Here is a 144,179-nt window from a genome sequence, read left to right on the forward strand (position 1 = left end):
GTGAACATTTGAGTGCACATTTTGAGGTGTATACCCAAGGCAGCGGCAGCAGCAGCAGTGCCTATTTTCTACATGCTCTTATAACCAGGATGCACTTAGAAAACTGCTTAGTGATTCATGTTTGCATGCCTTAGTTATATTTTAATCTGTTTTATATCAGAGATGAGACCAAAAAGACCATACCCTGGTAGCCATTTACTTTGGTTTACATTGGTTGGTAGTGGTGGGATTCAGACCACACCAGTCTGATACTGTCTTCTCCCTTTACATTGCTTGGCCATGGTCCGATGGAAATACCATACTTAAGACCATCAAACCACCCACTTACAAAAAAAAAAATATATATATATATATATATATATATATATATATATATATATATATATATATATAATATATATACATATATAGATATATACATATATACATACATATATATCTATATATATATATAATATATATACATATATAGATATATACATATATACATGCATATAAATATATATATATATATATATATATATATATATATATATATATATATATATATATCCTATATATATATATATATATATATATATATATCCCTATATATATATATATATATCCCTATAGATATATATATATATATATATATATATATAGATATATATATATATATATATATAGATATATAGATATATAGATATATATAGATATATATATATCTATATATAATGAATGTGTGTGCATTTGTAAGTAGGTTTGCAAATCATAATGTCAAATTATAAGAATATCAACCTTTTTGGCAGATAAGGAAGTGCTGAATATTGGGAATGTCAACTGCACATTACATATAATGCGATTTAGATGACTTGCTTAATTCTGTGTTTAGTTAGTGTTGTCTTTGGGGGGGTATTTGTGTTGATTTATGGATTCTTCCAGTTCTATTTCTTGATGCTTGTCAGGGTATGTACTGTTGTAGTGCCTGACTGTGCACCAGTGGTACTTTTGTTCTTTCTGGACATTCCTCCTTTCTCCATGTATGTGTGACAATTGATTTGATATATACAAGTCTGTGAAGAGTTGGGGAGTTATTCTCCACAAGGGTGTTGTGGGGGTCTTGGCTGCAGAAACATTTGCTTTTTTTAATTTGTTTTGCTGAGCAATATTGTTATAGTCAGTATTTCATTGCATCGAGATGGTGTGCAAGCAATTTTTTTTGTTTTATTATTCTAGGATTTGCCATTTATTTTGGTTGATCTTACCTTACATAATCATATATCTATATTTATGTATCTATAGCTATGTCTATCTACTTATCTATTTATATATATATATATATATATATATATATATATATATATATTTATAGGTCTACCTGAAAACACTGAAAGTCCACAGTGCTGACAACGAGAACACCGACACCGGAAGATCAACAACGGAGATGATTGAAAGTTGAGACCCCCGACGCTGAAAACACCGACATGTTAAAGTAAGTGTGCAATAGGGATGGGCATTACGGTCAAGGGTGTGGGTAAGGTAAGTGTGTGATAGTGATGGACGTTAGGGTAGGATGCAGGTTAAGTAAGTGTGCGATAGTGACGGACTTTAGGTTTAGGGGTGGGTTAAGTGAGTTAGGGTTAGGGTGCGGGTAAGGTAAGTGTATGATAGTGACGGACTTGAGGGTTAGGGGCGGATTAAGTGAGTTAGGGTTAGGTGCAGATAAGGTAAGTGTGCGATAGTGATGGACTTTAGGTTTAGGGGCAGGTTAAGTGAGTTAGGGTTAGGGTGCGGGTAAGGTAAGTGTGCAATAGTGACGGACCTTAGGGATAGGGTTTGGGTTAAGTTTAGTGCATAGATAGTTGTGTATGTAAGGTTTAGTGTAGATTTGTAAGGTATTTAGTGTGCTTGTGTTGTGTGTGTGTTTTTCGGGAAAGGAACTTGTTTTGTTGATTGTCGGGATTGTGGTTTGTCGGGCATGTGAAGTTACGTGTTTTTAAACTTTCAGTTTCTTTCGGTTTTGTCGTGTCGGTTATTTCTTTGTCAGTGTTTTGGCATGTCGGTGTTATCAGGTAGACCTATATATATATATATATATATATATATATATATATATATATATATATATATATATATATAGAGAGAGAGAGAGAGAGAGAGAGATGTAAATATATATAGATATAAATGAGTGTGTGTTGTTGATATGTATTTATATACCACGTGTAGCATGAATTTGCACCTTTTCAGTTATTTTGTCATCAGGTCATACAGCAGGAGAATCTATATACTAAGTATCTAGTTATTATACTTATAGGATGACCATAAAGCAAGCCAAAAAAAATTAAGCATAGACAGTTCATGGCACACTGTCTGAATGCGCACTTAGAAAATGATAAATGATTCATGTTTGCGTGTCTTGCCATGCATTTTCTCTTTCTGCTGAGTTTAGTAAATCAGTACACTTAGTTCATGCATCCCAATCGACATGTCTCTCAGCTGTCCAGAATTTCATAGAATGCCCATATTTATTGGCTCATATTTTTGGTCTAGGTCTCATAAAATTTGTTTGTGTTCTGGCAAACCGTTGGGGATTGCAGTCTCTAAATCATGGCAGATACCTAAGTTTCAGACTTAATACCTTTCAGAAAATGAATGTAAGCATAAAACCTGTTACTCTCGCAATGTTATGACTTAATAAGAGCAATATTTAAAAACTGTCCCTGATTTTGGGACTCCGTCCCCCATTCTTTTTAGCTTTGCCTTGACCACTTTTGTAAAACAGCTGGCTGCTTTGTAATTCCTATAACTCAGATGCTAACTAACATTCCCATTATATTGCAAATATTCCACTCTGAACCATTTGATACTACTCCTCTTTATGACTAGCATCAAGTAATATTCATTCCACTCATCCTCTAATGCCACAGGAAACACAAATGTGCAGTACATGTCCATCACAAGATAAATGCATTTATTTGTGCATCTACAACTCTACAGGTGACATTCATGGGGAATGCAGTTTGTCACACAGTGGAGAATACAATAATTCCAGAATTAAGGTAGCCTGTGTGCTGATGGTCGAAACACTAAGATGCCAAAGTTTCCATAACTAGTGCCATCATCATTATGCACAAAACTCAGTTATCTCTACTTAAACACCAAACTAGTATGATCAGCTAGTTAGTAAATTAGTTAGATACTTAAAAATCTAAGTAGACCTGCATGGCTGGAACCAGATAACCCAAAACAACTGCGGACCAATTCTCAGGTAACCATTTATAGGCTTTTTTCCCACAAACAAAATAACAGTTTTCTACTTTTGTACTGATGGGTTAACCCTGAATGAAACATTTTCTTATCTATAACAGAGAATTGTCTATATATTTCAGGAGATTTTTGCACATTTCTCAATGTTGTTTTCATCAAGCTTAAATATGAATCATAATTCGTACTGCAACTAGTACCTTGGTCTATAGGTTTTATATAACATTTGTAAGACACAGTTATGTTACAGTTACTCCAACCAACCTGGAGTGTATCATTTTAACAAAACAAACAATTCCTTTCTGAGTAACAGGCAAATGTAATGCCACTTTGTCTTGTGATCTCACAGTGCCTGTGTCAAATAACAGGTTTTCCCAAGTTGCATTTATTCCCAAGGGGACAGCAGACATCAAAAGTCCTCCATATGCTGTGGGTATTGCAGTACAGACCCAGCAATTTGAGACGCTCATAGTCTCTACATAAACTCGCTTCATAGCCAGGTATGTGTTAAAGTTTGGGTGCCAGTCTATAGCCAGTCCTTCATCACGCTTTATTAATTTCACTTCTGTAGTTATATGCAGGAAAACCATAACAACAAAAGGGTTACTACAAACATAGTTATTAAGTGTATGATCAGTAGGCCAGTGAACCAGTGTCTCTTGGGTTGTTTCACATTTTATTCATTCTGCCTCTGGCCATCCTGTTCCTGTGGTATGTCCAGACTAAATTTCTTAACAGGTTTGCAATGGGTTAAATGAACCCAAGATGCTCTCTCAGCGATTTTCACTGCAGTGGGTGTTGCCAACAGTACCTGGTACGGACCTTCCCACCTTGGACTCGCCCAGTTCTTCCTCTTTATGATTTTCAGCCAAATCCAGGACCCCGGGTCAGCACGGCTTCTGGTTTCGTTTCTTGTTTATCTGGAAAGAGTTCAACTGCAAAACAGTCTTATTTGTTAATAACTTTTCATATAACTAGCTAATGAGCCATCGGCCTCCAGCTCCGCAGGCATGAGGGCCTTCCATTGTGGCACACAATATGCCCTTCCAAACACTATTTCAAAGGGGTCAAGCCCTTTACATTTGGAACAGTTCTCATGCTCAGCAGTGCCAAAGGCAGACAGCAAATCCAAGTCTTTTGAGTCTCACTCATTAATTTTCTCAACTTGTTTTTCAAGATTCCATTGTACCTCTCCACCAGTCCTGCTGACTGAGGGTGATAAGCACAATGGTTTTTCAAAGAAATCCCAAAGAATCTCCCAAGCTGCTGTATTGTCTGATTAACAAAATGTGTCCCATTGTCACTATAAATTCTTTCCGGTATGCCAAATCTAGGAATGATTTCTTTTCACTAGGCCTTTGCCACTGTTGCTGCATCCGGATTTCTAGTTGGAAAAGCTTCTACCCATTTTGAAAACATATCTATGATTACTAAACAGTATTTTTCCCTTCACATTTGTTCAGTTCTATGAAATCCATACAAATAGTATGGAACGATAGGGTGGTGTTGGAAAACTCCCTTTTGGTTTAAATGCTCCCTGTGCATGATGTTTGCTACAAATATGACATGTTGCACAAAATTTTTGTGTATAATTCGTAAATCCATATGTTTGGAATGTTTTGTTAACTAACTGTACCATCCCCTGTTGAGACATGGCTCTGCCCATGACTCAACAAAGCTGCATATCTAAATAAATTAGATGGCAATATGGGCTTTTCCTCTCTTGGAGATGTACAGTCCCTCTTTAAGGATTGCTCCTCGCTTTATCCACTTTTGCTTTTCTGCTTTTGTAGTTAATGTCTGCATTGTTTTTAACATTTCTAAATCTAGAGTCTCAGAAGGTTGTAGTTCTTCATTCAAAAGCACAGTTTCTGGTTTGAGGCAGCTTGCTTCAGCTGCATCAGCCCCGAGCATTCCCTTTGAAATTCTGTCTTGTTGTTTTGTATGGGCTGCACATTTACAGATAGCTATTCTAGTGGGTAACTGAATAGAATCTAACAGGTTCAGAATAATTGCGCATGATTAATCGGCTTGCCAGTAGATGTTATCATTCCCCTGTTTTCCATTGTTGTGCAAAGACATGCACTGTAGAGAAAGCGCATTGACTGTCAGTATATATGTTAACACATTTGCCTTTCGCTAGAGTGCAAGCACGTGTCAAAGCTATCAATTCTGCTGCTTGAGCTGACAGGTTATGTTGCAGGGTTGTGCTTCTATGATTTCGTCATCAGTCACTACTGCATAGCCCACTAGGTTCTTCCTGTAGGACCGTCTACAGGACCCATCCACAAAAATGTCACCTCGTCAGCTAAAGGTACATCAGTAAGATCTTGTCTGGGTGTGGTTATTTGTTCCATTTCCTGTAGGCAGCTGTGTGGTGTGCCATCCACAGGAATTGGAAGTAATGTCGACGGATTTAATGTTGTACAACGTTCAATTGTCATATGGGGTTGACTCAATAGTATGGTCATGCAAGAAAGATGTCTGGCAGGGATAAAAATGCTATTTTTCCTGCAGTAAAATTATCGCAACTGCATGAGGTACTCTCAACGTGAGAGGATGAAACAACACCACTGAGGCTGAAGCTTGCACTGCCATAGCTGCTGCGACTACTGCTTGTACGCAGCGGTAATGATCGTGCCACGGATCTAACTGTGATGAATAGTAAGCTATGGGGCTGTTTGCCGCCATGTTGTTGCGTCAGTACTGACGCCATATATCCCCTACAATCTACAGTTTGGAAAAATCTCTTATGGTAATTCGGAAGCCCTAAAACTAATGATGAAACTATCAGTTTTTAGTCTGCAAAGGCTGCCTCTGCTTCCGAGTCCAGTGTAGTTTCTCGTGCTGCCATTGGTGTTTTAAATATTAAATCAGCCAATGGAGCCGTTCTAAAGCATAATTCGTATCCAACTCGACAAAATTAGTCGCTCCCAAGAAGGACATCATTTCCTTCTTGGTAGTTGGTCTGGGTGCTTGTAAAATAGCTGTTTTCGTTCTTCATCTAATGTTCTGCCTTCTTTGGATATCACATATCCCAGGTATTTAACCTGTTCTTTCCAAAGTTGCAATTTATGTTTATTCACTTTATGCCCTTGCTCAGCTAAGAATTTCAATAATGCTATTGTGTCTTCCTACACTGTTGCTGGGTAGGGGCTGCAAACAAGATGTCATCTACATAGTAGTACTTGGCTGCCCCCTGGTGGAGAAAACCCTGCCAGGTTGCTAGCCATCTCTTGTGCGAATATCGTTGGACTTTCACTATATCCCTGTGGTAGTCGGGTGTATGTATACCTTTTGCCCTGAAATGTAAATGCAAACCAATGCTGGCTGTCAGGGTGGATAGGTATTGAGAAAAATGCATTGCTAATATCTACCACGGTGAAATATTTCTGTTGTGGCTTCAGATCATTTAATAAGGTATGTGGGTCTGGCACCGTAGGTGCTCTTGGTATTACGCATCATTTACAGCTTGTAAATCTTGCACCATCCGCCATTCCCGTTTGCTTTTTTTACAGGAAATAGAGGAGTATTACATGGTGAATCTAAAGATTCCACCAGTATCCCTTCCTTGAGTAATGCCATAATAATAGGTTTGATTCCCTGTTCTGCATCCTTGCTCAAAGGATATTGTCTTTTTCTTGGTCTAAAGGCTGATTTTGGTGTAATAACTACTGGCCCTGCTGTACGAATAAGTCCTACATCTGATTTTCCTGTTGACCAAAGAACATTTGGTATTTTACTCAAAGCTTTTCTTCTTCCTCTATCAAGAACGCCATTCAGCTGTTTTCACTCTGTTGTAAGTGTACAGCTGGGCGTGTTTATGCTAACCAATTCAGTTTCTGTTTCTGTACTCCTAAGTCCGATAACTCTGAGTCAGTTAGTCTCTCCCATCCTGTCACTTTGTCACCCAAGTCTACCCACCTAACATTCTTGTTTTTGGTTAGGCTAACGGTGGTAGTTTATTGGATTTGTACAATTCCAAAACTCCTGAGGTAACGAACAACTTACCACACTGTTGCCCTCAGTGTCCCAGTATAGGGTCCGTAATATCAGTCTATTTGCAGGATTCCTGAACAACTTTTGTTCGTATTCTTTATCAGGTCCTGGTGTGCTACAATAATATAGGGTACAATGTAATAAATGTTGCTGGTCAGTATCGAGGGGAGGCACCTTGCTGGTGGCTACATTCATCAGTTCCTCGGTCACTGCCCCTGGTCCGGTTGTAACCAGATCCTGGCTGTACCAATAATAAGCCTCCCCCTCCGACCGTACTACAAAGGTGTCAGTTTGTCTCTGTGCCTCCATACCGTTCATGGTAGGGACTACTGCTATGCCAAAAAGTTGCATAAGATCTCTTCCTAATAGGTTCATGGGGCATTTGGCAGAAAGTACTATTTTACTTCTTTGGGTCATGCCCGAGACTGGATCAGTTATTGCTATATCATGGGAAAGTGGTTCCCTGTACAACTGTCCGTTTGCTGCTTTCACTAATATGTAATCAGGTGACTCAGAATGTTCCGTAACTTTGAAGGATGTATCAAAGTTCGTGATGCTCCTGAATCACACAAAATTTGATTTCTCTCCTTCTACCAGAAGTGTAACTTCCGGTTTCGTGTCTGCTAAATAGAGCTCTAAGCTCAGTAGTGCCAGATCTAAAACTTCACTTTCCCCAACTTCTACATCCAGTTGCATGTCATCTGCTTCTTCTAAGGTATTTACATCATCCCCCTGCTCATTAGTCTCTTCTGATAGCTGCTGAGCAGCATAACTGTCATATAGTCAATCCTCATCTTCCTTATCCTTTTTTTCCGCAGGTGCCTTGCTCCTGCAATCCCTTGCCAAATGTCCCTTCTTACCGCAATTGAAGCATTCTCCTTTTTTCTTTCTGCTCTCATAAATTTCTGAGTTTTTGTCAGAGCGTTTGTTACCCTGAATATTTTGCTTACCCTTTTGGCTGCTTGTACTACAAAACTTCCGCCGTCTTCAGCTGTGAAGACCTGCGTTTTCTTTTTCTTTTTACTGTTAAAATGTTTTTCGGCATGTCTAGCATACTCTAACAAGGCTTGAAGCCTACTTGTTCGGTGATCTATCATGTGCTTCGTGATGAAGCTATTGACAGGGCAATACAACCTTTCAAAAATGCATTCTTCAATTGTTGTTCATATGAACTATCATTCTTTTGATTTTCAGGAACAGGCATGCCACTATGGTTATTAAAACATTCTAATAATCTACCATAGTATGCATCCACAGTTTCATTATCTCGTACACACTGGTTAATGCAAGTCCAGTCTGCCCTAGGTTTCCATTTTTCAGTAATGCGGTCTGTAAGACCCTTCAATCTAGTATCTAGTTCTGCGTCACTATGTAGGAGTGGCCTGTGTTGGCGTCACGGGCATTCCAGGTGCCACAAATCATGTGCCAGTCTGGACCTAAGATTTGTCTAACTACTCTTTCTACCTCTTCCCCATTTAAGTGATAACTCAATCTCATACCCTGTAAATCCTGTAGAAATTTCTCAAAGTTAATTTTTGGATGGGAATTCCTTCTGTAGCTTTTCGGATGTCTTCCGGTGTCCATGGTCTATACACTAAGAGAGTTGAGGCCTGGCCCTCCTGTCCTGCCTGGGTTTGGTACTTCTATTAATGGACAGATTTCCTCACCCTCATCTAATAAATTCCGCTTGGTTGAACATCTACAAGTGTTTGGCGTGTTCGGGATCTAGTCCCGATAGGTTCTCTTACAAATGGTTGTCTTAATATCCCTGTTGTCTCTGGGTAACGTGGGGGTCAGCCCGCCTCCCGCTTCATATTCTGAGTAAGGCATCGGTGGGCGTGGTAGGGAGGGACCGATGCTACTATTACATTATTATCCTCTTTGTCTAAAAATAATGCCTTTGCATTTTTATTTTTCTGTTCCCTTCGGTTCGCTTCCTCAATCCACCTATGTGCTTGAGGAACACCCAACTGTCGTTGCTTTTTTGCCTGACCTTCTGCGTCAGATTTTAACTGTCTCAAAAGTTTTACTAATGACATTTTATCCAATTTACCATCAAAGTCATACTTGTTAACCCATGTTGCAAAATATCTCACATTATCTGCTCTCTGTAATTGCATATATTTTGCATCTTCTGTTAAGGGCGGGTCACGTGACCCTTTAGTGCATTCATTTCCCATGTCTCTGAAAGAGAAAAAAGAAGAGAGAGAGAGAGAGAGAGAGAGAAAAAAAACAACAGAACTGTTACGTAACCCTTTCTCTTGTACCACGTGGTATCTCTATTCCCCGTATTCACAGTAGTGTCTAGAATGACTGTTTACTTTGTTTTGCTTTATTTCCTGATCTATGACTCAAGATACAATACTTCGACTACCTCTCTCCCTGCTATCACAAACCTTAGCAATAGCACAGTGTAACCTGGTCCCCGATCTAAAACAAAAACAAAGAGAGGAATTCTGCTTACCCGAGCCTCCTGCTTATGTTTGATAGGCTTTTAGGACCCAGTTTTCCGCTTTTCGCCACAGATCAGACAAGTGGACAGCCTCTTTGGGCACGACAATTCAGTCGGAGGTCTTTCCTTCTTCTGCAGACTTCAATACCACCTATATATTCTGACCTGTAGCTTACCAAGGGAATTCCGCACGATTAGGACCAAGATGTTAAATAAATTCGTTAGAGTCAGACTGTAAAAATCATTGAGTTATTCAAACACAATGTCAATTAATAACAAACAATAATGCAGGAAAGCTTGAGTATCTTAAAGCTCTAATGTACATTAGGAGGCAAAACCATACACAAAGTTTGTATAGAATTTTGACTGCTTTATTGACCAAAACACATTGGTTATATACATTTCATTATCAGTTTTGCCCACCTTACTGGTGTGGTTAGTGACAGGGTCTTTACATCATAGTAATTCTAAAAAGTGCTGAATTTGTGTTTTTCAAAAGTCCTTTTCCCATGAGAATGTTGCAGCCTTGCAAGCAGCTGGTCAGTCACGATGACCTCCTGAGGATGTAGCCAATTCAAGGTTCTCTGATTAGTTCAAATACAATAGATGTATGTCTTCCTTAAAGCCTCCCTTTGTCTTTCTTGTCCAGCTGCACTATCAGAGATAGTGCACAAGGCTACCTTCCTGGTGGAGGCAGGAAAGAGGACACACATGCGAACAGATTTATTATTTTCTAACTTTGCAAAATAATCTTTACTTGAAAGACATGAGCCAGACTGCATCTGCAAGCTGCCAAGGTCAAATTTCTGATTACACTGCAGCTTGTGCTTCAAGCAATAATATGCAGGTTTATTTCTACTATTATTCTAGTAAGACAGGATTAAATGCATTAAGTACATTTATTCCTAACTAAAGCACACATTTCTCTATATATTTGATCACACAACTTATATATGTTTGAATGATTAAATACACATCTTCCTAAGCAGCACACATTGTAAATATATTTTTCTAGGCAGCATGTAGATTTTTCTAACATATACATATATAGATATATACATATATACATGCATATATATCTATATATATATAATATATATACATATATAGATATATACATATATACATGCATATATATCTATCTATATCTATATATATGTATATATATACATACACAAATATATATACATATATAGATATATACATATACATACATATATATCTATATATATATAATATATATACATATACAGATATATACATATATACATGCATATATCTATCTATATATATATATATATATATATATATATATATATATATATAATATATATACATATATAGATATATACATATATACATGCATATAAATATATATATATATATATATATATATATATATATATATATATATATATATCCCTATATATATATATATATCTATATATATATATATATATATATATATATATATATATATATATATATATAGATATATAGATATATATAGATATATATATATATCTATATATAATGAATGTGTGTGCATTTGTAAGTAGGTTTGCAAATCATAATGTCAAATTATAAGAATATCAACCTTTTTGGCAGATAAGGAAGTGCTGAATATTGGGAATGTCAACTGCACATTACATATAATGCGATTTAGATGACTTGCTTAATTCTGTGTTTAGTTAGTGTTGTCTTTGGGGGGGTATTTGTGTTGATTTATGGATTCTTCCAGTTCTATTTCTTGATGCTTGTCAGGGTATGTACTGTTGTAGTGCCTGACTGTGCACCAGTGGTACTTTTGTTCTTTCTGGACATTCCTCCTTTCTCCATGTATGTGTGACAATTGATTTGATATATACAAGTCTGTGAAGAGTTGGGGAGTTATTCTCCACAAGGGTGTGGAGGGGGTCTTGGCTGCAGAAACATTTGCTTTTTTTAATTTGTTTTGCTGAGCAATATTGTTATAGTCAGTATTTCATTGCATCGAGATAGTGTGCAAGCAATTTTTTTTGTTTTATTATTCTAGGATTTGCCATTTATTTTGGTTGATCTTACCTTACATAATCATATATCTATATTTATGTATCTATAGCTATGTCTATCTACTTATCTATATATATATATATATATATATATATATATATATATATATATATATAGGTCTACCTGAAAACACTGAAAGTCCACAATGCTGACAACGAGAACACTGACACCGGAAGATCAACAACGGAGATGATCGAAAGTTGAGAACCCCGATGCTGAAAACACCGACATGTTAAAGTAAGTGTGCAATAGGGACGGGCGTTACGGTCAAGGGTGTGGGTAAGGTAAGTGTGTGATAGTGATGGATGTTAGGGTAGGATGCAGGTTAAGTAAGTGTGCGATAGTGACGGACTTTAGGTTTAGGGGTGGGTTAAGTGAGTTAGGGTTAGGGTGTGGGTAAGGTAAGTGTATGATAGTGACGGACTTGAGGGTTAGGGGCGGATTAAGTGAGTTAGGGTTAGGGTGCAGATAAGGTAAGTGTGCGATAGTGATGGACTTTAGGTTTAGGGGCAGGTTAAGTGAGTTAGGGTTAGGGTGCGGGTAAGGTAAGTGTGCGATAGTGACGGACCTTAGGGATAGGGTTTGGGTTAAGTTTAGTGCATAGATAGTTGTGTATGTAAGGTTTAGTGTAGATTTGTAAGGTATTTAGTGTGCTTGTGTTGTGTGTGTGTTTTTCGGGAAAGGAACTTGTTTTGTTGATTGTCGGGATTGTGGTTTGTTTAAACTTTCAGTTTCTTTCGGTTTTGTCGTGTCGGTTATTTCTTTGTCAGTGTTTTGGCATGTCGGTGTTATCAGGTAGACCTATAGATATATATATATATATATATATATATATATATATATATATACAGAGAGAGAGAGAGAGATGTAAATATATATAGATATAAATGAGTGTGTGTTGTTGATATGTATTTATATACCACTTGTAGCATGAATTTGCACCTTTTCAGTTATTTTGTCATCAGGTCATACAGCAGGAGAATCTATATACTAAGTATCTAGTTATTATACTTATAGGATGACCATAAAGCAAGCCAAAAAAAATTAAGCATAGCCAGTTCATGGCACACTGTCTGAATGCGCACTTAGAAAATGATAAATGATTCATGTTTGCGTGTCTTGCCATGCATTTTCTCTTTCTGCTGAGTTTAGTAAATCAGTACGCTTAGTTCATGCATCCCAATCGACATGTCTCTCAGCTGTCCAGAATTTCATAGAATGCCCATATTTTTTGGCTCATATTTTTGGTCTAGGTCTCATAAAATTTGTTTGTGTTCTGGCAAACCGTTGGGGATTGCAGTCTCTAAATCATGGCAGATACCTAAGTTTCAGACTTAATACCTTTCAGAAAATGAATGTAAGCATAAAACCTGTTACTCTCGCAATGTTATGACTTAATAAGAGCAATATTTAAAAACTGTCCCTGATTTTGGGACTCCGTCCCCCATTCTTTTTAGCTTTGCCTTGACCACTTTTGTAAAACAGCTGGCTGCTTTGTAATTCCTATAACTCAGATGCTAACTAATGTTCCCATTATATTGCAAATATTCCACTCTGAACCATTTGATACTCCTCTTTATGACTAGCATCAAGTAATATTCATTCCACTTATCCTCTAATGCCACAGGAAACACAAATGTGCAGTACATGTCCATCACAAGATAAATGCATTTATTTGTGCATCTACAACTCTACAGGTGACATTCATGGGGAATGCAGTTTGTCACACAGTGGAGAATACAATAATTCCAGAATTAAGGTAGCCTGTGTGCTGATGGTCGAAACACTAAGATGCCAAAGTTGCCATAACTAGTGCCATCATCATTATGCACAAAACTCAGTTATCTCTACTTAAACACCAAACTAGTATGATCAGCTAGTTAGTTAATTAGTTAGTTACTTAAAAAACTAAGCAGACCTGGGCCAAAGTGGCAAAAGCAATACAGTAATGACATTTAGCAAAGAGTAATAATACTAGAACATAACACAGATTAGTATAAAATACAAGTGTGATGACCCTGCACTGGCCCAGTAATCAAGGAGCCTCAATCTTCACCACTGGCAACAGTGAGGGTCATACACAATGGGAGGATGAAAAGTACACACACAGTAAAGTACAATTTCCCTTAAGAGCACAGAGATCAGAGTCAGTCTGTGGCTGATTTCTCCCTCTTTCTCCTGATCCCCAGAAAGACCCCCCCCCCCCACTGGCACAGCTATAAGGTTAAGATATCAGCCGAGTGGTCAAGCCAAAAAATCCAGCACCCTCTCTGCCCAACCAGTGCTTCATGTCCCTGCCCAAGAAGCTGACACACATACACACACACACACACTTTGGGATTTGATTTATATACAAACACACACACACCTGGGAAAGGCTGGCACAGATTTACTAGCTAGGCCAGACTATAAGGTAGTTATCACTGCCACCAACCAACTCTTTATCAGCGGCTAAGACCCTTACAAAGGGTGACAAATACTACTGTATAATGTTACTATTATTCAAATGGTAAGTGTGACCAAGAGCAAGGTTATTTAGGAGTGTCCTGTTTTGTGCCACCAAATACATATGCAAGTACTTTAAGAGCTTAAATATGTCTCACAACTGTCAGCTACAAAGATAGGTTTAAATATATTTAATAATAAATAATAAAAGAACAAGACACTACTCAATCAACACAGTAACTACAGAGATCAGAATCACAGGAAATATTTTAAAACAACATTGCAGGACAGTCTCAAATAAATACAGAAAACATCTAAACTTATCTTTACTATATTCCTATCTATATCTAAGAGAAATTAGTTTTCCCTAGTTACTTACTATTCGCAAGGCAAGTGCAGATGATGATGAGTGGATGTTCTTGCTAGGTCCAAGACAAGATACAATATGCACACAGTCTCTCTCTCTCTGAGAGAGTTCTTAAATTACTATCAAACATTACTGTTGGGTCAGTTTGGATGACATTGCTCTTTGTCCCATGCCTTCATTTCCCAGGCTAACAGATACTAACAGAATTTTAACATCTCTGTGTGAGAAGTACATATCTCTCAGAAGTGCAGCTGCTAGGAAGTCATAGAGCAATAAAGCACTTTACATTTTAAACATAGTAAATAGTTCTCTCCAAGACAACATAAAAAAATTCTAGCTCTAGACATCCCATCTTCTTGCTGCAATGAAACTAACTTTTATAGCACATCGTAAAGCACTTGATTTCAACTTATTTTTGTGAAGTTTTGAAAGTTAATTTTCTATGTTCCAGCAAGGTATGCTGTGGTTACATTCTTGAAGCTCAGTACATAACATACAGTTCTGAATAAATCATATCGATATTCACAAATGACATAGAATTATTTACAAAATTCCAGATAGCTGGGCTGGTAGTGTCACAACAAGAAAATGTAAATAACGTTCGACTTAAAATGAAAGGACATCAAAGATAAATAGCACACATCAGCACAGAAGACAAGGTAATGGAAATCAACATCCAGATGAAATGAATGGCTTCATACTACGAAATATTATTACAATAGTAAAATGAGCAACATTTTCAGAAACTGTAGCCATGAGTTTCTTTTGAATTTATAGACCTAGCATAGTTAATGGTAGATCCAGCGAAATATAATTACGTAAACAGATGTCATTTTGTCTAAGATGGGACTGGATCCAGCACAAGGGGCAACCTAGGAAACTGTCAAGGGCCAAGTGCTGGCTGGTGGCCCATCTAGACATAATAAGAGAAAAAATGCTCCACTTCCTCATCTTCCCCCATCCAAAGAACATGAGATTTAAGGTCTTCTTGCATCAGCATGTACTTTTTCATAACATGAATCCTTCAAAGCATCAGCCAGCCCGGAAGCTTACATTAGCAAAAATGTGATATCAGTTTAGTGAAAACTATTCCTATAGTGCATGCAAACAGAAATTTGTTAAAAATGCATAATTATGTTTTTAGTACTAAATGTCAGTAAATTTAACATAAAGCATAAAGTCTGTATATCATAAAAATGTGATATATATATATATATATATATATATATATATATATATATATATATATATATATATATATATATATATATATATATATATATATATACACACACACACACACACACACACACACACACACACACACACACACACACACACACACACCTTAACAATATCCCTACAGTAAATTAATGCTGTAACATCAACAAAAAATTTAATAGGCTGCCTTCCCTTATTTTTTATGTGAAAACATTATTTCCAAACTACTTAAGATATTTTTTAATAATACAGCATTTTCATTTTTGTTAAATTTCATTTATGTTTCCTATATTTATAAGGGAAAAGTAAACATTACTAGATGCGTTGTATCTTTTAGCATTATTTGGCCTTGCTTTTTATTTATCCTTTGCCTTGTTAATTACAATTATCCAATAATCTTTTTCAGCATCTCTCTTCAAATGTGAAAAACACCAGTCTGTATCTTCACAGCTAATAATAATAATGTTGAGTCTTTCGACTTTTCCCGGTTAGGGGTAGCCACAGCAGAACTCCGGTCCGCTAATGATTGGCAGAAGATTTTTACGTGCCAAGTTGCCAGCCCTGATGCACAACCTTCAACGAAGGTACGCCCATTCACGCATGTCTCCACACAGAAGACGCTCTAGCTGAGAATCGAACAGGACAACATCTTACCGTGAGGTGACAATGCTTCCGCAGCACCACCACCACAGATTTAATAATAATAATAATAATAATAATAACAATAATAATAAAAATAATAATAATGATGTTATTTTGATCATTGAGACAGCTTCCTCAAGTGTGTTAAATGTTCTTGTATCTTTATATGCATTTTTTTTAAGTCTTACAGATAAAATATATTAATTTTAACATTGTTCCTTTTGGAAGCTTTAACCAAAACCCAAAAAGCTTTTCTTTTTTCCACTGCTTTGGTAGAAAAGATGACATTTTAACATTTTTTCAACAAATTCTTTGTCTAGATAAGAAATGTATTTTATAATTATAAATCTTTGGTGTGTATGATGGAGGTGCTAGCTTGGCAAAGACTTCAGCCAAGAGGAAATCCAGTCCTGCAATTTTAATATTTAGGGATTCAAGTGGTTAGGCAGCTAACCATATTACTGCTCTCCATTCTCTCAAGAACTCCATAACACTCTTCAGTTATTCATCCTTTACTTATTTACCAAATCTTCTAGTCTATATAATATCCAAGTATTTTGTTTTAAAATGTATTTAGTATGCATCTCCTCCTCTTTCAGTCTGACAACTATTTCAAGTAAAATGTCACATATTTGAAATCTGTGTTGTTATAACATATTTTTCAGGAATTCTGGTTGCTTACTGTAGTTCAGTTCTATAAAATTAATTTTGGTGTGAAACTGCCCCATTTTGAAAAATAATTTTTGTATATAAAAAATTGCTCACTGAAGTATTTTTTCAGATACACTTCTTTGACAGGATATTTAAAGAAGCATGTTTTGATACTGGCTGCAGGACAGATGATAATGATATAGCCACAGGACCACAAACTTCCAATTCTGATAGAAATCCAGTACAGTCAAGATCTTAGAATGATGTGACTCTTTATTCATCAAAGTTGTTTCCAGTTAAATATTATAATTGTCTGCAGAACATCTTAAGGGTGCTGGTATTTGGCAGTCATCTTGGCTCCTACTCCTAGCAATGTCATTTTCTAAGAGCAATCCTGCACTCCATTCTAAGAATTATAGGGAAATAGTCCTCTACTCAAGACAGTCTGGTATTTCTTATAACTTCTTCCTGTCACCTATCAGTCATTGCTGTTTATGTAGTGATATGTATTAAAGGCAAACAAACAACAGAATTTCTATCCCTATTTATTATCATCCTGCCACCTCCATTTTGCAATCAGGATTGCAGGCAGCCTGTAACTCCCTTGCCTGAATTGTTTATTCTTTCAGTTTAACGGCACTTAATCACATTAACCATTACATTATTGTACATGGATTTCTTTGTATATTTTAATTTATTGCATATTCAGCTTTCTGTAGTTCTCCATTAATTTTTCTTCCATCTACATGCCTTTCTGAAATGGTGGAATGCTTGGCTATTTTCTTCCACTTTTTCATTGTTAGGTCTTGTTTGCACTCAGAAATTTAAATTGCTCGAAGTGTACTACAAGCTATTTGGTTATATATATGTTCACATTAAATATGGCATGTACAAAGATTTAGGAGACTGATTTTGATCTCTATCTGTGGTAGGATAAATATGCAGGTTGTTTATAAAATTATTTGCTAATTGAAATGGTGTAAGATGTACTGTATGCAACTTCTCAGATGAGAATGGCACTAAATATACAGAACCAACTGATATTGCCAACATCCTGGCAGATAGGTTCAGTGCTAACTTTACTCCTCTCTCATCCCCTAAAGGGCCCATCTCTATACTAGAAGAATGCAAAGTACCTGTAATCACGGCTGCACAATTAAAAAACACACTCTCCAAAGCCAAGAGCACAGCATCCATGGGACCTGACAAAATCCCAGGCTGCGTTCTACATTAACTACAGAATGAACTGGCACCCCACCTAAGTATGATGTTCAGTCATAGCCTCACCTCAAGATTTGTGCCCACTAAATGGAGCACAGCAATGGTTATCCCACTCCACAAAGGGGGAGCCACCACGGAACCCGGGAACTACCACCCCATTAGCCTGACGAGCCTGGTCTGCAAGGCTATGGAGCATGTCATCATGGAACTTATAAACAATGATATTGGTAATCTCCAAACTCTGGACCTTACCCAGTTCGAGTTTGTAAAAGGCAGATCATGTCTCCTAAACCTGATAGACTTCTTTGAAGCGGTCACCAAAGCTGTAGATGAGGGTAAGGTGGTACACACAGCCTATCTAGATCTCGCCAAGGCTTTTGACACCATCCCCCACTCTGGAATTAAAGACAAACTCACTAAACTAGGTATAAATCCCTATGTCACAAGATGGGTTGCCAACTGGCTCACTGACCGAACCCACACTCTGAATGTAGCAGACTCTAAATCCATCTTCAGACTAGTGACAAGTGGAGTACCACAGGGTTCAGTCTAGGTCCTCTCCTGTTTGGTGTCTACTTCTTTGAAGTACAAGCTAACACAGAAGGTCTTTGGCTAACAAAGTTCGCAGATGACTGCAAAATGGGAGCCATAATCAAATCTCCTAATGATGTGGACATCCTACAAAAGGGCCTCACTGAGACAGATGCCTAGTATCAAAGCCATGGCTACAAGCTCAATGCCAAAAAGTGCACTGTCATCCCTTTTGGTAAAAACTCTGTACCCATGAACTACCACATAGGCGGTAGTGTAATTAACACCAAAAGTGTGAGAAGAGACCTTGGGACACAGGTGGACAGTAGCCTCTCCTTTGATAATCACATCTCCACAGTAGTCAGGAAATCCTTCTACATGACACACCTCATCACAAAAGGTTTCTCATCCAGGAAAAAAGAGGTCATTGTTCCCCTCTACTCATCATTCATTAGACCCATTATAGAGTACAACGCCACTTTTGGTATGTACCTCACAAGACATCTACAACAACTGAAAAGGCCGCAGAAATACCTCACAAAGAGGATTACCAGCCTCAAACAGATGCCCTACGCAGACCGTCTCAAAAAACTCTAGCTTTACTCTGTCGCATATCGCCTACTCAGAGGCAATCTCTGCCCAACATACAAAGCTATGTCAAACACAGAGCTGTTGGACATACTCCACATAAAGAAATTCCAATCCCTCCAAGCTACATGCTCTAAGGACCTAAGCCTTGTCATCACAATAAACAGAACATGCTGGAGGGACAGATTACTGTCCCAGAGACTTCCCATACTCTGGAACAAACTACCTATCTATATCAAACAAAGCTCCTCATTAGCACACTTCAAGAAAAATCTTGATGATTGGATGGGAGATAGGAAATTCACCCCAGGAATCACTTCTGTGGCTCTGCTTGACTGGGGCACAGGAAAATAATTTTCCTGGGTGGCAAAAGCCAGGGTACCGTTTGGCTAGGCTTATATAGGCCCTAGGGTCAGTAGCTTAGTACCTACCTATGAACCTATGAGAGAAAAAGACAGAAAAGGAAAATTCTAACAGTCTCTCCCTAACACAAGTATGTGCATTTCCTAAAAATGTAAAGGGGTAAAATGGATGCTTCATTTTCCACTTGCTTCAAGAAAGTGAATTTACTAGTACAGTATATACATAGATCTTTTATACCCGTTTAGCAAACAATGTAGCATTGAACGCATTGTTTATAGGCTCATAGGTTCATAGGACAATACTAGGCTATTGAACTGGAGGACCATATAAGCCTAGCCAAGAATTTCACCCATGTTCCCACAAAGTCAGCACCTCTTTTCCCAGTCAATTAGGGGCACAGGTGGGATCCCAGGGGTATATTTTCTGTTTCCCATCCAATCATCCAGGTTCCTCTTAAAGAGGGCTCGTGAGGTACTCTGCTTGACATGGAGAGGAAGTCTATTCCACAGATGGGGGAGTCATTGGGATACAAATCTATCCCGCCAACAAGTTCTATTAATGCCACAGACCAGGTTGAGACCTTGCGTGTGGGTTGCGTAAGTGGAGGTTGACTTACAGCTATACAGCAACTCCATCAAGGCTGAGGCTGAGACGGCCTTGTATGCCAGACACAGGTCGCCTCTAAGCAGTCTGTACAAGATTGAGTAGAGGGACATGGCTTTTAGCCTATCTGTATAGGATAGGTGTTTGAGACCCTGGATTTTCCTGGTCAGGAACCTATGTGGTCTTTCCAACTACTGCATGTGCTTGGCAAGGTACATGCTGAAAAGAGCATTCTACTCAATAATGGGTCTGATAAGGGAAGAGTACAGGGATGTTATGACCTCCTTGTTCCTGGATGAAATATCCTTACTTATGGGGTGGGCCTTGTAGAAAGCCTTCCATACAACAGACAACAGAGGCAGCATGGTGGTCAAAAGCCAGGTTGCTATCAACCTGGGTGCCCAGGTCCCTCACTACTGATTGCATGCTTAGTACATTGTTATTGATGTGATATTTAGTGGTGACACCACTTTCCCCAAAGGGGATGATGATGCATTTCTTGGCATTCAGTTTGAGACCATGCTTCTGGCACCAGTCATTAGTTTGGTTAAAGACCTCTTGGAGGATGTTCACATCACTAGGGGAATTTATGACAGCACCCAGCTTGCAGTCATCTGCAAACTTGGTCAGTCACAGACCACTGGTTTTGGCTTGCACCTCAGAAAAGTATATCCAAAACAGTAGAGGCCACCAAGACTGATCCTTTAGGTACACCGCTCATTACGGGTCTACTACTAGAGGTGGCTTCCTCTATTTTGACTGAGTGGGTTCTATTAGTGAGCCATTCAGCTACCCATCTGGTAACATATGGGTTGATGCCTAGGTGGGTGAGTTTATCTATTATGCCTGAGCGGGGAATAGTGTCAAAGGCTTTGGCTAGGTCAAGGTAGTCGGTGTGCACTGTCTTGCTCTCATCCATGGCTTTGGTGACTGTTTCAAAGAAGGTGACCATGTTTAACAGGCGACTGTTTCAAAGAAGGTGACCAAGTTTAACAGGCATGATCTCCCTTTAACAAAACCAAACTGTGTGGAATCAAGCATTTGGAGGTTGCCAATGTCCTTGTTTATAAGGTCCATAATAATGCATTCCATGGCCTTGCAGATCAGGCTAGTTAGGCTGATTGGCAGTGGATGCTCCATCTTTGTGCAGAGGGATGATAGTGGCTGTCCTCCATTCTGCTAGGACAAAGCCAGTGTGCAGGTTTTGGTTAAATAGGGTGCCTAGTGGTGCTGAGAGCTCTTGCCTGAGTTAATGTAGACACAGCCAGGAATGTTGTTGGGTCTCATGGAGGCTGTATTTTTGCATTTGAGAGGGCATTAATGACCTGCACCCTGGTGATGAGGGGAGGGGGTAGGTCCTGTGGATGTCCTGGTTTACTAATGGGGGACAGGAGGGTGAAATTTTCACTGAACTTGTCTGCCAGCAGGTTGGCTATATCTATGGCATTTGTGTATGTGGTATTCTTTACCACCAATTCAGAGCAGATTTGGGAGTTACCTTTGAGATTGTTGACATATGTGAAGAAGGCCTTGTGACTGTCCTTAGTGGATGTGGCCAATTTGGACTCAAAGTTAGCCTTAGAGGATTTCACTAGTAACCTTATTTGCTTGATCAGACAAAGGAGAGATGGCTTCCAACTTGGCACCTGCTCCTTCTTGGTCCTGGACAGCAGTCATTTTCATTTTATTATAGTTTGTTTATTGCTGCTGTCCACAGGACAGGTTTACTCTTCCTTGAGGAAGGTGATTTGGTCCTGTAAGGTATTGCTGAGTCCATGCAGCTATATAAGCCCTCATATAGGATTTTGGTCAAGGCTTGGACATTAGTGCTTGATCCAACTGAAGGGATAGTGGCTGTGAAGCTGCTTATACATGCTCTCAGGAGGTTGTAGTCAGCTTTGGAAAAGTTTTTTTGTTCCATCCTGGCAAGGGGGAGTCAGGGGAGATGGTGACTTCGAATGTGATTGCTTTATGGTCAGATCTTACCAAGGAGGATGACACTGTAGGGATGTTGCAGTGGCTACTCATGTTGGTTAGTACCAGGTTGAGGATATTTTCACCTCCTGTGCGGTGTCGACCATCCAATGCATTGGCAATGGCAAAGTCACGGAATCTCTGGGCATTCATGTTTGAGCTAGAAAAGATCTTTCACTCTATGGATGGGTAGTTAAAGTCACCCAGGATCAGGGCAGAGGGTTGAATCTTGATGGATTCAAGTAAGCCCAAATAGGTGGAGTGGGCTCCTGAGTCATGGTTGGAGGTCTGTAGCTAGCTATGATTTGAATTGATGTTTTGTCAATAGTTAACTAAACCTGGAGTGTCTCCTGTGCATCATACTGTTTGACCAGCCTGCAGGTGTATATGTTTTCTTATTCAATCACTGTTTTATTTCTGTATCAGTTATATCACATTGACAGTGCTGGGCAAGACGCCCTTTAAACATAATTGGTAACATTTATTTGTTATTTTCAATGATTTTTTTAAACAAATTGTTCTAGTTCTATAACTAATTATTTTATGATTAGTCCTTTTAGGCATTCTGTATTTTGCAACTTTTATGTAGCTACATCAGGAAAATCAAACAATAATATGTTAGAATGGAGAGGATAAAATCAGCAAGCAAATGAGTGTAGTATTGCTGGAACTGAATTTATCCTCAAGTCTTGGTGAGTACCTTCATGAGGTGGACCCTGTTTTTCACAAAATCTCACCAAGATGACACTGATATATAGACTGCATTTTATATAGCCTATATCATGGACAGAAGTAGTTTAAAAATAAAAAAGATAGCTGGTTCACAAGACACAGGATAAAAAAGTGTCAAATCCTGGTAGGTACACTGATGCCAGGACTGGAAAAATGACAGTGTAGAATCCTGAAGACATGGACACATTCCAACAATGGGGCTAGCCCAGGCCCAGGGGGAGGATGGCCCCCCTATTGTAGAAGAAAATAGCATTCTACAAAAATCACACAAATAGGCCAAAAAAGAGCCCTACAGATAATAGAGTGGACTACTGGGGTTTAAGAAAAAAATTATGTATTGTTACTATTATGCAAGAAGCCCAGAATTTCCAGACAGAAGATATATGAAAAGATTAAGAGAGAAATTAGAGGAAATCAAAATACTTCCACAAGAAAAACTGTCAGATGCTTCAAATGCAAATTTGTGTTCAGTAATACAACAGATCCATGAACAAAACTATATAGACCAAGAAACCTTGAATTGTTTGGAAAAAGAAGCAAGTGAGTAAGTGTGAAAACAAAAAGAACAAAAGCTAGAGATTTTTCAAAAATATAAAAAACAAATATGAACATGGGAAACAAAGAGAGATCTGATATGGTGCAATATTTATGCAAAGAAGAAAGCCAAATTAATCAATACAAAAAAGGTAGCCCCAAAGATATCTGAAGAGAAATATAGGTAAAGGCATCCAAATATGGAAAATTTCACAATAAAAAAAATAAGATCATAAAGAGGGAATGTAGAACAGAAGATTAACAAAGTAGAATTTATAGAAATAGAAGCTGATGTTATGGAATAATTGCAAAGTGAAGGATTTAGTGTAGGAAGTCCAACACAAGTTATGTCCCAGCATAATGGAAAAACATGTCCTGAGAGTAAACAGAAACAGGAGGAGCAGGAAACATCTGAAAAAGAAATATGGACATGGGAAAGAAAAAGAGATTTAATATGGTGCAATATTTGTATTAAGGAGAAAGTAAAATTAATCAATACAAAAAGAGCAGCACCAAAGATATTTGAAGAGAAATATTTGCAAAAGCATCCAGACATGGAAAATTTTACAACATATAAAATAAGAAAACAAAGGAAAAGTAGAAAAGAAGATTAGTAATGGAGAAGTTAAAGAAACAGAAACTGAGGTTCTGGATTACCTATGAAGTGAAGCATTAATTGTAGAAAATTTAACTCAGATAACATCACAGTAGGATAGAGCAGTAGACAGCCAAACAAAGGAGAAACCAGTGGAGTGGGAAGCATCTGATCAGTTGCCACATGGAGGTACTTTGGAGCCTTTCATTGGAAATCAGTACAAATGTTCAGTTGGCGTTGGACAGAAAGGGAAGGAACAGGAAACTGTGGCAACTCTGACACTGTCAATGTTGTGCAGTGATAGCCCAGTGAGTTCCCATATAAAAGAACAAAGGATGACACTGGGTCAAACTTAAGAGAACGTAGCACAGGAAGATGCTCTGGAACTTTCTATAGAATACCCAGAGGAAATGGAGAACAAAGAATTTGCCCTCACTTTAGAAGAAAATGATCTAAGAGAAGAGTTGCTTGATTTAATAGAGATAAACAGACATATTAAGATCAATGAAAGAAATAGACTGCAGAAAGTCAATAAAACCCAAAAGTTAGAAGTTTGATAAAACAAATGAACACAGTAATTAGGACTGTCCATACAGATTCATGTGATATAACAGAAGTTAACAGGTTATATTACTGCGCAGCTAAATTAATAACAGGTAAAGTCTTACCACAAGAACAAAGGGTAGTAAGGGAAAGGAAGGGGTGAAATTGAATGCCATCATGGAAGTATCGAATAGAGAAAACTATAAAACAATTAAGACAAGAAGTGTTATTGTTAGAACAGTATAGAAGAGGGAACAGATGAACAAAAATACTCAGAAAGATAGATGTAATAAAAGCAATGCGCAGTATCAGAACAGATCAGGACTTATTGTGCGCTATCACAAATACTAAACTACCATTCTCCTCACAGCAGAATTCCCCTTGTCTGCTATGAAAGATTTAAGGTGGAAATAGTCAGTTAAGGAATCCCCTGCTTTCCTGTTGTTAGGGTAGCGCTTGTAGTGTGATATTAGTTGCACAAGCAGTACATTTTAAGCTCATTTAACATGATTTTTGGATTATTAAAATCTACAAACCCTGACTTCTTTTAAATAAATAAAAAGAATAGGTGTGAAATCATTGACAGAGTAGCTGTTTTTCATGTAGGTAACACAAAAAGAAGAATTTACAGCAACATTGAATAACATCCAATTGAAAAAGTAATAGAAGCATTACAGACTACTATAAGATACACTAAGCTATGGTGATCCAGTAAAATAACATGTCTGATAGTTTTGCGAGCATCTGTTACAGCATTGCAAATGTAAATAGGAAATTATGTGTGTGAGATACACACATCAGCTGCAGTTGTGACATAATTCTGTGCACATAATAAGTAAAATTAAGACAGGTTTTAGACATATTATACTGAATACTTCATTAACCTTGTAACAGAAATCATCTAATTTCAGAAGCCACAAAGGAACTTATTACCTTGTACTTATAGCTCCTGCTTATTTGAATATAATGCGCTAATTGCTTTATTAGATAACATAGTAAACCCTGTATTGTGCAGTGCTGTTATTTTCCTCTGCTCACACTGCCTAGAGACATGTTCAATTGAATTGATTAAGTAGTAACCAAATAAATAGTGACTACAGTAGACAGTAAATTACTAATTACTCTGCTCACCCTTTAGCGCTTTCTAATCTTTGGTAAGTGGGGTTCAACTTTCAGTAAACTGGCAAAGATGCTGGTAATTAGCCAAAATTCTTACACCAACATGCAAGTAGTTGTTTAACTGCACTACTGAATTGTGTGGGCACGTGTACTTATTTTCTATGACAAACAGTTGATTTATTCCCAGCAAGACTTTAAGCCATGGTTCTATAACTCATAAAATTGGCATCTCAGTCAGTCTTGCGAGTGCCTGTTGATGTATTGTGGGAGTTGCCTTGATGACGGGGAAGTACTGGGAAACCTATAGTAAAATTGCACATAAATTAGCATAATAAAGTAGTTTAGATATCATTCATTCTACCAAGAAGTGTTTGAATTACACATTTACAGACATAGGTTCCTATGAAATACAATGCTAAATGATATTCTGTATGCTACACATCTGGTTAAGGCAGGGATTTATAACATAAACTACCTTTAATCCTTCAGACATTAGTTATATAGCTGACTATTATGCAGGTGATATTTTTACTGAATATTGACAACTGTTTAAATAATAAGGTTATCAGTTTCTTAGTGAGATGATTGGTAAAATGAGTTCACCCTGAAATTTCATCTTTATTTCTTTAAAGTAAATGGCCCATGAGAAAATGTTTTCATGGTCTGCTTTTGCTAATGCTTCAAGTAGTAAAATAAGTCAGATTTGTAAATTGTAATTCTTGATGAGAAATTCAAGTAGAACACTAATTAAATAGATATGAGATAGAGAGAGTTCTTAAGGCACTGTTCAGTTTAATAGGTTTTGTAGTTTTTAGAGTGTCATTACTTTTAACAATTTAATAACAGAGAAGGGAGTCTGCTTACTCTTGTACCTTGCTGCATGACACAGTCTTTGATAAACACTCCATTGTAAAGGTTCTAAGGAACTATGGCTGTGCAGAACAGCTTCAGTAATGCTCTGTCTTGACTAGCATTTTGTTCAATATTCTTTAATGATATTCTCATAATATGAATTGATATTATAACTATGCATTAGACTTAAGAAGTTTATAGATTGCTCACCCACATGGTCACTTATCAGGGCAAATTGCTTCTGTTTCATCATCAGTGAGTGATCACTATGGTCTAATGGTGTCCTTCATTTTTTTCTTTTAATTTGTCACAACTACATTCATGGGTGGACATAAAATAAACGGAATCTGGTTATGCTTTCAGTAGTCTCTAATTGAAAGCATGTGAGTGTTACATAGAGATTTATGACATGTATTGTTCACTCAAACATATTTACATTATCATTTCTAGTGAACACAACTCTAAGGGTTCATTCTATAGACTACATCGTTTTTGTAGTATGATTCAAGTATTCTGAATAGACGACTTGTCTGTATTTATCTTCACTTACTGACACATTTCTAAATCTACTTCACTCAGTTATAATATATTTTTAGTATGTAGGAGAGTGTTTATCTGACATAATCATTAGTATATTGGTCACATCAGAATATTGGAGACTATTAATATGCATATATACTACTCCCAGGCTAAAGAGAACTAATGTTAAGCAACATTTATTGTGTTATAAATGAGATTTTACTTTAAGAATGTTTAAGTAGTGCATGATAGGATGATTATATTCTGAAAAAGAAGTCTAATCTAATCTAAATTTAAATTGTATTACAAATCAATACTCATTTCCATAATTATGTTAATTCATTATTAATAGTTATATAGGGAAAATAATAACTAATATTGTTAAATCTCCAATATAAGAGAAAAGGTGTCCTGGAGCTCCAAAGGGGTTAGTTTTTTTTTTCTTTTTTCATGAGGGACGTTATGGTAGGCAATCTGTTAGATTTCTTCTCATCTAGCAGATTGGAAGTGTATTTCACTTCATGTACATTAGAGGGTTTACAAAAATATTTATATACTTGTTGTTATGCAAGTAATTTTGGCATTTTTTTTCTTTTTTTATTGACCTGAACTAAACTCTATTTTAAGTTATTTGACCAAAATTAAAATATTGACTGCAATGAGAATTATTAACACAGTAGTTACACATTTTACTTTTGGTATGGTATTACAAAATACAATACAAAATAAATATGCTGTAAAGTTAAATACTAAGAATGGACTTGACTATTTTATCCTTAAACACTAATGGTTTAAACAATCCAAGGAAAAGATCTAATTTATTAAGATATATGAAATTAAATAAAGTACAAGTAGCATTTCTTCAAGAGACTCACTTTAAAACAAATGATACCTTTAGCTGGAATCCTAAAAAATTTATGATCTTATCTCACTCTTCATATAAGAAAAAGACTAGGGGAACTTTAATTTTATGGAAAAAAATTTCACTATGCCTCAAATCTTTTGCAAATATGAAGATAAAGAAGGACTCCTAGCCATATTAATAGTAAAATATAACAATAGACCCTGGACATTTGTGAATATATATTGGTTTCCAGGCATTGGGGTTGGGACAATAAGAAAACACATGGATCTAATAACTGGAATATATAAAGGAAATTTGGTTTTGGCAGGTGACTTTGATTATATATTGGATAAATCAGAGACCACAAGCAAAAGAAATGTACGTGTAAGTTCTATAGGGAAGCTGCTTAAGATATGGGAAGAAAGTTTAAATCTAATTGATACATTTAGTTATAAGGAGAACAATTCATTAGAAATTTTAGAACTACAATGGCAGCATGCCTTTAATATGCCAGGCTTAAACGAAGCTGCAAGCCCCCTGTGTTAAAATACAGGTCCCATCTACGCTTGATTATTATAATTATAATTATAATATTAATCAGATTTATTCTGTCCAGTATAGATCAAATAAAATTGTTTAATATGCAGTACAATACTGTTATTTATTTATTGTTTTATACATGTGTTTTATATTTATGTGTATATAGTTATATACACATGTATATGCACATATATTTTTATATATATGTGTATATATATATATATATATATAAATGCATTTATTCGAAGGGTAGGAAATTCTTTAGATGGTTGTTGAAACTGTTTTTTAATAAATGTTGTTTTGTAAATATTTATTTTCTTTAAGGAAGTGATGAAATCTGGTTGGCTTTTTTTTGTGTTTTAGCCTCTGATGAAGCTACATTTATGTATTATTCTTTGCTTCAATTATTTCTAAAGTTTGTTTTTTACCAGTTTATTATTCTGTGAGAACAATTCATTATTATATTCACACCAAGACCACAGATTAGGGACGCATACAAGAATTGATAAAATCTTCATATCTCAAGAGCTAAATTGAAAAATAATAACATTTTCCATAATCCCTTATCCCTTTTCAGATCATAATTAATTAATTCTCAAAATACATACAGATTATAAGAAATTAATCTTTATGTCAAGAATTCCAGCTTACATTACAAAATTAAAACACTTTAAACCATGGTTAGATTCAGAAGTACAATTCTTTTTAGATATAAACTACACTACTGAAATAAATGTAATTAATCTCTTGGATACCTTGAAAGCCTATCTAAATGGAAACATTCTTTCATGGTATAAAAACAAGCTAAAAGAGTGGGAATCAGAATTATGTAACATCCAAAAATAAATTACAGATCTCACTATTAAGTCATCTACTTACACACAAAATAATCATAAAAAAATTGGAAGACTTAAACAAAAGATATAATGAAATCCTAACTCACAAAACTAATATAGCTGTAGAAAGGTTAAAACTTAGTTCCTATGCAGTATCACCAAACATATGCATAATTTAGCAATAAGATTAAAAAAGCCTTCGATTGAAAATATTACAAGCATTATTCATGAAGGAAGGAAAAAAAACAAAAAGGTTTCTGATATAAATGATATACTAGATGCATTTAAACATCATTTCTCTGACCATTATAATGATACTTCACATATAACTAATACATCAAACGTAGACCTGAAATTAGTAAAGGTAAAGGCGATACCAGAAAAGTTGAAGTTAGACATTCAAAAATAAATATCTCTAAAAGAAATTACTCAAAAAATCAAGGAAAGTAAAAGTAATAAAACACCAGAAATTGATGGAATAATTAATGAATTGTATAAGATATTTCCATCTTCAGTAATATCATTGTTTCACAAAACTTTTGAAATTCTAGCACAAAACACAACTCCAGTTTCATGGAGATACGCCTTAATTACACCCATTATAAAAGAAAACAAAGACCGTTTACAATGTAAATCTTATAGGCCAATATCTCTACTTAACAATGATTATAAAATCTTCATGCCAATATTAGTTAGTGGAATTAAAAAATCATTGACACACATAATAAATGAGGATCAAACAGGATTCATTTATAAAAGACACACACATGACAATATACAAAGAATTCTAACACTCATAGATTTTCTAAATAGAAACAACCAAGAAGCTCTAATAGTGGCTTTGGATATAGAAAAAGCCTTTGATTCATTGAGCTGGGATTTTCTTTTTAAGGCTTTAGAATTGTTTGAATTTTCTTCGAATTTTATTACGCTAATAAAGAATATTTATAAAAACAATTTGGCTTATGTAAAACTTGGGCCATTTACCTCGAAAGCTATTGAAATAACCAAAGGTACAAAGCAGGCATGTCCGATGTCTCCCATCCTGTTTGCTTTAGGAATTGAATTATTTGCCTCATTAGTACACCACAACTCTAATATATCAGGCATAGATGTATATGGTCAACTTAATTCAAAAATTATGTTATTTGCTGATGACATTTTACTCATGTTATCTGTCTCGGAGAAATCAGTACAAAAACTAGATGAAATAGTGGAAAGGTTTTATCATATTTCCAGCCTTAGATTTAACAAGGGAAAATCTAATTATATACATTTGAATAAAAAGAGAGAATTCACCTTAACTACAAATTGTGTGATAGGAAAACAAGTCCCCATAATAAAATATTTAGGAATAACACTATGTGATAATTTGGAATTTACATTAGCCACAAATTATAGCAACATAATTAATAAAATAAAAATATTAACAGTAAGCTGAAATAAAATGTTCTTGAGATTTGAAGACAGATTACAAATAATAAAAATGACAATACTTCCAAAAATTAATTACATTGCACAAGCTATTCCTATAGTACCTAACAAGAAAATCTTGAAAGAAATAAATAAAATTCTATTAAACTTTCTTTGGTATCCAAAAAGAAATAGAATAGCCTATACACATCATATTAGATCTTGGGAAATGGGTGGAATTAAACTTCCAGATCTAGAATCATACATAAAAGCTTCTATATTAAGAACTATCGTTAATTGGCTAGATCCTAATTATTCTTCAACATGGAAAACATTGCACACTATTATTTTTCTAAATGAAAATAAAATAATTAAAATTTGTATATTAAGTGAACAAAATAATAGGATGTGGCACATATTGACTGTTAATATTCAATATAATATAACAAAAACAACAAACTTAAATTATATAAATACTATTTACAATTTATTCAGAAGATTTATATATACTAACATGGATATTAAGATTTGGCTAGACTTGATAATAGCCTTTAGCTCTACAAAGAATTTCTTCAATAAAATTCATAATGTTATCTTAACTAGATGGGAGGGGAAAAACTTCACTTGTTGGCAACATTGTATAGAGAATCAGGTAGTATTAGACATTCAACAAATTCAGAATATATATGATATTCCATCAGCAGATTGGTTGATACTACAAATCATATTATCATATGCTAAGGATCTTAATAGTAAAATTATCTTTATAAAACTAGTCCAAATTTAATAAGTCTAATATCTGAAGTTATCTACGACAATTATAATTGGACAAATCTAATTTCAAAATTATACAAAATATTGATAACATATAAAACTAACCCTAATGCAAGATATTGGAATTTCATAGCAAAAGGATGTTACACTAATCTATCAATTGAGAGTAAAACAAATCTTTTATGTTCTGTTAACTTAACATTTAATTTACAAGTATGGAAATATTTACTGGGAAATATATTCACAGGGCATTTATTACACCTGGTAAACTAGTCAAATTTAATTCACTTGATAAATCCATTTGTTGGAGCTGTTCTTTAAACTATAAAACTGATTAGTCTCATGTATTTTTTGATTGTATTAATATAAAAAAATGCTGGAAAGAAATTACTATTTTCTCCAAGCTATATTCACAGATACCTTTATGTCAACCAAATCCTTAGTCCTCTTAAATGTTAATGATACCACTGGAATGAATAAAAAAGATCTATACTTACTTTGGTCCATACTAGCTGTGGCAAGGAAATGTATAACAAGAAAGTGGAAGTCTTCACAAGAACCTACTCTGGAAGAATTCTTGAGATAGACAGAAGAAACAGCAACATTAGAAATCAAGGTGAAGGAATCGAGAATTTCACCTAAAACATGGACAAACAATCCTTGGGAAAAAATGTTAGCTCTTATTGAGACATTAAAAATGAACTCTAAATAATGTGTAACTTTATACTTCATTAATTGAATATTATACATTTTTGTCACTAATTTCATATTTTTTATTAATTTTTTTCCTTCTTTTGTTCATGTCAGTTGTACATAGTGTATATAAAGGTTTATAATACTTATTTCATTGATGATTGTATTGTTAAACATTATATTATTTGGAAAATTAAAAAAAATTGAGAAAAAAATACTAAACTAAAAATATCAACACAAGCAGAAAAACTTATAAGTTATGCAGATAAGTATAAAGGAAAAGTGCAAAATAAGCAATTTATTAATGACCCAAAAAAGTTTTATAGAGAATTGGGAAACAAGGCAAAAGGAATTGAAACAACACCAAAAAAAGAAGAAATGGATATATTTTGGAGAAATATCTATGAAGATCTCGTGGAACATAACAAAGACGCTAAATAGATAGAAAAAGTAAAAGAAAGAATTAGAAGTTCAAATGTACAAGATATAAAATGGGATGAAGTAATGGCCAGAGAGATAGAAACAGAGTTGAGAAAAGCTCCTAATTGGAAAACCCCAGGCCGAGATGCAGTACCTAACTTCTGGCTAAAAGTATTAACATCTTTGCATGAAGATTTAGCCATGACTAAGAACTATTTATAAGCAAAGCCCATACAGACACCAGCCTGGTTAACAACAGAAAAAAATCATATTCCTACTTAAGAGTGAACCTGTATGCTATTCTAAAAACTATAGACCAAAAACTTGCCTTCCGATAATGTATAAACTATACACTGGAACTGATGCCAATAGAGTTTATAGTCATTTAGAAGAAAACTCAATCATGGCAATAGAACAAAAGGGCAATTAATAAAAGAAAGTCATATGGAACAAAGGATCATTTGCTGTTAATAAAGTCATAATGGAGAACTGTAAAAAGGGGAAGAATCTAAGTATGACATGGACAAACTGCAAAAAAGCATTTGACAGTATTTCATATTCAGAGTGGTTAAAATGTATAAGAAAAAACCTACACTGATTGATTACATTACATTGCAGTAAAGCCAAGATAAAAGACAGATTATTATTCCAGGGATAAAAATTCAAACCGGGATATTCCAGGATGACTCTTTGTCACTACTGCTCTTGTGTTTTGCCCATAATCCATTAAGTTGCCTTAGGTCATGGCCACAATTTGGCTCCCAGAAAACAACAAAATGTAAAGACTTCTCATCTTCTTTTTGTAGATAATTTAAAACTGCTAGTTCATCAAATGAGGAACTGAAATTACAACTGCAAGTGGTCAAAACGTTTTCAGATGATATAAGAATGTCATTTGATCTTGATAAATATGCAAAAGCAACTTTTAAAGTAAGAAAGCTGCAGCACCAAGAAAACATCATTTTGGGACAATAATGTAATATAAAAGAACTTGAGCAAGAGGGGTGTATAAATATTTGGGAACTGATGAAGGATAAACAATAAAACATGAACCAAAATAAAACTCATTAAGGAATATTTTGGAAAACTAAAATTAATACTGAAAAAGGGTTGACATCTAGGAACAAAGTCCAAGCTATAAACTAATTTGCTCTTCCTGTCCTAACTTACAGTTTCAGAGTGCTTGACTGGCTCCAAAAGGTGTTGGATACTTTAGACAGGAAAACAAGAAGGATGATTCATGCTCATCAAATGATTTACAAAATCAATGCAGACCAAGATTATATATTCCCCATTCTGAAGGAGGTATGGGCCTCCTCAAAAATTTATTACATGTATAGATCTGCAATCGTGGGACTGCATACATATATGCTGACTTCACAAGACCCAAATGAAGTGAAAGTTTTCAATCATGAGGAGAATAAGTCTAGGATGACTTCCCTACTTAGTTTACAGAAGCATATTGGTATCAAGCGGGCATGAAAATCAAACCAGAAGGAGATAAAAAACAGGCAGTAAATGAATGTGCCAAAAAAACGAAAGAAAGAATATAAGGTGAAGGATCAGATGAGAAGGCAAGAAATGTTGAAAATGTATAATTATAGCTGCAAGTATAGAAAACTCCTGGAACAACCTCATGTTGATCAGCATCAAACACAGGAATGGTTAAGGAGAGATGAATTTAAACCAAAAGATGAAAGGTTAATATTGGCAGCGCAAGATACTGGACTACGTACACGTTGGTTTACAAAGTCTGTTGAAAATGTGAGAGAAACAGACAAATGTAGGTTTTGTAAAACAGAATTGGAAACAGTCACACATCTTGTTACTGGTTGTGATATACTAATGACAGAAGGACTGTATACTGAATGGCATAATAATGTGGCAAGACTGTTTCGCTAGGGATTGTGCAAACATTGTAACATTGAGCTGAAAAACACTGGAAACATAAGCCGCAAAGCATCATAGAAAATGATGAAGTTTATATCACATGGGATCATCCATTACTAACAGTTCAAAATAGATATGAGAAAACCAGATATAGTAGTCCATGAAAAGAAGACAAAAGTAGCATTGATCATTGAAATTGCTACACCCAGTGACCACAGTATCTTATGTACAGAGAGAAACAAAGTCATAAAATACCAGGATTTTCAGGAAGAAATGAGGACATTGTGGAAGAAGGATACCAAGATAGTTCCAATAGTAGTAGGAGCAATGGATCTTATAAAATAAATTTACAGTCATACTTAGATATGTTACCAATACATGTAACTCCATACAAATTGCAGAAGGAGCCATTACTGGGCACATTGCAGTGCTGCGAAGAGCACTTCTGGCTAACATCGGTGATTGAAACAATACTAATTTTATGAACGTAAATTTTACTTTGACTTAGGAATGGGGTCCATACCAATGATGGTATTACAAACCGAAAAGACTTGGAGAAATTAAAAAAAAGTAATATGCCTCTACCAAACTAAAGTTGCCATGCATGCATTCAATGTTTATTATGAAATAACAACTGTAAGATACTTTTTACTAGAAATAATTTATTAACTGATACAAAGATACCCCTTTGGTCAGATAACTGAATGAAATACTGTACAAATATTATTTATTTTAACCAGGTTATACTCCCCAGGTGCAACTGCTTTGTGTTAGCAATAGCCAAGAGCTTTGGCTTAGGTGAAGAGGTGGTCAGTTGCAAAGTGTATGTATGGAACTTATAGAAATCAGCTTCAGCTCTGATGACAACAATTTAAAGCCTAAAGGATTATGCTATACTGCAATACATTTTATTTTTATACATTGCATTTCATAGAATGGGCATGTCCAGCAGGTACAGACTTTTAAGTATAGTCCTGGATAAAAAAGGGGGTTCAAATGTAATAAATCATAAAACAATATGATGCTGGTAGTTTTTAAGGACAAACTATGTTGTTCTATATAACTGTTGTGAGTACATTATAAGACTTGAAGTAGAACCAAACACAAAAACACTGTTGTGAGAATAAATATATATTTTGTCTGGGAGAGTGCCTTGATCAAAAACATCATGATTTTTTTTTCTGGCAGGATTTCTTACATGTATGTGCATACTTAATTCATTGCAATTAATAACAAATAGTTAATTTGTTTATAATATAAACACTTGTCCAAACATACCACATGCCTTCCCCATGTCTGCCATACACTTGAACTCTTGCAGGGGTAGATTTATTTTTTTGGCACTCTATTTAAACAAGGTTGTCTGCCCTTGCCCTAAAATGATATGGCAGCTTTAATAAGAAATCCAAACTTCAACAAAAGAACAGCAGAATTAAAACCAGGGCTCTACTGCAAGTGGTTGTCACAGATAGTTGCAAACTATTATCTTGAAGCCAGGAACTTTAAGCATTTTGTAGCCCATGTAGGCTGTTGCTCTCACTAAAACTTGAATAGGAGTTTGGGCAAGCATCTGCTGCTCCTTACCTGAGTGCATTATTCTAGTCTGAAGGAGGTATATGTGGCAGTCATGTGGAGGGAGCAGGAAAGAGCTGTTTGGATTAGGGAGTGGGAAGGGAGTTTTAGGGTTAGGGAGCAGGAATTTTTTTAGATTTAGAGAGCAGGAAGTGAGATTTTAGGTTAGGGAGCTATCAGGGAATTTAGGTTCAGGGAGGGGGTTGGAGTTTTAGGTTTAGTGAGTGATCAGGGACTTTAGGTTTAGGGAGGGGAGTTTTAGGATAAGGGAATGAAGACTGGGGATTGGAACTGGGTGGGAGTTTTACAGTTAGAGTTAGATTTCTGATCAGGCTATACAGTTTTATATGGTTAGGTATTAGGAGGGATACATGGATATGAGAGACTGGTTTAGTGAGAGTTTCAGCACTTGTTTTATCTAACAAGTAAAAGGAAGCAAGTGTGTCATGGTACAACTAAAAGACTTGCAAGATGCAGCCTTCTAAAATAGCTAAGCTAAACTTAGATGGGGAAGGACTCAAAGAGCAAGAAATCCTTAAGCAGAAGGCTTACCTACAGAATATGTACTAGCAATTCCTTAGCCAGGTTACCCCTTTTATAGCCACCATACTAATATACAACCCCTTTCTCTGAATAAGAACTCTCGGCATAGGACTGAAATTCTTAGTGCAGTTACATTTTTGGTTCACTTGCATGCATTTTGTAAACTGAAATTTTTATATATTCCTGCTCTAACCATTTCAAGGTTTAACTGTCATTTTCAAAGAAAATCTTGGCAGACTGCCTACACATTTAGAGAAATTAAAGTACATATTTGTTCTTTTTCAGGAACAATTTTCATCAGAATCTACCATGATCTTTTAATCAATTAAGTAGGTACATTTCATGAGTAGAATGTCTAGCCAGAGTGTTAATGGGAAATCTAAAGAATGCCTGTCTTTGATCAACACAGGCACATGTATGGGTTCTTCACTGTCATTGCTCACCACAACAGGCAGAGGTAAGGGATCTTCACTGTCATTGGTCATAACAACAGGTACAGGCACATGTATGGGTTCTTCTCTGTCATTGGTCACCACAACAAGCACAGGCACAGGTTTCTCAATCACAACTTCAATGGTTATTCCATGTTTTGGTAACAGACAGATGACAACATATTCAGTGCTTGAAAAATGTCTGTCTTTTTTTCAGGTTCACAAAATGGTCCAGTCTGCATATTATTTCTAGACATGAGCTAGAACAGTCCATAAGAAGTCTAGTGATACTACATCATGGCTTTTCAGGCCATTCCATGAATATAAAGGTGAATAGAGAGATGGTGCTTTACTGTTTCACATTCAACAGAAATCCTTTCTTCTTTTTGTGCATCCGGATGCATGTCAGACCACTATACATACACACACACATACACACACACACACACACACACACACACACACACACACACACACACACACACACACACACACATATGGACATACATACACTGGTCCCTATCAGTTGATTGAGTTTTCAGAAACTCGAACTCCATATGATCGAGTTTTTGAAAACTCAGAGCTTAGGAATGGAGATCTCAGTACAGAAACATAAAAAAGATAGATTTTTGTGGGGCAGGGTTGTTGTTTTTTTTTTTTTTTAATGTTTGAGTTTTCAGAATCTCGATCTAATGGTTTCTTTGATATTTGAGCTTCCGAAAAGGTGATCATCTAACATAGACCCGTAAATGCGTCCCTATCAGTTGATCGAATTTTAAGAAACTCGAAATTCATATGGCAGAGAAAGGGGGCAAGCCGTAAAAAAGGTAGATTTTTGTGGGTTTTTTTTTTTTTTTTTTTTGCATGTTCAGGTTTTCAGAAACTCGATCATATGGTCCCGAGCTTATGAATTTCAAGTTTCTGAAAACTCAAACTTTTGACATAGACCCATATATATACATACATATATAGATATATATATTTATGTGTGTGTGTGTGTGTGTGTGTGTGTGTGTGTGTGTGTGTGTGTGTGTGTGTGTCGGTGTGCATGGTACCATGCTGTGTGTGTGTGTGTGTGTGTGTGTGTGTGTGTGTGTGTGTGTATATATATATATATATATATATATATATACATGGAGCTCCTTCTGTGTGGAGTTTGCATGTCCTCCCACAGTCGAGTGATGTTTAAAGACATGCAGGTAGGTGTGTGCATGAATGGGTGTGCCTTCATTGAAGGTTGGGCTTTGGGCTAGCACCTCGGCACCATAAAAATCTACTGTCAATCATTAGCAGACCGGAGTTCTGCTGTGGCGATCCCTTACCAGGAAAAGCTGAAAGACATTAATTTATATATATATATATATATATATAGAGAGAGAGAGAGAGAGGGAGAGAGATGAGTGTTTATTTATTTATTTATTTATTTATTTTAGCAAAAGGCTCAATGGTCTGCATCTGTGTGGTTGATACACTTTGTACAACAGAAAAAGATAGTCAACTGATATGCAAGATCGACAATCTCCGTGTTGTGGAATTTTCCCTATCCACAGATCATGTGATCTCATCGGGTTCCTATCAGAAGACTGAATATGCATTTTGTTGAATGCATCTTGGTCGAACTTTAAATGTCGAAAACGCAAAATGACAAAGCGGCATATAAGCAAATTCTTTCCCTGGGAAAGAAGTCGCTTGGCCGCTTCTGTCACTTTGCTGTTTTCGGCACTGTAGTGCAATCTCGGAGTTGGTATATTTAAGTAGGGGGATGTGGGGGGCACAGTCCCCCACGTTGGGGGTGTGGGGGCAAAGCCCCCCACTTTATGTAATGTTTGAATGTGTTTTGTTTTTTTGTTTGTTTGGGAACATCGATTTTTTTTCCCTGGGCTTGTTCAGTGAAAGAGCTGAGCAGGGGAGAATAGAAGAGAGTGGTTGATGTCAGACTTTCTGAGTATTGAGGTTTAGGTAGCAAAATATATTTTTATTCTCATTCTTATTCTTATACTTGATTTTATTTGGTGGCAGAGAAAAGGGGTGCTACAGGCTGGACACATAAACATGTGAAATGTATGAAAAGTATATAATACACAACAAAAGAACTTGTTATAGTACACACAACAATGAAGTGTTGGTCAGGTACATACACAAAACTGAAGCTGTTAAGTATTACACAAACATTACAAACAACTTAGCTGTATGCCTAAATTACTAAGACCCAAATCTGCATACATTTACATATATATAAATATAATGAGCTCCGTGTCTTTGGGAAGACTTAAGAGAAAAGAATTGATCAACAGTCTATATGTCAGGGTCCACCCATGGACCTAAGTGTAGCGTATATATGGATAAAAATTACATGTATATGTTGTACTACCAGGTCCATTTAGAATTCTGTTCCTCATCCTTGGCACCTCTCTTTGTTATGAGCTGCACTGCGGGCCTATATGTTGCACAAAGCACTTAATTTGCATTAGTATGTTGAGAATCCCCTGAACATCCTTATGTATGCTGATTATTAGAAAAGCATCCTGTTGGGTTTATTACAGACTCCTGACACTCATTATCCCTGTTCATATAATATCAGACACATAAAATATCTATAATCCCCATCTTAAAATCTCAAAACATTTTTAGTCATCCCAGTCAAATGTATGTAACATGTTTGCTGCATTAATGTTATGGTGGAAGCCTATTAGCCTATGCAGTCTGCCTTTAAAGTGCATTTAATATTTTATCTCCTATCCATATCTCCCTTCCACCTCACCTCCTCCATCTTTTCCTTTTCCTTTAGAATGTCTCCATGTATTCTGCTAGTCTATTTAATTCTTCTGATGTAGTAAGCAGTTGGTCCCAACAATCTGTTGCCTTTGCCCCCCCCCTTCTGTCTTCCTATTCAGGGTAATAGCATCATATGACAACAGTTCAGTCATATGGACCGCTATGCCATTTCCGTGGAATATAAGATTAAACCCAGGACTACAGTCTGACCACCTGTGTGTTTCAGTAGTGGCACAAGAGAAGTCAACTGGAAAGAAATAATAGTAAATGCCAGACCTAATATGTGCATCCCACAGGGACAAGATTGGCTAGGACTGTCACAAGAGTAATCTGTAGAGAAAATCACAGGAATTACAGTCTATATAATCCCAGACAAGCAAAATGTTACAGTCAAGCATGTTAGGTATGTAGAATTATGTACCTATTCTGGACTCAGTATGGCAAGTATTGCATCATGCTTGCTGACCATCAGATGGAAAGGCATAGGCCTAGTATACAAACATCTCAGTGGTCAGCAGTGATGATGCCACACAGAACTACCCTGAGTGGGTTATCTGACATTAAAGAATGTGAAGATTTGTCTCCAAGGTTGATTCTTTTTCAAGGCAGCCTTTGTCTGGTATAGGACAGCTGTAAGCCAGGTAGAAAGGGTTGTGGGATGCAGCTTAGGATCAGGGCACAAGTGTGATTCAAAACAAGATAAAAAATGTACATTCATGTTACATATCCCCTGTCTTTTTTGGAAGCCGTTGTCTGGTTCGATTCTCAGCTAGAGCGTCTTCTGCGTGGAGACATGCGTGAATGGGCGTACCTTCGTTGAAGTTTTTGTGTCAGGCCTGGCAAGTCGGTACGTAAAAATCAACTGCCTATCATTAGCGGACCGGAATTTCACTGTGGCGACCCCTAACCAGGAAAAGCTGAAAGAAACAGCAATCAGTGAACATGCTACACATCCTCTTTTCTCTGGTAGTGTTCTCTTCCCTCCATTCAACAAACCCTACTGGTGGCTTTCATCTTGACTCTTTCTAGCAGCTTGGTGTCACAGTCTTTGTATAACCCCCCCACCCCTGCAGTGCATCCAGGACTGACTAGACCAGGTGAATCATCTTTGAATGACCCCCAGCTGTTTATTTGTTGCTGCCATAACCCTCTCATTCTATTCCTACTGGTCAGATCCAGATAATTTTTCTGCTTTTTTGCCATAATGCCCAGTTCCCTACCTGAAAGTTCACACCAGAGAAATTATGGCCCAAGTGCAATATTTTGCATTTCATTTGATTCTTCATCTCACCCTCCAGTGCTGCACCTGCCTGTGTATCCCCAGCAAAGATAAGTCTGTAATTAACACACAGAATACTGGACACAAGAACAGCCCATGCAGCACTTTATTACTCACTAGCTAAGCAGTTCAATAGCATATATTCTGTCTGACAATATTATGCTGTAATACAGAAGCTTAAACAACTACTTTGCCCTATACAAATCTCCTTTCTGCAGAGTGTATTATCTTGCATATGTTGTGATCCCATTAGTTCCACATATCAAAAAAGCATAACTTAGCAGTTTCTTCCCTTCTGTGGTATATCTCTCCTAGTCAGATTTCTCAGTGTAGACCAGGTTAGGTCAGAAATAAATCTCATGATACTTTGTTTAGGAATTTGTCTCCCTTGCTCTTGCATCATTTCACATATGACAGTAGAAAGTTTCTTGCTTGGGAAAACACACTTAGCAAGGCATCTGTAAGCTCTCTTTTGTAACTTTACAACTACTGTGGTGATAAAGCTGTTCAAGCAGAAAATTCACAAGTTTTTTATTGCAAACAGTTACTTACAGCTACATCATTTTCCACCCTTAGAGAAGTAAACTATTACCCTTTTCTACCACTGAAAGCAACTTTACTAATTAAGAACAACCAGAAATGTTGCAATAGCAACAGAAAGTATACAACACCCATACTAGAAACAACCAACAAACAAGCTTGTAGCAGCTGCAGAATCATTCATTCAAATGTTAAATTCTTTTGTCTCTTCTGAATCAGAACAATTGAATCATAAAAAAGCATGCGTTTTAAATCATCCATCATGAGTCACATTATGTTAAAAGCGTCAAAGACTTTGTATCTGTTACAACTGGCTCACCCATTTATGATGGAGTGAGGCTGCTTGCACCCACCACTTGGGTGACACCTAGCATCAGTTTGAGGTACCTTACCCATGGAGTATGGGCCTATACAACCCGTACTGCCAAGGTGTACTAGCACCTCTGAGCTGAGGTGTCACTGGAGAACAGCAACTGTGGAGCTCAGCAAGCCAAAGATGGACAGATGGGGTTATTCCACTTGGGCAGCATTAGCCATTGGAATCTGCAACCTGACACTCACTGCCAGGGAATGAATGGGCTAATAGGGCTTTCTAGGCAGGAATTAATTGGGCCTAGTTATCTCTGTTAGCCAAGGAATGCCTGTCCTTTGTCCTGATAGAACTAGTGGGCTGATTGTGTGCAGGTCATGGTGCCATCAGGCAAGCTCCTGCAGGGGAGACAAATCAGGGAAAGACTGTGCATCTGTAATAACAAAGTAAAATGACACAAAACTAAAATTTCCATTGAAAATACTGAAAAAGATTCAAATGAACAAAAATTTAAAAGAAATAAATATCTACAGCCTTTAAATTATAATAAGTCAGTGTAAGAAATATACAATTCATATTTTTGATACATTTGATATTTTTGAACAAGATGAGTATTGAAAAAAGTAAGGTCCAAGCAAAACAAAATAGAACAGGCCAGAAGTGCTATTTGAGATTGTAGTCTCAGCAAACTTTTAATCCTGAGTAGTTTACTTACTGCATTCCAGTTGTTAACTAGCATCTAAGTTGCGTTGCCATACAACTCTTCTTCTTTTCTAGCATGCATTTATAATCCCCCAGCACATGATCTTACAGTATTGACAAAGAATGCATTTAAAACACAATTTTAAATTAACATATACAGTGTTATATTTAAAATTAACATTAGTGATATCCTTACTTCTTCTGACATTAAGGTGCCATAAATTCACATGCCATAGCATTTGTTACTTATTGCGATATTTTTATTGATTTGAATGTTTTTTGTTCTTTTCAGATAATTTTTCAGTTAGGTCTGTATCACTTTTAATATTTAGTTACATATGCGCAATCATTTTTAATGTTAACAACACATGATTCATGTTAGAGTGTTAATATTTCAATTGTTCTGATGAAATATCATGATTACAAGAGATAAAAAATGTTTAACTTTTGAATAAAAGGATTCTGCAACTTCAACAAGTGTATATTTTATTAATTTCATTAATTAGCTGCATTTTGCAAGGCAGGAAGTATGCTAATCTTGTTTGGCTCTCAAAAGGAAAACGGGAGGAAGATAGGACCTGAAATTTATAAAATTCTACTTTTTTAAAGGGTGTGCTATCTTGGTTATTTATTTATACTTGTGCAAGAATGTATGGATTGTGGGATGTATATGTAGACATTTATTTTATTTTTATTTAGTCATTTATTAACATTTGCTTACCAGGAAAGTCTGGCTCGGCCAAAAAGTACCAATTTTCAGTGGAAGTCTGGAATGAAAAGCTCCAGATACAGCAATATCATCTAGTACATAGTGAATAGGGTACAATAACATCAAACATATTATATTTATGCATGCTATAGTATTTAGAAATAAAGAGGCTGGCTAAATATATATTACAATGCTAAGAAAGATAATCAGTAGGGGAATTATTTTAAGAGATACAAGTAAGAAAGGATGGAAAAGAGAAATTAAATAGGTTGTGGAAGATTGGGGCTGGAATTAAATAGATCTAACACAGTAGTATAGTGAAAGAGAAGTGGAGGGGTGGGAGAGACTTAAAGTGGCATGGAGGTATTATTAGCTGAGGAGAGAAGTAAGTATGCATATATTAACAAAAAGTAGATTATTAGAGAGGAGTAGTGTGGTAGAGGGATTATAATTAAAGAAGCTAAGGTAGCTGTATTAAAGCTAAACAGCTCATCCTGGGCTAGTGCACAAGCAGGTGTGGATAGGATTTCCTTTGGTGAGTATATAAAGGAAGGCAGCTTTGGGTTATAGCTCATGGAAAATGGTAAGGAATTCTATAGTTTTGCTGTTTAGTAGGAACAGCGATTTTGTCCAGAACATTTATTGAGTTTATGTAGTTACAAGAGTTATTTGTCCTTTGATTGGTGAGGTCTTTTGGAGAGGTAGATATGGAAGCATATGTAAGAGTCAGTACAAACCAGTCACAGAAATGTTTGCTGAGGCTTTTCGCATTTAACAATATTTCTGACTGCTTTCATTTTAAATGAATGCAATTGTGATCTGACATGAGAGACTTTGGTAAAATAATTTCAACTGCTAAATGTTCAAAGGGATTTGAGTCATAAAGTCCAAAGGAAAATAAAATATCAGAACAGAATGTCTTCCCCCATTAAGGTATCAAATTTAGATAAAAACTTAGTATTTGTGTTTTTTTCTCTGTAATAATATTCAGTGAAACTGAAATTATTTATACTTTGAATACCCTTGGACTGAAAATCTTGTTAACAACAAATATTATATATTAATTTAACATTGTCGCCCTAGCTGTTGTCTAACTGAGAAGCTTAATATGCTGAGTGAGCATTTGATACTATATGTATATTCCTTAATACTATTTTACATTCTGCATTTTAGATGGAAATGATTAAGTGAGCGTATAAATGTTATAAACTGTGTAATTGAAGTATCCACAAAGAATGCATATGTTCACTTAATTTCGTTAGAGTGAGAGCATTTTTTGTGTTGTTTCGACATTTTCTTTAAAAACTAATTTTATAATTAATTAGACTAAGTCTGGTACTAATTGTCTTACTATTTAAACTCTGTTTGTGGGATTAATCATTATCTGAGTTACCCACTTGTTATCTAAATTAAAGAATTTGTTTTTTATACAGCTACTACGTTTACTGGCTTTTTTACTGGTTTATTGCCTGCATATTATCTTGTTATTTGGACACATCATGGTAGAGATCAGGTTCTTATTTCTAGCTTTTTTTTATTTGTGGTTATTGTCAAAATAAACACTGTCAAAAAAGAAGTCTTTCTAAAAAAGACAAAAATGCTTACCAGTCTTTAGTGATTCCTTTTAATAAACATTTATTTAAATATAAAAGTTAAATTCTTCATTTCCTCCTGTCTTTTTGCTGAATTTTATAAATTGTGCTATTGGCAATTTGATTTGTACAAAACATTATGAGTAGATAAAAGAAAAAAAGACATATATGCGTGCGTGTGTGAATGTGTGTGTGTGTGTGTGTGTGTGTGTGTGTGTGTGTGTGTGTGTGTGTGTGTGTGTGTGTGTGTACATATACACACACATATATACACACATATATATATATATATATATATATATATATATATATATATACACACTTTATGCTCCTTAAGTATTTTCAAAACCTATAGATTAGCCCATATATTAGTAAGAAAGTAATGCTTTTTACAAATGTATTGTGGAAGTCTAAAGAAGAACTAATATAGAACATACAAATTTTAGCCACAACATTTCAGTCTTAAAATTTTACAAGGTCCAAGTTTCAGCACATTGCTATGGCTAGAGTTGTGCCACCTCTTACACCCCAGTACTTAAGTACTCTTAATCCAGGGTCACACACCTTAGAAAAAAAAATCTTGTTTTTTTCTGTAAAACCTTCTCCTAGGATTGTATCACTAGACAGGCAGAATATTATAGTAAATGTGTTAAATGCAGTTCTTTGTTTACTTGCAGAAATATTACAATATCTATTATACAGAATCAACTACAGCTACTGCAAGTAGGGAAAAGTTGTTGTTTCTTTCTTCTCCTGCATTACAATATTGATGAGCAGATAGAAAGCGTCTAGGAATAGCATCAGACAGACTGAAAAAATCCTGCTTTTCACTCTGGGTTCACTCTGCTTTATTCTTTTATTTTCAATTTTTTCACCATAAGGGTATTTTACCTTTGTTTCCCCCAGGATATAACCTTCTTTGTTAGGATAAATAACAAGTAAGCAAAAACAGAGCCATTCAAAAAAAAACAAAACAAAACAGATGGAGTCCATTGTGTCAACCAGTCAACGAGGCCATTTAGGAATGAAGATATACAGTGTTATATACTAAAGAAACTGATTCCAGATTTACTAAGAGTGGTGCAGTGTCTGTCTATTGCTCTTGACTCTGAGGGAGCCACCCACTTGGGTATCACTCAGCAACATTAACATCTGTGCCCACTTTGGTAAATAATGTCCTGGATAAGGTAAGGGAAGAAAAGCCAGCACTAACAGCAGGATGCTACAGCACAGAGTCTTTTCCTTAACTAGTATATCTACATCCAGTGACATGTTGTTTGTACCATAATGAATGCAAGGCAGCAAGGCTGCCCTTCCACATGTCATTGGCATGCACATGACAATCTGTACCTTCATTCCTCTGTTTGCCATCTAGTATCATTAACTCCCTCCTGTGATAACTCAAATTTCAGTTAAAGTTAAGGCTGAACTCCTTCTAGTGTCTGTTGCATGCCTCACCCAGTCATAATCCACAATGTTGCTGATGACAGATGCAAATCTTGTTTTAGTCCCACAGCTAGTCACTGACTAAGAAAAAAATAATTTACATCCAAGTCTAATTCAAATCTAAAGAAGTTGTAAAATGTATTTGTCATGACAGTGGTAGTGGTGTTGTAGGACACAGCAGTAGTAGCTTTGTTTGGAAATAGCATCAAATTACAGGGTTTTACTTAGGTTATATCATTCACTTTTCTGGAGGAGAACCACTGCTATTTGCAGGGACACAGATTTATGATTAAAAAAGAAGGTACATTTTCATCACATGAAATCCAGAAATTACGGTTATGATTTTTAGTGAAATTTGTGGTTATTATCATGATTTTATTATAATTTTAGATCAGCTATATATGAAAAATTAAAATAGTTTCCAATTACAGAGCATGATGTGAAACAAACTGACAGCATTTTTAATCATAAATGTGAGAAGAAATACAAGTTTTGGTGAGGGAATTTAGAATCTGGCCTTAAAATACCATGACAATTCCAAGCTTTTTCCAATATTCACAGGCCAAATTTTCTCAAGAAAAGATGGAAAAGATATGTCTGTGACAGACAGTAAACAATCTGCTGCAAAAAAGTAGTAGTTCAAATTACATTCCAATGACATCAAGGCAAGGCTATAGCAGCAGAAAGCACATCATGTGACTTTCCTTGACACTCACCTCCTTACAGAACAATGGACCAATGAGATAAGCCAGATAATTCATAAATTCTTTTTTCAGAGCAGCATAGTATTACCTGTCTTGGGCCATTACTACAGCTAGCAGCTGTCTACAAGAGTCTTGGGAACATTCTGCAACTGTGAAAAACAATCACATTGAAACACCAGAACCACTAGTCTTCCTAACATATGCGATGAAGTGCAAACTGTCATGAACAGCTGGGGTGGTTCTTTGGGCTTATAAAGGCAGCAGTCTATTAAAGACAAATATAGATAGATATATAAATTGATAGACAGACTGACAGATATAGATAGAGATATTGAGATACATATAGATATATAAATATAGATTTGTGCTTGTGACCTGATCAAATGAGTGTTTGGTCAACAGCTGTATAGTCAACTACATATGGTTGACTAGGCAACTGATCAACAGGTGTGCAAGATCGTACATATCCAGGAGTAGGGAAATTTACCCTTATGCCATATTTGTGTAATTTCTGAGTTAGTATATATAATTAGCAGAAGGTGTGGCTTTGCCACCCTGCAAAATACAATGTTACATTTCATTTTTTAATTGTAAAAGATTGCATCTGTTGAAGCTGTTTCTCAGCACATCTGTACTGGCATGTAGGCATTGCAGTTTTCAAAGTTTTAACATTGACATTCTGCCAGTCAATTATATATACTTTTTTTTTTTTTTGTATGAAGCAGTCAATATAAATTTTGAGATCTAGAAGTGTATCAGAACAGTGTTTGTCCTCTATACCTACACAGAGTTCTGCTAATCTGGCAGGGTAGCATTGATATTTTATGCTGCATTCATAAGTACACCTTCAACAATCCATTGTTGAAAGACAAAATTCATTTCCTGAGGAAAGCAGTCCTTGAGATGGTACTACCAGAGTGATAATATGTTGAAGCTGAGCGGTAAGACAAAGATAGGGAAACTGTGGATAAAAACATCTAGGTTATGGTTGCATGAAACCTTTGAGTTTGAGATGGAATCAGGCTTTTGCATAGTCTGTACTAGCACAGCTCCTAAATTACCAAAACTGGCTTTATTTTCATTTTATTTTATCCTGCCTGCATGCTACTCTAAAACTATCATCTAAATATTGTACAGTTTTCATTATTTGTACTGCATTTTATTTTGTGCCTTGGTTTATTAATTGCTCTGGAAAAGGAACACTTTTGGTTTGCTCAGTGTGACTAGTTAGTAAACAAACAAGCAAAGAGATAAATCTCTGTTGATTTCACATGCATATGTTATAATTTTTAGAATCTTGGTTATATAACTCATTTACCCTCTCATGCAACTTATACTGTTGGGGAAACAACTTGCAATACAAATTTCATTGTAAGCACATTCAAAATAACTATTTGATGGAATTGAACATATCTGATTCTATCAAACAGTATAATGACATATTTGTCACAAGAGCCTTGCAACAGACTATTTCCAAGCAGTTTTATGTTCATATTTTTCTTGAAATATTTTCTCTCACTTATCTTCTATTAAGCTGTCTGTGGAGTGATTAAAAGCAGACTTTAGAGTTCTTTCATGCTGTAAATGACTGTTTTGTGGATTCCCCAAAAGGGTAACTGTATTAGTTGTTAAGACCTGCTTGACATCCAATTTCATTGGACGTCATTAAACTACTCAGAGGTTGTGCAAAACTGATCTGGTTATGGTAAGCAAGGAGACAATGGGGAGAGACTTTTTGTAATGGGAGGGTATGAAGACTTGTACACTACAGCACCCAAGTCTTTTGTTTTGCCATTTTTTGTTTTGAATTTTCTCTAAAACAGGGCATTGATCCAGTACATTTTTTTAATGATCCTGCCATATGTGATCTACAATCAGTACTGTTACATTCTTGGTATGCAATATAGCACACTTGTAAGACTACTAGTCTGGGATGTGAGTTATGTGACAAGCAGGGAAAGGCAATACTGTGTGTTTGTGTGTGTGTGTGTGCGTGTGTGTGTGTGTGCATGTGTGTTTGTGTGTGTGTGTGTATGTGTGTGTGTGTGTGTGTGTGTGTGTGTGTGTGTGTGTGTGTGTGTGTGTGTGTGTGCGTGCGTGTGAGTGTGTGTGTGTGTGTGTGTGTGTGTGTGTGTGTGTGTGTGTGTGTGTGTGTGTGTGTGTGTGTGTGTGTGTGTGTGTGACTTGTAGTTCCTGATGCCCCCATGCCTTGGCCTAATGCATTAACCAGGCAAGTCTCTTCTTTTCTAGATCTTATATGGTATCAGAATTTCACAGAACATCTGGCATGGTGTCAGGAGTAATGCTTTTATTTATTTTTTGCTGTCAAGTATGTAAAAGTCTTAACAATTGCTGTCTGCCTTTGTGTAATCCTGCTGTGCCGTAGTAGAAGCCTTTCACTGGTTCTGCCAGAACACAACAACTGGTTGAGAGGTTAATGTGTAAATTATTTGTTCTGAATCCGGCTTCTGCATCTTTATCAAACATTTAGCACCATACATACTTTTGTTTACTGCACAAAGCAGTCAGTTACTAATTCTTCAATTGAGAATATGTGCTTTTTTTGCTTCCACTATAAGTCATCAAGTAACATCGCAGAATAGATTGTGAGGTCTAGGTGGCCTGAGGATAGATAAGTAAAAATATGAGTGGTCATTTTTCTTTGACATTTTTGTAAATAAATAAAAATATATACACTTACAAGCATACATAGATATAATTATGTTAAATCTGTACATGTTCCATATATGTACATATTTTTGTATATTTGCATACTTCTGTGTTTATGGTATCACTTCTTACTTTCATCTGATTTTAATCATTATAAATAACTCTATTTATGATTTGTGTCTAATCTCCAAGACCTTATATAATGTAAGTGTTGAGCTGTACTGGATAGAAATTTGGAGACATAAAAACATACTATGCAACAAATATGCTTTATGTTTAATTCTTCCACAAAAAGTGTTCCATTGCTCACCTTCTCCTAGGGATTCCTCCAAACTATTATTAATTGCAAAAACTGTCAAATCCCATAAAGGATGTTAGATTATTGCCCAATCTTCCTGTTTTATAAAAGTTTCTCAGATTGTAGGATAAAAAGCTGGATAGTTATTGTACACCCTATGAACCTGGATGGAAAGCTTTAAAGGTTTCCAACACCATTGTGCTTATAAAGGCATTCAGTTTGACCACTGCACAGACATGGACACATATGTGCACACAGTCACACATACACACACATACACATGGAACAGAAACTCTTTAAACACTGTAATAAATAATCACTCCAAAAACTATAACAAGAAAAAGGAGAGAGAAATCTGAAAATATTCCAGTAAAGGCTGTAAAGATGAAAGACAACTGAAACCAAGGTAACAGAACTGGTCTCTTAAAGAAAGTGAGTGAACAGATAGTGAAGGTTAATCTCATAGTTGTTAACAAAATCTTCTATTAATGAAGTCATAAAGCTGAGAAATGACTTGGTTACAGACGTATAAACTGGAAAGATCAGTGAAGAAAATGTTTTTGGTGAACCAAGCACAACTGGAGAAGCAGAAAGGAGAAATGCATGTATTTACCCAGGGTACTGAACATACCTTTAGAATCTGTGACAATAGATCTACATACCATTAACACACTAAAAAAATTTTCTAAATAGATTATATTTATCCGAGGGGGGATTATAATAGGGGCATTTCTGGTTGCTGCTTGGGACCCACATCTTCAGAAAAGCCCAAGGGCAACCATACAAAAGTGCACCATGGAGAAAATTGTATTGTTGTTGCTGGCTGTGTATGACTAAATCTATTGTAATGTCCAGTTCCAAATGCAAGTGCTTGTTTACTCAACATCAGCAGACACTTACATGTGTTCAAACGCTTGTACACCTAGTCACAATTTGACAGTGTAGGGATTGTGCTGATATCCCACTTCCATTCGGAGCATTTCCCCTGGCAGTGGAAACAAGTAGTGTTGTGAGGCACTGCCCCAATATATCTATACATTAGCCCCCACCATAGTTTTGCATACCCTACTATATTCATTATACAAAAGGTATTCTCTCCCCTTGTGCCTATCCCAGCATATACTCAATGTAGTGTAATTTCAGTCTGTGGAAAGACACATAATACAAACACACACACACACACACACACACACACACACACACACACACACACACACACACACACACACACAAAGTATTACATTCTTGGCATTAAGCATTAAAAACTGACATCACATTGCTTTATGTACACACATATGCACACACAGACACACACATGCACACAAAAAAGCATAACATTCTCAGCACTAATAAGCATTCACATTTCACATCACATTGTTTTATTTTGCAAGCATGGTGCCCATGCATGAAGTGGTCTGGATGGACTTTGCAAAGCCAAGTAAATCAGACACTATGCTGATGTTTTGCTCCTTTATGTAAGTAAACATTAATACATTCAAAAACTTTCACTCACTTCTATTCATTCTGCAGTTTTTTGTGCTAATATTTTACTTTAAAGAAAAAGAAAACATTCATCATGATGCATCCCTGCAACATCCATGGTTTTGCAGAGTTTGGGCACTTGTGATGCCCGAGCCTGTAAATGTAAAATAAAAAAATAAATAAAATAAAATGTGATGTTAAATCTCAGGTCAGGTGTTTAGCAAAGGCAAAAAGTAATGTGGTATACAACAAGGAGGCAGCTAGGTCATGATTCATCTCCAGAGTTAAAGATGCAAAGTAGGCTATTACGTGCCTATGAGACAGACAGGTCATGGGTCAGCACTTGAGTCAAAGTACAAATGACAGTAGTTGGTGGGTGCAGGCTGAGTCAGTGACTCAGAATACTGACTCATCCATGAAATATGCTCTACAATGCTCTCACCCACAGCTTTCCAGTGAATAAAGGAAGGTAGTCTAAGAGGCATCTGATTTTGTGTCATCTAAAAATATGAGATTTAGTAGCCTTGTTTCCTGTAGTACTATAGAAGCTAAGTCATCAGGTAAGACAACAGCAATACAATTATAGGCATTATTGTCGAGACTGAAATCATCAAACTGCCAATCTTTGTAGGCAGCATTAGTCAATGATGAGATGGGACACTATAGTGTGGTACTCATGGTGTTCATAAAGGCATGAACTGAATTTATACAGTCAGCCTTGTACAGGTACATGGTTTACATGTTTTGGCATTGCTGTGTTTGGCTCTGTATACACAGATTGAGCAGCACACGTGGAAAGGAGCACTTTCTCCTTAATGTATAGCAATATCAGAGCTGAATATAAAACCACATAGAGGAAGAAGCAGAAGATGAATGCAATACAAATGAAAATCCTACAGAACTAACCTTGAATAAAATGCTTCTAAAAAGACAAGACACTGTCACCATTTATAACACAAATCACCTAAGTGTGTTCCAGTTACATATTACATATTTACACTATTTTTTTATGGCAAAAGAAGTTGAGGGGAAAAAAAGAAATTGTTATATGAATCAGTAACCATTTACTTCTCATATATTGTTTGTCTGGATGTAAATGAAAGGAAGACACGTTCATCGATAGCATTTCCATACTCAGGTGCCCTACAATAAGTCACATGAGCTTGAATGATTCCTTATTGGTGTACTCTAACTCAAGATTCTATTTTTTTTCTTAGCAGTTGTCACTCAGCAGTTCAAACAAAGTTTCATATTTACAACTATGGCAAACAATATACCTATTTTACATAAAGCCAGCAGTACTTCACCTGCCCCAAAAGTTGTGGAACCACCAAACAATGTAGCCACAATTTAATTCTAAATGCTTACCCACTTTTGTTTTTCCTGACTTGGAACTATGGCTGAAGGTAACTGTGACAGGGACAACTTGAGAGTCTTAGAAAAGATGGTTAACATTTTTCAAAAGCATCTGTTTATTAAATGTGACATTATTGTAATATTTGCCCCTATGTCTCTCAGCCATCAAGCCTCCCTTCAATCAGACACTACCCTATTTAGAGAGGGGCAGCATTCAAGCAACCATGAGGGTGCTTTGTGCTCTCCCAGGGGGAGAGGGTTTTTTTTTGGTCTAATCATACCACCAGTGGTGATGAGAGGACATTTTTAACTGCAAAAGACACATATACACCTTGATCACACATGCAAGCTGTCCACAATGCGCCGGCAGTAGCTACTACCACTGGCTTGGGTGGTAATAGCCATGTCTTTCCTTCTATTGGCTCACCAATATCATGGAAATCCAAAAGGAAAACATCACGAAAGAGGGTAGATTTTTGAAGATTTGGTATGGAAGATGCGAATTCAATAGTGGGAAATCAGACAGAATTTACATGTTATTCTCCAAGGCACAATAACTGGACTAGACTGGATAGAATTTGTATTTCACAGGAGCTTGTGTATTTATTTGAAAGCTGTGTCACATATCCAATAACTATTAAAGATCATGCACCAATAAAAAACTAAGATGAAGATGCAGAGTAATAAAGTAAGAATGGGACACTGTTGTGTTCCTATTTACTTGTTAAAAAGAGAGTCATTTAATGAGCAGGTAGTGGAAATTATTCAAGAGGTATTAAGGAAGAAAGGTATTTCTTCAGAAGGGATATCTGGGGAGTGGGATAAAATGAAAATGGGTTTTAAAAACAGGGTAAAATAAAAGAGAAAGAAGGATGGGAAAGAAATAATAGGAATTATGTAGAGAGGCTGACAGAGGTTAAAGTGTTGCAAAATAAGGGGAACCTAACCAAACAAGAAGATGAACTACTATAGAGTGCTAAAGGAAAAATAAAGAAGTATTTGGATAATATGCATGAGTTTTAAAAAGCTGCTTTCAAGCAAATATTTTTGATAACAACTCCAGATCACAAAAGCTTTTATAACAATAACTTAGGCAACAGAAATCAGAAAGAGTTGTCACCAAACATATGGAGCCTATGACAAGAAAAATAACTAGAGATCCTACTGAACTACTAGAGATATTTTTAAAACATGTATGGAAATTGTATAAAGCAGAAGAATTTCCAAACCAAGAAAAGGTACAAATAGGAATATTTATGGAAGACTTAATTGCTCCAAGGTTAGAGAAAGACAAGACTCAACAATTAATAGCTAAGACAGAAAGAGAAGAGATAAAAATGATGACAAATAATCAATCAGCACTGAATTTTCCAAGAACAGAAGGTATTACTGTGGGAGTTTGGAAGTTAGGAAGGAAGAAACTACTATATACCTAGAAGGTTTTAACAGTATTTTAAATGAGAGGATCTGTATTATCCAAAGAGGCTAAATACCTTTCATACTCAGCTTCATATAGACTGATTTTAATTGTAAACCATAATTATAAAGTGTTTGTCTATACTAGCTATGAGAATGGCAAAGGTGTTGTGAAAATTGATATACATAGATCAGTGTAGTTTTTTGGAGGAGTGGTAAATATCTGACAACATTAATAGAACTATGATAATTCAGAGGGAAGCAGAATATAGGAAAATACTGCTGTTGGTGGGTCTTGATACAGAGAAAGCATTCGATACAGTTGAGTAATGGCAGCATTTGTGTGTCCTGATAGATGAATAGGATTAATTAGAAGGATATATGAAGGATCAGATGTAAGAATTATGACAGGAGGGCTCCTCTCTGAAGAACTGTGTTTGAACAGAACAGCCAGGGAGGGGTGTTCCTTTTACCCTTTGTTGTTTGCTTTAAATTTTGAGCCATTGGCAAACAAAATAAAGGACTCGGAAATTCAAGGTTATAACTGTTATGACAATCAAGAAAAGTTAACTTTATTTGCAGATGATATTATTTTGTGCTTGATCAATCTAGAAAAAGGGCCTATATCAGTTCATCAAACCCTTGATTGAGTGAATTGCTATTTGTCAAACCGTGTTCAGTAAAAGCTCAATTAATTAAATGATTGTTTCAGTGAAAAATTTCCTAGGGAAAGGACGTGGCTGGCCATCATTGGGGATTTGCCCTTTTCTCCACTGTGGTGTGATCTTGGAGTTGGTATATATAGTTAGGGGTTGGGGAGCAAAGCCCCCACATGAGGGGGTGTAGGTGTAAAAGCCCCCCACTTTGCAGGGTTTTACATTTTGTAGTATTTGTTCTAGTTAGTAACTGGCCTACTAGTTTGTTCCCCCTAGGAAATTTTTGGTTGGAATGGTCATTCTCTTAATTGAGCTTTCACTGATTTGAGTTTGATGATAGCAATTCGGTCAATTAAGCTTTTGACGAAGTAATATAGACCCCAGAAAAAGATACTTACATACATGCAAATACTTTAAGCATGAGCATTAGTGCCGCTTTTTGCCTGCCAATACAACAGAACAGTCGCTCCCATAATAATTGTACAGGCTGTTCTTAAAAATATCTAATCTAGCACTTGCTTTAATGTAATTTGGTAGTCTATTCCATGCATCAGCTGCTCTTTTAGAGAATCAGTTAATACACTTCTCATTCCTTTAGAATCTTCTACATAAGCTATGTCATGATTCTCTACATTCCCAGAGGTAGTTGTCTCTAAATGCCATACATACCTGAATAAGGTCTCCTCTTAAATATCTTTATGAGAAACTGTACAAGTTCAGATATTTCAGTCTTTCATAATAACTTAAATCTTCATATCCATGGATGTCCTTGGTATATTTCTGCTGTACTCTTTCCATTTTACTCATGCTTGGTTTTTTATAAGGTTTCCATATTGTTGTTCCATAATCATGTTTGTGTCTAATATAACTACCAAACCATGACTTCATCATTTCTGATTTCCTAGACTTTATAAATCTTTTTATACAACCTGTAGTTCTATAAGTATCATTAACCAATTGGTTGATGTGATTAGAAAAACTCAATGCTGGATCTACCCATATACCCAGGTCCTTAAATGAATCTAGAGTTCCAGTCACTGTGTGCTGTATTAAATATTCCCCTGTTAATTAATCTCTCCCAAATCTCATCTACTTAGTTTTTGATGTATTTATCAGAATATTGTTATCCTGTTTCCAGATGGTCAATTTAGTCAAGTTATTTTGCAGACATGCCCCATCTGTAACAAATGCAATCAATTTACCCAATTTCAAGTCATCTGCATACAGACTGTAGAACACCTCAGATGAAAAAAGATAGATCTGAAAGATGGACTCTAACCAAGTATGGGCCTAGGGTAGAGTCCTGTGAGACACCCAAACTGTAATCTTGAATTTCACCTGTTCAGTTGCTATATATTTGCCATGTTCTGTTTGTAAGCCATGCAACTATCCATCTTAGCAAGAGAACATCAATACCTAGTTGTTGCAATTTATTGGTTAGTATTTTGTGTTTGATCCTGTCAAATGCTGAAGGTAAATCTGTATAAATTACATCACAGCACAATTTTGGTTTCAAGTTCCAGCATTTCTAGTTCTGACAATAACTTATCCAATATTACCTTCTTCATTATTTTTCCACAACATGAAAGCAAATTTAAGGGTCTGTATGAATCTGGGTTTGTTCTAGTGCCCTTTCCTTTAAAGACAGGTTTCACAAGTGCACGTCTGCAATCTTGAGGAATCTAGCCATATTGATACAACCTAGTAAATAATAGATATAATGATACTACACGTTCTTGCCAAAGTGTTCTCAGGTCATTATTATTAATTCTGACTCCTCCCTGTGCTTTGTTTGGATCCAGTTTGCATTGGTCTTTCTAATATAATCTAATTTGATTTCAGTATCTGAGGTTACCTGAATGTCACTAGGACAATTTATCACCCCCTTTGTGGATCCAAACTTCTTTGCATAAGATTTTGTAAATATATCTATAATCTGTTGTGTGTGAGAATAACTTTCAGAATCTACACATAGTTTATCAATTTGCATGTCTTTACTCCTTCCACATCCTATGTATCTATAAAATGGTTTCCTATTATGCTTAATATCTTTATATAAATTTTCTTCAAATTTTTCTTGATCTTGTTTCACACTATGTTTAAGATGTGCATCCATCTTGTTTATTTCAGTTTTCAAAGTTGTACCTTGTCCTGTTTTCGATTTCTTATATTTTTTATACCTTAATCAAGTATCTTGTTCTTATGGAAATATATCCTCCTGAAGTTGTGTGCCTAGATTCTGGTGTTAAACATTTTCTGGATTTTTGTATTCAAACAATTTTTCTTTCAAAACTTTCTGCATTCTTTCTGCATTTTTCCACTGAACACATCTCTTCATTTAGTTTTAAATAGTGACTGTTTTGCTTCCATATAATTTGTAATTAACCTTCTGTGCAATGGTTTAGATTTCAATTTGGCAGAATTATCTAGTAACAAATTAACCTTTATAACCCCATATTCACTGCACATCAACGGAGGTAAAACGTGACATGAAGTAACAGTAATTTCTTTAGGAACAAAAACAATGTCTAGTATCTTCTGTTCCCTGGTAGGCTTTTTTACAATGGGAAATAATAGTTGTTCCTGAACATAAGTTATGAATAATTTCCTTTCCGTACTAATTTTGTTACATCAATAATATTCCAGTCTCTTTCTGTTAAATTTAAGTCCCCAGTCACTACTATTCTTCCCTCCTGAGTTTCAAGTAAAGCAGTGGAAAGAATTTTCATGGAAATGATCAATAAACATATAGTAAACCTCCAGGTCCCAACCCAATTTGGTTTCATCAAAGTTAGATCATGCCTACTCATCCTGGTAGACTTCTTTGAGAAGATAACCAAAGCAATGGATGAGAGGAAACATGGTTCACACTGCCTACCTGAATCTGGCCATGGCATTTGACACAATACCCCACTCTGGCATTGTTGACAAACTCAAGTGGTTAGGTACAAACTTGTATGTCACCTGGTGGATAGCCAACTGTCTCACAGACATACCCAGGAATTTAGAATTGGAGAGTCCACTTCTACAAAGAGGCCATTCACAAGTGTATTCCCTCAGGGATTAGTCCTTGGACCTCTCCTTTTTGGCATTAAACTTTTCTGAAGTCAAAGCCAATGCCAGTGGTCTCTGGCTGACTAAATTTGCAGATGATTGCAAATTAGGAGCTGTCATTCAATCCCACACTGACACAAATGTTCTCCAGGAGGGTTGACACAGACAAGCAACTGGTGTCAGAGCCATGGACTAAACCTAAATGCCAAGGACTACATAATAGTTTCCTTTGGGAAGTCATCCAGCCCTGGTGACTATCATATTGACAACACACTCCTTAGAGTTGACCCAGTAGTCAGAGACTTAGGGACATCCATAGATAGTAATCTAGCCTTTGACCATCACATGTCTACAGTAGTGAGGAAATCATTCTATGTTGCTCAACTTATAAACAAAGGTATGGCATCTATGTCCAAGGAGGTTCCACTGTAATTGGCATTCATCAGACATAGCATTGAGTACAATGCCCCCTTTGGTATGTTCCTAACCAGGCATATCCAACAACTGGAATATCCACAGAGGTTCCACACTAAAAAAATACAGAGTGTAAGTAAAATGTCCTATGCAGACTACCTCAAGGCCATATCCCAATATCCTGTCTCCTACAGGCTTTTCAGGGGATATCTATGCCTGGAATACAGGCCATTGTCAGACCCAGGTCTAATGGACCTCCTGCAGATCCACAAAACAAAGAACACCAGAATTTTCCAATCTAAATCTTGCCTGTGATATAAATATGACCTGCTGGAGAGACAGGAATGTATCCCAGAGACTAACCTTCTATGGAACAGGCTCCCCAGTCCCCATCCACATGAAGCAGCATTCCTCCATAACCCAATTCAAGTGCAACTTGGACAATTGGATGGGGAACAGGAAATTCATCCCTGGTTTGGCACCTATGTCTCTAATGGACAGAGGCAACCTGTAAATGGTTCATCTCCCACCACCCTGCCTGTAAATGGTTCATCTCCCAACCCCCTCCTTACACTTATCAAGGGTATCAGAACTTGTCAGAGATTTGGGATGCATGGCTAGGCTTAAAATGGCCCTTGTGGTCATTAGCCTAGTAAATACCCATGAACCTATGTATGCTATTTCTCTAGGACATCAGCATTTGAGTTTGGTGATCTACACATCCAACAATTGTTATATGTTCCAGGGTTGTCTTTATAGTCACGGTTACACAATCTATAGTATTGGTGTTATCATTGAACATGTAATTATCACAGGTCTCATAACTATCTTTAATCCCTATCATAAAACCTCCACCTGATTTTTTGTTAGAATGTCTGGTACAGTAAAAACATTTATACCTTGACAAAACTGGTTTCCAGTCATTGTTCTTTAACCATGTTTCACAAGTAACAACATCAGTCTTGTGGGGAGGTAAATTTTCCAATTGAAAAAAAACTTTATTATTAATCCTGCTAGCATTAATAACTATCAGAGATGCATCAAATGTTGCTATTTGCAAACTGTTACATTTTTGAACTGGCAAAAATCCTGCCTTGTGTTTGTCAAATATTGTAAAATATCTGCTGCAAAAATTCTCTTCCCTGATCTTGACAAGTGCCCGCTGTCCTTTCTAAATTGTGTGCCCACAATTAGAGTGGGATGCTCTACTTATTTCTTTTTTTTTTTTTTTTTTTTTAAACGGGACATTTTTTCACATAGGTATTTACTCAAAAAATCTTTTCATTCTCAATGACCTGACTCCCATATCTATGTGTGATTTATGAAAAATACATTCTAACATATCCTATCAAAGAAGCTGTAAGTTCCCTATTATGAAAAATACATCCTAACATATCCTGTCAAAGAAGCTGTAAGTTTCCTACTAACAGTCAGAGAGTTCTTGTGGATGTGATTATTTGTACCAATATGAATTCCCTACCAATAAACCTACGAGTATGAGTTTGAAAATGCATGTAATTATCAATGTTGTCATCCACATATCTGAAGTGTACATTTCTAGCTGGGGAATTGGTTTGGGTCGTGCAGTTAGGCTTATAAAGGCCTTGGCGGCCATTAAACAAGTATATACCTATGAACCTATAACACACCCTCCAAACAGACCCCATGTTACATGGGGACACAGTTCAGTTAGGTTGCACAGCTAGTGTTATAAAGGCCCTGGTGGTATATACCAATGAACCTATGAATAAAAATAAATCCATATTTCCTTATATTAAGGTGTTCTAAGGCCTGTTTCACATCCTGTATTTTTGATAATTATTTTCTCTGCAAATGTAATCAGTATCAGTTCCTCTAATGACTGTCTATAATTAAATGAATATCTTTTCTGACCAGCTCTGAAGACTCATCAACTTCTAAATCAGTAGTATTTGCTCTGTCAATTGTTGCAAAGGAATGATCTTCATCTCCATTAGTCTTATCAGTCCCACTGTGTCCATCGCTTATTAAATTTGCAAGCATACGATTCTCATCCAGCTGTTTTTGTACATCCACAGCCTGAGCCATGTTGTCAATGTCTGTCTTTGTCCTCTTTTTTTCTTATAGTAATGTTCTTCGATCCTTCCATGTTAAATTCTGATTTCTTCCTTTTCATGTGCCTCTTGACTCTTTTTTCACCCTTCTGTTTTGGAAAAATGGTGCTTATTTCTGTAGACTGAAGGTTGTTATCATTCCTTGTAATCTGCGTGTTACATAAAGCAGTGCCCCTTTTAGTATGTTTTACATAACAAAGCAGTGCCCTTTTTAGTATGTATTCTCTTTGCTTTACAGACATTTATCAATTTCATTTTCTTTCTTATTTGTTGTGAACTTCTTCCTTTCTTTCTTTTTTTTTTCTTCCATACGCTCTGAATCCTCAGATTGCTGAATACTTGTGTCCAGAATTCCAATGTTGTCAGTGATATTACGTCATTCAATAGGGAGTGAGTGATCTTTACAGAAAATAGACACGTCCTTTCCTAAATGTGTTCTATTTCTCCTTTGCCTAACATTATTGATATCATCAGTCCAGTCATTAATATATATAACAACAGTTCTCCATGCTGTGCCAATTGCACAAATGCAATCATCATCAGTAAGTCTAGATTTACTACTAATTACTACCAGAATCAGCTGCAAATGAATAAAGAATTCTAAAGTAAAAGAATAATCAAAATCAATCACCACAGAATTCAAAAATAATTTAAATCAGCTTCTATAAAAAAAACTCACAAACAATATATAACTAAATTTTAAATTAAGTACAATAAAGTTGTTGCTCTAACTGTACAAGTTGTGAAAGACACACAAAAGCTGGAATTCTTTTACATTTTGCATGAATGCATGAATGCACGCAGTAGCTTCTGATCACTATTACTGGCAGTCACACTTCTTTTTAACAGATCAAAAAAAATCACAAGACAGGATAGTTTAGATAAACTCTGTATTGTCATTTCTGCAGTTTGTATGAATTTATAGCTGACTAGGCCCCTTGGGATGAATAGAGTTTGCCTGTCTAAAACATATCTCTTTCTAACAGCAGACTGTGAAAATTAAAGGCAAAACAACAAAATATAAATCAAAGTAAATCTTCTTGTCTACAAGTTATCCCTTTCTTCCTACAAACGGTGAAAAACAGTAGCAAAAAATTAAATATAAATGCAATTAAAAACTTTTCTTACAAGGCTACTGCATGCTCACATACCAAGGCAAGAGTTTTTAGATAAACTGTAGACTGCCCTCTCTATAGTCTGTGTGAATTTATAGCTGACTAGGCCCCTTGGGATGGCTAAAGTTTGCCTGTCTAAAAGCTAGTCCTTTCTAACAATAATAGTGAAAAATAAAGGCAAAACAACAAAATATAAATCAAAGTAAATCTCCTTGTCTAAAAGATCCCCCTTTCCTCCTACAACCAGAGACAAACACTGGTAAAAAAAAATATATAAATTCAAATAAAACTTCTCTTACCAGATAACCACACAGTCTATCACAAACTAAGACAGGATTGTTTAAATAAGCATTTAAGTGTTGTTGGATATTTTGAGACAGTTGACTTTTGGAGCTATACACTTAAAGATAAAACAAAGGTTGTAGCAGTAAAGTAAATCCATACATATGATTTGGTTCAGAAATACCTATATTTGTGGGGACATGATAAGATGAAATATATTGGTGTATGGGTTAAAAAGGATTGTATTATGAAGCTAAGGATATGTTGAAAGATTACACATAAACTGAGAAATGGGAAGCTCTTGATCGTGGATATGGATAGTAAGATATAAGCAGTGAAAATGTTTTAGTCCCTTTTGTTTTATATACAGGTCAGGCACATTTTTATCAACCAGAAGTGAGGTTATAGACAATAATTAATAAAGAGTTGAAAGATTTATTTTGGTGGAATACATTGGTCCTCCCCATTTAACAAAGTGAGTTATGATTGTCTGATTTAGATGGATACTTTGAGCTATGCTGTTAAGGCTCATCTACATAATAGACACAGGAGGTTACAAATCAAAGCAGAAGAGAATGATGCTGAAACAGTGAGGAAGTTTGTGAAATAAGGAGAGAGTAGGATTTTGGATATGGATCCTTGAGGAGAATAAGAAAAAACATTCAGAATATTATATCCAAAAAGTTGCAGAAAGTGTTCTAAGAACTAAGCCAGCATGGGAATGGAGAAAGGAGATTATGCCTATAGGGATGACTGCTAGTAAAGGTCTAGAAAATAGGCAAGAGGGGGGTGTGGCCAAGATGCCAGTCTGATAGCAGCAGAAATCCATAGCTCTGCTTTGATTTTAATATCCTGACAGGAAATATACTTTAATTTTTAGAAAAATCTGACTAAAAGTATACTAAATGATAGATTAACATAGATTTGTTATTATTTTCTAAAAATTAATACACAGTCAAGAGAATTTTTTAATTATTCCTGTCAAGAAGTTTTGTACTGGAGATCTCAAAGTGAGCAACTTGAAGAACCCACATCAAGATAGTGCAATGAAGAAAGAATTACATTCTTATAATAACAAACATCCAGGAACTGTCACTGAAAATGGACAAAACTGAAAACAAAATGGATATTATCAATCAAGAATGCAGTAAACAACTGGAACTTCTAAATGGAATAGTAAAAAAAACAATCTGAACAGATTCTTGCCTTAGAGGAAACAATAACTGACCTGGATACTAGAGTGACAGAAAATGAACATCACAATGAATTTCTTCTGAAACAGAACACCAGGCTGATTGAGAAACTGGAAGACCTTGAAAGTAGATCAAGGAAGAATAACACAAGAATATATGGAATTCCTGAGAAAGAAGGCGGTGCTAACATGATTCAATTCCTCAATAAGTGGTTTTCATCAACACTTAACATGCCTGAATCCCTCTCTTTTGAAATTGAGAGGGCTCATCGGACCCTGGCAAATCCAGCTTCATCTCTGAGCTCATCTAACCTCAGGTCTATAATACATTTCTTTCCTCACAAGACAAGAATTTAGTGCTGAAATCAGCTTGGACTAATTCCCCTATCAAGATGGGTGAAAAAGTTATTCATTTTTGACAATGACTACACCTCTACAGTCATATCCAGAAGAAAGGAGTGTGTTCCTCTAATTAACTCCTTAAAAAAGGCAATATTAAAGCTCAAATTCTTTTTCCTGCAAGAATAAAAATCACCTTGCCAGAAGGAGTGAAGATCTTTGATTCCCTAAAAAAGCAGAAGAAAATACCGTCAGACAAAGAAGAAATGGAATGGTCATCCCAAAGTTTGAGGAGACAGGCAACAAAAAATGGATGGTCTGTGAAGGAAAGAGCAAACAAAATTAAGAAACTAAAAGACAAATGAATAAATTCCTTCTAATTTTAGATGGTTTGTTTTATGAACCATAATATATTTGATTCTGGAAAATCTCTATACTGTAAGGTAATGTGAATCATCTTTATTATTAACTTTCTCTTTTCCTTTCTATATCTACTTCTAATTATATATAGTACTATGTATTTAAATTACATTTTCTCTCTTTCTCTCTCTCTCTTCTTTCTTTCTATTCCTTTTTTACTAATGTTCCTTTTCTCTCTTTTCCCCACTATACGTACTTTACATACTTTTCCCTTTTAAATAACTACAAATGATATATGTCTTCTAATTCTTCAGTAATAGTATAATTCGACTTAATACCAAAGTGCATTTTTCTAGTGGGTCAGTGGTGGGGTAACAATATGTTTCTGATTAGTGTTTCTAACTAGATGTTTTAGACTCTTTGTTTAGACACATATAAACATTAATACAGTACATTAATGGTGTTTTATAGATGGCTAAATATAAGTTTTATATATATATATATATATATATATATATATATATATATATATGTGTGTGTGTGTGTGTGTGTGTGTGCATGTGTATATATATATTAGGTTCTTTTTTTCACCTCTGGTCTGGTTAATTGGTGGGTAAATGACTGAAATGTTATAAAATGATTTCTGATTTGAGGCAGCTGTTGTTACATCTAAATATCTGTTTTTATATGAAAGGGTTAATTTTTTCATGATTTTGATGTTTTGTGAGGAAACTGATGGTCTGTGTGACTGTTCTCATTGTGGAGATTCATAACATGCACTGATAAGGCAGATTGTCTTTTTTTTTTTGCTTTCTGTAAACTCTAAAATCTTCAAGATTTGATTTCCCACCGAAAATGCTTTTTTCCTTACTAGACAACTTCTGCTGTGCATGAGCCTATTTAGATACTTGTTAACAAGTTTATGAAGCTGCAGCTTGAGGAAAAAACAGTGATGACATCACTTGACCTTGTGAACTTGTTAAATGGCTGTATTTAGAATTATTTTCTCTTGAAATTCTGTTATCCTTCACTTAGATACTTTAAATGGTAAATAATTAGTTCTGATAAAAGTGTTTAGCTCCATTGAAAATACCTGTGTTCTTCTATAGATGCATACATTCTGCAGATTCAATTATACTTTTAGTAACTAAATGACATCAAATGAACTAGGAGCAGCATTAGAAAACTCATTGTGCATATTACCATTGGACTTACGTTACATAACTAAACCTTTAGTAACTAAACAGAGGGTTGTGAGGGTTTTTTGTAATAAGTGTTTTATATATATATATATATATATATATATGGGTCTACTTCTATTCACCGACTCACATTTCGTCAAACTCCCATTTCACCGAAACTTCATTACATCGACATGCATTTGCCCCCTTCCCCAATGTTGTGCGACCCTGGAGTTGATATATATAGTAGGGGGGTGTGGGGGGCACAGCCCCCCACATTGGGGGGTGTGGGGGTGAAGTCCCCCACCTAAAATGCTTGTCAATGTAATGAAGTTTCGGTGAAATGGGAGTTCGACGAAATGGGAGTCGGTGAATAGAAGTAGACCCATATATATATATATATATATATATATATATATATATATATATATATATATATATTCAACAGATCCTTACATGAAAAATGCTAGATAAATGACTGACAAAATGATTAAAACATCTGATGTTTCTTGAAAAGTCTTGGAAATATTGACAATCTTCTTAACCTTCAGCTTCTAATGTTTATACATACTTTGAGCTGATGTGTATTTCTGACATATATATTTATCAGAGATGCTATTATTATATGTGACTTATTCATATAGCTTCAGTTGTATTGGACACTCTCATTTTAATGTATATTTCATGAACTCAGATTTCTTTAGTTGCTTTCATAATGCTTTTCTTTTTTTGTTTTTATACTATATTCTAAGCAGAGATGGATAATTTGTATCTTTTTTGTTGGAGAGGTGGTGGATGGATGCTTTAGTTAAGTTTTTAACTAAACCAGAAACTTTATTCTTCATGTATATGTTTGTAAATATTTTTGGGTTTTTGAAAGTAGTGCTTAATATATGTTATACATCCATGATAAGTAAGTTTTCAGTAGATTTCAAGTCAGCACAGAAGAAAGGTATTTCAGTAAGTAACAACGTACACATTATAGTCAATGGCTTATAAATGTTTATCATTAAATATTAATGGTTTGAACAATAATGTCAAAAGAGCTGGTTTGCTTAAATATATCAAAATGCATAAAACCCAGATCATCTTTTTACATGAAACCCATCTATTAAAAAAGACCTACAAAAATACTCATTTAATGGCTATACCATTCTGGCTGATTCATGTTTTAAGACTAAGAGAAGGGGCACTCTTATTCTATGGAAAAATACTTATACTATGCCAAGAATTATAGATACAATTTCAGATAAATATGGGATGCTAAGCATGGTTATTATGGAAATCAATAGAACGTATTATACTTTGATTAATACATACTGGATACCAGGACTAAGTACTAAATATGTTGACAAATATCTGGACCTGATTAATTTAAATGCAAAAAGGGAAATTATAGCAACAGGTGATTTTAACTGCCTCTTATCAGGCAATGATACTTCTCAAGCCAAGAAGTTAAAGGACTTTACAAACCAGAAGAACCTTAAAGATATACATGGTCTAAGAGGACATTATTCCTTATTCTATACTCACTATTCATATCTGGTACACAAACAAGCATTGATAAGGTCTTTGTATTAAATAATATATACTCAAAATAAGTGACATATCTATAATGACTTGTCTGCTTTCAGACCATAATGCTACAATCTTTACATTAACTATGCATACACAAGATTTAAGATTTCTACAGAGAATTCCTGCTTACATAACTAAGTTAAAAGACTTTAGGGAATGGATAATTTAAGGAATAGATATGTTTATAGAAACAAATGATAATGGTGAAGTGACTGATACTATACTATGGGACACCTTTAAACTTTATATATATGGTAGAATAAATTCTTGGTACCTTAAAAAAGGAAAGAGTAGGACAAATAACTTTTAGACTTACAAAAAAACATTGACAAGATAAAAATAGATGCAAAACCAAATTACAAAGTACATACAATTACTAAGTTAAATCAAAAATACTTAGAAGTTCTGAATCATAAGATAGCCATAAACCTGGAAAAACTGAAATTACAATCTTATGCTGTAAATCCTAAATATGTACATAAAATAGTGGTAAGATCTAAAAAAATAAACACTCAAAATCTTATTAATGAGAGTAAATATAAAAGTGATGGTTCAGTTAAGAGTACATCTAACTTAACGGGCATATTAGAAGTGGTCAAAAACAACTATAAAGATATAAATAACCATTTTGGAGACAGATAATGTAATAAAGACTATTATTCAAGAAAATATAACTACTAAGGTGTCACTGCAACAAAATCACATATTAAATAAACAAATAACACTAACAGAAGAGAAAGAGCAAATAAAAATTTTAAAAGACAATAAAGCTCCAGGACTGGATGGAATAATTCCTGAACTATATAAGATTTTTCCTGAATATATAATAAAGAAAATGATGAGTGCCTTTACTATAGTTAAACAAAAATGTATAACACCCCCATTGTGGAAACATTCAATTATCTCCCCCATTTTAAAACAAGGTAAGGGCCCCAAATCTTGTGATTCATATAGGCCAATTTCATTACTAAACACTGATTATAAAATGTTCATGACAATATTAGCTAATAGGATAAAGAAAATATTACCTAATCTAATACATAATGATCAGACAGGGTTCATTCTTCATAGAAAAGTGCAATATAACATTATTAAATTACTATCATTAATAGACATAGCATGCAAATACAAAAAACAACTATTATCAGCCTAGACATAGAAAAGGCTTTTGATTCTAATAGTTGGTCTTATCTACAAATAATGCTGATTGGTTTTGAATTATCCTCAGATTTTGTCAACTTATTAATGAAAATTTATAGGGGGGCACAAGCTTATGTGAAAATCGGATCATGTGTATCTTCACCATTAGAAATCATCAAGGGAACTAGACAAGGTTGTCCTTTGCCACCATTATTGTTTGCTCTTTCAATAGAACCTTTTGCTACTTATATCTTATATATATATCTTATATATATATATATGTATCTATATATCATAGAGTGTAGCATTTGCTGCACTCTATTCTTTATAAACCCTCCTTCTGTCCATCTCTATCTTCCTTAGTCTTCATCTATATCCCATCCCGGACCCTCCGTACTTCTAACCAACAATTACTTGATATCTACCACCCAAAAAGGTCAGTAGGCAAACTACTCTACAAACACTCCCTTGCCCATACTTGGAACAAACTACCCCTTGACATACGTTCAATCTCTCACACCTCACACTTTAAAAATGAGCTAAAAGCTTATTTTCTCAATTCCAGAATCTGCCCTTGCCATGACCCTACCTAGTCTTCCTTCCCTTTATGTACCCTCAAAAGGACCATACTTAGTACCTCATTACACCTCTCTCTCCAATGTGTCTACTATGCATTTGCATAATTTCATACAAACAAAAAATGTTTATTGTTGACCTATTGAACTATATCAATGTAAAATTGTTACTTAGCTTCTTTTTAATGCAACTTTAACATTATACATGCAACCCAACATATGTGAATCATTTTGCTATAACTGCTATTATACCAATATTGTTTAAAATTTTACTTGTTTTAAAATGTACTACTGGAGCTTTTCTCCTCAGGTCTCCACTGAAAATGGGCCACAAGCCCAGTTGGACAAACCCGGTTAACACATGTCAATAAATAAATAAATATAAATAAATAAAATATCAGAAGCAAGCAAAATATAAAAGGCTTTGAAGTTAATATGGACTATTGTCCTAAGATACAATTATTTGCTGATGATATGTTGTTAATGTTGGGTGATATTGATGGTTGTTTGCATGATGTTATACCTTAAGCAAGTCTGAAAGAATTTCATGGCTTAAATTTAATTATAACAAATCCAAAACATTACTAATTAACAAAAAGATCAACAAAAACCTATGAGATGATAGCCTGTTTAATTGGGAGAATGACGAATTAGAATATTTGGGTGTCAGTATAAAGAGTACATGGAAAGAGTCTGTTAAACTAAACTACAATTATTTAATAACCACCATTAGTGAACTAATCAAAATATGGAATAAAATGTTCTTTACAATGGAGGATAGCTCTCTTTGAAACTACCTCCTCCCAAAAACTTATTTAAAGAATTAGATTCCATGCTACTTAAATTTTTATGGTTCCCCTTAAAACCTAGGATTGCATATCAATGGCACATTAGTGCTTGTAACAGTAATGGTAGCATTCCCTACCTTAGATCTTTATTCCAAATCAGCTATAATTAATGTGATATTACATTGGATCTCACCTACCTATATATCTGGCTGGAAAATAATACATGAGATTCATATAACTGATGTCAGAACTATAGAAAATCAATTTAAGGAACAATATGGAATAAGTAGAGTTTATTGGCTTTTACGTGAATTTTATTTATTTAATAAGAAGTTTGATCATTTTTCTTATGGCATTAATCAAATACTTAATAACTTTAAAAATATAATTGATTGTAATTACATTAAAAATTCCTGTTTCTTATATTCCATATAGCATACTCCTCTGATTGCCTAGATTCTTTCAACATCAATGCGATGCAAAAATTAAAGGAAAATAACTTGATATTCTGGCATCAGTGAGTTGAAAATAACAGTATTAAACCACTAAACTCTCTTCTATGTAGTTTTGATAATAGTCAAGACAGTTGGTTGTTTATACACTCATTACGGCAGTTTATAGAAAACAAAATGAGAGCATCAATCAACCTAGAGACTGAATCTATACCTAGTTTGATCCAGCTTTTTAAGTGTCTTGAAAATACAGATGATCAAAAATTAAGTATCTCACCTATGTATAAGATACTAAGAGAAGACACTCTAAAGTTTGACTCAGATTTTGGAATCAATATGCAAAGATTAATGGAGAACAAATACCTGATGAATCCAAAAAAACTGTTATTGAAATCTACGTATAGTACCACTTATTCATTATATTGGAGATTGTATACATGGAAATTTATGAAAAGGAGTTTCTATGCTCCACATAAAATAAATCTTATACTTAAAAACAGTGAATGCAAATGTTGGAAATGTGATGAATTACTAGAGGCCAACTGTGCTCACATGTTCATTGAATGTAGAAATGTTCAATACTGGAAAAACTTCCGATATTTTGTAAAGGCTTTATGGTCTGATAGCTGTCATATTTCTAGCTCACTAATCCTATTCAATGTTCCTAAACCTAATGTAATACCTAAATCTCAGATTTAGTTACTCTGGTCAATTCTTGCAATTGCCAGAAAAGTTATTACTTTGAACTGAAAAAGTAAACAAGATATGATGTTTAAAGAATTTATTAATTTAGCAAAAGTTGTTTGTAAAAAAAGAACTGCAAACCATTTGTTATAGAATTCATAACATTACTCATAAAAAAATAGCATGACAAAATTTGGAAAATCTTTTGAACAAATACTGATAACTTCACATGGATAAAATGATTGTTTATCATGGATGAATGTAAATATTGTAAATAGTTTTGTTATTGTTTTATTGTATTTGTTATATGTACATTTGCGTATGTTTATAATGAAAACAAAATAAAAATGTTTTTGGAAAAAAAGAAAATAGGCAAGAGTAGGAATTTGCTTTACGAAACTGCCAAAGAAACCAGTATATTGCAAGCAAGTCTCTAGAGAAGGAAAGGTAGCAGAGTACGATGAGGCCTAGCAGAAGTTTAGATTGCAGGTTAGAGACTGCCTTCCCTACCTAGGTTTGGTATTAGAGCACAGGCAAAGAGAAAGAGACACAGGAGTTGTAAGTAAAAGATCAGCTGTAGGAGACTTTTTTGTCAAATGTGAAACAAAAGTAATAAGGCATATAAAATATTGCATGGTAACTACAAGAAGCTAAAGGAGGAGGTTGGAATAGATTTGAAATAGAGACAGGAAAGGCAATTTACAAAGGAACAATGGGACATCGTCTGTCTGGCTCTCAAGCATGTTACAAAGTACAGAAGGTTTAGGATCTTTGCTTGGAAGTGTTTGCATAGTCATTTTATATCCTGAGAAGACTTCAGACAATTTTTCCTGTGGTTGTTACAGTAGCAAATGCTGGTGGTGTGATAGAAAGAGATCGGTAACTGGGAACACCTTTTTGGGAATATAAAGAGTTGGCAGACTTTAAAAATTCCCTACAGTATACTCTGTCAGAAATGCTGTTAGAGCAAATGGCTGTAACTAAAGGAAATTATTCTATTGAGCTGCGGCAGAGGATCATAATTGTGTTATTAAGTTTAATGCTACTGGCTGCCAAAAAAAGCAATTGCTAGAAAATGGAAATCAAAATCTAAACCAGATGTAACTGAAGTGATGAATATTTTAAAGGAGCTAAAAGAACTAGAGGGGGTGATATTTAGAAAAAGGAAGGAGCAAATTATATAGAAATAAACTGAATTTGTGGTAACAATGCAAGCAGAATAATGCTCAGGAGACGGAGGAGTGAGGTTTAAGAGAAGGCTGAAATTGTTCAATTTAGTAAATTTGAAGTGAATAATTGTTAAAAAAGGAAAATATAAATATATGTAATTTAGAATACATGAGTATGACAAATGTTAATATGGTTTATTTTATTTTCTTTTAATGCATGCGTGCCTATGTGTTAAAATTATAATTTATTATAGGAATTAAAATGAAAGTCTGGGAAGAGAAAAAAGAAGGCTCATTGAATCATGATGGACCTCTGCTTTTCAGCTGAGGCCATGTCATTAGAGAAGTGCCATGATTCAGGGTCATTTACCATCACTTCCCTCCCTGGACAGGGATGTCCATCCTCTCTGCCTGTACCATGAAGTGCCCAAGCTGATTATCGACCTCAGGTTGCCTGGAATGCAGTCAGGGCTATGTCCCTCTGTGTCACTGGTGCAGGCTTAAATGTGACTTGTTTGCCTAAGTTTACTGTTAAATGCTGATTTCAGTTAAGAGCTGGATGAATGCATAGACAGGGACTAAATGTGGAGGTGTCTCGATATACAGCAATAACAAGTATACCACTAAATTGGTTAAACAGGATGACACAATGGAGTTTCTCCACATGCAGGTCACCATAGATAAAATCCCATACCATATCCTAGGAAGCTATAGGTCACCCTCTATGTCTCACAAAACTCATAGCGCATATTCAAACCTACCGGAGACACTCAACACTCCAACTTAACACCTTACTCATGTCTTTTCCCAGTCTGAGGTTATCAGACATTACTGCTACCCTTCCTATTGATCACTAAACTGGTCCAGTATTGCATGGGGCATGTGCTGGTACCTGCAGTAGTTCTACACTCAGGAAGAATATGCATTCATTTTCACAATGCTGTCATTGTATGCCTGTAACCTGCAACCTACATTCTCTCTTCACAACCCCAGTAAAGGAGAACCTGACACAATGTAATGGCTCATCAAAATTGTGACCTCCATTTCTCTTATATAACTAGTCAGAATGAGAGAGAAAATGGATAACTAGGAATAGGTTGGGATCTGATTCTAACAATGCACTCCTGCATGTGTATATATACACACACACACAAACACACACACACACACACACACACACACACACACACACACACACACACACACACACACACACACACACACACATGCACATTCTCAGGTAAGTTAATTTACATATAAATATATAAAGGTATTCTGCATATAGGTTTGACTCAGACTACAAAAGTAGACGTTTTCTACAATTGTGTATGTTTGTACATGTGTGTGTGCATGCGCCGGCATGGTTGCTCAAGGAGCTACATTACTAATGTGTAGTCAGTGTCATCATTTTTTATTTCAGATATATGCTTATTTTATGTAGCTTTATTAATGTTCTCTTTTAAGTTATTATCTATGGACTTCAACACTGTTAAATCAAATCTTTGTACTAAAAATCTAAACCATTAAATAATTGTACTAAGTCTATACAAAAGATTATTACAAATGATGGGATCTAGCATTCACAGACATCTACTCTATAAAATAAAAAACTAGCTCAGTTTTTTTTTAATTTCCCTTAGTTACTGAAGGCAAGTACTATGATTTTAACTGTTCAAAGCCAGTATGAAAAAGGGGTAACACAAAGGCTTCTGATAGACAGAGAGATAACTGGATAGATAGATAGATGCCTATATTGTGCAAACTTTTCAAAATCTGATGCATGGATGAAAATTCTATACTAATTCTTCTGTCTTATAACATGGAGAGTTTTCTGTTAGATGCAGAGGGAGTTGTCTTTCTGAACGGTAGATATGTAAAGGTCTGTGTAACATGCAAAGCTGAACATTTGCATTCCACAAACTTGCAAAATGGTACAGAACAGGTGTGAAGAGATGCCAGACAGCTGGATAATTAATGCAGTTAGAATTTTATTTTCTAAGTGGAAGTCCCAGGTTTTCACTGTTTCTGAGATAATATGTACTTTGAAAAATATACAAGACTTACTGATATCTCAATAATATTTTAAGATAACAGTTAAGACTAATTGCACTTAATGTATAGATATTATGCCCCCACTATTTATTAGTAAGCAAATGTGTGAGAATATGTGATTTGCATCAGATTTCTTTTTCTTACAGCATCACAGAATTTTGCCAGATAAATATCTATGTCACCAAACCTCTATATGATAATATTAGTTGAGGCAAAAATAATAGAAATACATAAAATTACTGAGCAAAGACGAGTCATATTTTGTATACAAATTTCCTTCAGAAATATTGAATGAAAAGAAGAAATACATCATTACTGAGGATGTAAAAAAACTGCATCAAGACATTGAGGTGTACTAAAGCTGTCCAAAATGTATAACTGCCTTGGCCTGCTGTCACAAGGCTGGGGTGTCCAACTGTGCAGAGCTGGATCATGATCAAATGGTGTCCTAGATAGGATAATGTAATCCCCCTGCCCCCCAGCCATACCAATATCCCATTATTTGTCTGTCTCTCCTCAATTGCCATTAAACTCTGTTCAGATCTGTCAGTGTGCATAACATTTCTTTTGCTTTTACTTCTACACTAGTCATAGAGACTTGGATTTAATTTAAAACTATTTCAAATTTTATAGCAAAATACCAACAACCATATACTAAACAAAACAGTCTCACAATGAAACAGACTTAGCATGAGTAACAATAAACAACTTTCCTCTTGAAACTCACATTTGTTGAAAATGCATGTGGCAATCCTTTTAACTAAAATAAATGTGCTGGGACTCATAGTCAAGCAACATGTAGTAAAGCATTAATTAGTGCCTATATGATGGATGCAGGAATTCAAAAAAACAATACATTTGCTATTATCATGGGACAGCCCACGGGATGCAAGTGTCCCATTTCAGGGGCAGCCTATGAGTACTGTGTGGTGAAGTTACATATGTATTTTCTCAGTAAGAATGACTCTGATGCTGTAATTAATGGTATTAATCCACATATATGTATCCTAAAGATAGGAGAACACAGATCACAGATTGTGCACCTCAGCAGGGTTAGACAGTCAGTGGTGTAAAATATGTCTCTAGGTGATTTGGTCATATTGACTAATGTCGCCAAATGGGCATGGGTATTTGCCGGTGAAAAGTGGATTGAGGACCAGGCCTACCCAACCTATGCCAGGGACCCATGCTAACAGTGTGAGGAGTGTATGTGCCCCTATTGGCCAGTGTGTGCCCACCATAAAGTCCAACAGTCTTGGGTCAATAAGCTACTGGCTGGCTGGTGTCCAGTTGCCCAGCCTGGGTTACATGGGATAGCTCTGTTGAGTGAAAGCTGGAAGTAAAACCAATCAACCTGCAAAACATGAACTAAGAATTGCTGCACTAAGTGTAGGTTCACTGACAGGATGGAGCTTGGAAGTGGATGACATGATGACATGGAGGAAGCTGGACATCCTATGTATACAAGAGACAAGACAGAAGGGCAGTGCAGCAAAGTCACTTGGATTGGGATCCAGAGTCTACTACTCAGAAGGGGGACAGGGTAGAAATGGTGTGGGAATTATGGTGAGAGAGAGGCTTCAGAAGGCAGTGAGGGATATTATCAGAATTAGTGACAAACTCATGGCAATCAGACTCCAGTGTAATGAAAGGGTAGTACGCATAATCTCAACCTGTGCCCCACAGCAGGGGTTGTGATAGTCAAGAAAATAGTGCATTTAGACAACAGTTGCAGGACCTAGTGGATAAAGTAGAACAGCAGGAATTGGTGTTGATAATGGGTGACTTGAACACACATATTGGGACAGACAGAACTGAATATGAGGATTTTTGAATTTGAGGTTTCTGTCTCACAAATGGCTTGATAATAGCCAATACATAGTTCAGAAAGAGAGGCAGTCACAAGGTCGGATACAAGAGTGGCCAACATGCAACTCAGGTGGACTTCCTCCTAGTAAGAAAAGGGCACTGACATAGAATCAGTGATTGCAAAGTCATCCCTAGTGAAACAGTCAGCCCACAGCATAAACCACTGGTTGCCACAATCAGCTACAAGCAGAAGGGAAGGTTCTAATGTCAACAGACACCAGGCTAAAGACCTGGAAGTTGACTGGAAAGAAAGTACAACAGTTCAAGGTATTACTCGGGAGTCTAGCACCCCAAGAAGAGGAGGAATTAGGTGTAGTGAAAGAAGAATGGCAGCACCTCAAAACAGCATGTGTGAGGATATATGGCAGAGCCAGGTAAGGAAATAAGGTACATAATAAAAGCTGATGATGGAATGCAGATGACCAGGAAGTCATCAAAAGAAAGAAAGAGTGCAGGAAAAAGTGGGAGATAAAAATAAGGAACAGGCTACAAAAGAAATCTTGTAGACCATTATAAGCATAGCCAATCTCCTTTTAGTACTTGAAATAACCTATTTTATGTGGTTATTGACCGGCCTTACTGTCCCATGGTTGATAATTCTATATTACCCCTAATGAGAATAACTAGGATCATGCCATAGATAACTTGAAGGGACACATGCATGGGAGGAAGCATTTAGGAGCTGCCTGACCATTTGTAATACGGGAGCAGACTTAGGTAAATTTTCTGATTGCCATCCAAATATCTAAGTTGCACTTGAAAATGGACTGGGATGAACTTTATTTTATGAAGATTGGGAGTCTGTTCCACAGCAGAAGTATCCTCTGCGAGATATACCTGTCCCTGCAAATCATTCTATTGATGTTGCAGGAAAGGTTTAGATGCCTAGACTGAGTATTTCTGATGAAATTGACTTGCCCTAAGATGCAGTAAATCCATCAGTATTGGCTCAGAGGATGCTTTGTATGCCAGACACAAGGTTACCTCTTAGCAGTCTGTAGGATACCAAGTATAGTGACCGGGCTTTTAGTTAATCCATGTAAGACATGTTGTCTAGGCCTTGTATTCTCTTAGCAAGGTATCTATGTGGGCATTCTAGTTGTTGCATGTGTTCGGATGGATGCATACATACCAAAGGGGGTATTATATTCAATGACTGAGGGACAATGACATCCCTAGATCTAGACACAATCCCTTTGTTTATAAGCTATGCAGTATCAAGGACATTCTTGCAACAATAGACACATGTTGTTCAAATGTTAGGACATTGTCCACATATGTTCCCAAATCCCAAACAACTGGGTCATCTCTAAGGATAGGTTGTTAACATCCCATTAATGCATCTCTAGCACAGAACTAGGACTTAATAGACATGATCTGCTTCCAATAAAGGAAGAGATTCCCAGGGACTACAACATCCCCACTCTTTAAACATTCCATGCCAATCCATTGAATAATAATTGAAGTACATGTAGGGGACTGTGTGTTCAAAACATTTTTGGGTCTCCATGGTTATATAAGTTGTAGTTTCTTTCATAAGAGAGAGAGCAAGACAAGGCCTAGAGGCCTATAAAAATACACCATCTGTTCAAGTGTTGAAATGTAAATGTTACATGTGTTGATGAATGACACTTATTAAAAACAAGGAAACAAGGAATGCATTACACCCTATAGTGTTGCCTTTATGGACTACGATTGAACTAAATATATAGCTGTTGAGAAATGATCTTTCTACATAAAAATATAATAACTCAATAGACACAGTATGTAGAAAGCTATGCAACACTTCACCATGTGAAATAAATACTGTTATCAGCCTTGCATGACTTCTACTATGTTGCTGCTAATGCAGAAACTAAGTTCCCATTTTACAGTCACTTGCAAACATGATCAGCCATGGGTCCTGGAGATCAGAGAAGTAAATGCCAAACAAAAGAGGTCCCAGCACTGAGCCATGTGCAACACCACTGGTCACTTTCATAGTGTCTGAAGAGGCACCTGCTACAGTCACCATGTGGGCTCTGTCCTTTAGATAATTTACTATCCATCATACCACACAGGGATATATATGTGGTGCATTAAGTTAATAAATATGCCAGCATGGGGATGGTGTTAAATGGCTTGCCCAAGATGGTCAGCACTGTGACATAGAAGGTTAAAGGCACCCAGCTGAACTGGGTTTGATTAGCAGCTTGGGCATCTAAGGCACTGGCAGGGAGGAATGAGAGGGTCAGTCTGACCAGGGAGGTGTTTGTCAACACATTCCCTGCAGGGAGAATGGTCCACAGAGGAGGAGTAGTGCTCAAATGTATTAGCTGAATGCTGTAGGGAGGATACCAAGGAGAAGGTCATAAATTAAAAAAATCTCCTACTGGAAGCAGTTAATGACGCAACACCTGGGAGGCTCTCAGGTTCTACTATCGCACCAGCACTAGAAAAGCAATAGACCAGGGAGTTCATTAAGTACATTTAAGAAACATATGTCTGTCAGAAGACATGAAAGTCCTGTTTAGATAGATATGGAGCTCAATGATTTTCATTTGAGAGTTTCTGGGAATCTGTCTAGCAGTGATATGAACAGTAGGACTGTCAAACATCTCTTCCCATGCTGATAGATATTGGATTCCACTGGAATAACATCAACAATTTAGCCAATAGTTGAAGCCAATTATTTTTAATTTGTATCTCGGCATCATTCTTGGTGAAGGAAGGATTTCACTCGAGCAAAGTCTTGCCTGCATTTGTGACACACATGGATCATTTGTGCTCCAAGACATTCATCCCTACGTGGACCACATTGGCATAGTCAAATTTGTTAGGTGAAAGGGCATTAAGGGGCCTAGAGAATAAAATGAAATCCTGACACCTAAAGGAAAACTCATCATCAACCTGTCACGAGAGGAGAATCAGTGTGTCTGACTAGAGTCACTGATTACAAAAATGTTTTTATTTGTACAGTGGTCTGGTGTACTGGATTTGAATATATTTATTTATTTTTTTTTGTTGTAATTCTGCTAGATGGTAATATGCTGTTAGATTTTTGTTGACATCTAGTTTTCTTTAGTTAAAGAGACTTTGACAAGGATTTTAACAGCTTCAGCATAAAACATTTTAGTGTGGGTTGGTGTAAAGTATATGTGTTGCTCACAGCCGCCATGTTAGATGCATCTCTCACAAACAGAATGACTTGCACTAAGGAAAAGTTCATTATCTGTGAACTTCAGGGAGTTGCTACATTGCCTGAGGATACCAACTACTATAAGGCTCATTATAAAAGGAAGACAAGCAATCTGACTTATATTTTAATCCAGAGAATTTAATTGATTTTGCTCATATTTACTTATGAGTTAAATAATGCAACTGAGGCTTGTTGCAAGAGGTAGGCAGCCTGACTAACTGGACTAAATGAGAAGTTTATCTTACGTTGGAATGTGCCAAAGAACACTGTAGTGGTATCAAACAGCTAAGTAGTATAACTTATATACAGCAACTACAGGCTGCTTTGGGCAATATAGAGCAGCTGTGAGCTGCTTCAGATAATGCAGAGTAGCAATGGGCTGCTAGAAGCAACTTAGGCAGCAAAAGGTGTGCAGCACGGCTCACTGTGCAAATAAAAGTAGCTCTCAGTGCCTCTGGATACCACTAGTTATAGTACAAATAGCAACTGGGGGAGGCAGGCAGAAGACAGAAAGTTATGGCGGGAAACACCTGTGTCTATACAGTGCACGATACTTACTAAAATGCCATATTTATAGCAATCAAGCATACCAACCAACAGCAATACAATTAATTTCTGCCTCATTAGCAAGCAGCACCCAAAAAAGCCTGACTTTACTTCTTCTGCAACCAAAAGGAAGCCAGTAATATAATTTAAAAGCAAGTCACTAATACAGCACATAAACCAGTATAGGCAGCATCAAAAAGCTTGGAATCTAGATAAATGTTTAGAACTGGCAAAATTAAGTGATTCAAGCAAATGTCACTTAGCCTAGTGTTCTTGGCTTCAAAATAGTATTCAGATCTAGTTTTAGCTCATCACAAATGGAACTTTTAACTGAGAGTGTAGCCTCTCATTGCAAATGAGAGGGAATATACATGGAATATGCATATCTAGGAAATATGTATATCTAGAGGTCAGATATCATTGACAGCTTGCATTGGGTGGAAGAAGGTAAGAAATATTTCATGAGTAGCAAAGCCAAGTATGTAATTTGTGAAAAATTTGTGAAAAAGGCATTCCCCTCATCTGGAATACATCAGTTATGTCAGAATGTGGAACCTTGCATATCTCATGTAGCCAACATGTTTAACTTACCTTTTTTGTCTTTATTTATTTATATCTATGACCCAGAGTGTGACAGGACTAAGAAGAAATAGAGCACAAAGGATTAGTCCAGATATCATTACTTTAGCTAGCAGATGTAGAAGACTCTCTCTCTTTCTCTCTTATATCCTCCCTGTGGAAGGAATAAAGACAGTCTGTTGAAGTTTCAGGTAGTTTACTCACCTAAGTAAATGGATAAGCGTTCTTGTTCTATTACATTAAATTCAATAGGTCAGTAATTTAAAGGCAGTTACATATAGTGGTGGAAGGGTCCAGGGGAGCTGATTGGAGAAAAATCTGGGAGATGGAAAAACAAGGCACCAATCCTATATCAGAGAGGTTAGTCCCTTACTTGAATACTCCTGAAAGACTCATGCAGGTTTACCAGCTCAGTAGCCTGTGGAACCTTATTTTCAGTTAAAAGGTTTTTATTTTTAACAAACAATGCATGACAACACACCATGGCCTTCCACTAGAGAGCCATAATTAACAAAGCATTTTCACCTGAGCTTTATCAGGTCCATCTAATTGAAATTGTATCTGGACTAATCCTTTGTTGTCTATTTCTTGTTAGTTCTGTCACCCTTAGGGTCACAGGTGGGATTCCAGACCTTACTTGAGCCCTCTGGATTACCTCTGTTTTCTTCTTGTCCTTGGCACCCACATGGAATCATTCACTCCAGAGAATCACTTTAAGGAGACCACCAGCAATGTGGAAACTGATAATCTGTGCCTTAAAAACATTCTGAAGACACCAACCTGAGTAAACATGACCCAGTACACTGGGCGGTTTACTATTGAAATGTCGAATGGCACTACATCGACTGTACTATAGTCGAACATGGAAGTTCAAAAATAGTAATGTCGTCGACAAAAAAACAATCTAGGACTGTGTTTTAACATGGGTCGAGGTAGGGGAGATGTTTGTAGTTCTGAATAATACTGAACACCTACCTCAACCCATGTTAAAACCATTCCTAGATTGTTTTTTTGACGTCGACATTACTATTTTCGAACTTCCGTGTTCGACTATAGTACAGTCGACGTAGTGCCGTTCGACATTTTAATAGTAAACCCACTGGGCATATGACCCTACACACAGCTCACCAAGAGATAACAACTAACATGGTCCTATAAAAAAGCTTCTCCTCTTCAAGAAACAACTAAAACGCCCAAGAGAACTATATTGGGAAGAAATTTTATCTCAGGAAGAGTATTGAAAAAGATATGATTCTTAGGGGACTAAATTGTACAAGAAACCCATGTGGAACAATGTAGATGAAGGCTTAATCATAGTGGAACATATAACTATTGATCAGTGTATTGGCTATTAAGCTTTGCATGCTAAAATTTTAAAAGCCCATACCATTCATTTTGTGTGTGCATGTGTGTGTGTGTGTGTGTGTGTGTGTGTGTGTGTGTGTGTGTGTGTGTGTGTGTGTGTGTGTGTGTGTGTGTGTGTGTGTGTGTGTGTGGTCTTTATACTACCTACCTTTGGCTTCAGAAAACATGGGGACTGTTAAAGTGTTTAGCAGAGAAATGCACAAAGATGTTGGGCAAACAATGTATATTTTTATTTTATTCATATGTCTTAAAAATACCCCCTAGATGTTTAACACATTGACAAGATTGATGAAAGATATATGAATTTTAACAACTGATTTGGCTCTTAGTACTAATTGTTATAATGGAAGGGAAGAAGTGGGCCCATAGGTTCTTGGCTCTTCTCTCAGTCAGAGAGCCCTACTCCCCTCATTGTTTGAGGAATGAATGGGCTGACAGTATCCTGTCAAGGAAGGTTGCTGGGGATTCCTGGTTCTGTATAACTGTAAGTCATGATGGGATAGTTTGTAGATTGCAAATTAGTAAGTAAAGATGTCTAGTGACAGACCAGTCAGAGATGTTAACATACCTCCCATAACAGAATGAGACTCAAACGCTTATGGTTAGATTTTTTTCTCCACCAGCTCCAGAGTGAGAGATGCTTGAATGTCTCTCCAAGGAGAATATGATATATCTTTAGTGTTCTATTAAGGTGCTAGCTGGGCAATAAATAATACTAAATTATTATGTTCAGATTATGGATGTATTTTAAGGGGTGACATTGTTTGCTTTCCAACTTGGGGGTGGGAGAACTCTCAGACTTTAAGTTATTAGCACTTTACTACTTGGTCATTAAACATTTATACTAGTTACTAAATGATGACAGGTGATAAACAAGGGCAAATTGATTAAGGAGATTCTAATGCCATAGCAAGTGACAAGTGGGGATATTTAAGTATTATTTATTTATTTATTTATGTATGTAAGATTTTAAAAGTTAAGCTGTTAGAGATTCCTGCAAATCCATACTCCCTAGAGTACTTTATAATCTGGATATCAACAATGTAAGTTATTAATTTGATGATAAAGAGAAGTTTTTTGGAACAACTGGTGGGATATGACTGCCAAACATGGGAGTACTGCCTGTGAGTTAGGTACTAAGCCATAACAGTGGAGGGGTAGTGTCAAAGGAAAACTATACTTTAAAAATGATCAAAACAGGGTAGGTTCAGGTTAAGGCACTTTAATCTTGCATCAAGGAGACAAAAATGTGTTAATACAGAGTTTGTCTAACCAGAAACAGGAAATACTTTCATTTTTATACATTTTTAAACTGATTATGTCCTACCATGCTGACGTAACAGATTACTACCTTTTTCATAATCATCTGCTGACCATCTTTCCCATGAATTTCTGCTGATTTATCAATTTTTATGTGAAACTTCCTGAGGAAAACAACATGGCCTTGATTACTCCCAGTTAGATACATGTTATGTTACATTCAAGATACTACGGCTAAATCAAGCACAATGCTAGCAGTTCATTTCTCTAATAATCCTTTGTCTACTTTATCTCTAAATTACTACAGCTGCAGAGGTTCCCATCCTCTGGACAGAGCTGTTTGTCTAAAATCATTACATTTATAACATAAGGCATTATTCATTCATTCGCTTCTGACCTAGCAGATAAACACCTGCTTCTCAAGTACATTTCCACAAGGCATAAACATGAATATTGCTGTGCTAGCAGTTACTAGGTCAGAGGGTAACTTGCAAGTTTCAGAAAGCATACTGCAGTTTTCAAAAAGCATCTTTTTTAGTCTCATATGAAACTCAATTTGTATAAAATACAGTGCATGAAAAATAGAATGAAAAGCATATTAAAATACTTGATTATTAATTGGCATTAAGCATACACACATTAATACGTATTTTTCTAACATTTCCCTCCTGTTAATACTTTTTTATTCTATTTTCAAAAAAGAATAAACAGCTTGCTTTTTTCCTAACCTCTTCCATTCAGGATTTGCAGTTAAGAAAGTCATTCAGTTTAAACTTTTATGAAAGTGTTTCGCATTTTAGCAGCTCTTTCTAATTCAGTACTTTGATACATAGTCTCAGATACGGATATATCTATGAATTCTTTAACTAATCTCTTCATGCAGGGGATTCCACAACAAATACAAACTCCTATTAGGAGTAATCCTACCCCAATAGCAATCAATATGTTCATAAAAATAGAGCCCCACCCCCCGAAGGCATTTTGGAAAAAGTCTGTCAGAGGGTTTGGGCCTGGTTTGGTCATGGCTGACACTTGCTGAATCACCTCGAGATGATCGTTAATCTCATGCTGATGGTCAGGAATAAACACACAGCATTCTTCTTTGATTAAAGCACAAGTTCCGCCTCTCGCCGCTAGAGTGAGGTCAAGAGCCATTCGGTTTTGGAGCACTACAGTTCTCATGGCATTCAGTTCATCAGTTATCAGTTCAAGAGCAGAAAAAGTCGCATTACTCATTACTTCGAGAAGTTTGGACAGTTTTTGCAGCTCCCATATTGATTTAACTGCACCATATGCAGGTAATATACCTGCCCAGGATATAAAAGCATTACTCAAGTTCATATGCGCAAGCTTGGCTCCTACATTACGATGGTCTTTCCAGCCCGCTTCAATTAATTTTGCATTACTAATGTCTACCACTGAAAAGTATTTTTGCTCTGGCTTTAAATCATTTAGTAAGGTGTGTGGATCTGGCACCGTTGGTGCCCTGGGTACAACTGCATTATTTACAGCTTGCAAATCTTGGACCATATGCCATTCCCCATTTGCTTTCCTGACAGGAAATAAAGGTGTATTACATGGTGAATCAGGAGATTCTATTAAGACTTCTTCCTTAAGTAAGGCTGCTATAATAGGCTTGATTCCTATCTCTGCATCCTTTTTTTAAGGGATACTGTCTTTTCTGGGGTCTAAATGCTGACTTTGGCATTATGGTAACTGGTCCTGCTGTTCGTATAAGTCCTACATCTGATTTCCCTGCTGACCAGAGAATGTCTGTTATGTCCCGCAAGGCTTTTTCCTCTTCTTCCAATAAGAGTAATACTCAGCTATTTTCACTAGCCTGTCAGTGCACAGCTGGGTGTGTCTGTGTAATTCAATTCAATTTTTGTTTCTGTACTCCTTGTTCAGAGAGCTCTAATTTTGTCTGCTTTTTCCACCTTGTGACTTTTTCACCTAAGTCTGCCCATTTCAAATTTTTGTTCTTCGTTAAACTAACATGTGGCAGTCGATTAGATTTATAAAGTGCTAAAAATTCCTGGGGCAATGAACAGCTTGCTACACTGTTCCCCTCTGCATCCCAGTACAAATTTCGCAATACTAGCCTGTTTGCATGGTTCTGAAACAATTTCTGTTCATAATTTTTATCAGGTCCTGGTCTATTACAGTAATATAGAGTACAATGCAACAAATGCTGTTTGTCAATGTCGAGGGAGGGGGACTTACTGATGGCTACATTCATCAGTTTTTCGGTTACTGCCCCTGGACCAGTCGTAACTAAGTCCTGGCTGTACCAATAATATGTTTTCCCCTCCGGTTGCACTACAAAAGTATCCATTTGTCGCTGTGCTTTCATACCCTGCATGGTTGGAACTATGGCTATGCCAAATATCTGCATTAAGTCTCTACCCAAAAGATTTACTGGGCATTTTGCAGAAACTACAATTTTACTTTTCTGGGTCATTCCTGAAACGGGGTCTGTTATTGCTATGTCATGGGAGAGTGGCTCCCGATACAGCTGTTTATTAGCCGCTTTCACTAGTATATAATCTGGTGATTCTGAATCTTCCGGTAACTTGGAAGGGTGTATCAGGGTCCGTGAAGCCCCTGAGTCACACAGAAATTTAACTTCCCTCCCCTCTACCAGAAGCATCACTTCCGGTTTCGTGTCTGCTAAGTATAGCTCTAAGCTCAATAAGGTTAGGTCTAAAATTTAATTTTCTTCTATGTCTGTGAATTCATGTACATTCTCTACTCCTTGTGTCACATTCTCTACTCCTGCTATTATATTTGCACTTACCTTTTCCTGCTCATTTTCATCCAATGATTTCTGACTATCATATAGTCATTCCTCATCTCCTTACTTTCTGTAGTCACCTTCTTCTTTAGCCTGCAATCCCTTGCTAAATGTCCTTTTTTCCCGCACTTAAAACATTCACCCTTTTTCTTTTTTTCTTCGAAATCTTTTGATCGTTTGTCAGATTGTTTATTTTCCTGGGTATTTTTCTTATCCTTTTTCCCAGTTTGTACTACAAATACTTTTGACCCATCTTCTGCCGAAAATACTTGAGTTTTTTTTTTTCTTTTTACTATTAAAATGTCTTTCTGCATGTCTAGCATATTCAAGTAATGGCTGTAGTCTACTTGTTCGATGATTTACCATGTGCTTTGTAATAAAGCTGCTAATGGGAGTTATACTACCCTTCAAGAATGCATTTTTTAACTGTTGTTCATATGAGGAATCTTGTGTCTGGTTTTCTGGTATCTGCATTTCGCAGTGATTATTAAAACACTCTAACAGTCTAGCATAATATTTATCAACTGTTTTACCTTTCTGTTGAATGCATTGATTAATGCAAGTCCAATTAGCCCTAGGCTTCCACTTTTCAGAGATTCGGTCTGTCAGACCTTTTACTCTGCCATCCAGTTCTGCATTAGTATGTGGGAGTGGTCTAAGTTGTGTGTCACGAGGATTGCAGTCGCCACTGATCATGTGCCAATCTGGACCCACAATTTGTCTAACTACTTTCTTTACTTCCTCTCCATTTAAATGGTAACTGAATCTCATACCCTGCAAGTCTTTTAAAAATTTTCTAAAATTCACTTTTGGGTGGGGAATTCCCTCCGTGGCTTTCTGGATATCTTCCAGTGTCCATGGTCTATAAACTAAAAGAGTCGGATCCTGTCCTGCCTGAGGATTTGGCACTTCTATGAGCGGACATATTTCTTCTTTACTCATAGCCTGTGATTTTCTATTTAATTCATTTAATTCAATCTCCCTCCTCAAGTCACGTGTTCGAGACCTGGTCTCGATAGGATCCCTGACAAACGGTTGTGCTTTTGCAGGGACAGCTGGATATAGCGGAGGTGGATCAGCTCATCCACTCGCTTCATATTCTGGTAATGGAAGCAGAGGGGGCAAAGGAGGGGCCATTGCTATTACCAGGTTATTGTCCTCCTTGTCTAAAAACATTGTCTTTGAATTTTTAATTCTCTGCTCCCTGCGATTTGCTTCCTCAAGCCACCTATGCACTTGAGGGACTCCTAATTGTCTCAAAAGTTTCATAAGTGCAAGTTTATCTAAATTACCCTCGAATTTATACTTATCAACCCATTTGGTGTAGTACTTAACATTGTCGGCATGCTGTAATTGCATATACTTCACGTCTTCAGTTAGGGGCGGGTCTCGGGAACTTTTTGTACACTGATTTTCCATTGCTGTCTTAGCTAAGTTGTAAATTGTTATGTAACCCTTTCTATCACGTGGTACCACAAATCTATACCTTTTCACAGTTTATCAAGAATAACTGCCTACCTATTCTGTTTCCCTGATCTATGACAAAAACAGTAACCCCTTTTTCTGTCCCTGATCTGCACATGCAAATTTACCTGGCACAAAAACAGTAACCCCTTTTTCTGTCGCTGATCTGCACATGCAAATTTACCTGACAAAAAAAACAGTTCTGTACTTAGTCCCTGATCTTAAAACAGAAATAAGGTAATTCCTCCTTACCTGACCCTCCGTGAGTTGATCCACTGGATCGTTGACTCATCCTTCAATCCCAGATCAGAAACAATGGCTGGCCTCTTTCGAACGACAATTCAGTCAGAGGTCTTTCAAAACAGAAGAGCCGATTTGGCCTCTTCTCCATATGGATGCATGCCACCGGGCCCAATTCTGACCTAGGCCTAGATGGAGCAGTACTATCCGGCTTGAAGGACCAATCTGTCAAAGGAAAACTATACTTTAAAAATGATCAAAACAGGGTAGGTTCTGGTTAAGGCACTTTAATCTTGCAGCAAGGAGACAAAAATGTGCTAATACAGAGTTTGTCTAAACAGAAACAGGAAATACTTTCATTTTTATACATTCTTAAACTGATCATGTCCTACCATGCTGACGTAACAGATTACTACCTTTTTCATCATCATCTGCTGACCATCTTTCCCATGAATTTCTGCTGATTTATCAATTTTTATGTGAAACTTCCTGAGAAAAACAACATGGCCTTGATTACTCCCAGTTAGATACATGTTATGTTACATTCAAGATACTACGGCTAAATCAAGCACAATGCTAGCAGTTCATTTTTCTAATAATCCTTTGTCTACTTTATCTCTAAATTACTACAGCTGCAGAGGTTCCCATCCTCTGGACAGAGCTGTTTGTCTAAAATCATTGCATTTATAACATAAGGCATTGTTCATTCATTCGCTTCTGACCTAGCAGATAAACACCTGCTTCTCAAGTACATTTCCACAAGGCATAAACATGAATATTGCTGTGCTAGCAGTTACTAGGTCAGAGGGTAACGTGCAAGTTTCAGAAAGCATACTGCAGTTTTCAAAAAGCATCTTTTTTAGTCTCATATGAAACTCAATTTGTATAAAATACAGTGCATGAAAAATAGAATGAAAAGCGTATTAAAATACTTGATTATTAATTGGCATTAAGCATACACACATTAATACGTATTTTTCTAACATTTCCCTCCTGTTAATACTTTTTTATTCTATTTTCAAAAAAGAATAAACAGCTTGCTTTTTTCCTAACCTCTTCCATTCAGGATTTGCAGTTAAGAAAGTCATTCAGTTTAAACTTTTATGAAAGTGTTTCGCATTTTAGCAGCTCTTTCTAATTCAGTACTTTGATACATAGTCTCAGATACGGATATATCTATGAATTCTTTAACTAATCTCTTCATGCAGGGATTCCACAACAAATACAAACTCCTATTAGGAGTAATCCTACCCCAATAGCAATCAATATGTTCATAAAAATAGAGCCCCACCCCCCGAAGGCATTTTGGAAAAAGTCTGTCAGAGGGTTTGGGCCTGGCTTGGTCATGGCTGACACTTGCTGAATCACCTCGAGATGATCGTTAATCTCATGCTGATGGTCAGGAATAAACGCACAGCATTCTTCTTTGATTAAAGCACAAGTTCCGCCTCTCGCCGCTAGGGTGAAGTCAAGAGCCATTCGGTTTTGGAGCACTACAGTTCTCATGGCATTCAGTTCATCAGTTATCAGTTCAAGAGCAGAAAAAGTCACATTACTCATTACTTCGAGAAGTTTGGACAGTTTTTGCAGCTCCCATATTGATTTAACTGCACCATATGCAGGTAATATACCTGCCCAGGATATAAAAGCATTACTCAAGTTCATGTGCGCAAGCTTGGCTCCTACATTACGATGGTCTTTCCAGCCCGCTTCAATTCGTTTTGCATTACTAATGTCTACCACTGAAAAGTATTTTTGCTCTGGCTTTAAATCATTTAGTAAGGTGTGTGGATCTGGCACCGTTGGTGCCCTGGGTATAACTGCATTATTTACAGCTTGCAAATCTTGGACCATATGCCATTCCCCATTTGCTTTCCTGACAGGAAATAAAGGTGTATTACATGGTGAATCAGGAGATTCTATTAAGACTTCTTCCTTAAGTAAGGCTGCTATAATAGGCTTGATTCCTATCTCTGCATCCTTTTTTTAAGGGATACTGTCTTTTCTGGGGTCTAAATGCTGACTTTGGCGTTATGGTAACTGGTCCTGCTGTTCGTATAAGTCCTACATCTGATTTCCCTGCTGACCAGAGAATGTCTGGTATGTCCCGCAAGGCTTTTTCCTCTTCTTCCAATAAGAGTAATACTCAGCTATTTTCACTAGCCTGTCAGTGCACAGCTGGGTGTGTCTGTGTAATTCAATTCAATTTCTGTTTCTGTACTCCTTGTTCAGAGAGCTCTAATTTTGTCTGCTTTTTCCACCTTGTGACTTTTTCACCTAAGTCTGCCCATTTCAAATTTTTGTTCTTCGTTAAACTAACATGTGGCAGTCGATTAGATTTATAAAGTGCTAAAAATTCCTGGGGCAATGAACAGCTTGCTACACTGTTCCCCTCTGCATCCCAGTACAAATTTCACAATACTAGCCTGTTTTCATGGTTCTGAAACAATTTCTGTTCATAATTTTTATCAGGTCCTGGTCTATTACAGTAATATAGAGTACAATGCAACAAATGCTGTTTGTCAATGTCGAGGGAGGGGGACTTACTGATGGCTACATTCATCAGTTTTTTGGTTACTGCCCCTGGACCAGTCGTAACTAAGTCCTGGCTGTACCAATAATATGTTTTCCCCTCCGGTTGCACTACAAAAGTATCCATTTGTCGCTGTGCTTTCATACCCTGCATGGTTGGAACTACGGCTATGCCAAATATCTGCATTAAGTCTCTACCCAAAAGATTTACTGGGCATTTTGCAGAAACTACAATTTTACTTTTCTGGGTCATTCCTGAAACGGGGTCTGTTATTGCTATGTTATGGGAGAGTGGCTCCCGATACAGCTGTTTATTAGCCGCTTTCACTAGTACATAATCTGGTGATTCTGAATCTTCCGGTAACTTGGAAGGGTGTATCAGGGTCCGTGAAGCCCCTGAGTCACACAGAAATTTAACTTCCCTCCCCTCTACCAGAAGCATCACTTCCGGTTTCGTGTCTGCTAAGTATAGCTCTAAGCTCAATAAGGTTAGGTCTAAAATTTAATTTTCTTCTATGTCTGTGAATTCATGTACATTCTCTACTCCTTGTGTCACATTCTCTACTCCTGCTATTATATTTGCACTTACCTTTTCCTGCTCATTTTCATCCAATGATTTCTGACTATCATATAGTCATTCCTCATCTCCTTACTTTCTGTAGTCACCTTCTTCTTTAGCCTGCAATCCCTTGCTAAATGTCCTTTTTTCCCGCACTTAAAACATTCACCCTTTTTCTTTTTTTCTTCGAAATCTTTTGATCGTTTGTCAGATTGTTTATTTCCCTGGGTATTTTTCTTATCCTTTTTCCCAGTTTGTACTACAAATACTTTTGACCCATCTTCTGCCGAAAATACTTGAGTTTTTTTTTTCTTTTTACTATTAAAATGTCTTTCTGCATGTCTAGCATATTCAAGTAATGGTTGTAGTCTACTTGTTCGATGATTTACCATGTGCTTTGTAATAAAGCTGCTAATGGGAGTTATACTACCCTTCAAGAATGCATTTTTTAACTGTTGTTCATATGAGGAATCTTGTGTCTGGTTTTCTGGTATCTGCATTTCACAGTGATTATTAAAACACTCTAACAGTCTAGCATAATATTTATCAACTGTTTTACCTTTCTGTTGAATGCATTGATTAATGCAAGTCCAATTAGCCCTAGGCTTCCACTTTTCAGAGATTCGGTCTGTCAGACCTTTTACTCTGCCATCCAGTTCTGCATTAGTATGTGGGAGTGGTCTAAGTTGTGTGTCACGAGGATTTCAGTCGCCACTGATCATGTGCCAATCTGGACCCACAATTTGTCTAACTACTTTCTTTACTTCCTCTCCATTTAAATGGTAACTGAATCTCATACCCTGCAAGTCTTTTAAAAATTTTCTAAAATTCACTTTTGGGTGGGGAATTCCCTCCGTGGCTTTCTGGATATCTTCCGGTGTCCACGGTCTATAAACTAAAAGAGTCGGATCCTGTCCTGCCTGAGGATTTGGCACTTCTATGAGCGGACATATTTCTTCTTTACTCATAGCCTGTGATTTTCTATTTAATTCATTTAATTCAATCTCCCTCCTCAAGTCGCGTGTTCGAGACCTGGTCTCGATAGGATCCCTGACAAACGGTTGTGCTTTTGCAGGGACAGCTGGATATAGCGGAGGTGGATCAGCTCATCCACTCGCTTCATATTCTGGTAATGGAAGCGGAGGGGGCAAAGGAGGGGCCATTGCTATTACCAGGTTATTGTCCTCCTTGTCTAAAAACATTGTCTTTGAATTTTTAATTCTCTGCTCCCTGCGATTTGCTTCCTCAAGCCACCTATGCACCTGAGGGACTCCTAATTGTCTCAAAAGTTTCATAAGTGCAAGTTTATCTAAATTACCCTCGAATTTATACTTATCAACCCATTTGGTGTAGTACTTAACATTGTCGGCATGCTGTAATTGCATATACTTCGCGTCTTCAGTTAGGGGCGGGTCTCGGGAACTTTTTGTGCACTGATTTTCCATTGCTGTCTTAGCTAAGTTGTAAATTGTTACATAACCCTTTCTATCACGTGGTACCACAAATCTATACCTTTTCACAGTTTATCAAGAATAACTGCCTACCTATTCTGTTTCCCTGATCTATGACAAAAACAGTAACCCCTTTTTCTGTCCCTGATCTGCACATGCAAATTTACCTGGCACAAAAACAGTAACCCCTTTTTCTGTCGCTGATCTGCACATGCAAATTTACCTGACAAAAAAAACAGTTCTGTACTTAGTCCCTGATCTTAAAACAGAAATAAGGTAATTCCTCCTTACCTGACCCTCCGTGAGTTGATCCACTGGATCGTTGACTCGTCCTTCAATCCCAGATCAGAAACAATGGCTGGCCTCTTTCGAACGACAATTCAGTCAGATGTCTTTCAAAACAGAAGAGCCAATTTGGCCTCTTCTCCATACGGATGCATGCCACCGGGCCCAATTCTGACCTAGGCCTAGAGGGAGCGGTACTATCCGGCTCGAAGGACCAATCTGTCAAAGGAAAACTATACTTTAAAAATGATCAAAACAGGGTAGGTTCTGGTTAAGGCACTTTAATCTTGCAGCAAGGAGACAAAAATGTGCTAATACAGAGTTTGTCTAAACAGAAACAGGAAATACTTTCATTTTTATACATTCTTAAACTGATCATGTCCTACCATGCTGACGTAACAGATTACTACCTTTTTCATCATCATCTGCTGACCATCTTTCCCATGAATTTCTGCTGATTTATCAATTTTTATGTGAAACTTCCTGAGAAAAACAACATGGCCTTGATTACTCCCAGTTAGATACATGTTATGTTACATTCAAGATACTACGGCTAAATCAAGCACAATGCTAGCAGTTCATTTCTCTAATAATCCTTTGTCTACTTTATCTCTAAATTACTACAGCTGCAGAGGTTCCCATCCTCTGGACAGAGCTGTTTGTCTAAAATCATTGCATTTATAACATAAGGCATTGTTCATTCATTCGCTTTTGACCTAGCAGATAAACACCTGCTTCTCAAGTACATTTCCACAAGGCATGAACATGAATATTGCTGTGCTAGCAGTTACTAGGTCAGAGGGTAACTTGCAAGTTTCAGAAAGCATACTGCAGTTTTCAAAAAGCATCTTTTTTAGTCTCATATGAAACTCAATTTGTATAAAATACAGTGCATGAAAAATAGAATGAAAAGCGTATTAAAATACTTGATTATTAATTGGCATTAAGCATACACACATTAATACGTATTTTTCTAACATTTCCCTCCTGTTAATACTTTTTTATTCTATTTTCAAAAAAGAATAAACAGCTTGCTTTTTTCCTAACCTCTTCCATTCAGGATTTGCAGTTAAGAAAGTCATTCAGTTTAAACTTTTATGAAAGTGTTTCGCATTTTAGCAGCTCTTTCTAATTCAGTACTTTGATACATAGTCTCAGATACGGATATATCTATGAATTCTTTAACTAATCTCTTCATGCAGGGGATTCCACAACAAATACAAACTCCTATTAGGAGTAATCCTACCCCAATAGCAATCAATATGTTCATAAAAATAGAGCCCCACCCCCCCGAAGGCATTTTGGAAAAAGTCTGTCAGAGGGTTTGGGCCTGGCTTGGTCATGGCTGACACTTGCTGAATCACCTCGAGATGATCGTTAATCTCATGCTGATGGTCAGGAATAAACGCACAGCATTCTTCTTTGATTAAAGCACAAGTTCCGCCTCTCGCCGCTAGGGTGAAGTCAAGAGCCATTCGGTTTTGGAGCACTACAGTTCTCATGGCATTCAGTTCATCAGTTATCAGTTCAAGAGCAGGAAAAAGTCGCATTACTCATTACTTCGAGAAGTTTGGACAGTTTTTGCAGCTCCCATATTGATTTAACTGCACCATATGCAGGTAATATACCTGCCCAGGATATAAAAGCATTACTCAAGTTCATGTGCGCAAGCTTGGCTCCTACATTACGATGGTCTTTCCAGCCCGCTTCAATTTGTTTTGCATTACTAATGTCTACCACTGAAAAGTATTTTTGCTCTGGCTTTAAATCATTTAGTAAGGTGTGGATCTGGCACCGTTGGTGCCCTGGGTATAACTGCATTATTTACAGCTTGCAAATCTTGGACCATATGCCATTCCCCATTTGCTTTCCTGACAGGAAATAAAGGTGTATTACATGGTGAATCAGGGGATTCTATTAAGACTTCTTCCTTAAGTAAGGCTGCTATAATAGGCTTGATTCCTATCTCTGCATCCTTTTTTTAAGGGATACTGTCTTTTCTGGGGTCTAAATGCTGACTTTGGCATTATGGTAACTGGTCCTGCTGTTCGTATAAGTCCTACATCTGATTTCCCTGCTGACCAGAGAATGTCTGGTATGTCCCGCAAGGCTTTTTCCTCTTCTTCCAATAAGAGTAATACTCAGCTATTTTCACTAGCCTGTCAGTGCACAGCTGGGTGTGTCTGTGTAATTCAATTCAATTTCTGTTTCTGTACTCCTTGTTCAGAGAGCTCTAATTTTGTCTGCTTTTTCCACCTTGTGACTTTTTCACCTAAGTCTGCCCATTTCAAATTTTTGTTCTTCGTTAAACTAACATGTGGCAGTCGATTAGATTTATAAAGTGCTAAAAATTCCTGGGGCAATGAACAGCTTGCTACACTGTTCCCCTCTGCATCCCAGTACAAATTTCGCAATACTAGCCTGTTTGCATGGTTCTGAAACAATTTCTGTTCATAATTTTTATCAGGTCCTGGTCTATTACAGTAATATAGAGTACAATGCAACAAATGCTGTTTGTCAATGTCGAGGGAGGGGGACTTACTGATGGCTACATTCATCAGTTTTTCGGTTACTGCCCCTGGACCAGTCATAACTAAGTCCTGGCTGTACCAATAATATGTTTTCCCCTCCGGTTGCACTACAAAAGTATCCATTTGTCGCTGTGCTTTCATACCCTGCATGGTTGGAACTACGGCTATGCCAAATATCTGCATTAAGTCTCTACCCAAAAGATTTACTGGGCATTTTGCAGAAACTACAATTTTACTTTTCTGGGTCATTCCTGAAACGGGGTCTGTTATTGCTATGTCATGGGAGAGTGGCTCCCGATACAGCTGTTTATTAGCCGCTTTCACTAGTATATAATCTGGTGATTCTGAATCTTCTGGTAACTTGGAAGGGTGTATCAGGGTCCGTGAAGCCCCTGAGTCACACAGAAATTTAACTTCCCTCCCCTCTACCAGAAGCGTCACTTCCGGTTTCGTGTCTGCTAATTATAGCTCTAAGCTCAATAAGGTTAGGTCTAAAATTTAATTTTCTTCTATGTCTGTGAATTCATGTACATTCTCTACTCCTTGTGTCACATTCTCTACTCCTGCTATTATATTTGCACTTACCTTTTCCTGCTCATTTTCATCCAATGATTTCTGACTATCATATAGTCATTCCTCATCTCCTTACTTTCTGTAGTCACCTTCTTCTTTAGCCTGCAATCCCTTGCTAAATGTCCTTTTTTCCCGCACTTAAAACATTCACCCTTTTTCTTTTTTTCTTCGAAATCTTTTGATCGTTTGTCAGATTATTTCCCTAGGTATTTTTCTTATCCTTTTTCCCAGTTTGTACTACAAATACTTTTGACCCATCTTCTGCCGAAAATACTTGAGTTTTTTTTTTTCTTTTTACTATTAAAATGTCTTTCTGCATGTCTAGCATATTCAAGTAATGGTTGTAGTCTACTTGTTTGATGATTTACCATGTGCTTTGTAATAAAGCTGCTAATGGGAGTTATACTACCCTTCAAGAATGCATTTTTTAACTGTTGTTCATATGAGGAATCTTGTGTCTGGTTTTCTGGTATCTGCATTTCACAGTGATTATTAAAACACTCTAACAGTCTAGCATAATATTTATCAACTGTTTTACCTTTCTGTTGAATGCATTGATTAATGCAAGTCCAATTAGCCCTAGGCTTCCACTTTTCAGAGATTCGGTCTGTCAGACCTTTTACTCTGCCATCCAGTTCTGCATTAGTATGTGGGAGTGGTCTAAGTTGTGTGTCACGAGGATTTCAGTCGCCACTGATCATGTGCCAATCTGGACCCACAATTTGTCTAACTACTTTCTTTACTTCCTCTTCATTTAAATGGTAACTGAATCTCATACCCTGCAAGTCTTTTAAAAATTTTCTAAAATTCACTTTTGGGTGGGGAATTCCCTCCGTGGCTTTCTGGATATCTTCCGTGTCCACGGTCTATAAACTAAAAGAGTCGGATCCTGTCCTGCCTGAGGATTTGGCACTTCTATGAGCGGACATATTTCTTCTTTACTCATAGCCTGTGATTTTCTATTTAATTCATTTAATTCAATCTCCCTCCTCAAGTCGCGTGTTCGAGACCTGGTCTCGATAGGATCCCTGACAAACGGTTGTGCTTTTGCAGGGACAGCTGGATATAGCGGAGGTGGATCAGCTCATCCACTCGCTTCATATTCTGGTAATGGAAGCGGAGGGGGCAAAGGAGGTGCCATTGCTATTACCAGGTTATTGTCCTCCTTGTCTAAAAACATTGTCTTTGAATTTTTAATTCTCTGCTCCCTGCGATTTGCTTCCTCAAGCCACCTATGCACCTGAGGGACTCCTAATTGTCTCAAAAGTTTCATAAGTACAAGTTTATCTAAATTACCCTCGAATTTATACTTATCAACCCATTTGGTGTAGTACTTAACATTGTCGGCATGCTGTAATTGCATATACTTCGCATCTTCAATTAGGGGCGGGTCTCGGGAACTTTTTGTGCACTTATTTACCATTGCTGTCTTAGCTAAGTTGTAAATTGTTACATAACCCTTTCTATCACGTGGTACCACAAATCTATACCTTTTCACAGTTTATCAAGAATAACTGCCTACCTATTCTGTTTCCCTGATCTATGACAAAAACAGTAACCCCTTTTTCTGTCCCTGATCTGCACATGCAAATTTACCTGACACAAAAACAGTAACCCCTTTTTCTGTCGCTGATCTGCACATGCAAATTTACCTGACAAAAAAAACAGTTCTGTACTTAGTCCCTGATCTTAAAACAGAAATAAGGTAATTCCTCCTTACCTGACCCTCCGTGAGTTGATCCACTGGATCGTTGACTCGTCCTTCAATCCCAGATCAGAAACAATGGCTGGCCTCTTTCGAACGACAATTCAGTCAGAGGTCTTTCAAAACAGAAGAGCCAATTTGGCCTCTTCTCCATACGGATGCATGCCACCGGGCCCAATTCTGACCTAGGCCTAGAGGGAGCGGTACTATCCGGCTCGAAGGACCAATCTGTCAAAGGAAAACTATACTTTAAAAATGATCAAAACAGGGTAGGTTCTGGTTAAGGCACTTTAATCTTGCAGCAAGGAGACAAAAATGTGCTAATACAGAGTTTGTTTAAACAGAAACAGGAAATACTTTCATTTTTATACATTCTTAAACTGATCATGTCCTACCATGCTGACGTAACAGATTACTACCTTTTCATCATCATCTGCTGACCATCTTTCCCATGAATTTCTGCTGATTTATCAATTTTTATGTGAAACTTCCTGAGGAAAACAACATGGCCTTGATTACTCCCAGTTAGATACATGTTATGTTACATTCAAGATACTACGGCTAAATCAAGCACAATGCTAGCAGTTCATTTCTCTAATAATCCTTTGTCTACTTTATCTCTAAATTACTACAGCTGCAGAGGTTCCCATCCTCTGGACAGAGCTGTTTGTCTAAAATCATTGCATTTATAACATAAGGCATTGTTCATTCATTCGCTTCTGACCTAGCAGATAAACACCTGCTTCTCAAGTACATTTCCACAAGGCATAAACATGAATATTGCTGTGCTAGCAGTTACTAGGTCAGAGGGTAACGTGCAAGTTTCAGAAAGCATACTGCAGTTTTCAAAAAGCATCTTTTTTAGTCTCATATGAAACTCAATTTGTATAAAATACAGTGCATGAAAAATAGAATGAAAAGCGTATTAAAATACTTGATTATTAATTGGCATTAAGCATACACACATTAATACGTATTTTTCTAACATTTCCCTCCTGTTAATACTTTTTTATTCTATTTTCAAAAAAGAATAAACCGCTTACTTTTTTCCTAACCTCTTCCATTCAGGATTTGCAGTTAAGAAAGTCATTCAGTTTAAACTTTTATGAAAGTGTTTCGCATTTTCCCTTTTTTAACAGAGAAATGTTTTGGTATTCATAACTTTTTCCTTTTCTTCCCCAAAAAATAAAACTCATTTTCCTACCCCAATAAAAATGGGCCCCGGGGAATTTTAAAATTTAATTTTTTTTTCTTTTTGGTCAGGAAAAAGTTTTTTTTGTTGCCTTCCCCCTTGTGACTTTTTTCCCCAAGTTTTTGGGCCTTTAAATTTTTTCTTTTAAAAAAATTTTCATCCCATTTGATTTTAAATTTTCAAAAAAACCCGGGGTTTTAAAAAAAACCAACGTTTCCCCGCCCCAAAAAAAAATTTTTTCCAAACGTTTTGGCATTTGGGGTTCCCCCCAAAAAAATTTTTTTCTAATTTTTAAAAGGGTTTTTTCTTTTTCAGTAATTTTAAATTCAAATTTCCCAAACCTTTTTGTTTTTTGGGAAAAAAATTTTTTTTGGGAATAAGGGGTTTTTGATTCTTTCCTTAATAAGGCTGCTTAATAGGTTTTCCATTTGCACCTTTTTTTAAATTCTTTTTGGGGGCGCTGTTTTCTTTTAAACCCCGCTGGTTGAACTACCCTTGCCAAAATTCTGGATTAAGGTTTTTTCTTCCCAAAAGATTACTGCATTTTCACTACCTTTAACTTTTCTGGTAAATTTTTAACGTTTTTGTATCCCTTTTTCAGAGAGCTCTAAGCTGTTTTTACCGGCTTTTTTACCCAAATTATTTAAAATTTTTTTTTCTTAAACTCTGTCTTTTAAAATTTAAAATCCAAAACCTGGGGAAGTTTTTTTCCCTCCCTTACCCCAAAATTTTATTCCTTTTGTTCTAATTTTTGCTTTTTTAAGGGTTTTAATAAAATTGGGCAAAAAATTTTTTCATTCGGGGGGGCTGTACATTTTTACTCCTGGCCATTTTTTCCTGCTAAAAAATTTTTTTTATTGACTTACCTTTTCCCGTTTTCTCCGATTTCTGGGGTTCAAAATCATTTTTCCCTTTTTTTTTTGAAAACCCTTTTTTTTTCTGGGAAACCCCCCAAAGCTTTTTGCATTAAAACATTCCTTTTTCTTTTTTTAAAACTTTTGAACTTCTTTTAATTTTTCATCCTTTCCCTTTTTTTTCCAAAAATTTTAAACCCTTTTCAAAATATTTTTTTTTTTCATTAATTTTTTTCTCAAATTTACAAAAATTTAATTCTTTTGTCTTTTTCATGATTTTACTTCTTTGTAATTCTCATTTATTTTTTACTTCCCTTTTTTGTCTTTTTAATTTTTCATAAAATTTTTTTTCTTTTTCTTTGGGATTTTTTTCCGGGGTTTTTCCCTTTTAAATCTTTTCCCCCCTTTAAAAATATTTTTTTTTTTTTTAAAAATTTTTTGCGTCAATTTTTTTTGGGTTTTCACTTTTCAGTTTCCAAACTTTTTTCCCCATTTTAAAATTTGATTTTTTTTTTTAAAATTTTGCCTGCTGTTTCCCAAATTAAAATTTGTCTACTTTTCTTTTTTCCTTCTTTTTAAATGTAATGAATTAATACCCTAAGTCTTTTTAAAATTTTTCATTTTTGGGGGGCCTTTGTTGGTTTGGTTCTGTTTTAGGTTATAAAAATAAAAGAATAAATTTTCCTTTTTTACTTCTTTAAAATTTTTTCTTACCCTAGCTTATTTTCAAATTCTTTAATTTCCCCCCTTCCTCCGTTTTGGGGGATTCTAAAAAGGGGGTTTTCCCTTTTTCACACGGGAAAAATTTTTTTTTCCCCCTTTTCATTTTTCTTTTTTCCCCCTTTAAAGGGGGAAAGAATTTAACCCGAAATTTTTTTCAAAACATTTTTTGGGGGGGTTTTTAATTCTTGGGGGCCCGAGGGCCCTTCCCCCATTTTTCCCTAACCTATTTTTTTCTCCCGTTTCTTTTAACATTTATTAATTTTCCCCCAATTTAATTTTTAAAACCCCAAATTTTTTTAAATTTTAACATTTGGTCGGGTTTATCTTCAATTTTTAGGGCGGGGGGAACTTTTTCATATTTTCCTTGCTTCTTGCTAATTTAAAATTTTTCCCCCCTTTTTCCCAAACACCTTACCAACAAAAACTTAAATTTTTTCCCGTTTATCAAAAAAACCCCCCCCTTTACCATTTGGGTTTTTTCGGATCTAATGAAAAACCCGAAAAACTTTTCTTTTTCCCTGATTTTACTGGAAATTTTTACCTCCCCCAAAACATTTAACCCCCTTTCCTAAAAAACTGCCCCTTTTTTTCCGACCAAAAAAAAGGGTTTTTTGCCCTTCTCCCGAAATAGGAAAACCTCCTTTTCCCCACTCCTGAAAACCACAAAAGGCTTCTTAAAGATCAGAAACAATGGCTGGCCTCTTTCGAACGACAATTCAGTCAGAGGTCTTTCAAAACAGAAGACTCGATTTGGCCTCTTCTCCATACGGATGCATGCCACCGGGCCCAATTCTGACCTAGGCCTAGAGGGAGCGGTACTATCCGGCTCGAAGGACCAATCTGTCAAAGGAAAACTATACTTTAAAAATGATCAAAACAGGGTAGGTTCTGGTTAAGGTACTTTAATCTTGCAGCAAGGAGACAAAAATGTGCTAATACAGAGTTTGTCTAAACAGAAACAGGAAATACTTTCATTTTTATACATTCTTAAACTGATCATGTCCTACCATGCTGACGTAACAGATTACTACCTTTTTCATCATCATCTGCTGACCATCTTTCCCATGAATTTCTGCTGATTTATCAATTTTTATGTGAAACTTCCTGAGGAAAACAACATGGCCTTGATTACTCCCAGTTAGATACATGTTATGTTACATTCAAGATACTACGGCTAAATCAAGCACAATGCTAGCAGTTCATTTCTCTAATAATCCTTTGTCTACTTTATCTCTAAATTACTACAGCTGCAGAGGTTCCCATCCTCTGGACAGAGCTGTTTGTCTAAAATCATTACATTTATAACATAAGGCATTGTTCATTCATTCGCTTCTGACCTAGCAGATAAACACCTGCTTCTCAAGTACATTTCCACAAGGCATAAACATGAATATTGCTGTGCTAGCAGTTACTAGGTCAGAGGGCAACTTGCAAGTTTCAAAAAGTATACTGTAGTTTTCAAAAAGCATCTTTTTTAGTCTCATATGAAACTCAATTTGTATAAAATACAGTGCATGAAAAATAGAATGAAAAGCGTATTAAAATACTTGATTATTAATTGGCATTAAGCATACACACATTAATACGTATTTTTCTAACAGGTAGTTTCACACCTGTAAGAGCTATCATTTTAAACAATGAAAAGAGGCAAAACTGGCTTTTGATTTTTATTTATTCACTTTATTATTGTAGAATGATGCTTGGCACCTGGCTTATGCTAGATACTAAGTTAGGGAATGGAATAAAAAAGACAATAATAATAAGTATTGAGACAAATGGATATAGAAAGGAGAAACAGGAATATGTTCTATGTGGCACATCTCATTACTAAGGGTTTTGCATCCAGGAACAAAGACGTCATTGTCTCACTCTACTCTTCCCTCATTAGGCCAATCATTGAGTACAATGTCCAATTTGGCATGTACCTCACTAAACACCTTCAACAACTGGAGAGGTCGCTAATGTATCTCACAAAGAGGATCCTAGGCCTTAAACATTTGTCCTATATGGACAGACTCAGAAAACCCCAACTATTCTCTGTCTCATATTGCCTACTTATGCTTATACTATCTGTGCTTGACTTACAAAGCCATGTGTGACCCAGCTCTGTTAAAAAATGCTACATCTAAAGAAATCCCAATCCCTCCACACCACATACTCCAGAGACCTCAACCTCATTACCACAATCAACAGAACATGCTGGAGGGATGGATTCCTCACCCAGAGACTGCCCATGCTATGGAATAGACTTCCCATACATGTCAAGCCGAGCATCTTACCGTCCGTCTTCAAGAGAAATCTTGATGAGTGGATGGGTAATAGAAAGTTCACACCAGGGATCACTCCAGGGGCTCTACTTGATAGAGGCACTTGGAACTAATGTTGGGTGGCACGATGCCAGGGCACTTCTATGGGCTAGGCTTGTAAAGGCTCCAGGGCCATTAGCCTAGTACACACCTATGAACCTATGCACCTATAAATGTGTGTTTCATTTTTGAAACATATGAATATATGTAAGGGGTTCATAGGGATAAGGCCTGTGTACCAAAAGAATAAAGGCAATAATGGCAGTGATTTGGGGACTATCAGCTTATATGCTTACAGAAAAGAACAAAATTATTAGGATGAATGTATTCCTATAATTCCATCAGGATTTCTAACTCTGTAAAAAGTGACTATCAGTGCAGGTCTGGCAGATGTGAATATGTGCATAAAAATATGTTATAAAGACATACGTTTGATACTGTTTTTAAATTCATGGTTAAGTAAGTGTTTTATCTGTACACACTAATACTGAATAAGTAGCACATTGCTAATTAAAGATTGTTCTGCACAAATGTAATATATTCATGATGATTACTTGAAGTGTACAATGATGATGCACCAGTCTCAGTGCTGTCTTTATAGTAAAGTCTAATTCTTAACATTTTTGAATGGTTAATTTGCATGTGTATGCAATTTATAATACATTTTACTAAAAGTATGACATAAATGAAGATGTTTAAAAAAGAGTAGTCTCTGTCCTATAGCAGTATTGAAAACCTTGAAAAAATATAAAGGTAGGCCTGTTATCCTCAATACATTTTAGGAGTTGATGATGCACGTGCGTCTCTATATTTTAAAATAATGAATGAACATGTACTATTGGGAATAAGCAATTATATCCATGTGATAATTTTTCCCTTAGGAATAGTGAGTAGGATAACCATTTTCCAAGTAGATGGAATTATTCACTTGTTAATGCATCTTAATTAACGATGGTAGCCACATAAAATATTGTGATGATTTAAAAATATCATGGAGGCACTCTTTTTTCAGAGAAGGCACCTTGTTTAACTATCATCAACTGAGCTGACCTTGCAAAAGGTGACTGAATACTTACTTTGCTTCACGACAATGAGACTAAGCCGTATAATTAAACAATTTGTTTGGCTCCTTCACCACTAAATTCACATTGTGTCAGGTGTTCCAGTTGTTAGTAATCACTGCTGAGGCCTGACATTTCCACTGTTGTCAAGCTGTAAAAATAACAGTTATTCCAGACAGATTACCTGCATGGCATCATGGCAAACACCTCATCCATAATATGTAAGGATATGCTATGTCATGAAGCTTCTAGAATGGACAAAATAGATGCCATAACTGCTCTAGTGTGTAAAGTTCTTGTAGACACCATCAAAATCAAACCTGTCATTGCCAATAATCAAGCAGAAATTAAAAGAAAAAAGGGAAAGACATCTTTTGGAGTCTGCATTTTCTCTCCAGCGTACATAAATGCAGGTTCTGTTGAGCACTCTTTGTGTTCATCAGTGCTTTATTAATTTATTTCGCCAAAGAACTGAGGAGTTAGAAAATAGGCAGAACAAGAGTAATTCAGTTGAGTTACCCTTAAAGAATGTGTACAGAGCATGATGGGGGCTCCCTTAACTAACAACCTGCCAAAAGCACCAAACCTTCATCTCTTCCATTAATCATGAAAGGGATCCATAAACCCATGCCAGACAAGACTCAAAGAAAGCTCTTGGTTTCATGGACAAAGAAGTGCTTCTTCAAATGGTTAAAGAAGCAAAGGACTTCCATCTTAAGAGCTCACATGTAGAATTTTTTTTCCAGAATTTATTTAAAAATTAAAAATAAAACTACACAAAAAGAAAAAAATGCAGAGATCTTTGCAGGGATTTGGAGATTGTATATTACCAAAGGAATATCCCTACAGCACTGAAATACTTCCTACTCTCTAACCTCCTAGAACAGTCCCACAAAAATCTACACATTCCATTACAATCAACCATCACCATACTAACTACAGCCCGATCTAAACTGATAACAAGAGACAGAAATTTTGTATCTGTCTTAAATTTGTATGACTTTGTACAGTCAGACTGTCCCAGTTTTTGGGAAAACGTGTCTACTGAGAACAGTAATCTATTTAACCTGCCCCAAAAATCTAAATCATTGTTAAGTTGTTACAAAAAAGTTAAAAGGGAACTAGCTAAGCCATTAAGCGAATATGCTGATCTTTGTTTAGGGAAAGTGACCACTCATGTGTGGGCTCTTAGCTGTGTGCCTCGCAGATTCCTTACTTACACATTAAAACAGTTGTGAAGTCGTAAAGATACATCATATTAAGACTACACTAACCAAGACAGTAGATAATGATAAAATGTGTCAGTTGTATTACTTCAAACTCTATCCCTCCATTAAAGAAAGCCTCTGCCCTGAGAAATTCCTTTATGCTTTTGACTGGTCATGGCTGTTTCCCCATGACCTCCGACTCTGTGAACCCAATCTCCCAAGAAGAAGTCTCTCAAGCATCCAAGCAGGCTTTGAAAGAGAAAGCCCCTGATCTTGATGGTTTAAGTGCAGATTTGTATCAGTTATTTATTTATTTTATAAATCATTTTAACCCCTTTCTTGATGGATTGATTTTGCATCTCTTTCACATTATGATCTTCAGGAAACATTCCAAGACTTCAATAATCACTGCACTCCCTAAACTAGACTAGGATTCAGCCCATGTTTATAACTACTAACCGATTTCTCTTTTAAAACAGAAGCCAAAATACTTGGGTTCTGATTTCATTTGCTACTTCCCAGGATAAGTACTCCTCCATTGGCTGCATTTGCAAAATGCAAATCTGGTATTAACCACCTCCAAGCTCTAATAATGCTTTTGCAAAGGACAAAGTGCTTATTACCCCCAGTAATAACCACATTTATTGACTGCAAGTAAGTCTTTGATTCTGTACATTGGGTTATCTCTGCAACGTACTAAAGATCTGGAGATTCTCGGCTTTATTCATTACAACAGTACAATCCCTATGTAACTCTCCTTTCAATACTGTGTTCACAAACTCTTAGATGTCATATTTTTACCTAGAGGAACACTTGTTTAAGTTTTCCCTTTTCAAAATTCGTTTTCATACCTGCTACAGAAATGTAATCTAGGTAGGAACAGTTCAGGCTAATTTGCATAGATGGAAACAACTGTGGGAAGAAGTTAAAGTCTCCATTTACAGATGACTCTTTAATTTCCTTTGAAAACCCAACCCATAACACTGAGATCTTAAGTCTTTTTTTTTTAATTTTATTCTTACTTGGTTCTTTCTCCATGTTATTGAGTCCAAAATAATGCTGTTCACATCAAAACTCCATGTAGTAACATTTCATAAAGACTTGCTTCTTCCTACTGGTTGATGCACACCCTCATCTAAGTATTTGTGTTTGCATTCACTTCTCTGTGCATTGCAATAAACAGATGAATTTAAAGTTCATACAGGAGTTTTACATGATCACCTCTTATACCTGTTGTCACCAATACCTGTTTCATTTATGCAGAGCAAATGTTCAGCATTTTTCTCTTCCAAGCTCTTTTATTTTAATCAGCAAATCACAGCACTCCCAGGACACCAGTGGCTAGCAAAACTATAAAAGCAGGCTAATTCAGCTTACCTGGAATGTCAAGTATCAAAAGATTAAAGAGAAGAATTTTAATGATCCCACAAGCAGAAGGTGGTATGGACTTCTTTAATCAAAAGATCTTCTCAAGAACTTTTATTTTGCATGCAGTTGTCAACCAGTTTATAGAGAGTAAGGCTGTGTGGAGAAGATCTGAAACAGTCCTTTTAAACAGCTCACCAACATGGTTATCCATTTGGTACCATTCCAGTCTCCCAAAACACTTTTGCAAATGGCACATCCAGACTTGTATGTGAAGGATTCTGGTAACCCTAAACAAAGTTTCCTTCTTTTCCAAGTCTATGGGTCACCTCTGTCCTGCTCTGGAATTACCCTGGATTACTTATTGTAGCCCAATGAGGTAAGTCGTTTAGGTAGCAGCACAAGGACAACTGCATATTACTAGACTTAGTATCAACTGACAACAGAACTAACAACTAGCTTCCATCACATATTTCTAATCTATGTTTGGCCTGAATTAATCCTGTTTTGGGTATTTCTGCAGCTCACGGATGATACATGTCATTCCCTGCATAGGAAAATCTTAGATAGAGGATGTTCTCCATTTAGGGATGCTCTAACTGCAGTCATTAAGAGCTGCCCATCATCCCTTCATCTCGAATCACCACATACGTACTGACTGCTTATATAGCCAGAATCTTGATATTGTATATAAATTAATTGTTGTGTGCTGTATCTTAATATTTGAGGATAGTTATTTTGTGCATAGGATTTAAAGCTATATTTGTATAGAGGGTAAAACTATGTTTTTATGTCTTTAATTTTTTCTGTGCACATTTTCAGTCTTTTTGTTCTTACAACTGTGATGTATTTTAACTGCCTTTTGATACTTCCTGGTCTGTGCTGTACCTGAAAGGGGTTCTTAGACTATACATGGTGCCAAGCTGGATAACAAATTGTAAGCAAAGAAATGAGTATATTCATAAATTCATATCCATGGAGTACCTTTCAGAGATTTATTCAAAGCTCTGTTCCAGGTGAAACAGATGGCCATTTAGCCTTCCGAGTAAGGGTTTTGCAGACCTTCATGCTACTTCTCGACCTCAAGCAGAAAACCCTTTTGTTTATGCACAATAGATTCTGGCCCTTTTTAAATAGTTTAAAACTTGGATACCAGCTGCATGGTCCAAAGACAGCAGCAGACTTTAGCTAAAAAGTTTACTATTGCCCCACAGCTCAGAGCATATGGTCTGTTGCTCTTATTGTAGATTCCTAAATCCCTGGAGCTAGTTTTTCCATCTTACCAGCTGCCTGGTTCACTGGTACACCCAGTCATTTCTGATATGTAACACATGGAAAAGATGTAAGTTGAACAAACAGCAGCAGTCAGTATCTCCTACTTAGCCTCCAGATGGTAATTCCCTTGTAAACTTTCCTTGAAGGTCTGATTGTTCTTACCAAATGCCAAATTAAGCCACTTGTGCTATCAAGTAAGTGTCCATCTTCTCTAGAAAATGCTGTCCCATATAACCCTGACAATTTATCCAGGCTAACTTTTGGAATAATGTGTCAAAGTTTACCTATATATGAAAATATGTGGTTTCTGCATGAGTTTAAAGACTGTTAACACCACTTTACTGCTTGTTCTTTATACCTACTTAAGTATACATGTACCTGTCCTGTATGGAATGTTAACATTAATGTCCCTGTGTAGTTTTGACGCCAGTAAGTTTTCAGTTATAACTAGGCCTTTTCAGTGCTGCAATGAATACTTTCCAATGACGTCTTGCTTGTTTTTGAAACTAAATATTAATATCCTGTGTTCTTTTTAACAACAATCAAGCCAAAAATATATCATCATGTGTTATATGACAGGAATATAGAATAGCAAGAAATATAATGGTGTTGAAAGAATGAAAGTATTTAATGAGCACAAAGTAGTAAAAGGGAATAAAAGATTTCTTGTGTCTGGAATGAAAGAATTCCAGCCAAGCTTTTTATATAGCTGTTATGTGATGGTTTACAAGTGGCTTTGGGAAAAATTTATGTATGGATGTGCCTGGAGGTAGAGGTACATAGTCTGAACAACAGCAGACTAACTTACATTTTAAAAAAAATTATTTAAACTTTCTTTCCAACTGCAGAGCTTCTATTGAATGTTAGAATATAATAAAATGGGATATTTATTGCCAAGCATACAAGATGTTACTTGTTCTGTTATGAATTCTTTGTTTTATTTGTTAATGTTTAAAAATAAAAGGCATTGAATTTTTCCATTTTTAATACAATATGTAAATTTTAAATGCAAAAGAGTTTCTAATTAAAAAGTAAAATCTGAAAGCTCTATTCTACATACCATCACAGGGTGGCACAGTTGTCAGAAGGAACTAAACTGGTATGACAGATGAAAGCATAGTGGAAGCTATGGCTCATAACACACTAAATGTGGTTAACGCATTTGAATTTTTCAGTTCGACAAGTAGAATGGTAGAAGAAGGCAAGTCTAGAGTGGATGTCCAGAATCACGTGAAACTGTGCTCATCAAGAGCAGGGTTAAGACACTTAGGCTGGAAGCAGGTGAAGTCCTAGAAATGGATTCTGGGCACATAATAAATCAGATAAAGGATCTATCTGATATAAATAGTAGTACAAGAAATGTGGTGGTCCAAGAATCAGGCAGTTAATAGCAGAAATCAAGACAGAAATGTCAGAATTTTGTGGTAGGAGAGAATATCTTATGTGAATGTTATCAGGGAGGCTTTCCCATATGTCCTCAATGAATCAAATCTTGACAAATGTTTGGTCTTATAACAGCAAAACAAGCGATTTCCCAAGACTATGATGTTGTGTTTTGGAGTGCTTCTACCTTCCTCGATGTGAAGTTACTGCAAACTTGATAATATATATCTGTATGTATGGGGAGTGAGAGAGAGGTTACCTGAATATAGGTGGTACAAAGAGCCCTGTACTCTTGCAAAAACATTTCTGTGTAAGGGGCAACCTTCAGGGATTTAACCCCAGCAATCACTTTTCATTTCACCATTGTACTGTGAATCAGAGAAGCTTAGGCATTATAGAGCCAGCCCCAAAATTTAGTTTATCTTAAGAGAGATTTTTTTAATCAAAGACATTCTAGGTAAATTATACATGGAGATGGCTAGAGTGAAATATCTTCCTGGTATTACACATCTAGGAAATAATAGGTATTATAAAGTATGAAAAACAACCAAGTCATTCCCATACATGTGGAAAGGTTGAATATCTTAACCAATGACACATAGTAAATAAATGTAAAATCAATTTAATAAATAGCATTAAGAAAGTAACTGGATATATAAACAAAAATGTAAGTTATTAATGAATACTAAGGGTGTCCATGAAAAAAGATGAAAATATGAAAGATAAGAATATAATACATCTTATTTCTTTTTATTATAGCTTTTATTTAATTGTACAGATGACATAAAAACATTTTGATATGTATTACAGTAGTAAACATTGCACAGATTTATAAACAAATTATGAATCTGTGAATTCTAGATCACACCCTCCTCTACCACCCCACCACCCCACCACCTACCCACCCATAGATCCAGACAATAGATATAGTTATAATAAATAAACCAGTCATTCAGGGGGGGATTCAGCATTTGATATTGGAGAGTATTCATTCCAACACCAAGAATGCAAAAAAATCATAAGAAAAAAATGATCCTAGATTCAGTATCATTAGATGACAAACTATGAGTTTTAGCTCAACAAGATGAAATTATGTGACAATCCCACAATATATGCTTCCAAGTCCCCAGTCTACTACAATCATGCCAACATTCTTTAAACCTATAAAACTAGCCAAACCTCTGTGGAGTTAAATAAGTTCTAAGCAAAATTATATATATATATATATTGAATGACTATTTCAATATGACCTAATTATTTTTAAAGGTCTTTTAGGGATTAGTAAATTATAAAACTGAATTTCAATATTTATTACATTATTCCAGTTATTAACAATATTTAGAAGCTCATGTGAACTGGAACTTTGCAGATTTGCAGATTTGAAAAATCAATTTTAATAATTCCTGTTTTTTCAGTAAAATAGTTATTAATATCCCAGGTAAACACACCAATAACAGTAACTGTAACCAGGGAAACTGAATATTTAAAATCAAACTTTTATATTTTAATGGTAACTACTTGATACTCTTCGGTTTATAATCCTCTGCATTGAAAGACAAAAATTATCTCCCACCAGGTCAGAAATCTCAGTTGTCACAGAATATTAATAATTTTATAATTTATGTATAGTATTTATAATAAGTGTAGCATTTATAGTATGTTTATTTTAGTTATAGTATGATGACTATATAGATTTTTAAATGAGTTTTGAATTTAGTAATATAATAATGATGCTTTTACTGTCTTTATTTGTAGTGTATCTTTAAGAATGAATGATTTTCCTGCCTAGATGGTGTATATAAATCGTTCACTAATTAATTAAATATGAAGGTCTGAAGAAGCCACATCGGTGAAAGCGCTAACCTGTTTTGAATTGGTCTTAAATAAATATTTTAACTTGTTGGATTACTGGAGACTGTGCCTGGTGAATACGTATAGACTGTCTACATGCTGGATTTATTGCTGAATTTTTCGTCGGTACTTGGTTTGCTATCTCTGATTTTATTTATTTTATTGACTGATTGGGTTTCCTGCAGAGAAGCATTTGCCCCGTTGAGGCACTTATTGGATTATTTTTACATTTTCTGTTATTGCCGGTGCATAAACGGGGACATGACCGACATTGTTTCTGAAGCTGCTGTAGCAATTGAGCTTCCGTATACCATAAGACAAGCTGAGATGACGAGAGATCCTGTGCGTCCTGCTGCTGAGAAATTCAAGGAAATGATTTCCTCTACGTTTAACCCCCTTACTCTGTATCATGCTGAGTTGGATGAACAAGAAGAAGGAAGCGTTGAATTAATCGATCGTGAAGGAATGAGAAGTGCATTGGAACATTTAGAAGGAAACTTGCTAAAACTCAAACGCATGCAGACGCAGAGACAGCATTTTGATGTCTGCTTGCAGCGTAAAGTAATACCGAGAGGGTTGAGGGTTTTGAAAATGCCGACGACCGGCACTTTATACCTGGAGCTCCTCTACAAATGGCAAAGACTGAACATTCAGGTAAGCCTCAGTTACATGGAGCTGCTGAATGAGTTTTTTAAACCACTTGAAGAATCATTGAAAGCAGATGTCATTAGACAACAACATGATTTGTTTGAACGCTTTCCTGACAAGTTTTTAAATGAACACTTCAACAGATTGCTAGATAGCGTTTCTCAATATGAGAAATGCCTTTTGGATCAGAAAAGATCCAAGTTGAAAAGAGACATCAACGATTTTTATAAAGGGAATATTTTCACTTGGCCGAGGTATGAAGGAAGAAGCCAAGCTACTTCCTTGGGACAGTTTAATAGAGACAATTTTGTCATTAATAAATCAACTGTATGTAATGTATCTGCAACAATAAATAACAGCGATTCAGTGACAGAGAATAGGGTTGTAGATAGTGGTCATACGAACAGTAAGACCAGAATAGATAAACATATAGAAGGAATAGCTGGAACAAGTAATGTAGATAGTACTAGGAATGGCTGCATAGTTAATGAAGATATGATGAATGAAATTATTCATATGCAACCTGTGAGTACTAATGAAATCAATAAGAGCAATAGTCTACAAGAGGCTAGTAATGGAAATGAAAATGTTGATGTGATAGTAGTCCGTAGGAAGACTAATGAAGGGAATATGTCACAGAGTAATAAAAATAAGAATAATGTAGTAGTAGATAGTGGCTTAAGAGAAGTTCATAACTTTGATATGGCACATCCTTTCCCCATCAGAGTAGAAAGGAAAGAGGGAAGGATGCGTTCAGTAAGCAGGGGAAGGAAGAAAAGAAAGCATTCCGCAGAGAGATACACCAACCACAACATAAAAAAGATGTGGGAAGGGAAGACGAACAATTAATTTTTAATATTTCCAAACATTCATTGACAATAGATGAAGTAATAGTATTGAATAAAGGTTTATCCTTTATCCCTACTAATGCTAGTAGATATGAAGAAACTGTAAGGGATTTTAAACTGTTTGTTCGAAATCTATCATTAAAAGTTTTTTTCAATGATCAAAGCTCTAAACCAAGAAAAGAGTTTAGAAAACCAAGTGTATTTACACCACCTTTACATCCTTTACTGGCTGCGTATAGCAAATTGGTTGTAAATGAACTTTCTAGAATGTATGAAAGTGATACTAGAAAGACAAATAGGAATAGGTATAATTTGTCATACAAGCAGAGGGCATCATTGAAGAACTTAATGAATGACCAGTCTCTGGCCATTAGACCCGCAGATAAAGGGGGTGGGGTAGTATTGATGGACAAGGAACATTATGTCAATGGGATGAGAACTATGTTGTCTGACGATACACATTATACACATATAGAACAGAGTATGATTAAGATTATTGTTTATAAGATTCAACATAATCTAGAAGACTTATATAAAGCCAACATTATTGATTCAGAACTATATGAATATATGTGTATAGAGTTTCCCCTGATACCAATTCTCCATGGACTCCCGAAAATTCATAAAAATATGGAAAATCCCCCATTTAGACCTATTGTGGCCGGTAGAGGGTGGTCAACCGAACCGTTGTCGATCTATGTAGAAAATCAACTTAGACCATTAGTGGAAAAGAACGTCTACATTCTAAGAGATACCAAACAGTTTTTATTGGATTTGAATGAGTTTATGGGGAATGTGTCAACAACAACTGAATACACTTTTGTTTCCCTAGATGTGCAATCCCTTTTTACTGTGATTCCTAATACAGAGGGTATAATAATGTTGATTGATTATTTAAAACGTAATTCACAGATGTCAACTAGCAAGATTGAGCTTCTAATGTTCTTTTTGGAGATGATTTTGGAATCTAATGTTTTTTATTTTGAAGGTGAATTCTATCTACAGAAGGATGGCATGGCTATGGGCACTTCATGTGCCAATAGCTACACCAACCTATATATGGCTGAATGGGAACACGTCCAATTGTTTAATAAGCAATTGTTTAAGAAATATGTACCGTTTTATAGACGTTTCGTGGACGACTTGTTTCTGATTTGGACAGGTACGTCCAATGAACTGACCCTATTTGTAGATGAAATGAACTCTAGTAATGAATACCTTAAGTTCACTTATGAGTCCTCAGGAACTAAATTACTATTCCTAGACGTTTATGTAGAAAGGTTACCTAATGGTATGGTAAATACGGGGGTATTCAGGAAGAAATGTCATAAGAATTCACTATTACACAGGACAAGTATGCACCCAGGATATGTTTATCAAAATATAGTGAAAGGACAAGCAATGCGAATATCTAGATATAATCCCACAGCGATAGGTTATGAACAAGAACTTAGTGAACTAGGTGATAGATTTTTATCTAGGGGCTATTCTGTTAATGAAATTTCCAAAGGATTTTTAGACATGACTATACTTAGAGAGAATAGAGCTGCACCCTATTTCAGTGATATATATTCATGTGATGAGAGAATGGCCCAGGAGACTTTGAAAGGAAGCACTGGAAGGATAATTGATAGAGGGATGGCATGCTCTATATTTTACACTAGTGATGTGGGGAATATAAAATATATTATTAGAGAATACTGGGATGTCTTAACTGTAGACCATACACTCAAAGGTATTGTTGGGGAAGCACCTAAGTTCATCTATAAAAATAAGAAGAACTTAAAAAGATTATTATGTTACCCCAGAGAACAGATGAGTAGCTTCTATTCTCACCTTTCTACACTTGTTGTGCCCTTCTGGACTCCAAGACCAGCTCAACCCAACTACCTAAGCCTGATTGAGTGTTTCTGTGACCTGGGTAACCCAACAGCCCTTGGACTAAAGGCCACAGCTACTTTTATTCATTGCATAGCTTCTATTCTCACCTTTCTACACTTGTTGTGCCCTTCTGGACTCCAAGACCAGCTCAACCCAACTACCTAAGCCTGATTGAGTGTTTCTGTGACCTGGGTAACCCAACAGCCCTTGGACTAAAGGCCACAGCTACTTTTATTCATTGCATAGCTTCTATTCTCACCTTTCTACACTTGTTGTGCCCTTCTGGACTCCAAGACCAGCTCAACCCAACTACCTAAGCCTGATTGAGTGTTTCTGTGACCTGGGTAACCCAACAGCCCTTGGACTAAAGGCCACAGCTACTTTTATTCATTGCATAGCTTCTATTCTCACCTTTCTACACTTGTTGTGCCCTTCTGGACTCCAAGACCAGCTCAACCCAACTACCTAAGCCTGATTGAGTGTTTCTGTGACCTGGGTAACCCAACAGCCCTTGGACTAAAGGCCACAGCTACTTTTATTCATTGCATAGCTTCTATTCTCACCTTTCTACACTTGTTGTGCCCTTCTGGACTCCAAGACCAGCTCAACCCAACTACCTAAGCCTGATTGAGTGTTTCTGTGACCTGGGTAACCCAACAGCCCTTGGACTAAAGGCCACAGCTACTTTTATTCATTGCATAGCTTCTATTCTCACCTTTCTACACTTGTTGTGCCCTTCTGGACTCCAAGACCAGCTCAACCCAACTACCTAAGCCTGATTGAGTGTTTCTGTGACCTGGGTAACCCAACAGCCCTTGGACTAAAGGCCACAGCTACTTTTATTGTATGTTACAAACAGATTATTTGTTAGCTTAATTATTACTAAATATCTAACCCCAGCACCTCCAAGGTGCACTACTTCTCCTGCCATATCTGCCAGCAGCCATACCCCCCTGGTTTAACTATCTTTTGTTCTACCTTTTGCCCTCTACTACCACAGCTACCCTTCTGCCTTGTTACACCATTCTTTCCACTACCCTACTTCACCTTAATATTGCACTGCTTCCATCTCTTTATAGCTGTTATAGATTTGGCCACTAGATGGCACTCATCATACACCTGTAATCTCATTTCTTTTGCTACCCCACCACCCTCCCTGAGGCTTATAAGCTTGTGGCACTCTTCTCTTTCTGATGACAAAGCCCTCTTAACCCTGCTACCCATTCTCCTTCCTAGTTCTTATACAGCTCGCTACCTAACCCACTCCTCTACTCTCCCAGGTGTTTCCCCTCTCTTTCTATGTCCTCCTCTTCTGACTCTCACCTTGGCTACTCTGTTACTGTCTCTAGTGCTTACCTTCCTCCTTACTGATTGTTTCCTCTCACTGCTCCTCTTACTTTGGTCTGCCCCGCTCCGCTCCCCTACCCTACCCCCGATTCCCACCCACCCCCAGGGGTCCTACCTTTATACATACTTAGGCACACCCCCAATTAGCCAACTACCTATAAATATTTTCCTATACATCTACCAATCAACTCCTCACTCCTACAACCACACCCTTTCTCCAAACTGCCTCACCCTATCTTTACAAACCGTGCAGTCCTATAATTACTAGCCTCACACTCTATAAAAACATGCCTTTAACCCTTAAATCACTCTTTCCTCTTCTTCTCCTTAACATCCTGCTTTACTGCTACACCCTTACCTCCTATGAAAATCTCAAGCTCAACCAAACTCCTGCATCAGCCAAACATACTACAACCACACTTCCTCTACCCAACCAAACACATATTAATATACTATCTACCTGTCCCTACCTCCCCCCTCTCTACCATAAAGCCCACCATTACAAACTCACAACCTCCAAACGGTTCTATCTAATACCATTCAAATACACAAAGGTCCTTCAACCCCCACAAACACTTTTACTTATACATGGGGACATCCACCCCAACCCTGGTCCCAATACCCTCCACAATCACATCCCTTCAAACCAAACTGCTAACTATTCTAACCCACCCTTTTCCTCTGACTCCCTCTCTATTGCTCACCTAAATATTCGTAGCATTAACAACAAAGTCACACAACTCCATGCCTTAATTGATTTCTACGCCTTTGATATCCTCTGTCTCACTGAAACCTGGCTTAAACCCATTACCAAAGACAATTAATTCACTCCCCCAGGCTACAGCACCTTAAGGCAAGATCGTCCAAATAAAAAGGGTGGAGGAGTGGCCCTCCTATACAAATCCCAACTTCAGGTAGCCTTAATTGACTCCTTGCCTCCCACCCCAGCAAATGCTGAAATACTTTGCACTAAACTCCAAGTGAATAAATACAAGGCTATAAACATAATATGTTCCTACATCCCCCCAGGCAAGAACATCAATACCCTAGAAAATATCCTAAGCTGGATTTCCTGCACCTTTCCCCAGCAAACCATAATCTTAGGTGATTTTAATATTGACTGGAGCTCCTGCATATCCCCCAAACCCACCATTCACCTTAATCTCTTTAACTTTCACCAAACCATCAACTCCCCTACTAGAATACATAAATCCACCCACAAACAAACCATTCTAGACTGGATACTGACCAACAACAATCCGCTCTCCTATAAAACAGGAATACTCCTGACAATATCAGCGACCACCTCCTTACCTTTATCACTAAACAAAATGCAACAATCCCAAGCTAACTACTTATCGTACCAAATACAACAAAACAGAATTCAATCTAGCATCCTTTCAAAATGAACTCAAAGAATATAACTGGTCAACTCTAAAATACCTCCCAATAGATGAAGCAGTAACCCATTTCAACAATACCTTCCTACAAATTCTAAACCAGCATGCCCCATCCCGCTTAGTCAGAGTCAGCTCCAAAGCAGCTCCATGGCTCTCTAATACAACTAAACAAACTATGAGCTAGAAATAAATTATGGTCTAAATGGAGGTCCACAAAACCCTATTGACCATCAAAATTTCAAACATCTGAGAAACAAAACAAAGAAACTTATCATTCTGGATAAAAAACTACCACTTTCAATATCAACAAAACCAAAACCCAAAAAAATTCTGGTCAGGAATTAATAAACTACTCCATCCAGGCAACACCAAAACACCTACCCCAGCTAGTTTAGCACAAACCCAACCTAACATAATAGCCAACACCTTTAACAACTTCTTCTCTCAAACAGTCACCTCACTTGCAAGCACCATGACTCCCCCCCCATCCCTCCAAATTACCCCCACTCTAAACAGTACCCACACGCTAAAGTTTGAGACCATCTCAACACCCTATATACGGAAACTACTTTCTAAACTAAAACCCTGCACCCCTTCTGCTGACAAACTTCCAGCTGAATATCTACAACTAGCTGCAACCGAAATAGCCTACCCAGTCTCCATCTTAATAAACAGAACTATAACAGAATCCAAAATCCCATCCTGCTGGAAAATCTCCCATATTATTCCCCTCCATAAAGGAGGGAACTCCAACGAACTCTCCAATTTTCGACCTATTGCCCTTCTATCTCCTCTATCCAAAATAATGGAACGCTGCATTCACCATCAACTTCTACATTATCTCTTGAATAACAACTTGCTTGTAGACTCTCAACATGGTTTTAGACCGTACCACAGTACTTCTACTGCCCTTCTCTCTTTCACTGACACTATCAATAAAAACAGAAATAACAACCTGTTCTCCTCTGCGCTATTCTTGGACCTCTCAAAAGCATTCGATATGGTCAACCATCAACTTCTCCTTGATACCTTAAAATCCCTCTCACTGGATTCACAAGCATTACAGTGGTTCAACTCATACTTGACTAATAGAAAACAAGCAGTCCTTTGGGACAGCCATCTATCCTCTCAACTCCCAATTACTATTGGCGTCCCACAAGGATCCATCCTAGGTCCCCTACTTTTCTCTATTTTCATTAATAACCTGCCCACTTCCCTCCCAACATCCACTTGTATACAATATGCAGATGATTCCACTCTCATCTGCTCTGCTTCTTCCCCAGCAGAACTCCACTCTGCTACCCAATTAGTCTTCACTGCAGCAGAAAAATGGTTTCAACATATCTGCCTCCTCCTAAATCCCAAAAAAACCAAACTACTACTCTTTACCCCAACCTGTAAATCCACCCCAATCTCTTTTTCATAGCATCCTGTAATGGCACTGTCATCAAACCTGACTGTTGCACTAAACTGCTAGGTGTCACCATAGACAATCAGCTAAATTTTGACTATCACATTGATTTAACTATCAAGACAGTCAATAAAAAGATTGGTGCCCTATACAGACTAAAGCCCTATCTTACTGCTACTTCCCGAGTGGCCCTCGCCCAAACTCACCTTATTTCTACATTAATGTACGCCTCTCCTTCCTTTATCAACATATCTAAAGCTAATCTTCAGAAACTGAATACTGCCTACCACAGTATAGCCAGATTTGCCACTGGCTCTCCATTCCAAACTCACCACTGTCTTAACTTAAAGAAACTAAACTGGCTTGAACTCCCAAACCTAATACTCCTACAACAACTGATCATCACTTTTAAAATTCTACATTACCCCTCCAATATACCCATACTAAATAAACTCATCACACCTTATAAAAATCTCACGACACTTAGATCAGCCAACAAGCTACTAGTTACTACTTTGAAATCTCATAACAAATCAGGTGATTCCTTATTTGCAAACACTATCGGTTCTTACTGGAATAAACTTCCCACAGAACTGACCTCCCTAAGCTCATGTCACCTTTTCAAAAAACAGATGAAAACTCACCTACTAATTCACTGGCTATGTCCCTGCTCCAATCCCGACTGAGCTCAGCATTTTTATTACTCTCTCCAGTCTGTACTGTGTAATCTTACCGCTCCCGTTCTAACTTAGACTGACTTCATCAGCCCCCTTTATTGGACCATCACTCTTTTTTTCTCTCAAATTTCTGTTTGCCTCCCCTTCTAACCATCTATTTTTTTTTTTCTGTCTCTTGCTACCTTTAGCTGACCTCCTATAATCCTGCTACCTTTGCATTTCATCACTATCCTGTTTCCCCCCTCTCCTTTTCCAACTGGATACTCCCAACCTTTACTAAGTCCATAATACTTGTACCAAACAGATAATATACTTTTCCCACTTTCTGTCTACCTTATTTTCTGCCTTTTCCTTATCTTTAACTACATAATTACCTGTTAAACTTCCTACCTGCTCTTTTAACACTTTATATTAACAGTTTTTCTTGCTTTTTGCCAATACCTAATTTGTTATCATGACTACTGACTAATGATATTTTTTAACTTGACTAATGATATTTTTTAACTTTACTTTGTATTTTAGATACTGGAGCTTATCTCCTTAGCTCCTTAACTGAACTTTGTTTGTCATCTACTCAGACTAGTCCAGGAAAACTGTATATTCATTTGTATTTTGCCTCATTACATTATGTTAGTGTTAGTTTAGTAATGTTTTCATAAACTGTATTGTCTTATTCTGATAGTGGAGCTTTTCTCCTCGGGCCTCTGCTGAAAATGGACATGTATCCAGCCAGACTAGCCCGGTTAACAAATGTAAAATAAAATAAAATAAATAAAAATAAAAAGTGATGACAATATAGAATTACATGGAACAGTAAAGTGTAACAAATGTAATTTTTGTAATTTTATTGATACAGACAATGTATTTATACATCCAATAACTCTAAGAGAACATGAATTTAAAGTAAGAGGGACTTGCTTAACATCCAATGTTGTTTATCTGGCCTCCTGTAAGGAATGCGAAGCGTTCTATATTGGTAAAACAAATAGGATGTTGAGGGATAGAATACGTGAACATGTATACAACATCAGGATTGGCTTGAAAACAAATGCTTTGGCAAGACATGTTATGGATAGAGGGGATAAACATGTTTTTAAATTTTTAATAGTAGAGCAAATCACACCAGGACCGAGAGGGGGGGACATCAGGACCTATACCGAAACAAGAGAAGCAAATTGGATTATTAGATTGAGGTCTGATGCCCCACCTGGTCTGAATGGTATGGTTCCAGTTAAACCATTTTTGAAAACAAAAAAACTACACAGATGAGTTGGAACTGATTATTTTATGTATAGTATTTATAATAAGTGTAGCATTTATAGTATGTTTATTTTAGTTATAGTATGATGACTATATAGATTTTTAAATGAGTTTTGAATTTAGTAATATAATAATGATGTTTTTACTGTCTTTATTTGTAGTGTATCTTTAAGAATGAATGATTTTCCCGTCTAGATGGTGTATATAAATTGTTCATTAATTAATTAAATATGAAGGTCTGAAGAAGCCACATCGGTGAAAGCGCTAACCTGTTTTGAATTGGTCTTAAATAAATATTTTAACTTGTTGGATTACTGGAGACTGTGCCTGGTGAATACGTATAGACTGTGTACATGCTGGATTTATTGCTGAATTTTTCGTCGGTACTTGGTTTGCTATCTCTGATTTTATTTATTTTATGAATATATCAAAACTGAGCAGAAGAGAAGTGCAATGTAAGCAAATGGTTTTACTAACAATTAAAGACTAATACAGCACAAAGAATAGTAGAACCAAACCACAGCCAAGTAGACAAAAAGTTTGTTTAATGGTGAGTGCTTTTGCAGCAAGTTTTGCCACTTCATCAGACAATTCAAACATTACATGAATTAAATCTAGACATCGGATATAATTACATGCGTCTATTGATTGAGCAATTTAAACCAGAAGAAGAAGCCTTAGTCCTGAATATTATTAAAACCCAAATGGAATTGTATGATCATTTTCTATCAGCTGTAATAGATTCCAAGTTGGATTATATCATGGAGGAATTAACCATCTTTGAACAACAATTGTTAGCACAAAAAAAGAAAAAAATACAAAGGGATCTGCAGGACTCTTCAATGGGCAGTGTCTTTGCCTGGCCAAGGAATAAGGCATCTATGACAAATATAGTGAATGGTGCTGAAAACATCATTGCCCCTTTAAGAACTGAAAGAATAAATACCTCCCCCATCCAGGAAGCTCCAATTGCTTCATTGGATGAAGAATCTATGAGTACAGTAACGGCACATACAGCCTCCTCTACTGGAGGAGTGCACAAGAAGAATGGCAATAATGCTCTGAACTTTAATTTGAGTAAACCTTTTACTTCTGAGAATACTACGCATAATGTTTCCAACCTTAAAATAAATTTGTCGTACATGATTAATACTACACATTTTCAGGAGCAGTCACACAGCAGGGGCTGGCTAAAAAAAAAGCACCTTTAGAACACGACAATGGCCTAACGCTAAACACAATGTGGCAACAAACAAACAATTGTTAGTGTGGAATATTTCCACAAAAGTTTTGACAACATCAGAAGAAAGCATTTTAAGTAAAGTTATGACATTTATACCAGCTAGCAGAATAACTTTAACTGATAATATTATAGAATTGAAGACTTTTACATGTAACTTGATGCTAAAAACAATGTTTGACAATTCTAGTAATGACACTGAACCTAGTTTTGCATTTTGCAAAAACGTTTTTTACCCAAAAATAATGTGATTATTGAGACCTTTGAGAAAATCTGTGAGAAAGAAATAAAAGACTTGCATAACAATAAAGTTGTAGGCAAGAATTTTGTGAATTTGAATAGAGATGAAAGGGATGCATTTAAAAGCTTACAACAAGATGCACAAATCTCCATTAGGCCTGCTGCTAAAGGAAATGCTTTGGTTATTATGGATCGTAAATTTTATATAGAAACTATGAACACAATGCTAGATGATATAAAGGTATATGAGAAGATAGATAAGACCAAAGTTGAAAGATGTTACTTACTCTGCACTTATTACTGCTTGTTAGTAGCCTTCTAATTTAATGCCTTCAGCACTTGTTTTTTAGTCATTTGTTAATTTAATTGTATTTAATTAAACTGTATTTGCCGTTATACTGATAAACGTGTGCTAGCCTGCACCGCATTTGAATTATATTTACTGCTGTTTTAGCTGCTTTTCTGTAAAAAAAAAAACAATTCCTAGCTTTCCTGCCTTTCCTGTAACTTGTCTAGTCCAGATACAGACTTGCTGTATCCAGGACTGTTTGTATGCTCCTGAGCCCCCCCAAGCCTTTCTGTGTTGGAGGGAAGCCTTCTAGCTTATCCGTGGGAGTAGTAAGCACTAGGTAGCCTACCTACCAAAGGAGCAGAGGTTTCTGGTCCAGTAATTATAGTTTATTGGCTGTTTGGGAAGCTCTTCCATCTTTCAACCTTCTGATTCAAATGCCTGTGCTTGTGCTTGTTTCCTGCCTTTCCTCTTACTAGTCTAGTCCAGGTACAGATTTGCTGTATCCAGGACTCTTTGTAAGCTTTGGAGCCTCCCCCAAGCCTTTTTGTGTTGGGGGGAAGCCTTCTAGCTTATCAGTGGGAGTGGTAAGCATCGGGTAGCCTATCTACCATGGGAAGAGTGGGTCTTGGCCCATAAATTGTAGTTTATTGGCAGCTTAGGCAGTTTTCCATCTCTTTCAACTTGCTGGCTTAAAAGCCTGCATTTTGCGCTTGTTCCCCACCTTTCCTGTAACTAGTCTAGTCCAGGTACAGATTTGCTGTATCCAGGACTCTTTGTAAGCTTCTGAATCCCCCAAGCCTTTCTGTGTTGGAGGGAAGCCTTCTAGCTTATCAGTGGAAGTGGTAAGCATTAGGTAGCCTATCTACCACAAGAGGAGTGGTTCCTGGCCCAGAAATTGTAGCTACTGGCCGTTTGGGCAGTTTTTCCCCATCTCTTTCAACTTTCTGGTTTAAAAGCCACACTTGCGCTGTTTCCCACCTTTCCTGTTACTAGCCTAGTCCAGGTACAGAGTTGCTGTATCCAGGACTGTTGGTAAGCTTCTGAGCCCCGAAAGCCTTTCTGTGTTGGAGAGAAGCCTTCTAGCTTATCAGTGGGAGTGGTAAGCACTAGGTAGCCTATCTACCACAAGAGGAGTGGTTCTGGCCCAGAAATTGTATTTTATTGTCTGTTTGTGCAGTTTTTTCCATCTCTCTCAACTTTCTGGTTTTAAAGCCCGTATTTGAGCTTGATCCCCACCTTTCCCATAACTAGTCTAGTCCAGGTACAGATTTGTTGTATCCAGGACTGTTTGCAAGCTTCTGAGCTCCCCCAAGCTTTTGTGTTGGAGTGCAGCATTCTAGCTTATCAGTGGGAGTGGTAAATACTAGGTAGCCTGTCTACCACAAGAGGAGTGGTTCTTGGCTCAGGAATTGTAGTTTATTGATCATTCGGGAAGTTGTCCATCTCTTTCAGCTTTCTGGTTTAAAAGACCACATCTGCGCTTGTTTCCCATCTTTCCTGTAACTAACCTACTGGAAAGCACTAGAAAGCTTTAAACTGATACAAGCCTTCTAGCTTAAAAGAGAGACTTTGGAGTGATTATCGGTTTTCTGTATTTTCTTGCTGTACTTAACTGTTTTCCGCCTAAACGCTGATTTTTCCAGCACTTATTGTGATTTAAAAGCTTGTTTTTTTCACATATTGTACTTATTTGACTGCCTGCACTTTTAAAAAGTTGTTTTTTGTTTAAATAAATTGTTTAACTGTTGTAGGCTACACACTGAAGTGTGATAGCCTTTTCTGATCGCTTGTAGTCGTTTAAAGCTGTTTTAAGTGTACGTTTTACTGTTTTTGCCTTATCTTTTCAAAAAAAAAATTCTTATTTCTTGCCTTTCTAAGCTAGTATAGTCCAGTTTTCAGGCTAGTGCTGAATTCAGGGCTGTGTTACAAGTTTCTGAGTTGCCCATACCTTACTTGGATAGAGGGAAGTTTCTCTGTTCACCTGTGAGAGAGGGGAACTTTGAGCAGCCATCTGTCCCTGGAAGAGTGGTTCCAGCCCAGAAGTTAGTAGTTTAAAAACCGCGTTTGCACGGTTTTGTGCACCGGGCAGCACTGGTCAGCTAGGGTTAAATTATTCCCGGCTCCACTAAGTCTTCTCTTCAGTTTTTCACTTGAAACTAGTCTAACTCTCAACCTAAGCACTCAAAAAGCATCCTACAGTCCAGTACTTGCTGAGACCAAATAGCAAGCACTAAAATACCCCGACACTTGACTGCCCAGCAGGGAAAGGTTCTTTATCCACCCCTCACCAACCAAGCGACTAAGCAGCTCACCCTACTATTCAGGCATGACCAAAGGGCAACTTCAGGTGTACTCTCCAGTCCAGCTGGTGAATCTGGGTATCCTGAGGCAATGTTACAACTGCCTCATGTACACAGACAGCCCTCTCCTCTTACCACAAAATACTAACATATGCGAGAGATGCAATTATACAGCCAAACTGGAGGCTAAGGTCTCTCCATCCAAGACTGGAACAGACAGTCATGAGGAGAAGGTTAACACTTGCACCACACCTCCAGCCTCACACAGACCTACTAAACCAGCACTGGAAAAAAATACACATAAATACACAAAATCATACTCGGAGGCTCTAAATAAAAACCTGCAAAAGCATCAGAGAGTTCCAAAGCAGACACCCACAAAACCTGCACCTCCCATCACAAACCAGACAACACATAAAACACAAAATCAATGTGCTGCACAATCACAGCCTTTAAGGTGAAATAACATACCTAATACACTAGTAATAGGCAACTCAATAGTCAGGCACACTGACGCCCCACTCACTAGGCTGAACAAGGAGAAGGTTACTGTTAGCTGCCTATTGGGAGCCAGAATCCGCTACATAATGCAAGCACTCAGGTCACTCCAGAACAAGTACAAATATGACTCTGTCATTGTTCATGTTGGTGTGAATGACCTGAAATGTACCTCCCAGGACTACATAAAAAGAGACACGGAAGAGCTCTCTGATCATGTAGCCCAGGCGGGTATGACCCTGACCCTGAGTAGCATCCTGCCCTCACCAAGAATGATACCTCAGTATAAAGAAAAAATGATCAATTTCAACACTGGCTAAGCTTCTAGTGTCATTCAAAGGGGATCCAGTGTCTGTCAGCCTGGGATGACATGCTCGACAAGCCGCGTTGCTTCGCAAAAGACGGCTTGCACCTGTCACCCCTTGGCTTTCGAATACTGGCCAAGGCTCTTGCTGCCCCCATAGTGCCTTTTTTAGGCAAGGCTCAAAATTCAAACCCACCACTGTAAACAGCACAAGTGAAAAAATGAGGGTTATGCTACTTAACGCCAGGAGTTTGTCTCAAAATGCATGCACTCGAAGCACTCCTAAGTATGGAGAACGTCGACATCTGTGCAGTAACTGAAACCTGGTTCAAGGCTCCAGAGAGCACTCCAGCACTACTGGGCTACAACTCATACCACACATTTCAGCCACAGAACATGGACTGAAACACAAAAGGAGGGGATGTATCTATATTCATCAAGGATACTCACACCTCCAGGTTAGTGGCGCAGCATGATACCTCTGAGATCATCCATGTGCAACTAACATCGGGAAAATCTGCAATGTAAATTGTAGCCTGCTACAGATCACCCTCCATGACCCAGGACCACCACTCTGCCTTTCTGGAGACACTGGAAAACATGAAGGTCCTACTGAACACCCTGATATTGGGCGATTTCAATTACCCTACCATTAACTGGGAAAACTACTTGAGTACAAAGTCTCAGGCTCAGCACTTCCTGGAATTTATCAACTCAAATGCCCTGGATCAGCTGGTAAACTCCCCTACCAGAGGCCACAACATATTGGACTTGGTCATCACCAACATGGACGACAGGTGTTCCATACCGGAGGTCAACTAGTCACTGGTTAGATCAGACCATAAACTAATCACACTGGATGTCCACACCCCACCACCACCCCCAACTAAGGAAACCATAGTGAAAAACATTTCTAAAGCAAACTTCACCTTACTTAAGGCAGAGGTGGTAAGTTTCACAGCCCTCACGCTAAAGAATAACACTGCCCAAGATGCAGAATCCTTTACAATTGCACTCTATGAGCACCTACAAGGATGCATGGATCATGCCATCCCTAGCAAGACCAAGACTCACTCCCCTAAGAGAAGGAAACAAGTCTGGTAGACCCCTGCCATAAACAGGTTATACAACAGAAGGAGAAAACTAGTTCAGAAAAAAAGCAAATCCCAAGAAGGAAAGACATCCCTGATCAGTATCAGTAAGAAACTAAGGTCCCTCATAAAATCATCCAAGGCTAACTTTGAAAGAAAAATAGCCAAGGATTTGAAAGATAACCACAAAGCCTTCTTTAGCTATGTCAAGAATCTAAGTGGCAACTCGCAGATATGCTCTGAGCTAGTGCAAAATAGCATAAAATATACTGAACCTACTGATATTGCCAACATACTTGCAGATAGATTCAGTGCAAACTTCACCTCCCTCTCACCTTCAACAGGGCCCACAACAATACCAGAAAAGTGTACTGTCCCAGAAATCACAGAAGCACAGGTGAAAACAGCCCTTTCAAAAACCAAAAACACAGCATCAATGGGGCCAGATGGTGCCCCAGGCTGCGTCTTGCATGAACTGCAGAATGAACTAACCCCCCACCTAAATACGCTGTTCAACCTCAGCCTCTCCACAGGCTACATGCCCATAGAATGGTGCACAGCAATGGTTATTCTGCACCACAAAGGAGGGGCCACAACTGACCTGATAACTATCACCCCATAAGCCTGACTAGCCTGGTCTGCAAGGCTATGGAGCGCATCATCATGGAACTCATTAACAAAGACATTGGGAACCTCTAAACACTTGACCTGACCCAGTTTGCCTTTGTTAAGGGCAGATCATGCCTACTAAACCTGGTTGACTTCTTCGAGACAGTCACCAAGGCCATAGACGAGGGAAAGGTGGTTCACACAGCCTACCTTGATCTCGCCAAGGCATTCAACACCATTCCTCACTCAGGCATTATAGAAAAACTCACCAGCCTGAACATAAACCCCTACATCACAGGATGGGTTGCCAACTGGCTTACAGACAGAACTCACACGGTAAGAATAGCGGGCTCCAGGTCCGACTCTAAACCAGTCACAAGTGGTGTCCCACATGTCTCGGTTCTGGGACCCCTACTGTATGGCATATATTTCTCAGAAGTACAGACAAACACAGGAGGACTGTGGTGAACCAAGTTCACCAATGACTGCAAACTGGGAGCCATAATTGACTCTCCAGCTGAGACGGCCATCTTTCAAAAAGGACTTACTGAGACAGATACCTGGTGTCAAAGTCATGGCCTCAAGCTAAATGCCAAAAAATGCATAGACATCCCGTTTGGGAAAAACAAAACACCCACGAATTACTACATAGGTGGCAGCCCCCTTAATACAGAAGAGGTAATAAGAGCTCTGGGGACCCAGGTAGATAGTAATCTCTCCTTTGACAATCATATTTTCAAAGTAGTTAGTAAATCCTTCTATGTAGCCCATCTAATTACTAAGGGGTTCGCATCTAGAAATAAAAAGGTTATAGTGCCCCTCTACTCGTCACTCATCAGACCCATCATAGAGTACAATGCCCCATTTGGGATGTACCTCACAAGACACTTCCAACAGCTGGAAAGACCACAAATGCACCTCACCAAGAGGATTACTGGTCTCAAACAAATGTCCTATGCAGCCCAACTGAAAAAACTCCAGCTGTACTCAGTGGCATATCACTTACTCAGAGGTGATCTCTGCCTGACTTACAAAGCCATGTCCAACTCAGAATTGATGGACATGCTCCACCTAAAGAAATCCAAGTCACTGCGAGCCACGCGCTCTAGTGAGCTAATCCTCGCCACAACAATAAATAGAATATGCTGGAGGGATAGATTCCTGTCACAGAGACTCCCCATGCTTTGGAACAAAATTCCTAACTACACTAGGCAGAGCCCCTCACTAACACTCTTCAAGAGAAGCCTTGACGAGGGGATGAGTAACAGAAAATACACCCCTGGGATCTCTTCATTGGCTCTGCTTGACAGTGGCTCAGTTAATTAATCAATGGGGCGATAAAAGCCGACACACTCTGGCTAGGCTTACAAATGCCCTCGGGCAGATAGCCTAGTACCTACCTATGAACCTATGAACCTATGTATTGTGAATATCAATAACACTCTATATGAATGCTTGCAGTGTTGTGTTATAACTCTAGAACTGTTTGAATATTTTATAGTTAATGAACCATTGATACCTATTATTCAGGGATCACCAAAAATGCACAAACATCCTACACTAGCCCCATGCGACCATTGTCTTTGTTTGTTGAAAAGCATCTTAAGCCTGTGATAGCTAGGAATAATTACTTCTTATATGACACTAAGAAATTTTTAAAGTATCTTTTTCACTTTTTGAATACATGAAAATAAGAAATATTTAATGGTCACCCTAGATGTTCAGTCATTATTTACGGTTATACCTAACGACTTGGGTATTGAAATGTTTAGACAATACTTACTATGTGATGGGCTTTATGATTCTAGACTCATAGATTTACTTTCTCTGTTGGTTAAGCTTATATTAGAGAATAATATCTTTCTCTTTGAACACAAACTGTATCGACAAATAGATGGCACAGCTATGGGCACCTCGTGTGCCAATAGCTACACAAACATTGTGATGGCTCTTTGGGAAAGAAATCACTTATTGGTACATGAGACAGAAGGACACTTAGTATTTTATCGTAAATTTGTTGATGATCTCTTCCTTTTATGGGAAGGTGATTTCATAACCATAAATCAATTCTGCGAAAATATTAACAGCAGTACCAATTTCCTTAGGTTTATCCTAAATAGTTCCCATGAAGTGATAGACTTTCTGGATGTGAGGATTACCCAAGATGAAATAGGGAGATTTGACACTCAGTTACATAGAGCTATAGAAACATCTACCTACAAAGACAGAGTATGCACCCAGGGCATATTTTTAAAAATATTATAAAAGGACAGGGGTTGAGAACCTCAAGATTAACTGCTAATGACATGCATTTTGTAAAACAATTAGACAGTCTTAAGGGAAGATTCATTGATAGCGGTTCTGCTGAATCTGAGGTTAATCATGCCCTTTCTGTGATACCAGAACTTAGGAATACTCAAGGAAAACCATATTTTTCAGATACACTTCAACCTGATATCAGTCATAAAAATTACCAGAAACATAAGAGAATACTTATCACATATTCTAGTAATGTGAAACTGATGCAAGATATTTTTAAGAGAAGTCGGGGCATACTCTGCTCAGATGACAAAATAAAATAGCTAGTTGGGGATACTCCCACATATGCATTTAAGAATAAAAAATCCCTTAAAAGAATGTTATGTCATCCTAAAGATCTATCTAATATTGTAAATAACAAAAATGAACAGGTACATTTCCTTACACCAGATGTCATTTTTGTCAGTTGATTGATACTAGTAGTAAATTCACTCATCCAGATATGGGGATAACATTAGAATTTAGGTTATTTGCTAATTGCAATACTACTCATCTTGTCTATTTAGTCTACTACATAAAATGTCTTTCCTTTTATGTAGGTAACACTAACCGGAGGCTCAAAGAATGCATGAGAGAACATACATATAACATCTCTAAGGCCTCGGAGACTAATGCTTTAGCCAAACATAGTGCATTAAATGATACCACACACAAGTTTAAATTCATGGTAATAGAGAAAATACTGCAGGGGGGGGCATTAAAAATAAAACAGAAACGGTGGAACTTGAGTGGATAATTATGATGAGAGCTACTATGGGCAAAGGTCTCAGTGACAAGATCTCTATTAAGCCCATCTTGCAGGCGAGGAGCTTAATCAGATAAAATGTATGTATTTAACTTGCTGTAGCTTTAAAGGTATAATGATTTTAAAATTAGCATGTATAATTTTGTTAGTATTTTTATTGGTTACTCTGTTTTTAAATACTTAATTATATAATGTTTGAATTGTCTGATGAAGCGGCAAAACTTGCTGTGAAAGCACTCACCATTAAATGAACTTTTTATCTACTTGCTGGCCATGGTTTGGTTGTACTATTCTTTGTGCTATACAGTTATGAATAATTTCTGGTTCTTGCAAAATTGCATTTATAATTACATTTATTGCAAGAAGTAAAGTGGGAGATAAGGGGCAACCTTGCCATACCCCTGAAGGTTCAGTATCTATAACCAGGGCAACATCATTAATAGATAAATAATATTTTATTTGATAAAATAAATCTGAAATCAAATTTCTTATAAGTTCATAGGTAAGTACTAGGTTAGCTGCCCTTGCTGGGCCATTTTCTGCCTAGCCAGTTTCCATTTTTCGGCTGGAAATATCCTATCCCATTTGCTTATAGATTGGTCTTAACCATCCCATGGTTGATAATTATATATTACCCCTAATGAGAATAACTAGGATCGTACCATAGTTAATTTGAAGGGACCCATGCATGAGACAAAGCACTTAGGAGCTGCCTTTGTCAATTAGACGTAGAAGGGGAGGCCCTAGGGTAAAGTTTCTGTTTACCATCCATAGGTCTAAATTGCACTTGAATATGGACAGGGATGAACTTTGTTTTAACTGGATGGGGAGTCTGTTCCAGAGCAGTGGTATCCTCCGTGAGCTGCACCTCTCCATTCAAACCATTCTGTTGATGTTGCAGAGAATGTGATTTATTTTGTCTTCTAAAACCAACACATCTCCTCCTATGTCCCTTCTTTAAAAAAAACTGAAGATTTATTGATAAAACTTTTTGATTTAACTGGAGATCTGAGTGATGTGCTGCAGTAAGTAACTGAAATAACTGGGTTCTTTGGTATGTTCAGAAAAGGTCATGGGGTTTTAAATTCTTTGGAGTGGATTCTAGAATTATTTTCCAACCTTTTGAGCTATATATACAGAATATTTTATTTTGAAGCGTACATGATGGCAAGCACAATTGTATTGAAATTTGACCTCTGTCAATGAGTATTTGTTAGAACTGTAAGGTGGTAACTTCATTTTTTAAAGGCTCAAGCCACACCCACTGGGAATTAAAGGTACACACTCAAAAGAGGGAACTCATACATGTGAAACTCCCCATAAACAGGGTCTCGTACCATATCCTTACAACTTATAGGTCCCCTTCCATGTCTCAGGAAACCCATACTACTATCTCAATGTACTAGAGTCCCTCACCCAATATGTTATTCATGGGGGATCTCAACTGCCCCTCTATCGATTGGGAATCCTATACCACTTCTAATGCACAAGCTTGGCAATTCCTAAATTTTGATAATACCAACATCCTGGAACAGTTGGTTCATTCTCCTACCAGGAGTACAAACATCCTTGACCTTGTACTCATGAACATTGGGGGGGGGGTGATATTCCTTACCCAGTGTAATGTCTTCTTTCATCAGATCTGATCATATAGCATTATTGCTTGAAATAAAAATTAAATACGGGGATCCAGTGAAACCAAAAATGTACTATTCCAAGGCAAACGTCTCTCTACTAAGCTACACCTTGACTAAATTCCAAGCACCCCCAAACCCAGTAATCACCACAGCCATATGCTGACCTATTTACAAAATCTCTGTATAGTCATATTGATAGATGTATAGAGTGAGCTATGCTCATTCATATTAAAAATAAGACAAACTCAAAAGGCAAGCCACCCTGGTGGAATCACACTATCGATCAGTTATACAATAAAAGACAAAAAATCTTGGCCAAGCTTAAGAGGAACAAAGCCATACATACTAAAATCCCCCTGACCAATCTAAACAGTCAACTAACAGGGTTAATTAATATTTCAAAGGCTAAATTTGAAGAAAAAGAATGGTCATGCATATTAAATCTGGTGGACTTTTTTGACAGGATCACCATAGCAATGGATGAAGGCAAGACTGTGCACACAACTTGCCTCGAGCTGGCCAAGGATTTTGATGCAATACTCCACTCTAGTACTAGAGACAACCTTACTAATTTAGGTATTTATTTTATTTTTATTTATTTTTATATTTGTTAACTGGGTTAGTCTGTCTGGGTTCTTAGAAGCCCTTTTTCAGCAGAGACCCAAGGAGAAAAGCTCCCCAAAAAAGTTTAAGTAAACATATAGTAAGAACAAAGATAAACACAGATCACATTTTAAGTATACATACTTCTGAAATAATTACATAACATGTAATAAAGGAATATATAGAATGGATAGAAATGCAATACAATACATATACCTGCTGGCTAGCTAAGTGGCTCACCGATAGAACCTATGAGGTCAAAATAGGTGAGGCCACCCCCACCAAGCGGCCAGTCAAAAGCAGAGTCCCCCAGAGCTCAATACTGGGCTCACCCCTTTTGGTATCTATTTCTCTGAAATGGAAACAAATGCTGATGGTTTATGGCTGACTAAGTTTGCAGACGATTGCAAGCTGGTGGTTATCATCAGCTCCCATGCAGATATTAGCATTCTTCAAGAAGACTTATCTCTGACTAACAAATGGTGCCAAAGCCATGGTCTTAAACTTAATGCTGAGAAATGAATAATTGTACCCTTTGGGAAGTCAGCCATCCCAGCTAACTACCATGTTGATAATATACCCCTAAGTGTCAACCCAGTGGTCAGAGATTTAGGTTATGTGCATAGACAGTAGCCTTACCTTCGACCACCACATAGCCATAGTGATGACGAAATCCTCTTATGTTGCACAACTTATAAGTGAGGACATAGCACCTAGGTCCAGAGAGGTTATTATCCCACTATACTCTGCCCTTATCAGACCAATCAAAGAGTACAGTGCTCCCTTTGGTATGCACGTGGCCAGGCATATGTAGCAACGAATGCAATCTCAGAGGTTCCTTACAAAAATAATACAAGGCATAACAAACTTGCCTTATGCAGAGTGCCTTAAAGCCCTTTCCCTCTGCTTAGTCTCTTATAGATTGCTGAGCGGTGAACTATGCCTGGCTTACATGGCATCTGCAAACCCTACACTTATGACTCCTGCATATTTGTAAGTCAAACAGTACCAGAAATACAAGGTCTAGGGGCCTGAATTTTGTATGTGATTTAAACAGAACATGCTTGAGAGATAAGTATGTGCCTCATATACTTTCCTCCTATGGAACAGGCTTCCCCATCCATGTGAAGTTGAGTTTGTCTATTAACTAGAGTAAGTGCAACCTAGACCAGTGGATGGGGAATAGGAAATTTACACCAGGCTTGACATTCATGTCCCTTATGGACAGAGGTAGCTTAGAAATGCCTGGCCCTCAATGTCCTATTTGGATATATGATATCATTATTCTTTCAGGAAAACTTGGCTAGGCTTAGAAATCCCCCCCCCCCCCCAGTCATTAGCTATAATCTATGAATCTGTTTACAAAGGGATTGTTTTTTCTGTTCATTCAGAACCACCTGATCTTCATCTCTGAGACTGTTGATGTCCCAATAAGTTCAGCAATTTACACTGACCTTTTTTCTTTTTAATATATAGGCAAGCAAATAAAGGAAGATTTTAAATTACTATATCTAATAGGTATGGTAAGAAAAAAACAAAACTCGAATAGACTATTGCGACAAAACTGCTTCAACTCCATGATGGTGAATCTGGTGTCATCACATCATTTGGCAATCCACCGGCCCATTATTAGGATTGTTGTGGATTTTAAGGGTGTCCATGAAAAAATCAAGATGAAAATATAAAAAGTATGAATATAATACAACATCTATGCAAAGTGACAATGAAATAAAGAGTGGAGAAATCTGAAGGGAAAGAAATGTCCAGTATTAGATACTAATAACAAAGAAAAAGAAAGAACAGTATGGTGTGACTGGAGAAGCATGTAAATAAAGTTCAGATTACAAGGTAGAGAAAGCATTTGCTATGCTCAAAGTACCAGGAGAAATCGCTGGAGGGATACAAAAACAAAGAATAAGCATTTTACTGATGGTACACTTTTTAGCAAAGAAGATTATAGTCCTAATTCTGAAAGAAGAAAAAAAGGTGCAAAATAGTAAGAGCACCAAGGAAAATCAGAAGGAAATGTATTAAGGAAACAAAGATTTTATATTTATGGAGAATCAGCTGATGCCAGAATATTAACTAAAGAGGCCTTAAAGATAAGACAAGTTTAAAGGATTTGTGGACCTTTTAGTCAATAATCAGTTAAAGCTTTTGTACAAAGTGCTAGGGTAAAAAATACAAAAACAGGTGTAGGATAATAGGAGCACGCCATGAGTATGGACCATTGAGGTGGGGGTAATATTGAAACAGTAGAGCTCGAAAATTCTGAAATCTTTGGAGCCTGTGCCACATCCATTACTGACAGAATTTTTAGAAACAGTAACATTTCATAAAGAAAAAAATATTTACTTAAGAATTTTTTTAGCTACCTCCTTATTTCTGTTTTTATTTTTTGTGTGTGGGGGGCATAAATTACGGAATTAATAATAAAGTCATAGGAAAGACTGTATTTATTTATAGCATTTGCCAATCATGAATGTCTGGCTGGAAAGTTCCACTTGCAGCATAATCTCAGAGAGAAAATCTTCAGATAATCACAACATAAATGCTGTGTAAAAACTAAAAAGCATTACAAGGCAGAATAAACTGAACAATATACAGTACTTAACCAGACTAGGGCTGTGCAGTTTTGATTATAATTTTTAACAATATGCAGCTTACATTACATGTCAGGTTAATTGAAGTTAACAGACATATGACAATGTAAACACAGAAAAAAAAGGTTAAGGGTCAGGTCAAGAGAAGTATCAGAGAGTGAATTTAATATGGATAGAATGAATAGAAAGAAGTAGGGCATAACAGACTAGAGATAAAAAGGATAACAGCTACACAAATGGATTAATTACGATACTTAAATTTGGACATGGAAATTCATGTAATTTAAATAAAATGAAAACTAAATCTATAAAACTCTAAATGTAAAGCAAACAAAAAGAGAAGAAAAGGAGTATGCAATAGTCAATTATAAAAGGAATAGATCAGAGAGTGCAATACTTCGCTTTCAAATTAGCAAGAAACTCATCACTTATAAGTTATATTAAGTTCAGTGACATTTTAAAGAAAAAAATTACACAATGTTGGCTTTTTTAGCTAATAAGCTTATGTGCAAATGGATATAAGAAAGAAGAATTATTTAATGGAAAACAATGGAAAACTGTTAAACAGTAGTCTGTGGAAAAAAGTGAGAGTTACTGGAAGAATTTCTAAGCTATTTATGTAAAATAAAGACCCTTAAGAACAGTACATTCTTTAATGGTAGAATGGCATGAAGCAGTAAGTCTGGAATGGGAAAACACTGGTTAAATAATCCAGGAACCATATTTTATAGAGATACACATTATAAGTATTAGAAAAAGAGGCCAACAATTATGGGAGCACTTAAGACAGAAAAAGATGAAGTACCATAGAGATACCTTACTGAAAAGATAAAAGGCCTAAATAACATGTCCTACATACAGTGAATCAAAGCCCTGTCATTATACTCGGTATCCTACAGAATGCAAAACGGTAACCTGTATCTGGCATACAAGGCATCCTCCGGCCCATTACTGATGGATTTACTGCATATCAGTAAGTCAGATGTCATCAGAAATACTCGGTTTATAGATCTAAACCTCTTCTGCACCATTTGGTTTGGAGGGACAGGTATATTTCGCAGAGGGTACTACTGCTATGGAACAGACTCTCCATGCACATAAAACAATGTTCATCCTTGTCCATTTTCAAGCACAACTTAGATTTATGGATGGAAAACAGAATATTTACCTGAGAACTGTCCCCTGCACTACTAATGGACAGATGTAGCTCCTAAATGTTTTATTCCATGGATGGACTCCCTTCAAATTATCTGTGGTATGATCCTAGTTATTCTCATTAGGGGTAGTATATAATTATCAGTCGTGGGATGGATGGGTAAGGCCAATCTATAACCAAATCGGATAGGTTATTTAGAGCACAAAAAGGGTAGTTGTCTAGGCTTAAAATGGCCCACAAGGACAGCTAGCCTAGTACTTACCTATGACCCTATAAGTGGTTTCGTATGAAGTATGAAATACAAAGAAAGATTAAGAAAAGTTTTCTAAAAGAACTTAGAAAGCAGGGATGATGGTAGATATTTCTGACACTTCTAACTGAAACAGGGAAACAGTGTACCTTAATAACGCATTACCTTAATAAAAACCTTCCCAGAACTCTGCCATTACACAAGACAAAATAAGTATCTTGATGTCCTGGCCAAATTTTCCCTAGTAGTACAAATAACACCTCAGGTTTCCTCTGAAAAGAGGCTGCTAGCCTAGTGGGACTAACCAGGTCCGCAAAGGATAAAAAAGTTGAAGAATCTACTGGTGCTGATTTTACTCTGACAACTAGATATTGTTATGATGTGTTATATTTTACTGTTAACATTGGAATGCATCATTGCAGGTGGCAATGTTATATGCCTTAGGTTTCCAACTTGCACTTTGGCATGAAAGTGGTCTGCCTTTTATGGATGTATCTCAGGTGGATATTGATGATCCCATAGAATTTATAATCATCTCTTATTCAGATATCCCTTTATTCAGGAGCTCTGAATCAGGTATAGAGAGGTCAGGAATATCATGAAAATTTTGAATATTTTTTATACAAAACTTATCTTTGAGATATTTGTACAGTGGTAGAAGGTAGATGAAATAAAAATAGGCACATGGAAAGACATGATTGGTAAGATGCTATAGAAAAGATGCTCAATAGAGTTTTTACAAAAGCTGTCCAAGACTAGTGGCTAATGTCACAGAGAATTTAATGTCAGAAATGAAAAGGAAGATGGTTTATTCCTGCTCAATATTTTGTTTTTAAATATTGGTGAGATGTAGATTTTGGCGACAGGTATCACAATACATATAAGAAGTCAGATAATTAATGAGTTTCAGGAAGTTAAAAGGTTTTCACCTTAAAGTCCAATGGTAGGGATATCTCCTGAGCACAAGGCATTTGCCTGCGCAGCACTCCAAAGAGACCACCACCAAAAAAAAAATACACTTTTGGATTTCAGTGATGTAATAATCAGAGGTAACACATGAACCACTGATGAGGTGTGGTAAGATGTTATTTAGTTAGTTTAAAAGAAACACCAAAAGTATATTTGCTGTTTATTTGAGGATGTTGAAAAGATGGGTTTACTTTTCTTAAAATTATTACCTTTTCTTGAGGAATTGTCAAATTAACTGAGAAATTGCATGAATGAAATGTGCATACATTCATCAATTTCATTATCTGGAAATCATGCAATGGCAATTTTTATACCATAGTGTTCAACCATTTATTGTAATTATTTACTCTGCTTTATATATATATATATATATATATATATATATATATATATATATATATATATATATATATTATTGCTCTGTACTCCTAGTCAATATCTGAAAATGGTCAACCTTGGACCAACACATACCCTCATCAACAAATTTTAAATTCATAATTAACTAAGATGAACGTTTACTCTTACTTGAAACTGGTAGTACTAAGAACCATATATTTAGTGTTAAAAACTTATAAAAAACAGTTGGTTTCAGAAGAGCAAGCCCGCTCCAACTGTTTAGACTATATACACCATTCCAACGTGTTTTACTCATCCTTAGAAAACTTGAAGCATCATCTTATATAATGATAAATGTCTCAAGACTACAAATCAGCCCATACACACAAAAGTCACAAAGAACATGGAATTTGTATTATAATGAAATTATTTTACTTTTCATTTTTATTTTAACTGAGGTAGAACACTAATCCTTATCAGTTTTAGGTTCAGCCTGGAGAAGCAGTGCTGTCTAGCCCAGAACTGTAAACCCTGATCAGCCCACAGTGGCAATTCAGTACTACTTAGATCATAAGGCATGATGCATGTAGTATAAATAAAAGGCTATGCTGGCCAGTGTATTGTCAGGCTACACGATGCATCACATCAGACATATCCACATTTACCAAACAAGAGGTAGAGTGGGGAGGGTCACACCCATCATCTTGTGTACAAATGGCTAGGGACACAAACATATGTTTGTTTACCCCCACTAGATGGCATTAGTCTGAGATGTGGGTCTTGTGGTGAAGGCTACTCTATATCATAGACAATATCACCTGTGATGGGGGGACATCCCATTATTTGACTGAGGTCTGGTGTGTAGGCATGAGCCGATGGGTACTTTGTATCATATTCAGTTTCTTTTTGCAATGTGCTTGTGGTGCCACTATGTGACCATGATTTTTAGTTCCTACATTGACCTGTTGCATCAGGATTTAGGGTCATCCCTAACAGGGAAGGTGTGTGATGGCAGGACTGTGACATGGATCTGTTTCACTAATGAGGTGTCCTGCCAGGGGAGGCCAAGTGTCTTGGATACCCATGATGAAGGATGCCAGAGTGTTGCAGAGATCAAGATGCAGGTGGAGACTGTTTACCATGTGATGGCCCCTCTAGATGGCCACCCTGTTACACCCCTTACCCAAACTTCAGACAAAGCTGACAATGTGAGCAATGACAGTGGCTCTGGCAGTCCTTCACATAGAGATAAGCATGGAAGATGTGACCTCATGAGACCAGTCTTTACTGTGTCACTGAACTCCATGTCCTCACTGATGCCACAGAACACAATAATGTGGTCCATACTAGACTGAATTCCAGCAGATTGTGCCTGGATGGTATTGCAGTAGATTTGATGACTGATCCTCATTGCAGCCTACATGACAAATGTAGATCAGAGTGTGTGATATAACTTTAAGAAGCTTTCCAGTGAGTCAGAACATGCATATAAGTACTGAGCACGTGCAAGTAAGAGTGCGCTATTGAGTGAGCAGCCAGAGTGAGAACAAGCAAGTATGTAGTCAGTTAGTCAGTTAGATAGTTTGTTTAAGTTTAATGTTCCTGCCATCCATCCTAATGTATTTGTATACAATAAACTACTTAAATGAACACTCAAGCCTCAATGTCTTATTGATGTACATAAGAAGAGCGACATGGTGTCAGAATGGGATCCAAAGTTACAGCCATGAAGCAAACAGTTAGAAGTGGAGGAATATATAGGAGTGGATCATCCCTACTGCTCAAAATGACTCACAAAACAAGTCAGAAATGAATTCTAAACTAAAACTAAAACTTGCTTAAATGATTTCTTTTGCTATAAATATAAAAATGTAATCAAAACACTCAAAATGAATTTTTGATTAAACAAAATGTCCAAAACTGCAACATATTGATAAAAATATTCAAAATAATATGAATATCTGAATTACATAGAATGTACAAAAAAAGGAAAACAACCATCTTTTTTCTATGTGCCACTTTTTCCTATTAAAGCTATTCAAAGTATCTGAAGTGTGCAAAATGTTTGCAAGTGTGTGCAGTATTACAGTGCAGTTATTTCACAAAGCACAGTCATTTCAAAGAATATTTTGCAAAGTAAAGTTGTTTCAAAGCATATTTCACAGGGTACAGTCTTTCGAAGAGTTTATTGTGCATTTGAATATTATTACAAGTACCCGGTGTGTGTGAATGTTCGTATATAATTATAAGGGCCATTTTGGATTGCATTTTACTATAATCTGTGGGCACAGCAGAAGGTTTTCACAGACCCGCACCGCTTGTTGTTGATAACAATATTGCAGAAAATTGGAGAGCGTTTGAGCAGAAATATAATATTTTCATACAGGCTGCTTTTTCTGACAAAGACACACCTGCAAAGGCATTTATTCTGCATAATTTAGCTGATTCAGAGGTCATTGAAAGAGAGCATTCATTTGGCAAGAGCACCATGTAGTAATTTAGAGAAATGTGTAACCCCCAAATGAATATAACAATGTTAAGGCACTTATTTCACACAAGGGATTGAAAGCCTGCCAAAGCTTTTGCAGAATATGTAACAGCCATATTCTTCAAGGCTAAAATGTGCAGATTTGCTGATTTGAGAGATGATTTGATAAAAAACAGTCTTGTGTGTGGTATTAATAATTCCACAGTGAGAAAGACTTTGTTTTGAGACAGTAATTTGACATTAAATAAGGCCATTGAGATTTGTCAGATATAAGAGCTTACAGAAAAGCACACAAGTATGCTTACAAATGAGAATAGCTGTAGACATCATGGAAGGTCCTAAAGTGATTTTTCCAAAATCCTTACAACAAGAGTATATTAAGATCTTGAATCGTGGCCACCCAGGAACTGATTCTAACAACAGAAGGTGAAGAGGTCTAATATTTTGGCCTTCTATGTCAAGAGAAATTGAGAAAGTACTTTCATCTTGTTCAGTATGTAATAGTACAAAACCACATCAACAAAAAGAACCACGTCAGTTAAGCCAGATTCCTGAACTACCCAGATATCTTTGAGTGGAATGGTTAACATTACTTGGTGTTAGTAGACTCTTATCAAAATTGGTTCGAGATTGACCTACTTCCCAACCTAACTTCCAATACTGTCATTGCTAAGTTGAAGCAACATTTCTCTGTCCATGGTAGTCCACACAGAGTTATTTGTGACAATGGTGCCCAGTTTACTAGTCAGCAGTTAAAGAAACTTGCAGAAGAGTGGGACTTTGTTCATATTATGAGTAGTTCTGAATATTCAAAGTGCAAAACAGCTGTTAGAGAAAGGCAGATGTGACAATATCGAGACTTATGTCGAGACAAATCACAACCACATTACCAATCAGCAGTAATTTATTGGTTCCAAGTGCTAAGACAACAAAGCAATAAAACCCCCACTGTTGAAAAATTGTTTGTCCCAGAAGTCTTATAGTGAGGATGCAGACATCAAAATGTTTTGATTGCATCAGATTTATGAAAAGTTTGTGTCAAGAGCCGAGATCGTACATTGTGGAATCACAAGAAATGGAATTCAGATGAAATCGGAAGCATTTGTTACCAGTGTCTGAACCAGTGTTACAGAATTTTGCCTGTGACAAGGACTATAGTTCTCAAATTGATTTGTCCAATGTTCCTGTTCCAGAGAACATTCCATCAGCAATCCCCATTCCTGAGAAAATCTCTGAGACTCCTCAATCAGAACATTCCTCAGTGACTGTCCCAGTTGCTAAACCCAGTCCTAACTATTATATCATGAGATCAGGTCGCATCTCGAAACCTACTTCCAGATACATGGCATCCTGGACATGACTATTGTTTTTCTTTACTAGTGTCTGTATAATTGCATGCCTATTAAAATGTCATTGTTTATATGAGACAGCTCAGTAAAAAGGGAAGATGTAGATCCGAGTGTGTGATATACCTTTAAGAAGCTTTCCAGTGTGTCAGCAAATGCATATAAGTACTGAGCACGTGCAAGTAAGAGTGCCCTTTTCAGTGAGCAGCTGGAGTGAGAGCTTGCAAGTACGTAGTCAGTCAGTTAGATAATTTAAATCTAATGTTCCTGCTGTCCATCCTGATGTATTTGTATACAATAAACTACTTAAATGAACACTCAAGCCTCAGCGTCTTCTCAATGCACATAAGAATAACAACAACAGGGATAAATTGTGACACATGCCAGTATCAGACACCCCACTGAGGCTACAAAATGGCTGGTATACTCAGTTCAGAAGCAGTCCAATCATTTACCACCACAGCCACAGTGGGAGCATTTTGTGTGGCTCAAGTTAAAGGGAATCCCTCCCACATTGAGGATACTGAACGCACAAACTTTATATTCTCATGATTATCTGTTGGTGTGGTAACACCTACAACATGTGCAGTGTAGGTAAATAAACTCTCAGGATGGAGGCAGACAGTGTCACAATGCCAGCACTCTTTGACTCATGTATCTGTGTCTCATCAGGAGCAGCAACCTCTGAAATGGTGTTAACATTAGCCTGTTGTCATCACCCAGCTTCTGTAGCTCTCTCCTGACAAAACACATGAAAATGTATGTCAGAGTGAGCATGGGTAGCTGTCCCAAAAATTACACTCCCAAGGCAAGGGTGTCCAAGCAAAATGTACCACACAATCCGAACCTACCTCTGTTGCTATCCTAATGTGGCTGGATACCCGATGGTCTTATAGGAAAGCACATTTACTGTGGTCAGCTTAAAATGTCTGTGTTGAGTGCTACTGTACAGAAATCTAGTGCAAGAGATACTAACTTGGTGAGTCATTCACCGAGACACATATGGATGGATCCATCCTGATGTCAGTGTTCACTCCAACTTTGATAATTCTAGAACCATTGTAGGCTTGCAGGGATAACAAAAACTCCTCTTTCTTTCTAAGTCTGCTGCTCACAGGTGGGGCCTGTCTGACCTGAAAACTACAAAACAGGTGCCATCCATGTGTCCCAAGTGTTTGTAGCAGAACACTATTTTCAACAAGGCTGAAATTGTCCACCCTCTGCCATCCACCTCATCCTCTAAACACGCAGGCAACACAGTACTATAGACTGTGTACTGTTGAGACTGTCTGGATAGTAGCTAAAGACAGGCTGTAACCTATTTACACAATACTATTACCAAAGGGACACCTTTGGAAGTATGGCATACAATAACTAATGGCAGATATGAGAATATATACATCAGGCGTATGTGTCAGCAGGTACGTATATGGTAAGTGATCATCCTTGCTGTCAGCAGTTCTAGTCAACTTGATTTGTCAATATCAATGTGTATGCTTATAAACTCTAAACCTTATTTTGTACCTTCTATGAGTTTGCCTCCTATCAAAGTTTATTTGTACCATCTCTTCTCTACCATATTATCTGCAAGTTACTAGTTTGCACTGGTAACTGCAAATGATAAAGCCTTATCCTCCTGTGTTGAATGGGATATACATGTGCAGCCATATAACTGATATACTCATTACAATGAGCCAACATATACATTAGACAGGCCATAAGGTCACCATAATGGTGACAGGCATGTACAGGTTACAGCTGTATTAAATACTGAGTGCCACCTTGTTGTCACTATAGTCTGCACGGCACTTATACAGGAACACATATGCTTGTTGCTAGCCTTTTGTAATGTGAATTTCAGTGCAAGGGTGCACATTTTTGGAAACATAGAGACAACTTACAGCACAAATTTAGATTACTGTGGGTCTCCTCAGACTGCCTATGCATCCAAATGCTGCTGCTGGTAGTTTGCTTAACACTGCTTCCCAAACATGAAAGGTAGCTTCCCAAACTTGTGAGACTTAATCAATGAAATGGCAGCATGCATCTAAGATTACACACGTTTATACATCTTTGCACAACAACTAGTCAAGTCTATGAATTGCTTTATTTTGTATGAGTTAAAAAATCAGCACATAACTAGCTCATGCTGAAGACGTGTGGTTCTCACATTGCGCTATTTCACAGCTACTACATGCAATTCAGAAATTATGATGTAAGCATTATTCATGGGTTACCATATTGTTCCTCATGAACACCATTTGAAGAGAAGCTTTAGAATATTGACAACTTCTACTAATGCTTGCCAGACAGTGCCTGCATAGTTCATAAAGGAGAGCAAGGTTATGTTTTATCTCTTTCATATGCATTTCAGGGAGTACCTACTAAACCACAATGATGTGTAATCAGAGATGTTGATATCTGATATAACCTCAATGAGGGCTTATCATCAGCCACAAACATCATCAGAAAAGGCAACAGTGTGGGCATCAGTATGATGACCTGTGGCACAGAAAACCTGATTATCTCTGTGCATGGGAAATGGAGGTAAGGCAACAATGCCCAGAAAGGTATAGTAAGTGGATAGCCTGTTTTTATATTTCTATAGTTTTCCAGTTTATCCTGTTATAGATTGACAAATGTTGTCTCTACTGGTAAGTATTCGTCAAGGTCATCTAATTAAATATGCGTGTGCACCTGTCTGAGTCTTCCAGGTCAGTTGGAGCAGGTGGTGGTGTCAGTGGCTGTAAGATGCATCCTGCATTTTGTGTGGGTTTATGCAGGGCCCTGTACTGTGGTGGCAGGATGCTGCACCATCTCATGGTGACTACACACTTCCTGCTGTGTCCCCATGTATATCTTTACCATATCCTGTGTAAGTATATTAATGTATATGCATGAAAGACACACATTCCTGTTGTCTGTCATGCAGCTAAGGGCAAGTAAGTATGGAACTGTGTCGGTTACTCTAGTATCTTACCCTACAGTTATCACAGTTCTCTGATGTGCCCTTTCTCTGTGCTGTTTCTGTTTCAGCATGAGCAGAGCATGACAGCAATCATGTCATCTTCCAAAGGAGGCTGGACAGACTTGTGGTCACCCATTGTTTTCTCCCCATCACAAATGTTGATATATCAGTTAAATATATTCAGTTTCAGTGTCATGAAATTTATTTATTTTATTTTATTTTACATTTGTTGACCGGGATTGTCCAACTGAGCTGAAGAGCCCTTTTTCACCGAAGGCTCGGGGAGAAAAGCTCCAACATTTTAAACAATTTTCAGTATAAATTAGCAATAAACAGCAATGTTACAGGATTATTACAAGGCATTAAGTAGGAATACAATGTTATACAGTGTCAATAATCAGGACTATATCCAAACTATTTCAAGATGTATAAAAAGAAATATACCATTAAGATGAATATAATTTTGGGGTAAGTGGTTACAAAAACCCACTTTATCATAATGTAGTTGCATGAAGGCAAGACAATTACAATAGAATGTTTCTCTGAAGCGATTTGCTTAATAGATTTTAGAAGACAGTAGAAAGAGTAGTTAAGGAAGATTAGAGAGAGCTGGTGAGAAGAGTGAGTTAAGGGCAGAACGTAGATTAAGGTATGAGAAGCAGGGGATGTTAAGGAGGGAGAGTGCAGTGGGAGGACCAGTGACTTTTAAAGTGCTTTTGGCTAACATCCCATTTTCTTCTCCTCACTACAGGCCCAGGTAATAGGTTTGTGATCCCCTGCTTGCTCTTCTTTCATATTTTCCTTCCTTCGAGTGTTAAAAGTGTTCATGTGAACACAATAAAAGTACAACTGCTAGTACTACATGACTAGTTAGATTTCTGTGATTCTTCATGTTGTCCTGCCATTCAGGAGACATAATAGCAAACACAGCTTAGTTAACACAAATACTGCATTAT

Source organism: Protopterus annectens, chromosome 5.part0 (genome assembly GCF_019279795.1).
Source record: "Protopterus annectens isolate FY-2018-M chromosome 5.part0, PAN1.0, whole genome shotgun sequence".
Classification (NCBI taxonomy): domain Eukaryota; kingdom Metazoa; phylum Chordata; order Ceratodontiformes; family Protopteridae; genus Protopterus; species Protopterus annectens.